This window comes from Triticum aestivum, chromosome 6B (assembly GCF_018294505.1).
Source record: "Triticum aestivum cultivar Chinese Spring chromosome 6B, IWGSC CS RefSeq v2.1, whole genome shotgun sequence".
Classification (NCBI taxonomy): Eukaryota; Viridiplantae; Streptophyta; class Magnoliopsida; order Poales; family Poaceae; genus Triticum; species Triticum aestivum.
In genome coordinates this window covers 211,397,715-211,541,893 of record NC_057810.1, presented here as the reverse complement: position 1 = coordinate 211,541,893, position 144,179 = coordinate 211,397,715, and the positions used below count along the sequence as shown (strand labels likewise).

At 45.2% G+C, this 144,179-nt stretch overlaps 1 protein-coding gene, 1 long non-coding RNA gene and 1 pseudogene across 2 annotated transcripts; all 3 read left to right on the top strand.

The window, feature by feature from the left end:
* Positions 1-31,831: 31,831 nt before the first annotated feature.
* On the top strand, positions 31,832-125,803 carry LOC123139105 (putative disease resistance RPP13-like protein 3; annotated as a pseudogene).
* LOC123133982 (uncharacterized) lies at positions 68,598-69,616 on the top strand. The gene is made up of 2 exons (XR_006465457.1): positions 68,598-68,995; positions 69,172-69,616. It is a non-coding gene; the product is annotated as an uncharacterized lncRNA (long non-coding RNA).
* A 491-nt stretch (positions 125,804-126,294) lies between the features above and the next one.
* Positions 126,295-135,579, top strand: LOC123136622 (succinate-semialdehyde dehydrogenase, mitochondrial). The gene is made up of 20 exons (XM_044556049.1): positions 126,295-126,570; positions 126,687-126,803; positions 127,210-127,309; positions 128,136-128,184; positions 128,275-128,362; positions 128,457-128,567; positions 128,955-129,017; positions 129,109-129,219; positions 129,748-129,813; positions 129,937-130,014; positions 130,794-130,871; positions 131,497-131,563; positions 131,641-131,726; positions 133,684-133,716; positions 133,802-133,834; positions 134,207-134,307; positions 134,468-134,553; positions 134,870-134,976; positions 135,055-135,132; positions 135,206-135,579. The coding sequence occupies exons 1-20, from the start codon at positions 126,475-126,477 to the stop codon at positions 135,236-135,238; spliced, it is 1,581 nt and encodes a 526-aa protein (XP_044411984.1). The 5' UTR covers positions 126,295-126,474; the 3' UTR covers positions 135,239-135,579.
* The last annotated feature ends 8,600 nt before the right edge of the window (positions 135,580-144,179 follow it).

Below are 144,179 nucleotides of genomic sequence, written 5' to 3'. Positions count from 1 at the left end.
TCAACTCAAGCTTTTCTTCATAAGATTGCATTAAGGCATCAACAATGTGTTTGGTAAAGGCCTTATTTTGACTATAAGCATGAGGAGAATTTAACACGGATTGCAACAAGGAAATACAATCAATTAAAGAGCAATTTTCATAGTTAAATTCCTTGAGATCCAAAATAGTGGGTTTAGCAATATCCAAATTTTTATTTCTTTCAATCCCACTTTTGTCAATTTCATCATCAAGATCTAAAAACTCAGAATTCTTAGAACGCCTTCTAGGTAAAGGAAGATCATAATCAGATTCATCAAGATTCACATTGCAAAACAAATATTTAATAGAGTACACATCAATAACTTTTAGATCTTCATATTGATTTTCATAAGAATTAGAAGAACACGCTTTAATAAAGGCATCTTTGTAAGCACGCATCCTAGCGGTTCTTTCTTTGCACTCATCAATGGAAATTCTCATAGCTTTGAGAGACTCATTGATATCATGCTTAGGAGGAGTAGATCTAAGCTTTAAAGAATCAACCTCAAGAGAAATTCTATCAACGTTCCTAGCCAAATCCTCAACTTTAAGTAATCTCTCTTCAAGCAAAGCATTAAAATTCTTTTGTGAATTCATAAACTCCTTAACACTATTCTCAAATTCAGAGGGCATCTTATTAAAATTTCCATAAGAGTTGTTGTAGGAATTTCCATAATTATTAGAAGGATTACTAGGATAAGGCCTAGAATTAAAATTCCCTCTATATGCGTTGTTACCAAAACTATTCCTACCAACAAAATTCACATCCATAGATTCATTATTATTCTCAAGCAAAGTAGATAAAGGCGTATTATTGGGATCAGAAGAAACACTCTTAACAAATAAATTCCTAAGTTCATCCATCTTTTCACTCAAAACATTGATTTCTTCTATAGCATGCACTTTTTTATTAGTAGATCTTTCAGTATGCCATTGAGAATAATTGATCATAATATTATCTAGGAGTTTAGTAGCATATCCTAAAGTGATTTCCATAAAAGTGCCTCCTGCGGCCGAATCTAAAAGATTTCTAGAAGCAAAATTCAATCCAGCATAAAAATTTTGTATAATCATCCATAAGTTCAAACCATGAGTAGGACAATTACGTGGCATTAATTTCATTCTCTCCCAAGCTTGTGCAACATGTTCATGATCAAGTTGCTTAAAATTCATAATATCGTTCCTAAGAGAGATAATTTTAGCTGGAGGAAAATACTTAGAGATAAAAGCATCTTTGCACTTGTTCCACGAATCAATACTATTTTTAGGCAAAGACGAAAACCACGCTTTAGCACGATCTCTAAGCGAAAAAGGAAATAGCTTCAATTTAACGACATCATTATCGACATCTTTTTTCTTTTGCATATCACATAAATCAACGAAGCTATTCAGATGAGTAGCAGCATCTTCACTAGGAAGGCCGGCGAATTGATCCTTCATAACAAGATTCAACAAAGTAGTATTGATTTCACAAGATTCAGTATTAGCAAGAGGAGCAATCGGAGTGCTAAGGAAATCATTATTATTAGTATTGGTGAAGTCACACAATTTGGTAGCATCTTGAGCCATCACGACAAGCAAGCAAACTAACATACGAGCAAACAAAAGGCAAAGGAAAAGGCAACGGAAAGAGAGGAGATTGAGAAAGAGAGGTCAAGTAAAACGGCAAGGGTGAAGTGGGGGAGAGGAAAACGAGAGGCAAATGGCAAATAATGTAATGCGAGAGATAGAGATTGCGATGGGTACTTGATATGTTGACTTTTGCGTAAGCCTCCCCAGCAACGGCGCCAGAAATCCTTCTTGCTACGTCTCGAGCTAGCGTTGGTTTTCCCCGAAGAGGAGGGGGTGATGCAGCACAGTAGTGTAAGTATTTCCCTCAGTTTTTGAGAACCAAGGTATCAATCCAGTAGGAGGTCACGCGCAAGTCCCTTGTACCTGCACAACACGGTAGCAACTCGCAACCAACGCTTAGGGGTTGTCAATCCCTTCACGGTCACTTACGAGAGTGAGATCTGATAGAGATAATATTTTTGGTATTTTTGGTATAAAGATGCAAAGTAAAAAGGTAAAGGAAAAACAAGTAAATAAAGTGATGGAGATTGATATGATGAGAATAGACCCGGGGGCCATAGGTTTCACTAGTGGCTTCTCTCAAGAGCATAAGTATTCTACGGTGGGTGAACAAATTACTGTTGAGCAATTGATAGAATTGAGCATAGTTATGAGTATATGTAGGCAATGATCATGTATATAGGCATCACGTCCGTGACAAGTAGATCGAAACGATTCTGCATCTACTACTATTACTCCACTCATCGACCGCTATCCAGCATGCATCTAGAGTATTAAGTTAAAAACAGAGTAACGCCTTAAGCAAGATGACATGATGTAGAGGAATAAATTCATGCAATATGATAAATACCCCATCTTGTTATCCTCGATGGCAACAATACAATACGTGCCTTGCAACTCTTTCTATCACTGAGTAAGGACACCGCAAGATTGAACCCAAAGCCATGCACTTCTTCCATTGCAAGAACTACCAATCTAGTTGGCCAAACCAAACGGATAATTCGAAGAGACTTGCAAAGATAACTCAATAATACATAAAAGAATTCAGAGAAGAATCAAATATTTTCCATAGATAAGTTGGATCATAAACCCACAATTCATCGGTCTCAACGAACACACCGCAAAAAGAAGATTACATCGAATATGTCTCCACAAGAGAGGGGGAGAACATTGTATTGAGATCCAAAAAGAGAGAAGAAGCCATCTAGCTACTATATAGGAGGAAGGAGTACGTCTTTGGAGCTCTGAGGGGCCCACGAGGCAGGGGGCGCGCCCTCCACCCTCGTGACCGCCTCGTGGCTTTCTTGACGGAGGGTCCAAGTCTCCTGGATCTTATATGATGAGAAAATCACGTTCCCAAAGGTTTCATTCCGTTTGGACTCCGTTTGATATTATGTTTCCTCGAAATACTGAAATAGGCAAAAAACAGCAATTCTGGGCTGGGACTCCGGTTAATAGGTTAGTCCCAAAAATAATATAAAAGTGGAAAATAAAGTCCAATATAGTCCAAAACAGTAGATAAAGTAGCATGGAGCAATCAAAAATTATAGATACGTTGGAGACGTATCAGGGTCTTCCTAAATGCGTCACGGGCCGACCAATGTGGTGCAGGACAGGACCGAACGAAGGGACTCACCTCGACCCACCGGACCTCATGCGGTGACACACCCTCTGCCCCCACGTCTCATTATCTCCTCACACCCACACATACCAACACAAACACCACACACACAGAAAATTTCTCCTGGTGCCTCTATTCCCTCCCCCCTTGCATATACACACTCAAGGGAATGGAATCTCTTGTCGTGACGTCATATTCGTCTCTCTTGCTCTAGACCACTCTCATTTCTCGTGCTATCTCTCCCATGCCCCCCCCCCCCGTCGTCCCCTCTATCCATGCCTCTCTCGAATACGTAATACACACATGTACCTCTCTAGGCCCCGCCAAATGCATCAACTACACATTCACACATGTTACATCATGTACCCCATTGATCTAAAAAGCCCTCTCTTCACGTTTATTTCGCATACAACATTCCTTTTGAATAAAGTGTGGCCAAAAATTTTTTTTAGAGTTTCTACATATACAACATTACAAAGTTATATGGAGGAGTATGAACGCTAATTTGCATTGCATGGTGCCCACAATGATATTTATTCCGCACTGTGAATTTGCATATTTTTATACCATATACAAAGTTAGTCATAATAAAGAGAAACGAAGAGCATCTCTCTCTCCATCACATACCCCCCCTGTTCGCCCCTTTCATGTATGCACACAAAACTATCTCCAGGTCCTCTAAAAGTAAGCCCCTAGAAAATTCATGCATGTTTCATCTTTCTCTCGCGATATATGCAATGACGATCATTGTATTTGAAGCGAAAGCATGATACGTACATTGGACTTCAGAATCCACTCATTACAGTCACCATTTACGTTTAGTGGTTATTATACAGTCACGGGCTCACCGTACAACTCTGTATTTGCTCATGACATGACTAGTTGACCAGTTAAACGCTCCACATGGCACCTCTAGTGTTGCATCACATTATCTCACTACCATCGTGCCCACCTGTCAACTTGTATCTACTCTACATCTACACTCTTATAAAATACATAAAATACACTCTTATAAAAAAATAGAGTTGGTGATGATGGTGTGCCCGCCATCCTGCAATATAGGTCATCTGATTTATATCTGACGGATAGGAAAGAAACTATGGCAATTTTGCAAAAAGGTACCCACACACCTCTCCACATTTGCAAATAAGGCCTTCCCTCGTTCATCCTTTTCTCTCACAAGATAAACTAGTCATACAAATGCATCTTCATGTTACGTGCAACGCACGGGCATCTTGCTAGTAAGAATGAAAACAAACAACAACAAAATATTTGGACGGTGGTTTGAAGTCATGACCGCGGGCACAGCGGATAAGGTGGCCTTGTATTGGTATGCTGAGCCGTCTGTTTTAACACACAGGAGCTGGTGTGGTGATTATACACACACACGCACGCATGCACACGAACTGCATCCACGCAACACTCACACAAACACATGCACCCACGCACGCACGCAGCCATGCACGCACGCAACACTCACACGCACACACGCACGCATGCATGCACACACCAGTACACCACACGACCAACACACACTCTCACGCTCAAGTGCTCAACCTACACATGCATGCGCACACATCAGGCCCTGACAGACACATACACAACTAGGTGATTCCCGCGCACGGGTTGGAGTCTTGTCGCGCCTGCGTAAATTTGTGTTTATCTAATATTTTCCCTATGCGAACTGACAGGTGGGACCCACAAGGAACATGGCCAATTTAACTAGTCAACATGGCACCACGCAGACTATTTGACCGGTCAAGAGAGTGCAATCCGATGCTAAACCGTGAGCAAGTGATCGTATAATCACCGCAAAACATATATAGTGACCGTAATCAGCTTATTCTAAAGTTCGGTGACCGTATTACGCTTTTCTCTCTGTAGGCCCTCCAAAACTACATCTCTACACGTTCTCGCATGTTACATCTAACAACTATGCAATACAGCACTACTACTACACTCTAACACAATAATCATATGTGTTTTTAGTTTTACTAGATATCATATTGTTACTTATAATTATCCAGTTTGCATACATTAAAATTGCCTTTGAAATGTATGCCCAGTATCATCTACCGCGAGGGAAAAATCCCACCCTTTCCTGTTTAATCGGGTTTGTATCGATGGATCATGCAAAACGGCAAAACTATAGTACTATACAGTACAAGTGATAGTTCACTGGGCCATCATGTCATCTACTCCTCCGTCGTAAGAGTGGAGCGCTCGCTTTCATAAATCTTCTAGTCCCTTTCACCGACATGTGGGACAACAAGCTACCGGGTCCATGTGCCATACCGGAATACAGTGCAGAGCAGCCGGGGTGAAGCACCCCAGTCATGGGGCCGGCATAGTAATGAGCAATGAGGCGTCAAATCACAAAGCTGCACCTTTCCCGCAGTTTAGTTGGAGGGACGAAGTAATAATGCTAAGAAAAGAAGTTGGAGGGACGAAGCAACCATCATTCCACTCGTTGATGAATCCGCTTCTCCCGCATCTTCTTCAACTTAACCACGCGTTGCTTCTACCGTTGTTCTGCCTCATGTGGGACGCGGATCGGCTTGGTAAAGCACTGACACGTGGGACCGCATGTTAGCAAACCGCCAGGACAACGTCCTCCGAAAATAAGAAACCTCCCCCGCCATCCGCGCGGCAAAATCACCTCCTTTTACTAATCTTGATTCTATAATTTTTTAGATCAATATAATTGAGATTTGTATAGATAGCACACAGGAGCAAAACCAAGTGGTACGATTAAGGGCATCCACAATGTGTAACCAAATGTGAAAATAGCTTTTGGCATCATGGGAACCATTGTGGACGGTGTTGCCAAAGCCAAAAAGATGGAACCGAAGCTCCCTGATTGATTGATTGAAGGAATAGAAAAATGTAACGTCTCTCCTTTTTCTCCCATGCTTGGACGCATGTAGTACAGTATAGAGCACAGAGTCTACTCCCCTGTCCCTTCTATCACAAATCACAAAGCAGTGAGGCGTCAAATCACAAAAGCACGGACGAAGCAACCATCATTTCACTCTTCGCTGACTCCACTTCTCCATCGTCTTCTTCGAGAAATCAACTCACCGCACTAGTACTCCTAGTAGTACTAGTCCTTTGGTTCAACGGACTTCCTGGATGCAAATAAGGCGGTTGTCTCGGCTTGCAGGCGGCACTTGCAAACGACTTACCGTGGTCTCCCACAATGGTGTTCTCCGTCGAACGCACTTCGCCAAACCACACAAAAAAAATATCATCGACGTCACCGCAATGGGGAAGGAAGTCAAATATAGTTACTACCTCCATTTTTTGTACACAAGGCCAGTATATCAAAATTACAATTTGCAAAGGGCCACTAACACTAATCGAGGCAAAATTGATGGGGTTAGCAACCAAGGACATTAATATCCCCTGCATGCATGCGGAAGTGAGAAGGTTGGTTTGCATGGTGCTGCATTAATCAAGCGATGAGGAGTGAGATGGTTAGCTCTTTGGTCTTTGGAGAAAAAAAATACGCATTAATTGACACGTGAAACAAGGATTTGTATCGATTAAATCCCGCGAAGGAAAACCCCGCCTTTCTTTTTTAACACTAGTACTCCTAGTACGTACGTACTTATCCTGTTTGGGTCTACGCCTTGCATTGCCAAACTTCGCCACACATTTTTGCCAAGCTTGCCTAAAGTTTTCAAAATGAGAAGGAGGTACACTTGTGAACGGCTGTCGCGGTCGCACCGCACCCTCACACGGTCTCTTCTGCACGCCGCGGTCGCACCGCACCCTCACATAGTCGCTCCTGCACGCCGCAAACCCAACCAAGGGAACGCACCCTCACTGACACATGATGTCGCATGTGAAAAAACCAAACTCAGCCATCCTATCGCTGACACATAATTTTCATTCATCGAGTATGTTTATCCAATCGCATGTTGGGGAGTATCCTTACGAAGCCCATGCGGTGGTCTTTTGGGGAAGAAGAAGAGGTGATGAAGAAGGAAAGAAGGGTTAGGAGACGTAGGATATTCATCCAACCGCCTGAAATGGTAGACTGGCCCAAGTTAGGCGACTTGCATAACAAATATATGTTTTTACATAGCAAAAGATCCATAAAAACAACAACATGAAGAAAAAATATCACTGCTTGCTGAAAGAGACGGCCTCGTCGTCTTTGGCTGCCGGCGCGAACCAGCCGTAGCTGCCGACGCGTGTCTCTGCACCGTGGTTGTCCTCGGCCTCCAGCTACTCGTTCAAGCGGACCGTGCGGGCGCTCTGCACGGACGAGAGCACAGCCCGGTTCAAGTCGAGGATGTTCGGTTCCGCCTGTAGGAGGGCCTCGATGGCAGCGGCATCCGCGCGCTCCGCGTCGAGTCGAGCCTCCGCCGCCCGGTTCAAGTCCAGGATGTCCGGTTCCGCCTGCAGGAGGGTGTCGATGAGAGTGGCATCCGCGCGCTCTGCGTCGAGTCGAGCCTTTGACGCCCGATTCAAGTCCAGGTCGTCCGGTTCTGCCTGCAGGAGGGCCTCGATGGTAGCGGCATCCGCGCGCTCTGCCTCAAGTTGAGCCTCCGTCGCCCGGTTCACATCCACGACATCCGGTTCCGCCTGCAGGAGAGCCTCGATGGCAGCGGCATGCGCGCGCTCCGCGTCGAGTTGAGCCTCTGCCTCCCGGTCCTCCTTTAGTATCGCCATGTTAAACTGCTGGTCCGCCTGCACCATGGGGGACTCGAACGCCGGCACGAAGTCGACGTCCATCGTCTCATACCCATCGAGGGCCTTCTGCGCCATGACCTCCGCCATGAACATTGGATCGGCTTCCTCCTCCTCGTAGCTTGGCTCCAGAGAACTCGGGGATTGGCCCGCCGCAAAGCGAGCTTGGGAACGGAGGTCTGTGGCGCCGACCGCCGCCGCGATTTCTGCGCGGTGCTCCGGCATCAACATCTTGTAGTAAGTGATCTTGCGGCGCACCATGGCTTTCCGGCGAACTAGGGGACGCTTGATGCGGGTTAGGGGATCGAAAGGTGGGGGAATGGGCTGGAGATTTTGTGTGGTTTTAGGGCAGTGGCTGGCGTAGGCCGAGTAGCTCGGGTTCTGGTGTGAATAGTGGTTCCGATGACGACCGGTCAATCGGTTTTGACTGTACATCGCTCTTGTCGTGTTCACGTTGCAGCATGGCACGCTGGACCCTCCACATCGCTCACCGAATGGAATGCACTTCGTCTTGCGTTATTTATTATACTACCACTCCCTCCTTTTTATGTGGAGTAAATAAAAACAGAGGGAGTATACTACGGATGCGGATCCCCTGACGTGACCGAACCCATTGAGTAACTGACATGCGGGGCCTAGCAAGCATGGGGTCCGCCAGTAAGTGACCGAAAGGGAGGGTAAGGCAGGGATACCTACGTCAGAGGATCCACTTCCACTACTACTCCCCCTTCCATTTACTATACAGGGCCTAATGCGTTTTTTGAGGCTAACTTTGACCAAATAATAATATATGACATGCAACTTACACAAAGCATACGGTCAAATTCGTATGTGAAAGGAGTTTCCAATGATATAATTTTCACATTATACATCTCATGTACTATTAATCTTGACAATAGTCAAATTGGAAACCATCTCGAGTACAAATCTAGGAGTACGTACGAATCTAACAATATTGATTGGGCGTTGTTGAATGTTGATACCTTTTTGCTCAAAGTAGAGTTACTTTGACTACACATAAAACTTATATGTAAACTAGAAAGGATAGGAGGGAGTATATTGTATGTTCAAAAACGAAACGAACATTGAATACCCTTTATATATGATTTGCGGATGCTATGATCACCGGTTCAAAATTTTGAATCCGCCTTAGGTATCACGTGCCCCCACTCGTTCCTTCTCGATTTCATCTCGGGGTCCGGAGATCTATTGAAAGAGGACTAGGGTGGGTACATGCGAATGATACTCGGCGGAATGTTCAAATGAGGCATGCGGGAGGATGGACTCGACTGGAGGGCGACATGATCGATGGAGAAGAGGGTTGGAGAGGAATGAGAAATAAGAAAATGCCACATGATTATACTTGAACGGCTCAAATAAACAATAAGTTGTCTCGCTTGGCCTACATAGTGAAAGGCCTAATGCGCAACACGGAGCACTGACGCTCGAATATGTCCGGGAAAACAGGGAAACCGACATGTGGGGCACACCCCTCGGTACGACATAGTGCAGACTAGTCCAATGGAGGAGCTGGCCCACGACCTGCTCGCCACCGACAACCGTTCATGTGGGTCGTTGGGGCCAACAACGGGGCGCATCTCCAGCACCGCCTCGGGACACGGCGACCGCGGTGAGCGACACGCTCATATCGTTGCTAGACACGGTCGGTTTCAGTGTGCTGAGGGTGGCGTTAGTGCTGTGGCACGACCAATAGTATGTTTGGTTTGTGCCCAAGGTTTCCCCATCAAAGCATTGGATAGCCAAAATTTTGGTTGAGGTATTGGTTGCCCATGATTTGGCCGACATTGCCAAGAAAAATGAACTAGAGTTGGCTAGAGTTCATTGGCATGCCAAAAAAATGGCAACCATCCAAACAAAGACCAATCTTTGGGTCATGACCAAAATTTTGGTTGAGGTATTGGATGACCATGATTTGGCCGACATTGGCAAGAAAAATGAACTAGAGTTGGCTAGAGTTCATTGGCATGCCAAAAAATGGCAACCATCCAAACAAAGACCAATCTTTGGGTCATGACCAAAAAATTTGTAAGGTGCACTTTGGCCACAATCCAAACACACCCCAACACCCGGCTCGTCGAGGATGCACGGGGCGTCGTGACGCGTCCGCGGAGTGGTGTAGCACGGCCAACTGCATCCTCTGGACCTAAGACCATGCCGGGTCGTCTTGCTTTTTCAATGACATGCGGGGATCGCATGTGAGCAAAGGGCATCTCCAACGTTGCCACGACCGCAGCTGAGTACCCTGGCACACCAAAACCCTCGTCCCTCGCGCCGTCGCGCGGTGCACTCCGGTGCCAGCTGCCCGCATTCATGTCATCCGTTCGTATGTCATCGTTAAGAGGCTCGGTGCTCGAGGAACCAAATTCGGCGACTTAATGACGCACCCGGACGCTTGGCCTCACCGGAATGCGCTACTTAAAGCGGCAACGCCCAGCTAACCTCCACACCATAGCGCTGTTGGGATCTACGGTAGGGTGCGTCAACTGCAAATTAAAATTTCCTACGCGCAGAACAACCAAGAACATGCTACGAGAGATGGATCACAGTTTGTTACCACTAGACGTGCAGTTCCGTGCAGCGGAAGGAGAGTTGGGGCAGCGCGTCCGCGTGGATTGTCTCCTCCTTGTCCGATCTCCCTCGAACAGTCGGTCGTCCGATCCCACGTACAAGTTCGCCGGAGCGGCGCAAGTGCACCGCCTCTAACGGTATCCGTGCGTGCAGGAGGAACACCATGCGACAGACTGCTAGGTCCGATCACACAGTCGGCGGCGAGTGGAGGTGGCTATTCGCAACACATGCAAACCCTAGTCGCAGCGCCGAAGCGATCAACCGCATGAGTGTGCCGCACCTCCACTTTATATAGGCGTCCGTCACAGGCTCAACACTTGGGCCTCTCATGGACCCTAAAGCCCAAAGTCTACTCGGTCACGTTCCTAGTCCAGTTCGGGTCACATCCGACCAGTGTCCTACGAACCGAGCTCGTAGGTTCCTTCCCTTAAGTGCGCGACCCCTTAGGTTCAAGTCGGCTTGGTCACAGTTCGGATCACCTCCGACCTGCATGGTTGGTAGCGGCCTCTAGCAAGGCGTGCCAACCACCAAGCAGACTATGAAGCTGGTTAGGCGAACCTGTACAACGTGTCACACTTCTGTTCCCTTTGTCGCACGATATATGTTGTCGGGCTCAAGGCGAGACTGTCATCCTTGTGCCAGCCCAACCTCTTTCTCGTTCCAGTGATACCGACCACAATCCGAATTATCTCATAATCCTTGTCGCATGGCCATGCTTATCCTGGTGGGATCACACGAGGGGCCCAGAGTATATCTCTCCTGATCAGAGGGGCAATTCCCATCTTGCTCGACCATGTCTCGCGGCATGGGACTGGACAAACCCGAAACCTACCTTTGTAACTACCCAGTCACGGAGTAGCGTTTGGTCGGCTCAAAGCAAGTCTGTCGCCATCCGGAGTACATGCGTCAGCTCAGGTCTTAGGACATAGAACGTATGTTGTACTAGAGACTCATAGATGACATATCACTGCGTCTCATAGTTGGGTCTGTCTGACTCGGACCTTATCCCGACTCGGATACGACTACGTCGAATCCGACCAGACCTTTCCAAGTCCATATTATCCAATTAGCATCCAATGCTCCATGGCTAGTGAGACCAAGCCATCGACCGTGGCATATGCTAGTCTAGTCGGTTGCGCACCCACATAGCCCTTTCGACTAGGGACCTTTTAGGACAGGCATCATATAATGCATAGTACCACAAACAAGTCACATACTTGCTGATACACATCATTGATAATGTCCAAGGACTATCATTATTCGTAAACACATAGGAAATATCATCATACATGATTGCCTCTAGGGCATATCTCCAACAAGCGCATCGTCCTCCTACTTGGCACCACATCCGCCATGACCGCAAGTGCGAACGCTCTGTGGGAGAGCTTGTCTTCGGGGATGAAGCTCGAGGTCACCGCCCTTGCTCAAGTCGCCTCTTGCAACGCAATAGCGGTGTAGCCGGACGCGGACGCGACCGCACAAGCGGTGGCCACGCTAGCGGCCGACGACGGGAGCACCGTCAGCCACGCGTCCTACTTGCCCCCATCCAATGTCCGGCACCGCCGAGGTCGGGGACTCCTCCGAGGATGAGTAGGGCATGGGAGGCGGCAGGACATGGTGTGCCAACTGGCCGGTCCATATCCCGTGTTTTACTCTTCCTCGCCGGAGACTGCACCTTCACTTCACGGGTCTTGAACCCCGCCCCCGTACATAAAGATCACAGATGGAGGACGTCAGTCGCTGCCGTAGAATAGGTTTAGGGTCGGGTTTCTTTTATTTTTCTGTCCTGTAAAAGTTTGAAATGTAATGAAAATCTTCCGTGTTCGCATTAATCTCGGCCGGCGTATATGAACTTTCACAATAATATACATATTGTAGGAGTACTAGCAAGATGCCTGTGCATTGCACGGAAGATCAAGATCTTGTGGGAGAAAAGGATGAACAAGGGAAAGCCTTATCTGCAAATGTGGAGAGGAGTGCGGGTAAATTGTCATAGTTTCCTTCCTATCCGTTAGATATAGATCGGACGGCCTATATTGCAGGATGACAGGCACACCATCATCACCAACTCTGCTTTTTATTGAACCGAGACAAATCTATCATGCGAAGTAAAATAAACACATAGGGTCTATATATACACAATTTATCTTAGGCACTCCAATAGTACGTCCACTACACATTCACGCATTTCACATCTTTCTACATCTACGGGAACCTACAAAAGGGTTAACGTAAATTGCCTCTCTCTCTCCTCCCCCGATTTTCATGGTGGCGGGCCCCTCCCTCCCCCAATCTACAATCAACAGCTCACACGTTTCACATTACGTTAATTACGTAACTGGGATTACATAGGTGTAGCATTACTCGTCCTAAAAAAACCAACTAAGCCAACCTCCCAGCATATTGCGCGGGAAAAGACCCGGCCGCGCCGTTTTAGTTGGGATTACCGGATTACTAGTAGTAGTATTGATGGATCACGTGAAGCAACAAATTTTTTTTTTGAGGGGGCGAAGCACCTAGTTTAAAAGGAAAAAAGGTGGTACACTCACAGCACTCCTATTGCGGTCGCATTGCACGCCACACACGTTCGGTCCTGCAGACGGCTCACGCAAACAGAATGCGCTTCGGCTTGCCTCTTCACTGACACGTGGGACTGCACTTGGAGAAACCGACCATGCGCCAAACTCCCCCCGCTCACCGAGCGAAAATCCTCCCCCCCCCCCTCACATATTCCCCCCAAATCCAATTCAACCGCCCTTCGGCCAACTAGCCAATAATATTCCCCAAACCCCCCTCCCCCTGTCCCACTCCACTCCATTCGCTCCGCCAAAGCCGCCCTCCCCACCACGCCTATACATCGGTGCCGCGGTTCGTCGAGGGGACGCACGGCGATTCTCTCGCTCCCACAGTACGCTCTCGTAGACTGCCGTCCTCTAGCCGCGCCGCCACCTCTGACTACGTTCTTGTGGAGGCGCACGATGGTCAGTGCCGCCACCGCTGGTGACGTTTGTGTGGATATGCACGGCGGTTAGCTTCTCCCACAGTACGCACATTCTAGACTGAGGCCCCGTTCATATCGGTGTAGCGTTGAATGTTAGCTGATAGACGTTGTTAATCTCACTGTTCGCCAAAGTAGTTTACTGTCAATATGCTCTGCTTAATAAGCTTCCTTGCCCTATTCTGCACTCAATCCGCTTAGCTGAGATGGCATGCCAAGGCCGATTAGTTGCTAAAATATCCTGCCATATATTTATTATGACGTAGATTGCCATGGTCTAGTAGCCAATCTGTTAGGTGAAATAGCTCTACAACGTCTTATACTCGATCTTTGTTGCTGCAATGGCCTTCGATAGTTTGATGGCTGTGTGCTCGGCCTCATTGACTGCTGAAAAAGCCTGCCATAATTTAGCACTCAAATATGTTTGCTGAATTAGCTTTACATATATTTCGCTACTTAGATCTGCTTGTCCAAATATCTTGCCATAGCTTTAGACATCTACCTAGATTTTTTTTTCTGGACTTCATAAAAAAGCATATATGTTTTTCCTGTAATATCTAGTAGAAGAACTAATTTGTATGTCTAACAGACGGACAGGACTTGGATAACTTCTGCTCGAAGATTCTCCGCTGCATATGTCAAGGGGGTTGAAAACTTCATGAACTTTATCAGAGCTGAGTATGGTGGTCCGAAATCAGATGTGCTCTGCCCGTGTAGCAGTTGTATGAATTCAGTTACAAGACCCCAGTCAACTGTGCAAAATCATCTACACTTGTATGGGATGTCGGTCACATATACTAGGTGGGTTCATCATGGTGAAGCTGTGAACGTCAATGTTATTGACTACGTGGAAGCAGAAGATCACCATCTTGATCTGCCTGATGCTCAGGTGGAAGAGGAGGAGGTGGAGGTGGCGGAGCCAGCGAGTTTGACCAACGTTGAAACAATGCTACGAAATGCTCGTGCATTCCGTGAACTTTCACCTACAGAAAAAAACGGTGGGCCCGCATGTTGGAACAATGCAACGTGGCTGTCACCCCAGGAAATAAGCTGTCAGTATTCTCAGCTATGGTCACCTTTCTTCAGGTGAAGACATCTGAGCGGATGACCAACAAATCATTCGATGCGATGTTGGCTGGTTTCCACAAATCTTTCCCAAATGCGTCTGAGCTGCCACACACCTGCATTAAAATGAAGAATTTCATTCGTGCAGTTGGAATTGGATATGATATGATCCATGTTTGTAAGAATAATTGTGTTCTGTTCCGGAAGGATTATGCCAACTTAAGTGAATGCCCGAAATGCAAATCATCAAGATGGAAAGATGGCGATGCTGTGAAGAGGATTCCTCATAATGTTTTGAGACATTTTCCAATTACACCAAGATTGCAAAGGTTGTTTCATGATGCTGAAACAAGAGAGGAGGTACTGTGGCATTCTAGGAACCAGGAGTACAGAGATCAGAATGTAATGAGCCATCCATCTCATGGTAGTGAGTGGAAAAGCTTCAATGATAAACACAAAAATTTTGCTGCTGACCCGAGAAACATTAGACTTGGCTTAGCTTTAGATGGATTTAACCCATTTAGCCACCAGAGCGCCACATATAGCATGTGGCCAGTGCTTGTTATCCCTTACAACATGCCTCCAAATGTTTGCACAAAAGAATCAAACTACATGATGGCCTTGCCCATCCTAGGTCCAAAAAGTCCTGGAAAGGATTTTGATTTGTTCATGGAGCCTCTTGTGGAGGAACTTCAACAACTATGGAAGGGTGTTCTCACTCGAGACCTATATAGCAGCCCACAGCTGATTTCTTTCTGCATGCTGTTATAATTTGGTGCATCCATGATTATCCGGCTTTGGCCACTACGTCAGGGCGAACAACACATGGTTACAATGCATGTATTCGCTGTGACAGGAATCCGTTGTCATACGCAATACTTAGCAAGATCTGTTACATTGGACACCACCGTTTCCTTGCCAAGGACAAGCCGCATCCTAGAAAATACCTAAGACATGTGTTCAATGCAAAGCATGAAAACCGTGATGCGCCAAAGAGGCTCACCGCCGATGAGTTGCAACTGGAATTAGAGAAGGTCAGGCATATTACACCAGGAAACCATCCTGGTAATGGTAGCGGGAAAAGGAAGCATGGCAGGGTAAAAGAGAGATTATTGTTTACCCGCAGGTCCACTTTGTGGGACTTGGAGTATTGGAAAGATTTGGATCTGCGGCATAATCTTGATGTGATGCACATCGAGAAAAATATATGTGACAGCATTATCAGCACACTTCTTAATATTGAAGGCAAGACGAAAAATACCTTAAAATCTAGGATCGATTTGACACACCTGGGTATCAGAAAGGATTTGTAGGTGCAAGATGAAGGTAAACCACGGGATATGGCACCAGGTGTGTACATCTTGGACAAGGTAAAAGGAAAAGAATTCTGCGAGGTCCTGTCACGTGTGAGATTCCCACATGGATTTGCTTCCAACCCTAAAAGGAGAGTCAGTGCAGATGGAAACAAGGTACAAGGGTTGTAAACTCATGAATGCCACGTCCTACTTCAAAGGGTTTTACCTGTTATCCTTAGAGGATTGGGCCGCCCTGACTTATACAGAGCAGTTGCAGAGTTGGGAAAATTCTTCAGGGAACTCTGTAGTAGAAATATCAGGATAGATGCTTTGGAGTGTCTTAGAGACAAGATACCAACTATCCTAGGCGACCTTGAGAAGATATATCCTCCAGCCTTCTTTGATGTGATGGTGCATTTGGCTGTTCATCTACCTGATGAGGCACTACTTAGAGGTCCAGTACAGTATGGCCGGTTGTACCCTATTGAAAGGCGGCTAGGCACTTTCAAGGGCTATGTTAGGAACAGAGCTAGACCTGAGGGTTCCATTGCAGAGGCCTACATTGCTACAGAAGCGTTGACATTCTGCTCAAAATACATTGAAACAGCTGATCAGGTTAGCAAAGAGGTGGGTGAAGACAATCCCGGGCTCAATGTTTTCGATTATTCTGTTCCAGTTACAGGGAAGAGTCGACAAGAGGACAAACCTAAAGATTTGGACAAAATGGTTTGGTATGTGTTGAATAACTGTCCTGAGATACTACCTTATATCAAGTAAGTGCAGTACTGCAGCTTATACATCGTAATCTACTAAATTTGCAGCACATTCTTATATATTTAGATGTTTGACACGATCACTATGTTATGCGGCATCTACAAAGAGGAGTTACTGCCGCAAAATCCAAGAAACATTGACAAACTGGTTATGGCAGGATTTGCGAAATAGTTCAAGAACCATGTAAGCTTTTGAATTGCACTATCATTTTTTTAATATATTGAGTACATAAGATAATCAGCTTGTCTATTTTCTAACCATAGGTTAAGAAGATGCGGGAGGATGGGCAGGCAGTTGATGATGCCCTTTACTCACTAGCAATAGGTCCTGATACTCGGTTAAGAAATTATGAATCTTGCGTTGTTGGAGATGTGCGCTACAACACCCTTGCACGAGACGAAGGCAGGAAGACACAAAACAGTGCCATCATGAGCACGGATACGTATGAAAAAGAGACAACTGAAATGTATGCTAACATAACAGACATTGTTCAGTGGCAGTATATCTCCAGTTTCAAGGATCATTGGTGTGTGGTTCTGTTGTGATGTAGTTGGTATAACCTGTTTTCCAGGATCGCAAAACCCAGAGCTGATGATTATTTCAAATCCATCAATGTCAAGGCGTCGTACCAGACCAACGAGCCTTTTATTTTGGCAAATCAAGCAACACAGATAATTTTCTTCGAAGACACATTTGCACGTAGCGATGACTGGAGAGTATTGCAAAGGTTTGAGCAGAGGAATTCGTTTAATGAAGTTGCACAACAAGATGATGCTTACACTGCTCCTGATGTTCAAGATAACACAGATGTTCCTAATATCTTTGAGAACCATCACGTCAATGACGCCGGTGAAAAGATTGCCTGTCGTGCTGTGGACATACAAGAGTTGATCAAGAAGAAGCCAACGTTCTAGGACGTTGAGGACGAAGAAGAAGATGACACCATGGGGAATTATGATTCAGACTGATACACATGGCGAAGATGTTGACGCTGCTGCTGCGGATGATAATTACATTGCTTTTGTCGTATTTGCCTGTCAGAAGACGTTTTTTTATCTACTATGTGAAATTGTGTTTGCTATGACAACTGAAACCTGATGAACATGTTGTTTAGTATTTTATTGTGAGAACATCACTTGTTATGTATGCTGATTTGTTTGGTGATTGTATGACAACTAAAACATGATGACATTGTTGTTTAGTTGTACTCATATTTGGCTGCGAAACTTGAATTTGATGACATAGTTTGTTGTTGGACTACAATTTGCTCGACGTCTTCGAATGAGAACAAAGCTGACCCGATAGGGCCTCTGCTATTTATTTATTCATGAGCAAAAGGGGATACCCCCTGATTTCCGTCAATAGAAATCATTAGATGTTCACAACACTATGCCCAGCCTGCTACACAGGTTTCATTCATTACTAGTTTCAGCAAAGTGCTCATGCCATAGCCACTGAATACATCACGAGTGCTACATACACTGCAAATAAAGAGACAATCATCCTACAGAGCACATCAATTTTGCCCATTATCTTCACAAGCTCTTTCATCTCATCATTGTTGTCAAGGTCGTTCAGCAGCTGTTGCTTGGCCATGATTAGAGGAACTACATCTTTAACCTTCTGCTCTGCATCTTCCTCTTCTGTCGTTCCTTCAGTTACTTGTCCAACACCACAACCTGTTGGTATTGGGATTCCTCGGCTAACCAAATAATCAGCGTAGTTGCATTCCCCCACATCAGCAACTTCCCAGAAATATAAATCACACGAATCTTCCCTTTTCTGCATGAATCAAATTGGAAGATCATCAACCAAACTATTAAAAAAATCAGCAACTGAAAGCAGCAGAACAACACTTAAACATATTATTACCCCATGATTCGGGCATTTGTAGAAGACTTGGCCAGGGTTGCCGATTGTGCTTGAGACAAAACGGATGACTCAGCATGATTTGTAGCAGTGGCACCACACCAACGGCAGTGGGTTGCGATGAGCAATCGGCTGCGGTGCGCGTGCCGGTGGGGGTGTGATGAGACCCACAGGCGATGGTACGGGTGGCGACTTGGCGCATATCTGGTTGTTTCCTGCTGAAGAGCAGGTGGACGAGCAGCCAGCGGACATGGTTGCAGCGGCTAGAGCTTCTGATGCTAGGCAGAGTAAGTAGAGAAGAGGAGAAGCGAACGTTGGATATGTTAGTTTCATTACTTGCAGAGTAGCATAGCACCATATATAGTCATAGTCTAGGTTTGGATCCGAACCAGGTACAGGAGCACGTCTTTCTTTTTTCTAAAACTCGGCAATGTCTCTTTACTGGTACACTAGCTTGTTATGTACGCCTTCCCAAGTCTTTGATTTTCTTTCCCTTTTTTGCGAGGAAGGAAGGAGGACAAAATTAGAGTTCCTCAGACTCGAACCCAAGACCTCTCAGTTGAAAACCAAGGGTGCTAGTCACTTATGTGGTGAACATTCCCTGTGAGGAGGATGGCAGACGAATGCATTTTCCTCGCAGTTTTCTTCCTATATATAAAAAAGTATGCTACTTGGTGTCCGCTTAGTCAAATAACGATTGTGCCAACCTTGACCGTTTGATTGACATTCAACATCTGTCGCGTTTCTTCAGTCTATTCTTCCTCGAGCCGCCAAAGCCAAACCTGCGCCGGCGGGACCGCCTGCTCCCGCCTCCCATGGCTGGTTGTGATCTTCCCCGGCTCCTGTTCGTTCCCGTCCGAGGCCTCACCATCGTCCTCCGCCTTGGTTCGCTTGCTGCGGCGCCGCCCTCTGGTGTTGTCAACATGGTCAAGAGCTGAGAGGAATAAGGAGATGACTGTACATGGTGAGGATGACAGTAGGGACCCAGCAACGCGCGCAGTTATTTTGTTTTTCGGGACGGAGAAGGGTATCAACTGGGTTGTGCAGGACCCGTGGCCCGTCTAGCCCAGGCTTTTATTTCATATGTTTAGCACATGACCAGCCCAGTTTGTTTTTTTTTCTTTCTAAAAATGGCTAGCCAGCTATTTTGTTTTTTGCAGAATAACCAACATAGGCCTACTTGCTTTTCTATGCCCTGCTGGGCCGGAAATCTTTCAAGACGAGGAGGGATGCATTTTGCCCATAAAATGGGCTATAAGTAATAAGAAATGGGCTATAAGTAATAAGAAATGGGCTATAAGTAATAATAAATGGGCTGTAAAATGAAAAAATACAACAAACACGCAATTAGTTCCAAAATATTGTTTTCTTTCGGATTTTGATATTTTAAATTTTATTGTTTTTGTGTGGGTAAAATTTCATTGAATTTAAATTAAGGTATATTTAGATTTAAAATTAATTTGAATCTGGCTAGAAATTTCGAGTTGTATGCTTTTTGGGACAGATTTGGAGGTTGACTTGTGGGTCTACTAGGTTGACGTGTACTTTGGCTTTGTCAACTTAGTCCACAAACGATTCAAGCAGCAGTGACCGTTGGATGTTAATCCAACGGCCATGCTGCTTCTTCAATATCTGGTCTTCTTGCTCCAGCCGCCTAAACCAGCTCCGGTGGGACTGCCTGCTCCCGCCTCCCGTGGCCGGTTGTGCTGCCGCACAGGCCGCACCGCCCCACCCTACTTCATTGCTGGCCAGGCCATTCCTCTACTCACACACACCTCCTGTTATTTTTCGGCGACGGCAGCCGGACCAGTAAACCCTCGTACTCCCACCGCGTGGGCAACCATTGCCGAGTCTTCCCCGGCTCCGTGTCGTTCCCTTCCTAGGCCTTGCCGTCATCCACCGCCATGGTGCTCTCGGCACGGCCTGGTGAACGTGGTCAACGAACGACATCCATCGGCCGTGGACTGTACGTGGAGAGGCTGACAGCTGGGTCCACGGCCGCACACAAGGAAATGCCTCCTTATTACGCGCAAAAATAATGATTCCTCCACCTGACAGCTGGGACCCACCAGAAGGGCCTCTGTATTTCGCGAAAAAAACGTTCCCCCCGCTGACATGTCGGACCCACCAGCTATATCTTCGCACGCAAGAAAGTGCCTCCTTATTACGCACAAAAAAAATGAATACCCCCCTGCTAGCTGGGACTCACCACAGTGGGAGGATGACTTGTGGGCCAACTAAGTTGACGGGGACGGAGGGCTTTGTCAACTTAGTCAATATGAATGATTCTAGCTCCAGTGACCGTATGATGTCCATCCAACGGCCGTAGTGCTTCTTCAACCTCTGGTCTTCTTGCTCCAGCCGCCCAAAGCAGCGCCGGTCGTGCCGCATGCTCCTGCCTCCCGTGGTCGGTTGTGCTACCGCAAAGGCCTCACCGCCCCCTACTATTCACACCGCTGGCCAGGCCCTGCGGTGACGGCAGCCTCACACTGCAGCCAAACCAGTGAACCCTCGTACTCCTCTTCGCGCGGACTTCCACTACCGCGTCTTCCCCGGCTCCGTGTCGTCCCCTTCCTAGGCCTCGCCGTCGTCCACCGCCATGGTGCTCTCGACGTGGCGTGGTCAATGTGGTCAAGGAACGACTTCCATCGGACGTGGACTGTACGTGGAGAGGCTGATAGCTGGGTCCACGGCCGCAGCAAGGAAGTGCCTCCTTTTTATGCGGAAAATAATGATTCCTCCACCTGACAGCTGGGACCCACCGGACGGGCCACTGTATTTCGCGAAAAAAATGTTTCCCCCTGACTGCTGGGACCCACCAGCTACATCTTCGCACGCAAGGAAGTGCGTCCGGGCAAAAAATGATTCGCCCCCCTGACTGTAGGGACCCACCAGCTACATCTTCGCACACAAGGAAGTGCGCCCGGGCAAAAAAACGATTCGCCCCCTGACTGCTGGGACCCACCAGCTACATCTTCGCACGCAAGGAAGTGCATCCGGGCAAAAAAAATGATTCGCCCCCCTGACTGCTGGGACCCACCAGCTACATCTTCGCATGCAAGGAAGTGCCTGGCAGTCAGGACCCACCTGGTCGAAGCGTACGTAGCGTTGTCATTCTGGTCGCGAACGTGTACGTACATACTGGTGGATGTAGAGGCACGCACGTGTTGTAGTAGAGGCGCGCATGTGGCATGTACACGTACGTACAACGACTAGGGTGCAAGAAATAAAATATGGCCACGTACATACATACGGGCGGGGTCTCGAACGCCTACTCGCGCATACGTATGGCCAGGGCTCGTGTACATGGCTGGGTCAGAACGGAGAAACAGCATCATCGTCGTGTTCATGGGGAGGCAATGGAATGCGTCGTGTTCATGGGGAGGCAACGGAATGCGTCGTGTTCATCGGGAGGCAACGGAACGCGTGGGAGCCAACCGGCTGGGTCAGAACGGAATGCATCGTCGTGTTCATCGGGAGGGCTTGGACGGAACAGGCAATGGAAACGAGGCCCGGCGTACCGCCGAACGGAGGAAACGGCCTTGTGTTCGACCAGCCACGTTCGAAACGGGGGTCCTGTTCATCGGGAGGGGTGTGGCGTACCGCAAAACGAAGGAAATGGACCTCCTACGGTCGAAACGGGGGTCCTATTGATCGGGAGGGGTGTGGCGTACCACAAAATGGACGAAGCAGACCTCCTACGGTCGAAACGGGGGTCCTGTTGATCGGGAGGGGTGTGGCGTACCGCAAAACGAACGAAACGGACTTGTGTTGGAGCGCTACGGTCGAAACGGGGGTCCTATTCATCGGGAGGGGTGTGGCATACTGCAAAACGGGACTCCACAGGATACTGTTCATCTCCACCGTCGACTTCCTCCAGCCTCCACGGGCTACCGTCGACCTCCTCCAGCCTCCACGGGCTCCTGTTCATCCAGCCTCCACTACGCGCTACTCCACCGGCTACTGTTCAACCACCCCTCCACTGGCACCCCTCCACCGTCTACTGTTCATCCAGCCCTCCACGAGGTCGTCCTGTTCATCCAGAGGCAACGCCACAGGGTCCTGCATCCACCCCCAACGCTCACTGTTAATCCAACCCCCCCCCCCCCCCCCGCAATGCTCATCGTTCATCCAATCGATCGGCTTCAGTTAGCAGCAGTAGCGAAGGAATCGCTCGATCGGGTTCAGTTAGCAGCCATCGATCGATCGCTCGGGTTCAGTAACGCGTAGCCTGCAGTACAATCGCTCGGGTTCAGTTAGAGCCCAACGCCTCTCTCGGGTTCAGTTAGAGCCAACGCCCCGCACACACGCGCGTACGTGTACGAGAGAAACGCGCATCGCTCGACCCCCGACCTCCCACCATACCCGGGAGCTCCCCGAAATTTTCCTCGCCCTCGCTTCTACCATGGTTTTTTCCGTCATGGACGGCCCAAAGAAAGTCATGCAGCTGCGTCTCTGGCCCGCCCAGGACGAAAAGCCCATTTTCTATCATGATTTTTTGTCATAGAAGTAGGATCCCACCACATCTATGATGATACCGGGTTTTGTCACAATTATCGTCATAGAAGTGTCATATGTATGACAGAAAAAAAATTCGTTCGGCCCAAAATGTCACAGATGTGTCTTTTTTTTTGTAGCGTTAGTGTCTTACTTACATGCTTGATTGAGTTGCCTGTACAATAAAGAAAAGGGCTAAGCTGAACGATGCTAAGTCTGAAAACCTCTCACTTCTAAGAAAGAAAGAGATGTCATTTCATTCATAGGATAGGAATTTTTCCATTGGGTCTAGGCTAATATTTTTCCTATAAAATGTGAAGGATTGATTCCTGTCATACACATAAATAGGATTCCATTCCTGCTACAAACCAAAGGGCTCCAAAATTCCTGTAAATCAAAGGAGACCTCAAGCTATTATTTAGGTTTCATTTGTTCTTATTCCTATTTCCATTGAGGGTGAAAATGATGGGAACCGTTTGGACACATGTACCTTTTAAGTGTTCTCCCTTCCTGCCCAAAACAATGTTAGTTGATCAATGACAATACTTTTAGGCATTTAGAAAGAGTCACATCTAGCTTTCAGCTCACTATATCTAGTGTGACCTACTAGAAACATCTGTACATCTACTGAAAAGTCACAGTTATATACATTTAGCTTTCAGCTTCTTCTATCTACATTCTATAAAGTTGTATATTTTTTGGAAATAAGTGTTGGAATATTGGCTGCTGATACATATGTACAGTAACTTAAGTATATCCCCAGGACACTATATGGTCAACAATAATACAAAGTAAATGATGCATTTCCTTTCAAATGGATAGACAAAAAGTGGACGTAGGGCTTCTATGCCACAGCCATGGCTACTGTTGGAAGTTGATTAGCAGTTTTCACGTCCAGAAATGCTAGTTTTGTAGATTAGGTAGTTGTATTCTTCATTTTCTATTGTTGTGTGTGCACAATGCACATGTGAATTCTGCCTGCATTCAATTTCATTAATTAATTGAGCATTCTAATAATTTAGGCTTGTTTAACTTTTGTAGGAAGCAAACATAAGGACTGGACTCAGAATGAGCCATGAAGCCACTAATCCGTGTCAACTGGTTGTTTCAGTTTTCATTTTGTACAACTGATGTCTCATACTTGCAGTCTTTTAGTTGTCCTTTGTTGAACCTGATGTATGGTGTCTTGGTGGTTATGTTTAGAATAGACTAAAGTTTATGTAGGTGACAATTAGTTAATGGAATAAAAAATGTTAGGTGCACCTGATGTATGATGTCTTAGTGATTACGTTTAGAACACATGAACTATATGTATGTGAAAATCAGTACTATATATTAATTAAAGATTTGGTTGGATAAACAAAATGTTAATGAATCATTGGCAAAAGAAAACATTGTCGGATTGTTGGTCGGCAAAACAAACCCTGCCTGACAGTTGGTTGAGACAGGCTAAAACCAAGCCCAATAGAATTTTGGCCGGGAAAGAATTCCCATCCGATAGTTGGTTGGGAAAGGCCCATGGATACCTCAACAAACTGTTGGTCGGGAAAGGCCCATGGCAGGCCCAACAGATTGTTGGTCGGCAAAGATATACCATAGTTGTCAAACAGTCAGTCAGGAAAGATATGTCAGTCGGGAAAGGGTTTTCCTGTCTGGACTTTCCCCAACAGACATGATTGGTCGGCAATAGTCTTTCCCGACCGAGTATCTATTAACGAAAGCTGTTTTCCCGACCAACTTGGCCATTGGCAATGTAGTGTTGTGGTGTAGTGGATGTTGATGATGTCTCCCCGGCAACAGCGCCAGAAATTCCTCCTGCTACTTGTGAGCTGCGTTCAAAGAGGAGAGGTAAGTATTACCCTCAGTTATGAAACCAAGGTTATCAATCCAATAGGAGAACCAAGCAGCACTATGTAAACAACACCTACACACAAACAACAAATACTTGCAACCCAATGCGTAGAGGGGTTGTCAATCCCTCAACGGTTACGAGCAAGATTAAATTGTATAGGTTTTGATTGATAGATCTGACAAAATTACAAAATAAAATAAATGAACAAAAATTGCGGCAAGGTATTTTTAGTTTTAGTATATGATAAAAGATAGACTCGAGGGCCATAATTTTCACTAGAGGCTTCTCTCGAGAAAATAACATACGATGGGTAAACAAATTGTTGTTGGGCAATGGATAGAAAAGCAAATAATTATGACGACATTCAAGGTAATGATCATACATAGGCATCACGTCCAAGATTAGTAGACCAAAACGATTCTACATCTACTACTATTACTCCACACATCGACCGCTATCCAACATGCATCTGGTGTATTAAGTTCATGGAAAAATGGAGTAATGCTTTAAGCAAGATGACATGATGTAGACACGATTAACTCACTATGAATGAACCCCATCTTTTTACCTTTAATAGCAACGATACATACGTGCCATGTCCCTTTCGGTCACTGGGATTGAGCACCGCAAGATCGAACCCATTACAGAGCACCTCTTCCCATGGCAAGATAAATCAATCTAGTTGGCAAACCAAACCAATAAATTGGAGAGCAAATACAGAGCTATATTAATCATGCATAAAAGAGTTCAGAGAAAACCCAAATAATATTCATGGATAGATCTGATCATAAACTCACAATTGATCGGATCCCAACAAACACATTCAAAAAAGAATTATGTCGGATAGAACTCCAAGAACATCAAGGAAAACATTGTATTGAAGAACATCAAGAGAGAAGAAGCCATCTAGCTACTATGGACCCGTAGGCCTATGGTAAACTACTCACGCATCATCAGAGGGGCAGTAAGGATGATGAAGAACCCCTCTGTGATCGTTTCCCCCTCCGGCAGAGTGCCGGAAAGGGTCCCCCGATGGGATCTCTCGAGAACAAAGGCTTGTGGTGGCGGAAAAAGTATTTCATGGACTCCCTAGTAGGTTTTTTGATTTTTGGGGATTTATAGAGGTGGAGTTAGGTCAAATGGAGGCTTGTGGACCCCACTAGGTACCAGGGCACTAGAGGCCCCTGGCACGCCCTGGTGCCTAGTGGGCCACTCATTCATCTTCTCGTGGCCTCCCAAAGCTTCCAGGTCTCTTATCGCCATAAAAAAATCTCCAAAAAGTTTCGTGGCATTTGGATTTTGTTTCGTATTGATATTTTGCAAAATAAAAAACAAGCGAAAAGCAACAACTAACACTGGGCACTAAGTTAGTAGGTTAGTCCCAAAAATGATTTAAAGTAGCTTGTAAATGTATATAAAACATCCAAGATTGATAAAATAATAACATGAAACACTCAAAATTTATACATACGTTGGACACGTATCAGTCTCTGGTTGCCAACGATCAAGCAGAGCGGTGAGAGCTGAATGGCACATCAATGGCGACACGCACTTGAAATGGAGAACAAACGGTAGGAGTCTGGCATGCTCAAAGAACCGCTCGTAGCGCACGTCTTGCAACTGGTGAGCCTTCGTGTGACCTCTCATTTGCACTACTGTGAGTGTGTGTCAAAATTGAACAAATTTGTCAGAAGCTTCCTTTATAAGAAAACAATAACACTAAAATGATTATGGCTTTTCTCGTTACCTCTCCATGCTTGATAGCACGGGCACGATGGTCCTTGTCGAAAGCAAGGCCATGCCCCGTATACGCATGCCCATTGTCCTCATCATCGGCCATCCTAACATAATTTATATAGTTTTTAAATTGTTAGACAACATCATCTATACATATGAATAGAAAGGAACTATAGGGAAAGAAATTATATCCATACACCATCAATTACATAGTGCAAACATAGGGGAAATAAAAATCAAGTAATATGCATTCACCATCACACTTGCAACTATAGGAAATACATAAATTTACATCATATGCATTCACCATCTTGCAATTTTGCAATGCATTCATCCTCGTAATCTTGCAATGCATTCATCATCATCAATACAATTTTGCATTAACAATAGGGAAAAATTCTTATAGAATTGATATATACATAACATTAAAAAAACCAGACCACATATACTTACATAACCTCTACTACTAAATAATATTATGCAATGCACTCATCCTTACATAACCTCTACTACTAAACCATATGATACTAAACAACTAAATCCTCACCAATTTTTTTACTTGAAAACCTAGGTTGCACCTAGTGCCAAAAATAGCTTCAAAACTACAAAGTTATTGCGAAAATTGATTTGAGGGAATGGAGGAGCTTACCGGCCTCTTTGATTTGTCCCAAAGTTCCGCAAAATGGTCAAGGGAAGAGGAAGATCGAAGGGGGGAGGGGTCAGGAGGAGGAGAGAGGCGTGTCTTGTCTCTGTTCGCAAGGATGAGAGCAGGAAGAACAAGCTGATGGGTGGGTGGGGCCTGCCTGCAGCCCAAGCGGGTCGAAATGCCTGGCCGACACCCTACCGCCATGGGGTGCGGCGGTAGCCACTCGTCCACGTCAGCAGGGCATATAGCACCTTCACTACCGGACAAACCCTCTATGCCGATGGTCGGCATAGATCTATGTCGTCGGCGTAGATATCGTCAGCATAGTCATGTCAGACCATCGGCATAGGCATCTATGCCGACGGCGTCCATACGGTCGTCGGCACAGAAAATCAGCAGACGACAACAGACGAAGCTATCACCCCTACAGCACAACCAGTGACGACCACGTGGCAGAATTAAGACGACGGCCGGGCCGTCGACATAGATGGAAATATGTGCTGACGGTTTATCCTGCCACGTGGGCGTCAGCATACCTCTGCCACGTGGTGCCCCCTGGTTTCTCCTGGACATTGCTATGCCGACGGCCTGGCCGTCGGCATATATCTGTTTTGTTTTTTATATATATGCTCTGTTTTCCCATTTCCTATTCAATTTGACAGCATTCAAAGACACAAAATATGACAGAGACCATATATTGACAGAAATATGATAGATCATCATCTAAAGATACTCAAGATCACCATCTAAAGATCATCAACATCATCATCATCATCGTCGAAACTTCATGAACATAAGTATGAGGCATGGACATCACCATCGTCATCTAAAGAACTCTAAGATGTATGGAATGTGGAAAGTATTGCAAGACATGGAACACATCATCAGCCAAGACTAGGACCATCGCCATGAGCACCACCAAGACGAGGACCACTTTGCCAGATCAGAGTGACTGGGCTCTCTGAAGCAGGAGCCGAACCACCGGTCCCCTACATGTTTGAAAAGAGATTGTAAGGGTAAATATGATATGATAGTGTTGAATGAACGAGAACTAGTTTGTCAATAGTTAGGCAAATGTACTAACCGGAGTGTGACTGCCTAGTGCCACCCATTCATCGAATGTGGGCACGTGTGGGGGTTCTCCAGCAGGTGGTGGTGCGGGTCCCATTGATGGTGGATCCGTGCGATTAGTCCAAGACGACAACATAGCCTGGATGTTAGTTAACCAAGCAAAGATGAAGGTCGGAAGAAATGAAAGTGCAAATTTTAGCTTGGTTCTGATTGGGCAAAACTAACCGCCATCATCTGACGGTTGTAATCCTCGTTTGCCTTTACTCATTGCAAGTACTCCCCCATCTCGAAATTCCGGTGCTCGACAAAGGCCTTATATGCCTACAAAATTTAGGTTGTTTCTAAGTGGGCAATGTTGAAAATAAAGTGAGAAAGTGAGAAGAAAGAAGATAAGGGAGAAGTACTTATAGCATGCTGGCGGGCTAAGCTAGGCTGCGAACGCCCCGTACCCTCTAACGGGCTCGGGTTGGTAGCTCGAAGCCGTGTGTATGAGACAGAAGGAATGATCAAGCCATCAAAACACGGCTAGCGGCCATGGGACTTCGGCTGGATGGCCACCACCGTCGTGTCATAGATCTGAGACTGGACGACATCGGGAGCATCCGGACCAGGCGGATGCAACCTCTCAAACGGCTCCTTGTAAGACTCTAGGTGCTCCTCGGTTTTGCTGTAGTACTCGCTCTTGCCTTCCTTGCGATCACTCCGCGCAGGAGCCAGCTTCCATGACTCCATGTCTGAGAGCGGCCTCTTCAACTTGTCCTCTTGCAACGTCAAATAGAAGTTAGCCATACATAAGAACATGACGGTAAAAAGAAGAAGAAAATGCATCATGTATATAGATATAACTTCATAGCCTTGAAGCCCCAGTGGTTCATGTTCCCTTGGTCGTGTATTCCATCTTTTCCATGGTTAGCCCGGTTCTTGCTGCTCTTGGCAGCAAACTCTACATCGTCGCCGAGCCACCTGTCCACCAAACTCGCCCATCCCTCATCCTTTCCAAAGCACTAAGGAGGAATAACCTAAATAATGGTAGCATGACATGTCAGCACGAAACAATGAAATTCACTGCTTACACATTGTAATGCCGCCTATTCAGACATGCCACCACACCTTAAGGCATGTATGAGGGCTCGGTGTGACGCTCCGGTGGCATTGCTACCCCCAGGGGCCCCGTCCCGCCAAACCCTAGAGCAGTTGACCACAAGATCTAACCCTTTGACTTTCCTCGGGCGGGCTTTGACCAGTGGACCTCTCCACCCGATTGTGGTAGGTCGGCCCATAGGAACACTTGGGAGCAATGTTCGGGCCAAATCCAAAGCAAGATCCCCTCTGTGTATACCCAATGAGGCCATTTACCCCCACTAGGTGACAGCGGCGGCGCCGTCCATGATGGGTACGCTCCGGTGGCATTGCTACCCCTCAAGACCCCGTCCCGCCTAATCCTGGAGCGGTTGACCACGAGATCTAACCCTTTGACGTTCCCCGGACGGGCTTTGACCAGTGAACCTCTCCACCCGGTTGTGGTAGGTCAGCCCATAGGAACACTTAGGAGCAACGCCCGGACCAAACACAGAGCAAGAACCCCTCCGTGTAGACCCGACAAGGCTGTTTACCCCTGCCAGGTGCCGCCGGCGGCGCCGTCCGTGAGGGAGGCCACACCCCGGAGACACGTGCCCCCTCTTTAGACATGCCACCACACCTTAAGGCATGTATGAGGGCCCGGTGCGACACTCCGGTGGCATTGCTACCCCCAAGGCTCCCGTCCCGCCTAACCCTGGAGCGGTTGACCACGAGATCTAACCCTTTGACTTTCCCCGGACGGGCTTTGACCGTGTGGACCTCTCCACCCGGTTGTGGTAGGTCAGCCCATAGGAACACTTGGGAGCAACGTCCGGGCCAAACCCACAGCAAGATCCTCTCTGTGTAGACCCTACGAGGCCATTTATCCCCGCCAGGTGCCGGCGGCGGCGCCATCCGTGAAGGGGGTCACACTCCGGAGACGCGTGCCGCCTCTTCAGACATGTCACCACACCTTAAGGCATGTATGAGGGCCTGGTGCGATGCTCCGGTGGCATTGCTACCCCCCAAGGCTCCCATCCCGCCTAACCCTGGAGCGGTTGACCACGAGATCTAACCCTTTGACTTTCCCAGGACGGGCTTTGACCAGTGGACCTCTCCACCCGGTTGTCGTAGATCAGCCCATAGGAACACTTGGGAGCAATGTCCGGACCAAACCCATAGCAAGATCCCCACTGCGTAGACTCGACGAGGTCGTTTATCCCCTCCAGGTGCCGGCGGCGGCGCCGTTCGTGAAGGGGGTCACACTCCGGAGACACGTGTCGGGCATTTGCAACCGCCACGACACTTCCGTCGGCATAGCTGTTTTTTATTTTAATAAAGTATGAGGACCTATATTCAAAAGAACATGAGGTCACATTATTAACATACTCAAAAAAATACAAACTACATATTCATAATCTATGGAAAATTCTTCACCAAATCGATAAATAATTTATGTATGTTTATATTTACATATGCTACATTTAAGTTAATCAAGTAATAATACATAAAAATTAAAATATATATACAAAAACTAAAAAATATATATACATATGTATGCCTACGGCAAAGCCATCGGCATACCTGCGCCCTGGATAGCTGAGATCCGTGCCTCGGATCGATGACATGGCAGGTGCGGCGGATCGATGACGTGGATGCAAGATATGCCGACGGCTGCCATCCCTGTCGTTGGTATAGAACTGGTGCCGTGAACCGTCCGTTGCACGCCGGATTGCCGGGCCCACATCTATGCCAATGGCCCAGGTATGCTGACGGCTGTTGTAGGCGTACACTAAGCTATGCCGACCACGCCCGTCGGCATACCTGGATATACGCCGACGGCCTAGCCTTGGCTGTCGGCATAGCTCAGACTAGGTCGACGAGGGCCGTCGGCATTGTTTAGGCCGTCGGGGTAGAGCCCTGTTCCGGTAGTGCGTTTACGTTGACCCGGATTCTACCGTCATGATCTGTAGTGGTAGTCTGTTAAATCCTACCGCCAGATCGGGTGGCGGTAGGAAAAGGGTCAAATCCAAATTTTTTCTTACTTAGGATCAGATCGTACTAAACTATGTCAAAAGGGTCAAAACAGTGCATTTTGCCTGTACAAGCCGATCTATGAGCCGACCAACAAAGCCTACTGCTACCAATACTTTGTTAGAAAATAATTGCGCGGCAAAGCGCGTGAATGCCTCTAGTAAAGCATCATGTTCTGTGGGAAGAAATGCATATATACGTATAAGGCAGCAAGCAACACATATATAGCTGATCGATGTCCTTTCCCTTTCGTCTTCGCAGAATGATTCTATGCCTCCCTCTATTGCTACTCAAAGTGGCTTAGGCAGCGAGCTAGCACTCGCATGGACGGCAGCTACGCGAGCATAGCTATAAATACGACTCTGTCGGCCTGCCGCGTGCATTTGCATCGCACGATCAAGCTGTTACCTAGGGAGAGACAGGAAATTAGTCAACATGGCAGAGGCCGTGTTGGGGCCGCTTGTAGGGAGGCTGCAGGAGCTGGCGATCAGCGAGGCGCGGGCGATGGTGGCGGTGAACGACGACGTCCGGAGCCTCCGCGACAAGCTCATGTGGATGCAAGCATTCATCCGCGACGCTGAGCCGAGGCGGCGCACCAAGAACGACGAACTCATCAGGGTCTGCCTGCAGCAGACCCGCGACGCCGTCTTCGACGCCGAGGACGCCGTCGACCAGTATTTCTTTCGGGTCGACCTCTCCAGGTATATGTCAGCCACTACTTTGTACTTTCCCTTATTCTACCTCTTGTCTCCTTAGTCTCAACCGGGACATAATCTATATCTATATCTATACCTTATACTCCCTCCGTCTAGAAATACTTGTCACTGAAATAGATGCATCTAGATGTATTCTAGTTCTAGATACATCCGTTTTCATCCATTTTGATGACAAGTATTTTCGGACGGAGGGAGTATATACTAATAAAAAAATAGGTATTCTTAGTCCATCATGCTATTTTATAGAAGACCCCCCTGATATTTCTGACATTAAACCCGCAGTACATATCAAATGTTTTTTAAAATACGCATATCTTCTAAACTTTAACTTCAAATTAAACATATTATATATGGAATTTGATTAGAAAAATATATAAAATCTAAATATGATGTTATTTTACATGTTAACATTTAAAAAGAACTATCAAAGGTGCAATCTTAATAAACAATGCATTATGTGTCTTTTCTTTCATATGGTACTGATTCGGATTGTGGATGAACATCTCAGCAAAATCAGAATTGGAGACGAAATTGAAGATAACTTACTTGTTTCTTCGTACGTATTAAATCTACATGCAAGCCGTGTTTAAATAGAAGACGTGTGGAATCTTGAACCTGCGCTTTTGTAGGTAAAGATCATCTTTGTTTGGGCCGTAGCTACATATACTCTGATTATAGACCTTTTTTGTAAATGAAGAGCGTGTGATATTCTTTTCTTCCGTTGCAACGCACGGACCCTTTTGTGGAATTTGATTAGAAAAATATATAGAATCTAAATATGATGTTATTTTACATGTTAACCATTTAAAAAGAACTATCAAAGATGCAATCTTAATAAACAATGCATTATGCGTCTTTTCGTTCATATGGTACTGATCTGGATTGTGGATGAACATCTCAGCAAAATCGGAATTGGAGACGAAATTGAAGATAACTTACCTGTTTCTTCGTACGTATTAAATCTACATGCAAGCCATGTTTAAATAGAAGACGTGTGGAATCTTGAACCTGCGCTTTTGTAGGTAAAGACCATCTTTGTTTGGGCTGTAGCTACAAATACTCTGATTATAGACCATTTTTTGTAAATTAAGAGCGTGTGATATTCTTTTCTTCCGTTGCAACGCACGGGCCCTTTTGCTAGTCTTATATACAATTAAACTAGCAGAATGGCGCGCGAATGCCCGGGCATCCTTCTTTTTATTGTGTTTACTCAAAATACTATATATAATTATGCATATCAATTATCATCCTTGATGAATCTGTTTTTCTAACTTCTTTCCCCCATAATGCGCAAACAGAATAATACACCCTCGGCCTATGATGTATAGGTCATGCTTCGGAAGCCATCCGAAATTTGGCCAGTAACGAATCATACTTAAATTATAATTTTAAACTTATGAACAACAATTAATCTTGTAATATATGGGTTAATGTAACATAAAATTGATATCATTGGCTTGGTATCAAAATTTACTCTTTGAAGATTTGTGACCTCTAATTTTTTTGAAACCTTGTGACTTCTAGTTATTGACAAACTAAAATATATAGAAGAAATTTACATTCAAAGCTTAAACTTGAATAATCAAAATGCACTATCCATTAACTTTGTAGCGTCATATATATGTTTCATATCAACACAATTTTTTTTCTTGCGAATTGGAAATGAAATACATATATATCATATTGTGAATTCAAGTCAACACTAAATACAAACTGTAATGAGTTCGGTAATTTTACCAGAATTGCACAGTTAATTGAACTGTTAGCACAACTCATGTAAATCACCATGTAATATATATATATATATATATATATATATATATATATATATATATATATATATATATATATATATATATATATATATATATATATATATATGTAAGTTCTAGGTATTTCCAACATTCCAGTAAAGAGCAAGGAATCAAACTCCAAAACGCAATATGTCAGAGAAGCATAAAGGACTCATCAATGGTACATTTTTTCAGGAATATAGCTTCATAGTAGTTCTTCATGATATACACCTGAAAGTGTAATTAATTTCAGTAGCAAAAATATACTGTATTTTAGCAAGAAAAATAAAACTTTCTGCCAGACCATATTGGCATGCGAAAATTGTTTTATGGAACTTTGGGTTTTTCTCTAGCAGCACTACTTTAGGTATCCCCCCCCCCCTCTTGATTGTATTGGTCTTTTCTATTTTCCAAGCTTCCACCATGTAGTCTAATTAAGTTAATTTCTAGAAGTGCTTGAGATAAAGCTTTCACTATAAATACAGTCCAATGCATGGCTAATAAATATTGAGCGAAAACAAACAGGAAACATCAAAATGAAACTTTGGAAGAAGTACTAAAGAGCAAATATAAGAAAGTTATAAAGTATTACATTCCAATATGTTGTTCATGTCTTGTAGACTCCGGATTATCGAAATGAAACTCCACAAGTGTTATAATAACTAGAAAAAATGTATTTATTATTCACTAACGTAGCCTGAACTGCACAAAAAAATATTGACTATGCCTTTGTAAGTTACTAAATATATGGACAATGTCTTCAGTCTGAACATATACCAAAATCCAGATATTATCACCCTCTTCTCTTGCGATGCCCTTCATCTTTGGAATTGCACATCTTTTGTTCTAAAATGTTCTCTCTTCACGAGATTATTAGCGAACCATTCATTCTTTGGGGTTTCCCTTTTATGCCTTTGAATTACTTTAATCTTTGTACATGTAAGTTTCAAGCATTTCATTCAGTAAATTACCTCTTAGTGAAATGGATTGTTAAAATGGACATTCAGATCCACTGAGGATTTTACATCCTAATCAAATTCAAGTGATATATCCAAACCGATTGGATTAGCTTGGTCAAGATAGTAGTACCAATATAAAGAGCATCGGAGAAAAGATTATACTAATATGAGGATCTGACTGGTCAAGTAAATTTAGAGCCATGAATATGTATCATTAAATATTTACATATCAATGTGTGCCCCAAATTTTCATTCTTATCTAGGATGGTTTAGGCATCGACGCCTTGGGCAGTCACTGAAAGAAATAATTTTCAGTGCACTTCTTGTTATGCAAATGCCAAGAGGATGAACAGTGTAGCGGCTAAATAAATAAGATGTAAAGTGAGAAGACTTGCACATTATGCTTTATAAAGAATTGGCATGTCTTAGTATTTTTATGCGAAAAAGACAACATGATTTATGCGTGTCCCTATATGTTATACTGTGATTTTTGTTCAGATGCTACAACTTTGGGGATCTACATATCTTTCCTTTCCAAATGTGGTATACTTAACTACGCTTCATCATTTTTTATAAAAAAACTCTGATTAATACTAAAATTACTTGAATTATAAATAATGGCAAAATTTACAGATATGGTACTCCAAAACCATGGTTTAAAATGTGTAATATATTTTATTACCCGCTGAAACGTATTAATATTTTATTCATAAAAATAAGGTAGTCACGAGAGGCTTCAACAAATATATTTTCTGGCCACAAATAGTGTCTCCACTTCAGATGGTAGACAAATGCATGAATAATAACACATGTGCAAAATTTATTCTCATTACAATTAATCAACTTGGCAAGATCATAGTTGATGATTAAAATATTGCTCCTATTCTTTTTCTAGTTGATGCATCTCACATGAATGAATTTGTGGCCATCGATGGGAAACAAAATTCACGGCCATCCTGAACTATTATGTGTTTGTTTCTAACAATCAAAATAGACTACCCCATCCATTTTTCATTTTTCATCTGAGACTAAATAAAAAATGTATGCCCGTAAGTTCCCTCTTACACTCTCCTATCCATTTCCCAATTATCATGTGAGACTGAATGAAAAATGTATGCACCTATGTTCGCACCTACTCTGTTAATAATTTATAATTTCATGATAATCAAATCTGGAAATTTTAGATTTATATTATGATTCTTCCATACAAAATCGACTCAAGGCAACATGTAACGCCATCTAGAATAGAGAAAGTGAATATATAAGGAATATATAAAGTAGCCCATTATCTGATGAAAGAAACTGAAATGGGTTTGCTAGTTACTATAGCAATACAAATTTTAATAAAACTATTAGTATGGAGTGAGTACTAACTAAATGTTTTGAGGTGACAAACTAATATTGTACACATAAGGCTTTATCACATAAGGACATGAAAAATACTTCTAGGGTCTTATGTTTGTGTAATTTAAACAATACTAAATTGACTTCTAGCACATCAGAAGAAACTTAAAAATAAGTTACTTAGATAAGAACGAGTTAACCAACAAAGATACGTACCATAACAAGCTGCAATTTACATCAACTCTAGCTGGACCAATTTTTTTTCATAAATACATGTTGTGGAAGTATGGCCAACAATTTTGTTATCAATATAATTTTAAAGTTGAATAAAAAGGAGAAATCACATAGTGCACTTCGGTGGAAGATAAAAAAACACTTGCATTGATTAATCTAATTGGAGGAGCATACATGTCATCCCTTTTTGCAGCTATCCTACCAACATCCTCGGGTTTGGTCGTATTGGATAATTAAGTCGCATGAAAGGATTCAAACCCCACGTTCTCTAAAACAAAAGCAGTACAACAACATGTAATGACCATTCAATAACCATTTGTTGACATGGCATGGACTAACAAACTGTGTCATATAGTTAAGAATTTACAGCTGAACCACCTCCTTTCATAATGTAATCTCTACTCATAAATGGGAAGTTGGTAGCTTCGCCTCCATGATTTATTTTCGTTGGTTTTTTTCGTCTCACCTCCCACCACCCCTTCCACCGGTTTATTTTTCTCCCTCCCATTGAAAACCAAATCCAATTAAAGAGGGAGATCTTCTTTCGTGCTTGCTTTGGTAGGTGCTGATTCAACTCTATCACGTAAATAATATGTAATTGAGAATTCAGAAATTGCACCATATATGTGAGATCGCCTTCCTAAATGACAAACATAAGATTTTCTCGATATATTCAAAACAAAATAAGATATTCCTCAATGTGCTGCCATTTATTGGTATCATTATCTCTACCATTAAATGACAATCACAACTTTACTAATACAACAAAAATAACATTTTTTTCTTATCTTACCAAATCAGATATATTTCCTTATCTTACCAAAACACATATATCTCTACTATTAAAGGGAGTTGGTAGTCCGGTACGCATGGTTTATTTATGCCTCCACGGTTTATTTTCGCCTTCACCTCCCACCACCATCCCTTCATGCTGGTTTTTCTTTCTTGCACACTCCCACCTCCGTGGTGGCAGGCGGGTCATCGGACTGCCTCGTATAGACATTCATGCACGCCATCATATTATATTTCTTGTCAGCCATACAGAGAGCCAGGCAGGCTACATTCTCAAATCAAGTGTGCCCATTCAAACGTAAAAAAATGTTAAGGAAATGTGCCCTACAATACTCGATAGGCCTTGCAGTAATGAATTCACTGCAAGAGGCGCGTCAAATGTGTAATATATCTATTATCAAAGGGACATGAATTTTTGGGACATGGTGACACGCGATGCCGAAATCCTGAGCGTCCGCATGCGAATTGTGATCAGTAATTAATATAGGGCTTTTTGCAGTACGATGGCAGTCACTCAATGATACATAGGAATATACAACTGGGGGTGGACAATGACGCTTTAAATTTGTATGATACAACATTGCATGGCGAAGAGGTTAGGGGTAGAAGATGTGTTGGGGGGAGACGAGGAAGAGAAGAACAACAAGTATCTCTTCTAGCAATGAATGGTGGGTGGGCTAGAGGTGGAGCTTAATGGTTACTAGGAATATGTTCAGGTTGCCACTCGCCTCACACGTTGATATGCACGTGCATTTTTTTGTTTCATCAGAGTTGCAGAATTCAAGGGACATATGATGTTGTTTCATCATGATATTGACATGTTGAACTGAAGGTGTTGCAAACTCTAAATAGATGCAAGATCTGATAAATGGGAGAAAAATATTGGCACCTGTTGCAACACAATTAGGAACCCTACAAAAGATGACATTTTACTACATGCATTGATTTGCAAAGTTGAATGGACCTTTGAGAATGATCTCTATAGTTATTTGTTGTTTTGTGGTGATAGTATATTTGTTAGTTTAACCAACACTTTTTATATTGTAAATATGAAAATTTTCATCCTTGTTGCAACGCATGACGAACGTGAGTTGGGAATCATCCGTTTTTAAAGGAGAGAGCTCCCGCGAGAAATGTCCCGCTACGACGGGAAACCGAGATGGAAGGGGAGCGTCTGACAGGAAAAGAGAAGGGTGTGTCGTGGGGTGGAGTTTTTATGTTGGGCCCGCATGTTGGAGGTAACTTGGCGGATAGTCCGGACAATGAAATTTCTCCTCCATATATCGTCTGGATTTGAGGGAGACCGGACTAACCAGACAGTTGAATTTTGTGGTGCCTACTAGGCGATTGTTTGATGTCTGGACACCCACGAACGTATGAGGGAGAAATGAGCTTCAATCATGGAAACGACCTTAATCTTTTGTGTGATTCATTTATATATGTGTTATAGCCCGTAGCAATGCACGGGCGTTCTATTAGTCATACATAGTATATCACGGTTACCATCGGTTGCATATATTTCTCTCATCAACTCATGAAACGATGGTTATCGCCACTGCCTTTTTCTCTAGTTCTGGCTCTGTAATTGGTCGAAGCATATTCTTTCAAGGACCAATGAGCAATTCTAAAAGAATGCATCAGGCAAAAAAATTAATCTGTTGTCTAATATGAAGAGTCATCTCTATAGATTTCTTACATTTTGGCATACCAACTAGAAAACTTATCATAGAAAATAGAAGGAATCAGAAGGCTTCTCTACAAAAATGAATTAATTGGAGTAAAACACAGAGGGAATCATTGAACTGTTCAATCATGGTTCATACATAATATCATTACCACATTTAGGGGCATAGTTAGCATCAGGTTATGCCTAGGGCTAATCTAGCTTGAGTGATGCACTCTAGTTATTTTGTATACTTCGTCAAAATAAATTGCAAGAGACTAGTGTTACTAGGCCTAGCAAACCTCTCACGTCCTACTGGAACAAAACTGTGGATGGGAGAGCTGGCAGTAAAAGATTAATAAAAACTAATAGTCGAGATATAATAACAGTGATTGTTTACAAAATTTAACGGATGGATGTTTATGATTTTTGTGGGATTTTGTAGCTATTTTCTACTTTTGATCCATATTTTGCTTTTACTATATAATATATAGATAGATAAGTGATTCTCAAAAACTTATTTGTCTCAACATGCAAATATGTCACCTCGACGCATAATCATGCATAAAAAGGCACCTAGCATGCAACCGTGAATAGAAAACTTTCTTTCCCCGCAAAAATAGAACAAGAAAATTTCTTTCCATGCTATTATCTTACTTATATTAAATAGATATCTAGAATTATAGAATAAATCATATGTATTTCAGTTTCAGTTCTTATCTTATTAGTTCAATTATTCATGTTTCATGTAACCAAATCTCATCGAAATATATTGTTACCAATTCCCACAGCAATGAGCTTGGTATCATCTATTGGAATGTCTTTTACCCCTCGCTATCACGCTAATCAACAAAAAAAACATACAAATATGATGTTTCCATATTGGGTACTACCCAGGTCTAATGTTTCACAAAGTTATGGAAGCCTACATAATCCCGTTTCTATAGTGTAGATAAGATTCTAGGCATTTCAATTTTTGTCTAAGTTGATTATTTACACAAATCAATCTACTACGATGAGTAACTCGATGAGCTCTTTTAAGATGCTCCAGCTTACCTCCCAAGAGGTAAGAGGAGTGTTTGGTCTTAACAGGCCAGTAATCGAGGATATATTTGATCATGTAAATATTGAAGTGTGGAAATACTAAAATAAAGGAACTTTAAATGTATCTATTTATTCTCTTGCATATGAAAGATCCACTTAATACAACTACTTATGTATATATGACATTAATGCCTTATACATGGAAAGATTTTTGTCTTTTATTATTTTACCATGTTTTCCAAGGTATTTGTACTTTTGCAGTATTGTCGTCTCACCATTATAAAATATATCTTTTCTCATAGCCATATGATTGAGGGTAATATTGCTAATACTCGCTCCGTCCCAAAATAAGTGTCTTCAGCTTAGTACAAATTTGTACTAGAGCTAGTACAAAGTTGAGACACTTATTTTGAGACGGAGGGAGTACATATATATTTGCTAACTCGTTAGAGCAGACAACATATGGAACCTCTTAGACCCATGTGGCCATAGCATGCCACGATTTCACTGTTATAGTGCTCCCAACATACAAACAATCTTATGAAACAATGGGTGAACACAAGAACATAAGGCAATATGAGTCGTCATTGCATCATTACTACATCACCTTCTTCTTTCTAAAAGCACAATGCAAACAAACATAGAGATATATGCCATAAATTCTAAAAAATCAAAACATCAGGTTGTTGACTTAGTTGACCATCTGTTAACTACAAATATCACAACCATTATATCTATATGAACGCACAAAAGTAGATTGCATCGGTTGCATCTACTTACATAGATCACATCCATTAGATCTTCATAATTATAACTGAGGCAACTCACATTTGTTAGATCTTTGTAATCATAAATAAATATGACATAAGGTATTAGGTCTACCTAATCGTACCTAAGCAAATCACACCCAACTGTTAGATTGTCATGGTTGCACTTCGACCGATCTCATATGTCAAATACTTGTAAGTGTATATGTTAATTACATATAAGTTAGATTTTAAAAATGAGACATTAATACAAGATGAGCATGATTTAGCCTGGTAAATGGTCCTCACCACACATACCGATGCCCATGTAATGCAATCAATTGATACAAAATAGACCCATATAAAAAATCATAGCCAATAGAAAGTTTCCTCTTACCATCTTAGACTTCGTAGACAATTAATACCATCGGCAATCTACAAAATTCAGAGGCACCAACATGAGCATCGCAAAGGTGTATATAGATGAGTGTTGATTGCTTGAATGGAAGGCTTGAAGGAGTGTTGGTCATTAATTTGTCAAAAAAAATGTTCTATATACAAAGTGGATATAAATATATATATGCAAGCAAGAACCTCAGTACATGCCAATCTTTATCCTATGAGGAGGATATGAATGGTAGATGTGTTGCTCCCATAACCATGCATAAAATGATAGATGTGTCAAGCTATAGAGATACAGTAGCAAGCACATGGACAATTGATCTAGTGGTCATGTGTATTTCAAGTTTTTCTGGTTTGTGTCCTCGCCGAAAGGATCAAGTTGAACTTAGAGGGGGTGAATAGGGGCAACTAAAAACTTTACTTCAATTATTGGCAAGTTTAGACTTTTTAAAATATGAAGTGTGCCCCTAAACAATACTATAGTGAGATATACAACCTATATAATGCTTGCAAGGTCAAGTGACTAAAGTAAACCTCAAGTAAAGAGCTAGGGTTATGAATAACCGAAGACCAAGGACATGAAGATGTAGCCTGATGTTTACTCAGTTAGAGGTGAGTTTAGAGGGGAGCTACTCACCGTTGGAGAGGTGGGAGAACCACAATTAAAGGTTCAATCAACTCCACAAAGGCTCACCTTCTTATCCTTGAGGTATCACCACAAGGTGATTCCTAACCACTAGGGTAGACCTTGTGGCGGCATCCAAAACTTCACACATAGGGGACAAGTCAAAAGTTGATTCCTTATCGGGGGCTCCTATTGCCTAGAAGTATCCAACCTCCAAGAGTAAAAAAGACATATGATGAAGTTAAAGGGAACACGATTTCGTTTGGTGAGAATGTAGATCAAGCACTCATGTCTTTTCCTCAAAGGATGGAATTGATTCGATGGAGGGATTGCGAGATCGTCAAGGTTTAGCGCTTGAGAAAATGAAGTAAGAAAGAGAAGTGACTCAACTCAATGAGTGGGGGAGAAGATAACCCTTGGGTAATAAATGGTGAGCCTTTTATAGCCCACTCAGATTTCTGTCTGTTACAGGCTAAGTTTTATAGCCCGGAACCCTGTTTGGAAGTTCTAGAACAAGTTTCGACCTACCCAGATTCAAGACCAGGTTCCAAAATTCTGGAATAGGTAGGCACTACTGGAATGCACTGACCTACTCTAGAAGCTAGGCCGGATTCCGAACTGGCCCGGAAGTTTCGAGTGAGGTTCCAAAAAAGTCTGTAGCTTCTGTGATGCCTCTGACCTTCGCCAGAACACAACCGGAAAGGTCATCTAGATTCTAGAGGCCCTGAAACATCACCCGGAAGTTTTGGATGACATTGAGTGGCCCACAAACTACCTTAGATATTGCGTATGGAAATAGCGGTTTCATGAGGACTTTTGATGGCACACGACTATAACTTGGTATGTGTATTCAGCTATATGTAGGCTATCGGGTTCCACTCCAAATTCAACACCGCGACCCCCTTTCACAGTGCGGCCATCCTATGACTCAAAATCAAATGAAAAGATGCATAATTCAAATATGTTGCCTTCATTCTCTCTTTAGCAATGGGGGGGTCACCGATCACCTTTGCTTGCAACATTTAGGGCATGTTTAGTTGGTGACTAACTTTGGCATAGTTTGCCACAATTTCCTTAGCTTAGGTGCTCAAAATATTAACCACATGTTGGCTTTCCTAAAGAAAATCTTGGCACACTTCTTTTGTGCATGATATGTGGGGATTATTTCTCATAAAAATAATCTTTCCTAAAACTTGGTTAAACTTGCCTAACCGGGGCATGAAAAGTGTGGTTGGGAACCAAACAGCCTCCCTCTATATCTCTCACACATTTTTCTCAAAACCTCTCTCTCTCTCTCTCTCACACACACACACATGCGCGTGACCCAACACACCTCCCACTAGCACACCATGACAACTGATGGACGTGGACCCTACCCTCCATAGCATCCAAGAGATCCCTCTTGACCCCTATCCCCAACCTCTCTCCCCATCAAATCTCGCTCTCCCCAGAGTCAATCACTCTCCCTCCCTCTCCCTCTCCCTTCCTCTCTCTCTCTCTCTCTCTCTCTCTCTCTCTCTCTCTCTGCCCCTCTCTCTCCATCCCTCCTCTCTCTCCCCCTAGATACACTAACCCCATTGTCCATATTTTCCATCGAAGGAAGCTTGCACCACGAAGCCCATGTCAAGTGCGCCGCCTTTCCATTCATCCACTACTAGATCCCATGCACCATGATTTGCCCTTCTCTTACAACAGTAGCTCCGAGCCTATGGTGCGACTGCTCGACCGCTACATGTATGGCAGTGATATAATCCATTAGCATGTGTGCATCATCATCATCTTTGACGTCAGCATTGACTCCACACACGGTGGATGTCGTCATCATTGGCATCGTGCTTGGCATCGATTACATGAACAATGGCGGATTCCTCGACCCCACATGCGGCGAGGTGGTTAGATCTTAGGTAAACGCCAACGCGGATCACCAAATGGACGACACCAAATGTTCACGAGCACGTAAGGGTGTGACCACAGACAGCAGGCAGGGAGCCGACCATCCAACCAGGAGTCACCAAATGTTTGCCCGTTCAGTTTTCTTTCCTATGGTTGGAGTACTGAAAATAATCAAAGATAAAATAGCACAATTCATTGATGATGGAAAGATAAATATTCTATTACAAAAATAATTCAAATATAACAATCCAAATGTAAAGCTTTGAAATAAAATAGTTCAGATTTGTATTCAATTTATTTGTACACATGTTCTAATTGTCCATATGAAACACCCATAGATACTCGATCAGATCATTCTAAAGTTGATCATGAGTTCCTCGATGGTGAACTTGCTGATGCATTTGGAGAAAATTCTCAAATGTCACCGGATTCTACTATGGAAGATGGATCAGAGAACCCATCTCTTGAAAATTCTAAACCTTGGCAAACTCCTTTACCCTCATCCTTCACAATCATGTCGTGCATGATCACACAATCTGTCATCAACTCGAAGAACGTCTTTGTATCCCATAGTTTAGCAGGTCCACAAAATGAGTGCAAACTGGTCTTGGAGCACTCCAAATGCCCTCTACACATCCTTTCTAGCTACTTCCTCTCTTTTTCGTGAAGTAACATTTTTTGTTACCCATGGCTCAGACATGGTCTTGTCAAAGGTCGCCGATGGAGGATTCATATCATCTCAATGATAGTGCCATGAGCCTTGTTGTCTCTGCGACATTTGGTTCTCTCAAGTACTCTAGTCGAGACACATTGACCATTGCATTAGCAAGTCTGGCCATGGCTTCGAGGCATGTGATTTTAGACATTTGGCAGTACTCGTCTCATGAATATGTGATCGTGCCATAAGCAAGCATCCCGTAGCAGTTGTGTGCTTCTGGCAACCAGATAACTCAATGTTTCCAACGGCATCATGTTTCAGCTTGAAGTAATATCATAGACCCTGACACCTTGGTAAATGTGTTTGAAAACATGTCGCTACATCCCAAAACGATGGCGGGAATATGGTTCGATAGTGCACTGGGGTGAAGTAGTCGGCGTACAACATAATATGCTCCCATGCCCTCTTCCAGTTCAGCACTCAATGTTCCCATGTTGAACCCTTAAGTTGAGAGCATGCCCCGTCGCACGCTCTGTGTCTTCAGGAATCACTCTCATCATCGTTGTTTCATCATCATCCTCATCCTCATCCGATCAAGACGAATCCATGAGCTCTACATAGAAGTAGTCCTCATATGAATCCATCGCGTTTATTACTTCAAAGTAAACAACGAGAACGTCAAAAAAATTGGCTATGGCATTTGGCCTAACACTTGTCGGACATGGTGTCCACTGTGGACAATGTCAGAAAGGGTGGCGGGTACCTTGGCAGGGTATGCAAAGCCCAACGGGTGCTTGGGTGGAGTCGCGGAAGTTTGACAAGGTGTGGGCGACGTCTGTGGTAGTACAACAACGCCTTCGAGTCCGGAGCATGGACACAAGGGTGAGTCCGGTGTGCAGAAGTCCGGCATGGCGGACATCCGTACTCCTACAAACACCCCTAGTTTGATGCTGGTTTGCGGGATTTCGAACGTCCGGACTATTCCGAACAATTTTGATGATTGTCGTTGGAATGGCTAAAAGTGTCTAGATGGTTCATTCTGAACATTTGCGAGAGGTTTAGTGATCCATTTTGGGGTTGCCCTCATAGTGCCAACAATGGTGGGCGATGTTGCTGACGTCATCCATAGGTTGAGTGAGCTGGTCGTACAGACCTCACCCGCTTCTTCCAGGGTTCTTGAATTGTTCGACCCGCAGATGCACTAGAACCATCATTGGCATAAAAGGGTTCCACTATATAGATGTTGTGATAGGCCATAAATCCCATCATTGTTGGGGTTTTTGGGTCCATCTCTAGAGGGGTTACTGCATAGTATGAAGTTCATGCATACATGACAGTCATCCGTTGTCGTTTTATTAGGCGAAAACCATGTTGTGTTATGAGGCTAATAGTAGTTTAGGCCTAAGTTAATTTTATTCAGAAAAGGGGGAAGACAAAAGTGTAGGAAAATCCTATCCGGGATGTTTTATTACTAATAATGTCTTCTAGGTACCACTGTGGTAGTCCATATGATACATGTCATACTAGCGACACTCACAAATATAGTTTCATATTTTTACATGTGTTCTTTGCAGTTGAGTTACAACACAAGTATACAACTTGTAATCATGCATGCTTTTTAAAATAAAATTTACATATATTAAACCAAAATATTACAAGGATAATAAATCTATAATCATTGAATTCATCAAAAAGAATAAAAAAAGAATGGAAAATTTGGACAATATGCACAACTCGAAATAAAGAAAATAAAAATCTACACTTTTAATAAACAATTGTGATATAAAAATGAATTGTTTAAGTATGAAACAGTTTTAACTCAGAAGTAGACGTTAGTCATTATTAGAACTCAAAAGTGTGGAAGTGATTATGGGACATTTAATATTTGTTGACAACTACTGGATGCAGATTCATGAAACTGAATTCAATATCTTAACGACTCACATGAAAAGTATCCCTTACTAACTTTTGCTTTCACATTAGTACAGGTTTCTCGTTACATTGACACAAGTTTCTACATTAACCATATTTGTTACATTCCACTCAGGGACGATTCTAAGGGGGGACGAGGGGGGGCGAGACCCCCCCTAACGATCTCGTTACCCCTAATAGCGATAGGTACCACGTATAATTTTTCTTCCTACGCACAGAATTCTGGCTTGTCTCGCCCCCCCTGTGAAATCCCATAGCCATAGGCCAAGCCCATATACGTACACATTTTGTTTTTTTGAGGGAACCATGTACGTGCAGCAGGCCAACGGCCCTAATATGAGGAAAAAGAAAAAGAAAAACAGCCCACCTAGAAGATAAAGAGTCTGGAACTGGAAGCAATACGCACGACAACAAGCGAGCCCACGACGTACGCACGGTAGTTTCGTTTCCAATATGCTCGTTCGTCGTTCCTTAGTTCCTGCGATTGGAAAAATCCGCTGCGTCTAATCTCTCCACCCGCCTAGTAGATCCTCCATCCTCTCCACCAAATCTCTCCGTCCGCCGAGGAGGGAAGGCCTCCATCCGATTGTCCCTGACGGCCTGATTCCCTGCCGTGCCGATCAGAAGACCGCAGACACATTCCGGCCGACCGCACACACACACACGGATGAGCGACCAGACGATCAAGAAAGGTCAGTTTATTTTCAGCATTAGATTAGTCTGTGTTTTAGAATGTAATTGTATAAATATAGACATTTAAAACTGTAATTAGAAATTCTTGTACTGTCCAATTATGTGTGTGTAGACACGAAGAGGAAGAGAGCTCAGTCAATTGATGCCAATTGGTTCAAGCTCTCAGTCATGTGAACATGATGCTAAGTTAAATGACGTGAACATGATTTCTAACCCTCTTTCTGTCTACACTTTATTTTGACGTGTGCCTTAGAAACCATAGAACTAGAAACCTAGAACAATAAAAAAAAAGTTCAGAAAAAATTGTCTGTCAAATTATGGGTTTGCAGGCATGAAGAGAAAGAGTTTCGTGAGAACATTTTCTACCAATTGATACTAGTAACCAATTCTGAAGAAATTATACCGTCAGATAAATAAATATGCAAATTTTATTCATATTGCAGAGCCACGGACCTCACGATATTTGCTATACTATATGCCTATATGATTGTCTCTTCTATGATTGTGATCGACTCTTCTAGTTCAAGCCCCTGCCCGGCTGCCCCCCCCTATCTCCATTTTCTGGCTCCGTCCCTGATTCCACTCATATTTGTTACATTCCAGTAAACATTATGAATGAATAAAGCACATGGTTAATGTAGAAACTTGTGTTAATTTAACGAGAAACCTATATCTAGGGATAATCGGGACCCACTCTTCACTCTGTATGGATTCTTGGAGCGGTTTATTGATTTTCCATACAACTTGCAAGTGTATATAAATTGATGAGATTTAGTGTAAAAAATGAGAAGGCAATTATTTAATTTGATAAGTAAACAAACCCTCCCGTCGGGATTTAAAGTGCTTGGCGGCCAAAACTCTACGACCAAGTGACAACCTCGCATGAAGATAAAATGCATCTAATTGTAGCTGGTGACCGCATGAAGCAGCAGCTTCCAATTGGAGGAAAGAAAACCCATCGCATACATTGACTGGTGCTCTGTAACGATCTGCTGGAGAGATTAAATCAGGCATTTTTCATGAACAATCCAAAAACAACGAACCTACTCATTGCACCTGGCTTAATAATAATGGATGGAGGTAATAGACACAAGTACGAGCTAGCTCAATTTACTCACTCAAGGTATATTTTTCTTTTTTCAACAAATGTTTAGAAATTTTAAAATGTTTGCGCAAACTCCAAAAAGTTTGAAATTTCTGAAATTATTCGTGTATTTATATATTTTCATAGATTTTTAAAATGTTCGTGATTTCAGAAAATGTTTATGTTTCAAAAAAATCAATCATTAAAAAAATGTCCATGTTTTCCAAATTTGTTCGCATATTCGAAAAATGTTCAGGGGATTTCATAAAAAAATTGGATTTTGAAAAATTGTTCATAATTTCAAAATATGTTCACTTATTTAGAAAACAAAATTCTGTTTCCAAATTTTGTTAAATTCAAAAAAAATCGTGTTTTCATAACTTTTTCGTAAATTCTTAGGGGAATTGCACAAAATGTTTACATTTTGAAAAAATGTTCACAATTTCAGAAAATGTTCCCATTTTTCAATTATGTCACTGTTTTTCAATAAATGTTTGCATTTTCAAATAGTTGTTCGTAGTTTTGAGAAATGTTCAAGTCTCTAACAATTTGTTAACATATTTGGAAAATGTTTGTTTTTTCAGAACTATTTACTCTTTTTGAAATAAAATCACATTTGAAATTCAGAAAAGTTTACATCTTTCGCTGCATATAGTTGATATAAGCGGAGCTGCAATTTTTAGACAACAAATTGAAGAACTACACTGCCTAGGGGCGTGGTTAACACGCGCGAGGTGTTGTGTTTGATTCCACTTAGGCATAGACTTTTGCTAGTTGTTTTTATATTTTGCCACTGCCAGTTGTTTCTTTTAATTAAAAGTCGCGCTCCTATTTTAACACTAAAGATAGATGGCCGCATTGGTTAGCAGCGCAGGTGTGCATGCTGCTGATTGCAGGTTTGATTCCCACCTGGGCTGGCTTTTTTTGATGATTTTTTAAGGACGAAAAACTCAGCGCGAGAGCCAGATGATTTGGGACGAACGAAAATCGTTGGCTCCATGACAGACGAAAATATATCTGATCCCACCACAAACAAAAAGAAGTGAAGAAACAATCCTTCCTTTGATATTAGATAGAGATAACGAATAGATCGAGCACAAGTATTGTGTGGGTAGCAGTTAACTGTTAAGAAATAGCCACACCGAGATACAAGTACACACGCTCTTCTATTGTCTAGTAATTACCCGGGCGAAGTGGAGTAGTCATGATTCTTAGTTTTCATAATTAAACTTTTGTTTGAAAACCCTATTTTCCAAATGATTCTTTGTCAACAGTCAAATCCAACTGATTAACTATCAAAGTTGCTTGCCGCAAATTCAAATTTCTTTTTTCTAATGTTCTATGGTACATTGTTTCGTAATGTAGGTATCCAAGTTGGAGTCATACCATCGTCAAGATCTCGCGTGACTTGTTCACTCAAGTGCGCGTGCGGAGCGACCTTTCAAAGAGGATCAAAGTGATCAACAGAAGGCTTGAGAGCATCGTTGAGAACAAGGGAAAGTATAAAGTCGACGATGGAAGTGAAACCACACCAGTCACCACTTGGAGACCATATACTGCCATCTCAGTTACTAGTGAAAAGTTGTGAGTAGTTTGCTCTATTATTATTATTATTATTATTAACTCCCCATCATCCCATCATTGCACGCACACACAAATACATATACATATACATGCATACATATTTTTTTGAAAAGGAGGTCAACCCGGGCCTCTGCATCGGATAGATGCATGCGGCCACTTTATTAGATCAAGTTTAACAAAACAAAGAGTCTGGTCTGCAAAGTACAGCTCGCAAAAGGAGCAAAGTAAAAAATAAGCAACTCAAAGCCACAACCAGCTAGACGAAAGGACATTAAGGACCTATCCTATTATGCAACCGCCATACAAACCGGTTGAATATAGTCCGTGCTAACATCTCCTACCGGTTGCACCCAGTAGCCAGCTGCTCCCTAGAGCCCGTAGGAGTGAGTAACGACCACGTACGGATCCATGTCGTAGCCCTAAAGATAACTTGCAAGAAGTTAATCATAGAAAGTCTGTTAAAGATCATATCATTCCTGTAGTTCCATATAGTCCAAAGAAGTGCACACATTCCAATCCGAATACTTGACGCAATATGAGCAGTCACTCCATTTAGCCACGTCCCAAACAACGCGTCAATGCTAACTGGAGGGGTTATATTAAAGGCTATATGAACAGACCGCCAAAGTAACTTCACGAGAGGGCAATCAAAAAATAAGTGTTGGATTGTTTCATCATGAACACGAAAGCAACATCGTGAACTGCCTACCCATCGCCGCTTTAATAAGTTGTCTTTGGTAAGGATCACTTGCTTGTGTACAAACCACATAAAAAAATTATTTTGCAAGGGAACCTTAACTTTCCAAATGTGTATCGATCTTGGGATTGGGCCAGAATTAATGAGGTCTAAGTACATCGATTTGACTATAAACACTCCATTATCCGTCAGCTTCCAGTTCAAAGTATCTCCTTGGTCCGAGAGTTGAACATGCATCAACCTCCTTACTAAGTGTAACTAGGAGTCCCATCGTTCCCCTACTAGAGACCTCTTGAACTGGATATACTGGATATTCAAAGGTACCGTCTGCAAAACCGTTGCTACGTAATCTTTCTTACGTTGAGCAATGTGATACAGGGAAGGATATTGGAGAGCTAGTGGTGTGTCGCCTAACCATGTATCCTCCCAAAACCTTGTTGTTGTTCCGTCCCCAACAATAAATTTCACCCTATGGAAGAAGGTTTCTTTCAGTCTCATGAGTCCCTTCCAAAAGGGTGAATCATTAGGTCTTACGTAGCCTGAGCGAGAGTGTAAGTATTTATTTCTTAGGATTTGTGCCCACATACCCTTAGGTTCCTGTGATAACCTATATAACCATTTGCTCAATGGGCATTTATTTTTAATCTCGAGGTTCTCGATCCCAAGACCCCCCCTAGTCTTTTGGTCGACAAATAATATCCCATCTTGCCAAATGATACTTTGTCTTAACCTTATCTGTCTGTCAGAAAAAAGGGGATCAATAGAAGTCTAGTCTCTTGCGTACCCCTTTAGGCACCTCAAAGAAAGAAAGAAGGAACATTGGCATACTCGTGAGTACCAAATTTATCAATACTAGTCGTCCTTCATATGAAATAAGCTTACCCTTCCAGCAGCTTAGTTTCTTCTCGAATTGATCCTCGATACATTTCCATTCCTTATTGGTTAATTTCCTATGATATATTGGAATGCTTAGATAACTGAATGGTAATGACCCCAGTTCACAACTGAACAGTTGCTTGTAGCTATCTTGGTCATCTTTGGCTCCACCAAAGCAGAATAATTCACTCTTGTGAAAGTTGATCTTTAAACCAGACAGTTGTTCAAATAGGCATAACATTAGTTTCATATTCCTCGCTTTTGCGAGGTCATTCTCCATGAAGATAATGGTGTCAACCGCATATTGTAGGATAGAGACGCCCCCATCCACCAAATGGGGAACAAGACCACCTACCAAGCCACTCTCCTTGGCCCGACCTATGAGAACTGTCAACATGTCTGCCACAATGTTGAACAGAATCGGAGACATCAGGTCTCCTTGTCTCAGGCCTTTATGCATTTGAAAATAATGACCAATGTCATCATTCACCTTTATCCCAACACTACCTTTCTGGACAAAAGAATCCACCTGATTTCTCCATGCCCCATTAAAGCCCTTCATGCACATGGCTTGCTGTAAAAAAAAGGCCATTTCACCTTGTCATGTGCCTTCTCAAAGTCTACTTTGAAAATTACCCCATCGAGTTTCTTCGAATGGATTTCATGTAGAGTTTCGTGCAAGACAACTACCCATTCTAGGATGTGTCTTTCAGGCATAAAGGCAGTCTGACTTGGTTGCACTACCGAATGAGCAATCTGTGTCAATCTATTGGTGGCCACTTTTGTAAAAATCTTGAAACTCACATTCAAGAGACAAATGGGTCTGAATTGCTCAATACGAATTGCTTCATCTTTCTTTGGCAGAAGAGTTATCGTACCAAAGTTTAGATGGAACAGTTGCATATGACCATTAAAGAAGTCCTGAAACATAGGCATAAGATCATCTTTCACGATATGCCAACATTTCTTATAGAATTCAGCCGGAAACCCATCTGGTCCCGGTGCTTTATTCGGTTTCATTTGAGTGGTCGCCTCAAAAACCTCCTTCTTAGTAAAAGGTGCGGTTAGAATCTCATTCTCCTCTGACCTCAACTGAGGTATATCGTCTACCTCATGCTCATCTAGGGCCACCGCATTATCCACTGGTGGCCCAAAAAGTTGCTTATAATAGTTGGATATATATAACTTAAGATTCTCATGACCCACAATTGTTCCCTCATCTTGCTCAAGGTGGATAATCTTCTTTCTCCTATGTTTGTCATTAGCAATCATATGGAAAAATTGGGTATTGTCATCCCCTTGGACGACACTAAGAACCTTAGCGCTTAAAGCCCACTTCATTTCCTCTTCTCTAAGCAAAGCACACAATTTCAACTCGGCCTTAGACTTAACGGCTTGGTCTGACTCGTCCAGCAGATTCGTTTCTGCTGTCACATCTAGCGTCTGAATCAACTGGATAAGCCGTTCTTTCTCTTGTTTATAAATCCCACTCATTTCTGGCCCAACCCCTCAAGAATTGTCTCAGGTGTCTAATCTTATTTTGCCAGCGCTCCATGCTGGATCTACCGGCAACAGTTCTAGCCCATTCTCTTGCCACCATCTCTATAAAAATTTCTTTTTCGAACCAACTTAGTTCGAAAGAGAAAATGTTTTTATTGCCCATATGTGTTGCTTCACCCGAGTCAACTAACAAGGGCATGTGGTCGGAAACCGCCCTCTACATCGTGTGTACCGATACCAGTGGGTATTTCTGTTCCCATTCCACACTCGCAAGCACCTTGTCAAGCTTCTTGTAAGTAGGAGTAGGAAGAGTGTTTGCCTAGGTAAACTGTCTACATGTGAGTTCAATCTCCATGAGATTAAGACTCTCAATGATCATGTTGAACATAAAGGACCATCGTCCGTCAAAATGATCACTATTCTTTTCTTCTTTCCTCGTAATGATGTTAAAATCTCCCCCACTAAGATGGGCAATCTCTCATCCCCGCAAATCCTAACCAGATCTGCCAAGAAATCCGGTTTAAATTTGGGTTGGGCTGTGCCATATACCACCGCTAAGGCCCATCGGAAACCATCCAATTTAGACCAAAACCGGAACTTAACAGCATAATCTCCTCTACCACATTCAGTACCTCGAGAGTTTTGCACTTCACCCCCAAGAGAATCCCATCGGATCGTCCTCTAGGCGGTAGGCAGTGCCAATCGAAATCAATTCCACTAGTAAGGGAACCGAGGGATTGTGTAGTACAGTTATCTCTACCAGTTTCAAGAAGTGCGATGAAATCTAGTTTATCTTCTATGGTTGTTTCAACCAGGAACCTTATCTTAGCCAAGTCTGCTAGACCTCTGATATTCCAAAAGATCCCTTTCATATTTCATCGTGGAATTTTTTCTTAAGTTTCACTCTCGCACTTCTACAGACCGCCGATGTTGGATAAATCTTCCTCTTCCAGGATCGTTTAGGTTTATCCAGGGTCGACTCCTCATCTACACGGTTTATAGTCTGTTGTACCTCTGCCGCCAGAGATGGGGGGCCAAAAGGTCGCTCAAACTCCACATCTCATGCCTCTCCTTCGACATCCGAAGAAGGCATCATTTCATCACAGAAGTTCTCTAGCGTAGAGATGCCCAAGTTATTAATATCAGCATCTAACATAGGTTTAACCGCCGCTAAAGCACGGATCAACTCGGAAGCTCTCTCAGCCTCTAAGTGTAAAATATCATTAACTGATTTAGCAATTTCTTTCCCATTATACCCCAGTGAAACTCCTATGTCATGTGCCTTACTAATAATCTCATGCTTAGAGAAGTGCATAATAGAACATTGCTTATTAACTGACATACATGTTTGTGCCTTGACGTCCCTAAGCTTGGCGGCCCTCATAGCACGCCCAAGCTGAAAGTCGTTGGCATCTGGCTGGTCCTGAACCTGGCTGCTGACACATCTGCCAGACATCACCGGGTCCTAATGTCCACCAAATGCGATCAATTCCTCCATCGTCCAGACCCGCAGAGACTGGACCGTCTCCCCGGGGCCGTCCGGCCTCGCAAGTACAGGTAGTGGAGAAGAGGAGAGTCTGGTGCTTCCAGAGCCTCCTCCCAGATCCCCCCCCCACCAACAGACTCGCTCCTGCGAACGTCGGTCGGTGCAGAGGGTGTGGGTGAAGAACGTGCAAGTGAATCAGGGGCCTCCTGCCCATAACTCACCCTCGCCAGGGAACCCTCCAGACGTCTCGCTGGGATCTGAAGTGGTGCGGGACTCACCTGGGCCTCCTGCCCAGCCATGTCCGCCCGCCCCTCCTCCTCCATCCTCGGCCTCGGGCAGCATGCCGAACCCCTCTGTCCAGAGCCACCTCAACGGTAAGGGAGGCCATCAGGATAGGCAGCAACACCTGCTCATTTGCATCATCACTCTCCGCCCGATCACCCCAGAGGCGAGGAGGCGCAGATGATGACAGCCTGGAAGACCCAAATCTCAAAGAATGCACGGGTGTAGAGGATGGTGGCGCCGCACCCTTCTCCGGCGCTTGCGGGGTGGACTTTCCACCCGTCGAACGAGAACCACCCCGTGTACCACTATCATCTCTCTTATCCTGATTCCCCATACCATCATCCTTGTCAGACATGTCCAAATCACCACCTCCCTAGAGAACCTCCTGAAACATCTCAGCATCCTCTAACTCAACGTCCAATTTATACACCGTACTAGCATGTGTCCATCTGATCACATCTGATATATACTCAATATCCACAACACTCACAAGCAGCCTGGCCACGGCATGAGCATGGGTGAAAGGCATATCGACACGCTCAGTCTTGCCTATTAAAGTCCCAAGACTACAGACCACCCTAGCATCATTGAGAGGCTTGGAAGGTGCCCCTGAAAAGTGAACCCAGACCTGAGATAAAGGCGTGCCCTTTGGTTCTGTCTGCTTCCCAACATCAAACTCTAGGATACACTTTGTACCAGGCACACGCGCAATGGCAAACTTAAGGAGTTTCTTCAGCTCTTCCGCCGAAGGAAAATCAACCTTATACACATTATCCTCAAGCCTGATAAGCTCCCAATGAGAATTCCCCGGAGCAAGCTCATTCAGCCTCTGCATGATTTGTGCCTCGGACAAGTACCCCTTGTAACTTTGACCACGCATGTAGCCAAATTATGCGGTGCATCCGGGCTAACCGAAGAAGCGGGTGACTCAAAAAACATTAGCTCGGTGCAACATACCCCATATATGGTGACCGTCGGCATCGGGTGCAGTAACAAAGGACACTCACCTTAGTTGTGCACAGGTTTGAGGCAAGTATCACATAGCTCCGTGGTGCATTCAGCAATGAAATGCCCCTGTTCACCGCATCGATAGCACAACATTTTCTCTTTCTTGTGAGCCCACTTTGAGGCTCTTTCATCATCAGACTTGTCAGTAGCTTTATCAGTAGCCTGCTCACGACCTTTTGCCCCAGCTGGCACGGTCGCCGGCATCTTTGTAGCAGCAAGAGCGGTCACCACCTCCATGGCCTCGCCCGACGGATCCGTAGGCTGAGCCACCTCTGCAGCCTCCGATGACTGCCCCATGCCCGTGGGGACCTCAGTCCCAGCCATGACCTGCGGCGGCGGTGGAGGGCGATGACGATATTGGGAAGGCCGCCTGGCACCTCCCCTGCCTCCACGGAAGCCGCGATAACCTCCACGATTCCTGTAATCTAGGCCAGATGCCCCTCCACGAAATTACCCGAAGGCGCATGGAACGGACGTTCAGCCGAACCGTCACTTTGCTAGGCATATCCGCGGCCGCCGCCAGTTGATGACGAGCCCTGATGTTGTCCATCTCCGTAAGCATTGACCCCATCATCTCCCCAACTACCTGGGGGGGGGGGGACCTCAGCCCGCATACACATCCGCGGCAAACTCCCTGCCCTGGGCGGCCCCTTGACCTGCAACCAGATGAGCGCCCTCCGAAGAACGGCCATCTCGGGCCGACTGCCCACCCGGTGCGCGACAGAGGCACCGCCTGATGCGGAGGCGGCACAGGCCTGTGCTGTCGCGTCCCAGACTGCTTCGGCCCGCCTCTGCTTTGCGGCGGCGCTGGCTTGGGCGGAGGCGGCGCGACCTTGGTTGGCGGAGGCGCCGCTTTTGGAGGCGGTGGAGCGGACTTATGCGGCGGCGGAAGACCTCTCCCGCGGCCGGCCATGATCTCCAACACCGACGGAAAGAAGGGCAAAACCCTCGCAGTGCGGCCTCGAGGTAGAGTAGGAAACCCCGGCCTAGCGATCTATCGCTGCGAAATTTCCGGTCGTGCATGCGCTGGCACACAATCCAACGCGTTCTCATGCAAAGAGCCCAGTGCAACAACGCTCACGTCCACACTCTGGGCCACGCCCTAGGCCTCATACTCAGTGCGCCTCTGGCCCCGGTCGGAATGGTCTGACTCCGGCCCACTAAGGCCGAGCAGTATGTTCAAACGAGCACGAGAGCGGGAGCTCCTCCTATGCGCCGCTCGTTGCGGCGAAATTTCCGGTCGTGCATGCGCTGGCACACAATCCAACGCGTTCTCATGCAAAGAGCCCAGTGCAACAACGCTCACGTCCACACTCTGGGCCACGCCCTAGGCCTCATACTCAGTGCGCCTCTGGCCCCGGTCGGAATGGTCTGACTCCGGCCCACTAAGGCCGAGCAGTATGTTCAAACGAGCACGAGAGCGGGAGCTCCTCCTATGCGCCGCTCGTTGCGGCGAAATTTCCGGTCGTGCATGCGCTGGCACACAATCCAACGCGTTCTCATGCAAAGAGCCCAGTGCAACAACGCTCACGTCCACACTCTGGGCCACGCCCTAGGCCTCATACTCAGTGCGCCTCTGGCCCCGGTCGGAATGGTCTGACTCCGGCCCACTAAGGCCGAGCAGTATGTTCAAACGAGCACGAGAGCGGGAGCTCCTCCTATGCGCCGCTCGTTGCGGCGAATTACCGAGCAAACGCACAGGGGCGACTCCATCTGGGCCGGCCCATTAGCGAAACACAGTAAAAAATACAAAAAAGACTAAAACTGCTGGAGGAGATAGGAATCGAACCTGGCACCTCCTGTGACTTACGCACGACCCTAGCCAATGGGCTACATCAGCTTTTATTGTTTTCCTATGGCGCGCGCAGCTAAAGGTAATGCAGATGCGAACATTATTTTGAGAAAAGTATTTTTTTAATGCGAACACTTTTCAAATTTGAGAAGAAAAACTAAAAAAAATATAATCAGAATTTACTAAACCAACACAAGTTTTAAAAAAAATCGATAAACACAAAAAAGTTTTTCGAAAATCTGAACAAGTATTTAATATTGATTTTTGCAAAAACATGAATATTTTTGAAAGCAGAACAAATTTTGAATTGTTAACAAAACAAATTTGTAAAAATGATTTTTTTTGTAAACATGAACATTTTTAAAATTTTCGAACAAAATTTTGAAATGGCAACAATTTTTAAAATAACAAACAAATTTTCAATTTTTACAACAAATTGTAAAATGGAGAACAATTTTGAAAATCCCAAACAAATTTGAAATATGAACAATTTTTTAATAAGTGAACAAAAATTTGAAAAATAATAACATTTTTTTGAAATTTGTGAACAATTTTAGAATACAGACATTTTTTGAATTCCATGTCAAAAAATTTATTTGAACAATTTTTGAAAAAACAGGAACATTTTCTGAAAATTCGGAACAAAAAATTTGAAACAAGAAACATTTTTTGAATTTATGAACAAATTTTGTAAAATGGGAACATTTTTTGAATTTGTGAACAAAATCTGAAAAACAGGAACATTTTTTGGAATTCGGCTTTTTTTGAAAATAAACTTGAAAAGGAAAAACAAGAAAAAAGAAAAAAAAGAAAAGAAAAAAGAAAAGAAAAAAGAAAAAGAAGATAAATAGAAAAAATAAAAAATAAAAAGAAACTGAAAAAGAAAAAGTCGGTTCAGGAACCTTCTAGAAGGTTCCCAAAACCGGAAAAAACCGGCTGGAAACATCATAGAAGGTTCCCAAAACCGAGTCTGCTGTAACGCTAAAACGGGCCGGCCCACTCGTTCGCTCGCTCGCACCTCCCTGTGCGAAGCTTCGACAGCTTGCCGCAACGAGCGGCAAGTAGGATTTTCCCACGAGAGCTGCTCGGATCTCGCCTGGACCGATGGCCGACGACGGTAGATGAAGCACTGCCAGAGACACCTTCTTCTTCTTTCTAGTAATCTTCGTCCAACCATCCGATGGAAAAAACTCCGATAACGTAACTTGTGGCCGGTTTACCTTGGGAAGGGGTCCCTTCCAGGGCTTGATCTTCATCGCCGCAGGCTTACAGAGATCCACCGGTCGAGGATCCGTGATCCTCCTGTCTTTGCGACCCTCGCTAGGCGCGATCCGTGTGAAGGAGTCGGGGACCAGTGCCGTAAACTTTGACAGCTTCACGGGCAACGTCGGCTCCGTGGCTCCAGGTGATCCTCGATCTTCAGCGTCATCGTCTTCATCTTCATCGTTGGCCAGGACCCAAAACCTTCCTCCGATCTTCGGCTTTGGTATTGGGCTGCTCAGCTCCGATGATAGATCAACGACCTCTATCTGAGCTGGCTCGTCTAATGAAACCTGCATGCACTCCAAAACAAGAATCTCTAAATCTCAATATTCAAATGTGTACCTGCGTGAATCCACTCGTCTTCATCCAAGTACCGTCCGACCAGGATATCATGATCCTGATCTCGCACCGTCGTCCATCTCGACGGCGAGTGCTCGTACAGAAATCCATCCCTCCATTTCCCGGCCATCAGGCTGTCCTCGAAGCAAATTTGCCATCTCACCGGATCCAGATGCCCCATGGTCCAATCATGATCTGTCTCGGAATCGGATCCGCAGGAGTCGAGCGGTGGCGGCGCCTGATCTACCGTTGGCGCCGTCTGATGAAGTCATGTACCTAGGGTAGGGTCATGTACTTGTCTAAAGTACCCTACCCAAGGACATCTTTAGAAGAAGCTGTCTTCCAGTCGACCAAGAGGGATTCCATTCGACGAACTCGAGGACACTCGACCATGAAGATTCACTCAACCACTAGGAGATCAAGAGCCACTCTGTATCCAAACGGTCTGTGATTAAGTAGTCTTTATAGCCATAATGACACTTTATGTAAGGCGTTACAGGTAACGCCTGGCCTTAATGTACTTTAAACCCTCCGCTGCGTGGGCTGGCTGGGGTCCTGGCAGACACTATATAAGCCACCCATCTCCACTGGTAGAAGGGTTCGCACCCCTGTAACTCATACACTTATAATTCAGTCGACCGCCTCCGGGCTCCGAGACGTAGGGTTGTTACTTCCTCCGAGAAGGGCCTGAACTCGTAAATCTCTTGTGTATACAACTCCTCCATAGCTAGGATCTTGCCTCTCCATACCTACCCCCCCCCCATTCTACTGTCAGTCTTAGTACCACGACAGTTGGTGCCCACCTTGGGGCAGGTGTCTTAGCGGCTTATTGGAGAAGTTGCAATTGTTCCGATCGCCTTCATCATGGTTTCTGACAGAGTTCTGGTCGAGGTCCGCGAGATCCGTCTCGGCGCGCTCACGTTCATCGCCGATGACTCCGCTTGGCTCCAAGAGGCTCCACTCGACATTGACGCGCTTCCTGTCCGCGGAGCAACACACTTTCGCGCATGTGTCCGCGGCGTCCTGCTGCGGCAACCGTCGGCCCCATGTCGGTCGACTCCTGCATCGTCCTCACTCCCTGTCTCCCGCCAGCGCAAGCGTTCTGGTCGTTCGAGGCTTCAGCGGTGGCTGAGACACGTAGTGGCTCGCCAATCGGCCACCACCCAAGTCGCGGCGATCGAGCCCGACGAATCTCTCTACGGCATGTTCGATCTGTCGACTGGCTCCGTAGAGACCGCATCCGAATGCGACAGTAGTGATCCAGCGGCGGAGGTCCTGATGGTCAATGGGACTCGTAGTCCTCCCGGCTTCCCCCGCACTGATGGAGCGGACGGTGGAGGCGACCCCGCACAAGTCCACGAGGAATATCAACCCGAGCCACTCACTTCTCTACAAAGAGAAGAGCTTCGCCACCGGAATATGGATGCTCTGCATACTCCCATCATAGGAGAAACCCCCGAGGCTCGTGCCTTGGAGGATGTGCGTTTAGCCAACTTGGCTGAGCGCACTCGATTGGAGAACCTCCAGCGAGCACTCGACGAGCGCGCACGGCAACGAGTTCCAGACTCTAGCCGACGTCAACTCTTTCCGCCGACGACTCAGGTATACCGAACCCCAATTCAGAATCTAGCAGCTGCGGCCCGGATAGCGAAGTCGATTCAGCCCTCTCAATCAGAGGCTGGCAGAGGCTTGATGCAAATTAGGAATTTGCTCAGGGAAGCAGGAGATCAGAATTCAGCCGTATCACAGTCGCGCAATAGGATTCACAATCGATCCGTCGCTGTGAATACTATTCAGTCGGCTCACAGCCCCAGATCGCCTCCGTGGCGTGAGGGACGTGGGGGTCGACGTGATCCATATGATGACCGATTCAATCGCGATGATCGGTGTCGAGTGCCCACCCCTCCCCCAAGAGGTGGGTCTTACGCCCCTCGACAACAAGATGACAGACGCTAGCACAGTGTTGGTCGAAGAGCTCCGGTCGACCCCAGGGAACCAGGCTTTGATGCGAGATCCATTATCGTGCAAGGTCTGGTCGACCGGAACAGAGCTCACCGTGAAGGCCATGACAGAGACGCGCCCACCAGCGGCAGGGTTCATGTTTCAGGACCAGAGTGTTTTAGCAGAGCCATCAGGGCCGCAGTGATCCCTCTCAACTTCAGGTTGGTGACTGGGGTGAGTAAGTTCACCGGTGAGTCCAAGCCTGATACTTGGCTTGAGGACTACCGAGTGGCTGTTCAGATTGGCGGTGGCAATGATGAGGTGGCCATGAAACACCTACCGCTCATGCTGGAGGGCTCGGCCAGAGCCTGGCTGAATCAATTGGCGCCTAGCAGCATTTACACTTGGGAAGATCTTGCCCGAGTGTTTGTCAGGACATTCGAAGGAACTTGCAAGCGACCAGCAGGTTTGACTGAGCTACAAGTTTGCGTGCAAAAGTCGAATGAGACCTTGAGAGATTACATCCAGAGGTGGATCGAGTTGCATCATACAGTGGAAAATGTATCTGATCACCAAGCAGTATGTGCCTTCAAGGAAGGCGTTAAGAATAGAGAGTTGAGTTTGAAGTTTGGTCGGACCGGAGACATGACCCTGAGTCGAATGATGGAGATCGCCACCAAATATGCCAATGGTGAAGAAGAGTATCGACTCCGGAGTGGTAAATACAAGCCAAGCCAGTCGGAAAAAGGAAATTCCAGTCGGAAGCAGAAGCGGAAAGCCGAACCCGCTGCTCCTGGAGAAGCCTTGCCGTGACTCAGGGCAAGTTTAAAGGGAAACCCAAAGGATCCTAGAACCCCAAGAAGGTGAAAGACAAGGAAGGAAACGACGTGATGGATTTGCCATGCCATATCCACACGAAAAAAGATGAAGAGGGTAACTTCATCTACCCAAAACATGTTGGGGAACGTAGCAGAAATTCAAAATTTTCCTACGTGTCACCAAGATCTATCTATGGAGAAACCAGCAACGAGGGGAAGGAGAGTGCATCTACATACCCTTGTAGATCGCTAAGCGGAAGCGTTCAAGAGAACGGGGATGATGGAGTCGTACTCGCCGTGATTCAGATCACCGATGACCTAGTGCTGAACGGACAGCACCTCCGCGTTCAACACACGTACGGAGCGGATGACGTCTCCTCCTTCTTGATCCAGCAAGGGGGAAGGAGAGGTTGATGATGATCCAGCAGCACGACGGCGTGGTGGTGGATGCAGCAGAACTCCGGCAGGGCTTCGCTAAGCAACTACGGGAGGAGGAGGAGGTGTAGCAGAGAGGGGAGGCGCCAGGGCTTCAGGTGTGGCTGCCCCTCCCTCCCCTCCCTTTATATAGGGGCAAGGGAGAGGGAGGAGGTGCAGCCTTGCCCCTTCCTCCAAGGAAGGGGTGCGGCCAAGGGGGGGAGGAGTCCATCCTCCCCAAGGCACCTCGGAGGTGCCTTCCCCTTTTAGGACTCTCCCCTCCCCAAGTCTCCTTGGCGCATGGGCCTCTTGGGGCTGGTGCCCTTGGCCCATATAGGCCAAGGCGCACCCCCTACAGCCCATGTGGCCCCCTCGGGGCAGGTGGACCCCCCCCCCCCAGTGGACCCCCGGACCCCTTTCGGCACTCCCGGTACAATACCGATAAAGTGCGAAACTTTTCCGGCGACCAAAATAAGACTTCCCATATATAAATCTTTACCTCCGGACCATTCCGGAACTCCTCGTGACGTCCGGGATCTCATCCGGGACTCCGAACAACATTCGGTAACCACATACAAACTTCCTTTATAACCCTAGCGTCATCGAACCTTAAGTGTGTAGACCCTACGGGTTCGGGAACCATGCAGACATGACCGAGACAACTCGCCGGCCAATAACCAACAGCGGGATCTGGATACCCATGTTGGCTCCCACATGTTCCACGATGATCTCATCGGATGAACCACGATGTCAAGGACTCAATCAATCCCGTATACAATTCCCTTTGTCTAGCGGTATTGTACTTGCCCGAGATTCGATCGTCGGTATACCGATACCTTGTTCAATCTCGTTACCGGCAAGTCTCTTTACTCGTTCCGTAACACATCATCCCGTGATCAACCCCTTGGTCACATTGTGCACATTATGATGATGTCCTACCGAGTGGGCCCAGAGATACCTCCACGTTTACACGGAGTGACAAATCCCAGTCTCGATTCGTGCCAACCCAACAGACACTTTCGGAGATACCTGTAGTGCACCTTTATAGCCACCCAGTTACGTTGTGACGTTTGGTACACCCAAAGCATTCCTACGGTATCCGGGAGTTGCACAATCTCATGGTCTAAGGAAAAGATACTTGACATTAGAAAAGCTTTAGCATACGAACTACACGATCTCTGTGCTAGGCTTAGGATTGGGTCTTATCCATCACATCATTCTCCTAATGATGTGATCCCATTATCAACGACATCCAATGTCCATGGTCAGGAAACCGTAACCATCTATTGATCAACGAGCTAGTCAACTAGAGGCTTACTAGGGACATGGTGTTGTCTATATATCCACAGATGTATCTGAGTTTCCTATCAATACAATTTAGCATGGATAAGAAACGATTATCATGAACAAGGAAATATAATAATAACCAATTTATTATTGCCTCTAGGGCATATTTCCAACAGTCTCCCACTTGCACTAGAGTCAATAATCTAGTTCACATTGCCATGTGATTAACAGGTCATATCGCCATGTGACCAACATTCAAAGAGTTTACTAGTTCACATCATCATGTGATTAAGGCTCAATGAATTCTGGGGTTTGATCATGTTTTTCTTGAGAGAGGTTTTAGTCAACGGGTCTGCAACATTCAGATCCGTATGTACTTCGCAAATCTCTAGGTCATATTGTAAATGCTGCTACCACTCTCCAGTTGGAGCTATTCCAAATGGTTGCTCCATTATACGTACCCGGTTTGCTACTCAGAGTCATTCAGATAGGTGTTAAAGCTTGCATTGACGTAACCCTTTACGCCGAACTCTTTATCACCTCCATAATCGAGAAACATGTCCTTATTACTCCAAGGACAATTTTGACCGCTATCTGGTGATCCACTCCTTGATCACCTTTGTACCCTCTTGCCAGACATGTGGCAAGGCACACATCAGGTGCGGTACTTAGCATAGCATACTGTAGAGCCTACGCCTAAAGCATAGGGGACGACCTTCGTCCTTTCTCTCTTTTCTGCCGTGGTCGAGCTTTAAGTCTTATCTTCATACCTTACATCTCAGGCAAGAACTCCTTCTTTGACTGATCCATCTTGAACACCTTCAAGATCATGTCAAGGTATATGCTCATTTGAAAGTACCATTAAGCGGCTTTTGATCTATCCTCATAGATCTTGATGCTCAATGTTCAAGTAGCTTAATCTAGGTTTTCACTTGAAAAACACCTTTCAAATAACCCTATATGCATTCTAGAAATTCTACATCATTTCTGATCATCAATATGTCAACAACATATACTCATCAGAAATTCTATAGAGCTCCCACTCACTTCTTTGGAAATACAAGTTTCTCATAAACTTTGTATAAACCTAAAATCTTTGATCATCTCATCAAAGCGTACATTCCAACTCCGAGATGCTTACTCTAGCCCTTAGAACGATCGCTGGAGCCAGCATACCTTTTAGCATCCTTAGAATCGAAAAAACCTTTCTGATTGTATCACATACAACCTTTCCTTACGAAAACTGGTAAGGAAACTCGTTTTGACATCCACCTGCTAGATTTCATAAATGCACCTAATGCTAACATGATTCCGACGGACTTTAAGCATCGCTACGGATGAGAAAATCTCATCGTAGTCAACTCCTTGAACTTGTGAAAAACTCTTCGCCACAAGTCGAGCTTCATAGATGGTGACATTACCATCCACGTCCGTCTTCTTCTTAAAGATCCATTTATCTTAATGGCTTGCCGATCATTGGGCAAGTCCACCAAAGTCCATGCTTTGTTCTGATACATGGATCCTTTCTCGGATTTCATGGCTTTTAACCATTTGTCGGAATTTGGGCCCACCATCGCTTCTCCATAGCTCGTAGGTTCATTGTTGTCTAGCAACATGACCTTCAAGACAGGATCACCGCACTACTCCGAAGCAGTACGCGTCCTTGTCGTCCTACGAGGTACGGTAGTGACTTGATCCGAAACTTCATGATCACTATCATAAGCTTCTACTTCAATTGGTGTAGGTGCCACATGAACAACTTCCTGTGCCCTGATACACACTGGTTGAAGTGATGGTTCAATAACCATATCAAGTCTCCACCATCCTCCCACTCAACTCTTTCGAGAGAAACCTTTCCTCGAGAAAGGACCCGATTCAAGAAACAATCCATATTGCTTTCGGATCTGAATTAGGAGGTATACCCAACTGTTTTGGGTGTCCTATGAAGATGCATTTTATCCGCTTTGGGTTCGAGCTTATCAACCTGAAACTTTTCACATAAGCGTCGCAGCCCCAAACCTTTAAGAAACGACAACTTAGGTTTCTCTAAACCATAATTCATACGGTGTCGTCTCAACGGAGTAATGTGATGCCCTATTAAAGTGAGTGCGGTTGTCTCTAATGCCTAACCCATGAACGATAGTGGTAATTCAATGAGAGACATCAAGGTATGCACCATATCCAATAGGGTGCAACTATGATGTTCGGACACACCATCACACTATGGTGTTCCAGGCGGTATTAATTGTGAAACAATTTCCACAATGTCTTAATTGCGTGCCAAAGCTCGTAACTCAGATACTCATCTCTATGATCATATCATTGACATTTTATCCTCTTGTCACATTGATCTTCAACTTCACTCTGAAATTACTTGAACCATTCAATAATTCAGACTTGTGTTTCATCAAGTAAATATACTCAACATCTACTCGAATCGTCTGTGAAGTAAGAACATAATGATGTTCACTGCATGCCTCAGCACTCATTGGACTGCACACATCAAAATGTGTTACTTCCAACAAGTTACTATCTTGTTCCATTTTACTGAAAACGAGGCTTTCAGTCATCTTGCCCATGTGGTATAATTTGCATATCTCAAGTGATCCAAAATCAAGTGAGTCCAAACGATCCATCTGCATGGAGTTTCTTCATGCGTATACACCAATAGACATGGTTCGCATGTCTCAAACTTTTCAAAAACGAGTGAGTCCAAAGATCCATCAACATGGAGCTTCTTCATGCGTCTTATACCAATATGACTTACATGGCAGTGCCACAAGTAGGTGGTACTATCATTACTATTTTATATCTTTTGGCATGAAAATGTGTATCACTACGATCGAGATTCAATAAACCATTCCTTTAGGTGCAAGACCATTGAAGGTGTTATTCAAATAAATAGAGTAACCATTATTCTCCTTAAATGAATAACCGTATTGCGATAGACATAATCCAATCATGTATATGCTCAATGCAAACACCAAATGACAATTAATCAGGTTTAATACTAATCTTGATGGTAGAGGGAGCGTGCGATGTTTGATCACATCAAACTTGGAAACACTTCCAACACATGTCGTCAGCTCACCTTTAGCTAGTCTCCGTTTATTCCGTAGCTCTTTTATTTCGAGTTACTAACACTTAGCAACCGAACCGGTATCTTAATACCCTGGTGCTACTAGGAGTACTAGTAAAGTACACATTAACTTAATGTATATCCAATATACTTCTATTGACCTTGCCAGCCTTCTCATCTACCAAGTATCTAGGGTAATTCTGCTCCAGTGGCTGTTCCCCTTATTACAGAAGCACTTAGTCTCGGGTTTGGGTTCAACCTTGGGTTTCTTCACTAGAGCAGCAGCTGATTTGCCGTTTCATGAAGTATCCCTTCTTGCCCTTGCCCTTCTTGAAACTAGTGGTTTCACCAACCATCAACAATTGATGCTTCTTCTTGATTTCTACTTTCGCGGTGTCAAACATCGCGAATACCTCAAGGATCATCATCTTTATCCTTGATATGTTATAGTTCATCATGAAGCTCTAGCAGCTTGGTGGCAATGACTTTGGAGAAACATCACTATCTCATCTGGAAGATCAACTCCCACTCGATTCAAGTGATTGTTGTACTCAGACAATCTGAGCACAAGCTCAACGATTGAGCTTTTCTCCCTTAGTTTGTCGGCTAAGAAAATCGTCGGAGGTCTTATACCTCTTGACATGGGCACGAGCCTAAAATCCCAATTTCAGCCCTCGAAACATCTCATATGTTCCGCGACATTTCGTAAAATGTCTTTGGTGCCTCAATTCTAAACCGTTTAACTGAACTATCACGTAGTTATCAAAATGTGTATGTCCGATGTTTGCAACATCCACAGACGACGTTTGGGGTTCAGCACACTGAGCGGTGCATTAAGGACATAAGCTTTCTACTGATCGCATAATCGCTACTATCAACTTTCAACTATATTTTCTCTAGGAACATATCTAAACAGTGAACTAAAGCGCGAGCCTACGACATAATTTGCAAAGATCTTTTGACTATGTTCAGGATAATTAAGTTCATCTTATGAACTCCCACTCAGATAGACATCCCTCTAGTCATCTAAGTGATTACATGATCCGAGTCAACTAGGCCGTGTCCGATCATCACGTGAGACGGACTAGTCATCATCGGTGAACATCTTCATGTTGGTCGTATCTACTATACGACTCATGCTCGACCTTTCGGTCTCTGTGTTCCGAGGCCATGTCTGTACATGCTAGGCTCGTCAAGTTAACCCTGTTAAGATAAACGTATAGGCTGTACAGATAAGATTCTAGTAGTTAGCTATACGTGTAAAACAAGTTGTAGTATGTTGATATTCTGTAAGTTGTTAGCCCCAGATTGTGGACGCAACAACCATTCCCCTGATGGCTATATAAGCACCACGGCCGGCACCCTTGGGTTACATCGAGCCAAACCCCAAACCTCTCACACTTTTCACATGGTATAAGAGCCTAGTCGATCTCAGCCATGACTTCCGCTTCAACCGCCTCCATGATGTCGCCTTCCCTTTCATCCACCACCCTCGCCCTCGGGCAGCATCACTCCGGCACATCCGGCACCGCCGTCTCCATGTTCGCTGGCTCCACCTCGTCGGGACTCTTCGCTGTCCCGCCGATGGCTCAGTTGGTCACCGTCAAGCTCGGCCGTGACAACTATCTCCTCTGGAAGGCCCAAGTTATACCCATCCTTCGCGGCCAGCAAATCCTTGGCTATGTCGATGGATCGCACCCTGCACCGGCGATGCTCTTCCCGGAAACGGAGGCGACCAACGCGCGGCTGGTGGCCAACCCTGCGTACCTCCCATGGTACACCCAGGATCAGCTGATCCTCTCTGCGCTCCTCTCCACGTTGTCGCCTGAGGTACTGTCACGCACCCTTGGGCTGACCTCCTCCACCGCTGTCTGGACTGCGGTCGAGAGGATGTTTGCGTCCCGCTCACGTACCCATGTGACGCACATCAGGAGGCAACTTGCACTCATCCATAAGAAGGACATGAGCATGGCTGATTACTACGGCCGTGTGAAGTCTCTCGGCGACCAGCTGGCGGCCGCCGGAAAGCCACTTGCCGATGACGAACTGATGACTTATCTCCTGACTGGCCTCGATCAGTCGTATGAAGCCTTCACCACCTCCATCAATCTGAGCGGAGAGATGCCACTTGACGAGCTCTACTCCCACATGCTCGATTATGAAGCAATCCGAGAGGCATCCAGCACAAGCTATCACATCACTACAAACGCCGCTGCACGCGGCAACGGTGGATCAAACCATGGCAGAGGCCGCAATAGCGGTGGCCGCGGTGGCTATCCAAACCAGGGGGGCGAGGCGGTGCCCCCCAGTTCGGCGCTCAGGGAGGCAACCCAGGAGGAAACGGCGGAGGCAGCGGCCACAGGATCGGACAACCCAACGCTGGTGGCTCCAAGCCGGTGTGTCAGATCTGTGGTAAGATTGGACATGTAGCATACAAGTGTTACAATAGGTACAATGCAGAGTACCAAGGGGCAGATCCTCGCCAAGAACACCCGCGCTTCGCCAACCATGCCAACACCGGCCATCAAGCCTTCGATCTTGCGTGGTACCTGGACTCAGGGGCTACCGATCACATCACTGATGATTTAGAAAAGCTTAACATCCGGGATGCCTACAACGGCAAGGATCAGGTTCACGGGCCTAATGGATCTGGTATGGAAATCTCTCATATTGGTGATTCTCGCATTATTATGTCGCATAATCAATCCTTAATCCTAAAAGATGTTCTTCTTGTACCACAAGCACAAACTAACCTCCTATCTGCCCATCGTCTTACTAATGACAACAACGTATCCATTGAACTTTTTCCTGATTGTTTTGTTGTCAAGGACCTGGCCACGAGGAGGGTGCTAGCCTACGGGGCGGCCAGTGAAGACGGTCTCTACCCAGTTTATGGCAGGCGTTCGAGTCAACATAGAGCAGCCCTGTCCATCTCCAACAAGCCAAGTCACTCCCGATGGCACCGACGATTGGGTCACCCGTCGTCTGTCATAGTCGATCATGTTCTTAGTCGTTTCAGTCTTCCTTATGGAAATAATCCTAATAAAGCATCGGTGTGCGATGCGTGTCAACAAGGGAAAAGCCATCAGCTACCCTTTCCTCGTTCGAATAGAGCGTCCACTGTTCCTTTAGAACTTGTTTTTTCCGATGTTTGGGGACATGCTTGTCTCTCATCAGGAGGTTTTAAGTATTACGTGAGTTTTGTTGATGATTTTAGCAAATTCACTTGGTTGTTTTGTCTTCGTAATAAAAAGGATGTTGAACAAGTTTTTCTTCAGTGGCAAGCTCATGTTGAATGATTACTGAATCGCAAAGTATTGCAACTTCAGTCAGACTGGGGTGGCGAGTACCAAAAGATTCATCCCTTCTTCCAAAAAATTGGCATTGCACACCACGTTTCCTGCCCACACACTCACCAGCAAAACGGATCCGCCGAGAGGAAACATCGTCACATAGTCGAAACAGGCCTCACGCTATTAGCTCAAGCCTCCATGCCAATCAGATTTTGGGACGAGGCATTCAAAACTGCTTGCTTCCTCATCAATCGTATGCCCAGTAAAACTATTCATATGGAAACACCTCTTGAACGCCTCTTTCACGAAAAACCTGATTATTCTTTCCTGAAAGTGTTCGGTAGTGCATGTTGGCCCTGCCTTAGGCCATATAATAACCGAAAACTTCAGTTTCGATCAAAACGGTGTGTATTCTTGGGCTATAGTTCTTTACACAAAGGCTACAAGTGTCTTCATATTTCTTCTGGTAGAGTATATATCTCGCGTGATGTGGTATTTGATGAAGAAGTGTTCCCTTATTCTGATATTCTACCACCATCAACACCTGCCTCACTTTACAATCAGCTTTTGTTGTCTCCGACATCTTTTCCATATTCATCATATTCCACTGATAGTGCGACTAATAATCAGACTTACCAAGAAAGAGATGATTTTCCATCCAATCCTGTTGTGTGTGATCCGTTTGTTCCTTCGGTGCAGGTTTCTTCCAGCAGTAGCTCAACTTCTGGGCATGTTGATCGCAACCCCGACATGAGCCATGCTGATGCTGACGCAGAGCCGGCCGAGCCCGAGCCCGAGCCGGCCTTCCCGCCTGGGCCACCATCACCTGCCGCGTCTCATGGGTCGCCTTCACCAGGTGTGACTCATGATGCCTACGATCAGGTTCACGGGCCTCCTTCACCCGACGCTGCCTCGCCTGGGTCATCGGCTCCACCGGCGCAGCACCGCTACAGCACTCGTCTACGCGACAACACATGGCGGGCCAAGGTCGTCACCGACGGCACCATTCCCTATGGTCCTACCCGTCGACGACGTCAGGCCTCGCTGGCAACTATCGAGCCTCACTCGCACGTTGACGCTGCCACTGATGTGAATTGGCGTAGTGCTATGGATGCAGAATACCAGGCTCTCATGGCGGACAGAACCTGGCACCTCGTTCCGCCTCCGCCGCGCTGCAACCTGATCGATTGCAAGTGGGTATTCAAGCTCAAACATCGGGCTGATGGTACAATTGATCGATACAAAGCACGCTTGGTCGCCAAAGGTTTTAAACAACAGTTTGGTATTGATTATGCTGAAACTTTCAGTCCGGTTATCAAGCATGCCACTATCCGTCTGGTGCTTTCTCTTGCCCTCTCCCGTGGTTGGTGCCTTCGCCAGCTCGATGTTCAGAACGCTTTCTTGCACGGTGTTCTTGAGGAGGATGTCTACATGCGCCAACCTCCTGGATATGTCAACTCCACTTTCCCTCGCCATGTCTACAAACTGGATAAATCCATCTACGGCCTCAAGCAGTCACCTCGAGCCTGGTTTTCTCGTCTCAGCAATAAGCTTTTGTCCCTTGGATTCCGTCCCTCACGGGCTGACAGTTCACTCTTCGTCTATGAGCAAGGGGGAGTCACCATCTATATGCTCATTTACGTGGATGATATCATACTAGCAAGTTCCTCAACCCGTACTGCCCAAGAACTAATTGCTGCACTTCGTGATGCGTTTGCAGTAAAAGATCTTGGTGATTTGCATTACTTTCTGGGGATAGAAGTGACACGCTCGAGGGACTCAATTACACTCAAGCAAGCAAAGTATGCTACTGATCTGCTAAACAAAGAGGCCATGATGAACTGCAAACCAGCGCCGACACCGATGTGTACTTCAGAGAAGTTAAGCCAAGGCGAAGGAAAGATACTTTCTGAAAAAGAAACGACGAGGTTCAGAAGTGTTGTCGGGGCATTGCAGTATCTGACCCTGTCCAGACCAGACATTGCTTTTGTGGTGAATAAGGTATGCCAGTATATGCATTCGCCCACAGAACTTCACTGGGGCGCTGCAAAACGGATTCTTCGGTATATTAGGGGAACCATAAACCTTGGACTGAAGATCAACAAATCCTCCTCGTCTCTGTTGAGCGCCTTCTCCGACGCGGATTGGGCAGGATCGGTGGATGATCGGCGCAACACAAGTGGGTTTGTGGTATTCTATGGAGGCAACCTGGTGTCTTGGAGTGCAAGGAAGCAGGCGACAGTGTCCCGGTCTTCAACTGAAGCTGAGTACAAGTCGCTGGCAAACGCGACTGCAGAACTCATTTGGTTTCAGTCATTGCTCCAGGAACTGGGCGTTAGGCAAGGACAAACGCCGGTATTGTGGTGCGATAACCTGGGGGGCACATACTTATCAGCTAACCCGGTGTTCCATGCTCGAACGAAGCACATTGAAGTCGACTTCCATTTTGTTCGAGAAAGGGTGGCTGAAAAGGCCTTACAGATTCGGTTCGTCTCCACTAAAGACCAGTTGGCTGATGACTGACGAAACCCATCAATGCGCAACAGCTTCGCAGACTATGTAACGATCTCAATCTTGGAGGATGAGATCGAGGGGGAGTGTTAAGATAAACGTATAGGCTGTACAGATAAGATTCTGGTAGTTAGCTATACGTGTAAAACAAGTTGTAGTATGTTGAGATTCTGTAAGTTGTTAGCCCCAGATTGTGGACGCAACAACCATTTCCCTGATGGCTATATAAGCACCATGGCTGGCACCCTTGGATTGCATCGAGCCAAACCCCAAACCTCTCACACTTTTCACAAACCCTAAGTGTTTTGCATGTGTAAAACTGTCTTACACCCGTTGTATGTGAACGTAAGGATCTATCACACCCGATCATCACGTGGTGCTTTGAAACGACGAACTTTAGCAACGGTGCACAGTTAGGGGAGAACACTTCTTGAAATTGTTGTAAGGGATAATCTTATTTACTACCGTCGTTCTAAGCAAATAAGATGCATAAACATGATAAACATCACATGCAATCAAATAGTGACATGATATGGCCAATATCATTTTGCTCCTTTTGATCTCCATCTTCGGGGCTCCATGATCATCATCGTCACTGGCATGACACCATGATCTCCATCATCATGATCTCCATCATCGTGTCTTCATGAAGTTGTCTCACCAACTATTACTTCTACTACTATGGCTACCGGTTAGCAATAAAGTAAAGTAATTACATGGCGTTGTTCAATGATACGCAGGTCATACAATAAATAAAGACAACTCCTATGGCTCCTGCCAGTTGTCATACTCATCGACATGCAAGTCGTGATTCCTATTACAAGAACATGATCAATCTCATACATCACATTCTTCTTGGCCATATCACATCACAAAGCATACCCTGCAAAAACAAGTTAGACGTCCTCTAATTGTTGTTTGCATGTTTTACGTGGCTGCTATGGGTTTCTAGCAAGAACGTTTCTTACCTACGCAAAACCACAACATGATATGCCAACTGCTATTTACCCTTCATAAGGTCCCTTTTCATCGAATCCATTCCGACTAAAGTGGGAGAGACTGGCACCCGCTAGCCACCTTATGCACCAAGTGCATGTCAGTCGGTGGAACCTGTCTCACGTAAGAGTACGTGTAAGGTCGGTCCGGGCCGTTTCATCCCACAATACCGTCGAAACAAGATTGGACTAGTAACGGTAAGCATATTGAACAAAATCAACGCCCACAACTACTTTGTGTTCTACTCGTGCAAAGAATCTACGCAATAGACCTAGCTCATGATGCCACTGTTGGGGAACGTAGCAGAAATTCAAAATTTTCCTACGTGTCACCAAGCTATGGAGAAACCAGCAACGAGGGGAAGGAGAGTGCATCTACATACCCTTGTAGATCGCTAAGCGGAAGCGTTCAAGAGAACGGGGATGATGGAGTCGTACTCGCCGTGATTCAGATCACCGATGACCTAGTGCTGAACGGACAGCACCTCCGCGTTCAACACACGTATGGAGCGGATGACGTCTCCTCCTTCTTGATCCAGCAAGGGGGAAGGAGAGGTTGATGATGATCCAGCAGCACGACGGCGTGGTGGTGGATGCAACAGAACTCCGGCAGGGCTTCGCTAAGCAACTAAGGGAGGAGGAGGAGGTGTAGCAGAGAGGGGAGGCGCCAGGGCTTCAGGTGCGGCTGCCCCTCCCTGCCCTCCCTTTATATAGGGGAAAGGGAGAGGGGGCAGGCGCAGCCTTGCCCCTTCCTCCAAGGAAGGGGTGCGGCCAAGGGGGGAGGAGTCCATCCTCCCCAAGGCACCTCGGAGGTGCCTTCCCCTTTTAGGACTCTCCCCTCCCCAAGTCTCCTTGGCGCATGGGCCTCTTGGGGCTGGTGCCCTTGGCCCATATAGGCCAAGGCGCAACCCCTACAGCCCATGTGCCCCCCCCGGGGGCAGGTGGACCCCCCCGGTGGACCCCCGGACCCCTTTCGGCACTCCCGGTACAATACCGATAAAGTGCGAAACTTTTCCGGCGACCAAAATAAGACTTCCCATATATAAATCTTTACCTCCGGACCATTCCGGAACTCCTCGTGACGTCCGGGATCTCATCCGGGACTCCGAACAACATTCGTTAACCACATACGAACTTCCTTTATAACCCTAGCGTCATCGAACCTTAAGTGTGTAGACCCTACGGGTTCGGGAACCATGCAGACATGACCGAGACAACTCTCCGGCCAATAACCAACAGAGGGATCTGGATACCCATGTTGGCTCCCACATGTTCCACGATGATCTCATCGAATGAACCACGATGTCAAGGACTCAATCAATCCCGTATACAATTCCCTTTGTCTAGCGGTATTGTACTTGCCCGAGATTCGATCGTCGGTATACCGATACCTTGTTCAATCTCGTTACCGGCAAGTCTCTTTACTCGTTCCGTAACACATCATCCCGTGATCAACCCCTTGGTCACATTGTGCACATTATGATGATGTCCTACCGAGTGGGCCCAGAGATACCTCTCCGTTTACACGGAGTGACAAATCCCAGTCTCGATTCGTGCCAACCCAACAGACACTTTCGGAGATACCTGTAGTGCACCTTTATAGCCACCCAGTTACATTGTGACGTTTGGTACACCCAAAGCATTCCTACGGTATCCGGGAGTTGCACAATCTCATGGTCTAAGGAAAAGATACTTGACATTAGAAAAGCTTTAGCATACGAACTACACGATCTCTGTGCTAGGCTTAGGATTGGGTCTTGTCCATCACATCATTCTCCTAATGATGTGATCCCATTATCAATGACTTCCAATGTCCATGGTTAGGAAACCGTAACCATCTATTGATCAACGAGCTAGTCAACTAGAGGCTTACTAGGGACACGGTGTTGTCTATATATCCACACATGTATCTGAGTTTCCTATCAATACAATTATAGCATGGATAATAAGCGATTATCATGAACAAGGAAATATAATAATAACCAATTTATTATTGCCTCTAGGGCATATTTCCAACAAAACATACCACTCGTCAGTGTCGGCTCTTAATCCAGCAGTTTCAAGGAAAACAGTCCAACGATAAGGAGGAGTCGGACAAGGCTGAGGACAAAGAGGGCAGTGATGAAGAATATCCCCATGTCAATTCCACTCTGATGATTTTTGCTGATGTTGAGAGCAAAAGTCGACTGAAAGTTATCAACCGTGAGGTGAATATGGTTGCTCCGGCAACGCCCAGTTATCTGAAATGGTCTCAGACTGCCATCACATTCGACCAGTCCGATCATCCGACGCACATAGCCACCCCTGGGAGGCAAGCCTTGGTGGTTGACCCTGTCGTCGAAGGCACTCGACTGACTAAGGTACTGATGGATGGCGGCAGTGGATTGAATATACTGTATGCGGAGACGCTAAAGGGAATGGGCATTCCGATGTCCAGACTCAGTTCTAGCAACATGAGTTTCCATGGAGTCATACCTGGGAAGAAGGTTGAGTCACTCGGCCAAATAGCTCTCGGTGTGGTCTTCGGCGATTCGAAGCATTACCGCAAAGAAAAGTTAACATTTGAAGTTGTGGATTTCCAGAGTGCTTATCACGCCATTTTAGGCAGGCCAGCCTACACACAATTCATGGCTCGACCATGTTACGTGTACCTCAAATTGAAGATGTCTGGTCCCAAAGGGGTGATCACCATCACTAGCAATCGGAAAAAGGCAGAAGAGTGCTTTCAGAAAGGCTCAAAGATCGCTAATGCTCAGATGGCGGTAGTAGAACTACAGGAATATCAGAAAACCGCAGATCCGAGTGATTTGTTGCGAGCCAAGAAGCCTGCTACCGAATCAGCGTTCCAGTCGTCTGGTGAGACCAAGCCGGTTCACATCCACCCGACCGACCCCAATGCTGCTCCGACTCATATCACCACAACACTCGACTCCAAATAGGAAGAAGCGCTCATCCAGTTTCTCTGTGAGAACTGGGACATCTTCGCATGGAAGCCTACTGACATGCCGGGTGTTCCCAGGGGGCTGGCTGAGCACCGCCTACGAGTCGACCCAAAGATAAAACCTGTGAAGGAACATCTTCGATGGTCCGCCATCCAGAAGAGAAAGGCCATTGGCGAAGAGGTAGCTCGGCTCCTGGCAGCAGAGTTTATCCGAGAGATTTACCACTCCGAGTGGCTCGCCAATGTTGTCATGGTCCCCAAGAAGGACAAGTCACTTTGCATGTGCATTGATTTAAAACATATCAATCGGGCCTGCCCGAAAGATCATTTTCCTCTCCCTCGCATCGACCAAATTGTCGACTCGACTGCGGGATGTGAGAGATTGTCTTTTTCAGACGCCTATTCCGGGTACCATCAGATCCGTCTGTATGGACCCGATGAGATCAAAACAGCTTTCATCACTCCATTCAGGTGCTTCTGCTATGTCACCATGCCATTCAGCCTCAAAAATGCCGGAGCCACGTTCATGAGGATGATTCAAAAGTGTTTACTCACTCACATCAGTCGGAATGTGGAAGCGTACATGGATGATATTGTGGTCAAGTCACGAAAGGGTTCCGACCTGTTGACTGACCTTGCTGAAACATTTGCCAATCTCAGGAGGTATGATATCAAGCTTAATCCATCAAAATGCACATTCGGAGTTCCTGGTGGAAAATTACTCGGTTTTCTCGTTTCAGAACGAGGAATCGACGCTAACCCAGAAAAAGTTGGCACCACACTCCGAATGAAATGCCCTGTGCGTGTGCACGATGTCCAGAAGCTTACTGGATGCTTGGCCGCGTTAAGTCGATTCATCTCTCGCCTCGGTGAAAAGGCATTGCCTCTTTACCGACTGATGAAGAAGTCAGACAAGTTCGAGTGGACTCCAGAAGCTGATGCAGCGTTTGCCGAGCTAAAAGCTCTGCTCTCCACCCAGCCGGTGCCTGCTGCTCCAATCAGCAAAGATCCTATGTTGCTTTACATTGCAGCCACAGGACAAGTCGTCAGTACAGTACTTACGGTCGAGCGGGAAGAAGAAGGGAAAGCCTTCAAAGTTTAGCACCCAGTGTATTATCTTTCCGAAGTTTTGGCCCCATCGAAGCAAAGATACCCTCATTATCAGAAACTTGTGTATGGGATCTACATGACCACGAAGAAGGTTGCTCATTATTTCTCTGATCATTCCATTACAGTCGTCAGTGACGCCCCACTGTCAGAGATTCTGCACAACAGAGATGCAACTGGTCGAGTGGCGAAATGGGCGATTGAACTCCTTCCCCTTGATATCAAGTTTGAGGCAAAGAAAGCCATTAAGTCCCAAGCAATAGCAGATTTCCTTGCCAAGTGGATTGAACAACAACAGCCGACTCAAGTTCACTCGGAGCATTGGACCATGTTCTTTGATGGCTCTAAAATGTTAAATGGTTCCGGTGCTGGGGTAGTATTGGTTTCCCCTCGAGGAGATAAGCTCAGATATGTGCTCTAGATCCACTTTGATTCCTCCAATAATGAAGCAGAATATGAGGCACTTTTATATGGGTTGTGCATGGCCATTTCACTCGGCGTCCGTCGCCTTATGGTTTATGGCGACTCAGATTTGGTGGTCAATCAGGTGATGAAGGAGTGGGACGTTAGAAGCCCAGCCATGATTGGATACTGCAATGCGGTGAGAAAGCTTGAGAAGAAATTTGAAGGGTTAGAGCTCCATCATATACCCCGACTGAAGAATCAAGCGGCTGATGATTTGGCGAAGATAGGTTCCAAGAGAGAAGCTATTCCCAGTGACGTGTTCTTGGAGCATATCCACACTCCATCAGTTAAAGAAGATCCTTTTACCGAAGAAGCTCTGTAGCCTAAGAGTGTCACAGATCCGACTGTAGTTGAAGTCCCAGCAGTGGTCGACCTGATCATGGAAGTGTTGGTGATCACTCCCGATTGGACAGTGCCGTATATCGCGTATATCTTAAGGAAAGAGCTCCCAGAGGATGAAGAAGAGGCTCGACAGATCGTCCGCCGATCTAAAACCTTTACAGTGATAAGGGGACAGTTGTATAGAGAAAGCGTGACTGGAGTTGGTCAGAAATGCATAACGCCAGAAGAAGGTCGAATAATCCTTGACGACATCCACTCGGGGACCTATGGCCATCATGCGTCCTCTCGGACCATTGTAGCCAAAGCATACCGAGCCGGATTTTACTAGCCAAGAGCGGATGAAATGGCAAAGGAGATAGTCGACAAGTGTGAGGGATGTCAATTTTACTCCAATATGTCGCACAAGCCCGCCTCAGCTTTAAAGACCATACCACTCGTCTGGCCCTTCGCTGTATGGGGATTGGATATGGTTGGACCCTTGAGAACAGGCAGAAGCAGTTTCACCCATGTGCTGGTAGCAGTCGACAAGTTCACCAAGTGAATTGAGGCTAAACCCATCAAGAACCTTGATGGCGGCACTGCTGTCAGCTTCATCAGAGAGTTGATATTCAGATATGGAGTCCCACATAGCATCATCATTGACAATGGGTCAAACTTCGATTCCGAGGAATTCAGAGCGTTTTGCACATCTCAGGGCACATGAGTCGACTATGCTTCAGTCGCTCATCCTCAGTCGAATGGACAGGTAGAACGAGCAAATGGCTTTATTCTCAAAGGGTTGAAACCCCGATTGATGCGTGATCTCAAGCACGCAGCTGGTGCATGGGTCGACGAGCTTCCGTCAGTGCTTTAGGGGTTAAGGACCATGCCTAACCAATCGACTGGGAGAACTCCGTTCTTCTTGGTCTACGGAGCTGAAGCGGTCTTGCCAAGTAACCTGCTTCACAACGCCCCCCCCCCCCGAGTCGAGCTCTACACTGAGTCTGAAGCAGAACAAGCCCGGCAGGACGCGGTCGACCTTCTAGAGGAAGAAAGGGAGATGGCTTTGATCCGATCGACCATTTACCAACAGGACTTGCGTCGCTTCCACTCCAAAAACATGAGGAGTCGATCCTTCCAGGAAGGAGATTTGGTTCTCCGAGTGGATCAGCAGAAACCACACAAGCTCGCTCCTTCTTGGGAAGGCCCCTTCATCGTCACCAAGGTTCTCCACAATGGAGCATACCGTCTTTACAATGTCGAGCACCAGATCGACGAGCCCCGAGCTTGGAACGTGGAGCTTCTCCGCCCCTTTTATACTTAAGTATTCACTTGAATGAGTTGTAATAAAAGTACTTCTGTAGTTTATTTATCAAAGACAAGAGCTTTATAATTTTCCCAGTGATTGTCGTTACTTTTGTCCGCATAAAGCAGTCCCCCAGTGGGTGGCTTAGCTGCGAATCCGTTTCGCCTAAGTCTGTAAAAAAAACCTTACCTAGTGGTGAGCCAGCCTCCCACTCGGGGGCTTAGCTACGAATCCGTTTTGCCTAAGTTAAACAAAATCCTACCGAGTTGTAAGCCAGCCTTCCACTCGGAGGCTTAGCTACAGTCCAAGTACTCGCCTAAGTTAAAAAAAAATCCTACCGAGTGGTAAGCCAGCCTTCCACTCGGAGGCTTAGCTGCAGTCCAAGTACTCGCCTAAGTTTAAACAAAATCCTGTCGAGTGGTGAGCCAGCCTCCCACTCGGGGGCTTAGCTGCAGCATAGCGCTCTCCTAAGTTCAAACACAACATGCGCTCCGCAAGGAGGACGAGGTGCAGGTCGACTGCTACCCTCTCCTTCCGAGCTACGCCACAAATACAACATGCGTTCCGCAAGGAGGACGAGGCGCAGGTCGACTGCTACCCTCTCCTTCCGAGCTTCGCCACAAATACAACGTGCGTTCCGCAAGGAGGACGAGGTGCAGGTCGACTGCTACCCTCTCCTTCCGAGCTACGCCACAAATACAACTTGCGTTCCGCAAGGAGGACGAGGAGCAGGTCGACTGCTACCCTCTCCTTCCGAGCTACGCCACAAAGACAACGTGCGTTCCGCAAGGAGGACGAGGCGCAGGTCGACTGCTACCCTCTCCTTCTGAGCTACGCCACAAACACAACGTGCGACCCGCAAGGAGGACGAGGTGCAGGTCGACTGTTACCTTCTTCTTCAGAGGTACGCCACGGAAATCCTACCGAGTGGAGAGCAGACCTCCCACTCGGGGGCTTAGCTGCAGCCCAGTGCTCGCCTAAGTTTTTGAAAATCCTACCGAGTGGAGAGCAGACCTCCCACTCGGGGCCTTAGCTGCAGCCCAGTGCTCGCCTAAGTTTTTGAAAATCCTACCGAGTGGAGAGCAGACCTCCCACTCGGAGGCTTAGATGCAGCCCAGTGCTCGCCTAAGTTTTTGAAAATCCTACCGAGTGGAGAGCAGACCTCCCACTCGGGGGCTTAGCTGCAGCCCAGTGCTCGCCTAAGTTTTTGAAAATCCTACCGAGTGGAGAGTAGACCTCCCACTTGGAGGCTTAGCTGCAGCCCAGTGCTCGCCTAAGTTTTTGAAAATCCTACCGAGTGGAGAGCAGACCTCCCACTCAGAGGCTTAGCTGCAGCCCAGTGCTCGCCTAAGTTTTTGAAAATCCTACCGAATGGAGAGCAGACCTCCCACTCGGGGGCTTAGCTGCAGCCCAGTGCTCGCCTAAGAGTGTTGAGGAACAAGTCGATTGCAATAAGTGCTTCATCCTAGCCTGCAAAAGACACCTCAAACCAGATGCTAGCATATTCAACGTAGAATTCGAGTTCAGATAACGTCTTACGGAACCACAAGTGCTCAGGCGCTAAGCCCGTTAAGGTTTATCGGTTACAAAAATCACTCGGCATACCAAGGCAAATTTAAAGTATCAAGCACGGAAGTTTTTTACCCCTCCTGCGGAGGGCTGTAAGGTGCAACGAATTCGTCCAGGTCGATTCCTTCTGCGATCCGAGTGGCAGCAGCGATGAAGGTCTCCATGAAAGATCGGAAATCATGCTTCTTGGTATTGGCCACCTTGAGGGCTGCCAGCTTGTTCTCTCGCACTTCCTTGCAGTGAACACGGGCCAGAGACAGAGCAACATCCGCACCGCACCTGGCAGAAGACTTCTTCCATTCTTGCACTCAACTTGGAACATCGTTTAGTCGAGTCATCAGAGACTCGAGGTCGTTCTGAAGCGTCTCTCTTGGCCAGAGTGTTGTGTCGATGTGGGAAGTTGCGACCTTCAGCCTTGCAAGATAGTCGACAACAGCAGCAACACGAGACTCAAGTCGGAGCACATTCATGGCGACTTCGTCCTTCACACGAGAGTTGATGGGATCTAGGATCGTCTCCAGTCGACCAGTCTCCTCTTCAAAGTTCTGGCAGAACTCTGCAAGCACAACCCCAAAGTCAAGACAGCAGTATGATGGCGAGTCATAGTTAAAATGTCTGTTTGATACAAAAGATTACCTTCAAGCATGAGGAATAGCTTCTTGGCGAGTCCTCCCAGATAAGCCTCCAGATCATTCTTCTTTCCCACCAACTCGCTGGCCTTGTCACTCAAAGCAATCTTGTCATTCTTCAGTCGACTAACCTCCTTGTTGGCCGCATCAAGAGCAGCTTTCAGATTGGTATTTTCCTCTTCAAGCTTGGTGATTGAAGCCAGCTTCTCATCTGCGAGCTTGGTCTTCTCTAAAGCCGCTTTCTGTGCCTCAGCCAACTCAAGGTCTTTCTTCTTCAGAGCATCCCTCAGTTTGTCTGCAAAGTCACAGTGAGATCAGACTCAGAAATAGACAAGAGGCAAAAGCAGTCGTCGAGGTTCTCACCAAACATACCTTTTGCCTCCTCCTTTGCCTTCGTGAAGTTCTCCTGGACAAGTTTCAGATCAAGTTCGAGCTGGGTATGCTTGTTCTCCAACTCAGTATAATGAGCTGAAAGCTCGCAAGATTTCTACAAAGAATCAATCAACAGATGTCAAAGACAGGTCACTTCCGAGTAACTAAGGAAAAATCGTAACATTTCTAAGACTACAGCCGAATATAAACATTCGACCGTAGTCTCGAGGACTACACCCAGTGGGTGCACTCAGCGTGCCCCCACTAGTTCTATCAGTTAGAGTCGATCAGTCGACCAACACAGACAGAAAGGCTAACCGCCAGCAGATAGTCACAAAAAAGGAGAGAAGTGTTCTTCAGACTGTAATCGACTGCCAGCAGTTGACCACAGTCTCGGGGACTACACCCAGTGGGTGCACTCAGCGTGCCCCCACCGGTCTATGATTCCATTCGACCTGATCGAATAAAGAAAAAGCTTAAGACATAAAGACTATGGTCGACTGCCAGCAGTCCACCATAGCCTTGGGGACTACACCCAGTGGGTGCACTCAGCGTGCCCCCACTAATCCAGAATTTCAATTGACGCACCCAGTGGGTGTACGACAGATACTAAGATTTTCAGAAAGAAGGATTTTCTGATATCATATCCTAACAGAACAAGCGGTGACCGACTAACCTGAACATTGCTCTGAAGAGCTGAACTGGCATCATAAGTAGCCTGACTGGCGTCTCGGATCGCCTTCACTTCCTCCATCATGACCCCCGCCTAGCGTATTGCTTCTTTAGCAGCGCTTACTTGGTCTTCTGGGATGTCTGTTGGAAATATGCCCTAGAGGCAATAATAAAAGTATTATTATTATATTTCCTTGTTCATGATAATTGTCTTTTATTCATGCTATAACTGTATTATCCGGAAATCGTAATACACGTGTGAATACATAGACCACAATACGTCCCTAGTGAGCCTCTAGTTGACTAGCTCGTTGTGATCAACAGATAGTCATGGTTTCCTGGCTATGGACATTGGATGTCATTGATAACGGGATCACATCATTAGGAGAATGATGTGATGGACAAGACCCAATCCTAAGACTAGCACAAAAGATCGTGTAGTTCATTTGCTAGAGCTTTGCCAATGTCAAGTATCTCTTCCTTCGACCATGAGAGCGTGTAACTCCTGGATACCGTAGGAGTGCTTTGGGTGTATCAAACGTCACAACGTAACTGGGTGACTATAAAGGTGCACTACAGGTATCTCCGAAAGTATCTATTGTTTTATGCGGATCGAGACTGGGATTTGTCACTCCGTGTAAACGGAGAGGTATCTCTGGGCCCACTCGGTAGGACATCATCATATGCGCAATGTGACCAAGGAGTTGATCACGGGATGATGTGTTACGGAACGAGTAAAGTGACTTGCCGGTAACGAGATTGAACAAGGTATTGGATACCGACGATCGAATCTCGGGCAAGTAACATACCGATAGACAAAGGGAATTGAATACGGGATTGATTAAGTCCTTGACATCGTGGTTCATCCGATGAGATCATCGTGGAACATGTGGGAGCCATCATGGGTATCCAGATCCCGCTGTTGGTTATTGACCGGAGAACGTCTCGGTCATGTCTACATGTCTCCCGAACCCGTAGGGTCTACACACTTAAGGTTCGATGACGCTAGGGTTATAAAGGAAGTTTGTATGTGGTTACCGAATGTTGTTCGGAGTCCCGGATGAGATCCCGGACGTCACGAGGAGTTCCGGAATGGTCCGGAGGTAAAGATTTATATATGGGAAGTCCTATTTTGGCCACCGGAAAATGTTCGGGATTTTTCGGTATTGTACCGGGAAGGTTCTAGAAGGTTCCGGAGTGGGGCCCACCTGCATGGGGGGACCCACATGGACGTGGGTAGTGGGGGCAAGGCCCCACACCCCTGGTCAAGGCGCACCAAGATCCCCCCTTAGAAGGAATAAGATCATATCCCGAAGGGATAAGATCAAGATCCCTAAAAAGGGGGGATAACAATCGGTGGGGAAGGAAATAATGAGATTTCTTTCCTCCCACCTTGGCCAACGCCCCAATGGACTTGGAGGGCAAGAAACCAGCCCCTCCACCCCTATATATAGTGGGGAGGCGCATGGGAGCTATACACGAAGTTCTGGCACAGCCCTACCTCTCTTCCTACTCCTCCTCTCCCATGGTGCTTGGCGAAGCCCTGCTGGATTGCCACGCTCCTCCACCACCACCACGCCGTTGTGCTGCTGTTGGATGGAGTCTTCCTCAACCTCTCCCTCTCTCCTTGCTGGATCAAGGCGTGGGAGACGTCACCGGGCTGTACGTGTGTTGAACGCGGAGGTGCCGTCCGTTCGGCACTAGGATCATCGGTGATTTGAATCACGACGAGTACGACTCCATCAACCCCGTTCACTTGAACGCTTCCGCTTAGCGATCTACAAGGGTATGTAGATGCACTCTCTTTCTACTCGTTGCTGGTCTCTCCATAGATAGATCTTGGTGACACGTAGGAAAATTTTGAATTTCTGCTACGTTCCCCAACAGTGGCATCATGAGCTAGGTCTATTGCGTAGATTCTTTGCACGAGTAGAACACAAAGTAGTTGTGGGCGTTGATGTTGTTCAATATGCTTACCGTTACTAGTCCAATCTTGTTTCGACGGTATTGTGGGATGAAGCGGCCCGGACCGACCTTACACGTACTCTTACGTGAGACAGGTTCCACCGATTGACATGCACTTGGTGCATAAGGTGGCTAGCGGGTGCCAGTCTCTCCCACTTTAGTCGGAACGGATTCGATGAAAAGGGTCCTTATGAAGGGTAAATAGCAATTGGCATATCACGTTGTGGTCTTGCGTAGGTAAGAAACGTTCTTGCTAGAAACCCATAGCAGCCACGTAAAACATGCAACAACAATTAGAGGACGTCTAACTTGTTTTTGCAGGGTATGCTATGTGATGTGATATGGCCAAGAAGAATGTGATGAATGATATGTGATGTATGAGATTGATCATGTTCTTGTAATAGGATTCACGACTTGCATGTCGATGAGTATGACAACCGGCAGGAGCCATAGGAGTTGTCTTTATTTATTGTATGACCTGCGTGTCATTGAAGAACGCCATGTAAACTACTTTACTTTATTGCTAAACGCGTTAGTCATAGAAGTAGAAGTAGTCGTTGGCGTGACAACTTCATGAAGACACGATGATGGAGATCATGATGATGGAGATCATGGTGTCGTGCCGGTGACGATGATGATCATGGAGCCCCGAAGATGAAGATCAAAAGGAGCAAAATGATATTGGCCATATCATGTCACTATTTGATTGCATGTGATGTTTATCATGTTTATGCATCTTGTTTGCTTAGGACGACGGTAGTAAATAAGATGATCCCTTACAAAATTTCAAGAAGTGTTCTCCCCTAACTGTGCACCGTTGCTACAGTTCGTCGCTTCTAAGCACCACGTGATGATCGGGTGTGATGGATTCTTACGTTCACATACAACGGGTGTAAGACAGTTTTACACAGCGAAAACACTTAGGGTTAACTTGACGAGCCTAGCATGTGCAGACATGGCCTCGGAACACGGAGACCGAAAGGTCGAGCATGAGTCGTATGGTAGATACGATCAACATGAAGATGTTCACCGATGATGACTAGTCCGTCTCACGTGATGATCGGACACGGCCTAGTTGACTCGGATCATGTGATCACTTAGATGACCAGAGGGATGTCTATCTAAGTGGGAGTTCATAAGATGAACTTAATTATCCTGAACATAGTCAAAAGACCTTTTGCAAATTATGTCGTAAGCTCGCGCTTTAGTTCCACTGTTTAGATATGTTCCTAGAGAAAATATAGTTGAAAGTTGATAGTAGCGATTATGCGATCAGTAGAAAGCTTATGTCCTTAATGCACCGCTCAGTGTGCTGAACCCCAAACGTCGTTTGTGGATGTTGCGAACATCGGACATACACATTTTGATAACTACATGATAGTTCAGTTAAACGGTTTAGAGTTGAGGCACCAAAGACGTTTTTCGAAACGTCGCGGAACATATGAGATGTTTCGAGGGATGAAATTGGGATTTCAGGCTCGTGCCCACGTCAAGAGGTATGAGACCTCCGACGATTTTCTTAGCCTGCAAACTAAGGGAGAAAAGCTCAATCGTTGAGCTTGTGCTCAGATTGTCTGAGTGCAACAATCACTTGATAGTGATGTTTCTCCAAAGTCATTGCCACCAAGCTGCTATAGCCTCGTGATGAACTATAACATATCAGGGATAGATATGATGATCCTTGAGGTATTCGCGATGTTTGACACCGCGAAAGTAGAAATCAAGAAGGAGCATCAATTGTTGATGGTTGGTGAAACCACTAGTTTCAAGAAGGGCAAGGGCAAGAAGGGATACTTCATGAAACGGCAAATCAGCTGCTGCTCTAGTGAAGAAACCCAAGGTTGAACCCAAACCCGAGACTAAGTGCTTCTGTAATAAGGGGAACAACCACTGGAGCAGCATTACCCTAGATACTTGGTAGATGAGAAGGCTGGCAAGGTCGATAGAAGTATATTGGATATGCATTATGTTAATGTGTACTTTACTAGTACTCCTAGTAGCACCAGGGTATTGGATACCGGTTCGGTTGCTAAGTGTTAGTAACTCGAAATAAAAGCTACGGAATAAACGGAGACTAGCTAAAGGTGAGCTGACGATATATGTTGGAAGTGTTTCCAAGGTTGATATGATCAAGCATCGCACGCTCCCTCTACCACCGAGATTGGTGTTTGCGTTGAGCATAGACATGATTGGATTATGTCTATCGCAATACGGTTATTCATTTAAGGAGAATAATGGTTACTCTATTTTTGAATAATACCTTCAATGGTCTTGCACCTAAAGGAATGGTTTATTGAATCTCGGTCGTAGTGATACACATTTTCATGCCAAAAGATATAAGATAGTAATGATAGTACCACTTACTTGTGGCACTGCCATGTAAGTCATAATGGTATAAAACGCATGAAGAAGCTCCATGTTGATGGATCTTTGGACTCACTCGTTTTTGAAAAGTTTGAGACATGCGAACCATGTCTATTGGTGTATATGCATGAAGAAACTCCATGCAAATGGATCGTTCGGACTCACTTGATTTTGAATCACTTGAGATATGCAAATCATACCACATGGGCAAGATGACTGAAAAGCCTCATTTTCAGTAAGATGGAACAAGATAGCAACTTGTTGGAAGTAACACATTTTGATGTGTGCAGTCGAATGAGTGCTGAGGCATGCAGTGAATATCATTATGTTCTTACTTCACAGATGATTCGAGTAAATGTTGAGTATATTTACTTGATGAAACACAAGTCTGAATTATTGAATGGTTCAAGTAATTTCAGAGTGAAGTAGCAGATCATTGTGACAAGAGGATAAAATGTCTATGATATGATCATAGAGATGAATATCTGAGTTACGAGTTTTGGCACACAATTAAGACATTGTGGAAATTGTTTCGCAATTAATACCGCCTGGAACACCATAATGTGATGGTGTGTCCGAACATCATAGTTGCACCCTATTGGATATGGTGCGTACCATGATGTCTCTTATCGAATTACCACTATCGTTCATGGGTTAGGCATTAGAGACAACCACATTCACTTTAAATAGGGCACCACGTAATTCCGATGAGATGACACCGTATGAATTATGGTTTAGAGAAACCTAAGTTGTCGTTTCTTAAAAGTTTGGGGCTGCGACGCTTATATGAAAAAGTTTCAGGTTGATAAGCTCGAACCCAAAGCGGATAAAATGCATCTTCATAGGAAACCCAAAACAGTTGGGTATACCTCCTAATTCAGATCCGAAAGCAATATGGATTGTTTCTAGAATCGGGTCCTTTCTCGAGGAAAAGTTTCTCTCGAAAGAATTGAGTGGGAGGATGGTGGAGACTTGATGAGGTTATTGAACCGTCTCTTCAACTAGTGTGTGACAGGGCACAGGGAGTTGTTCCTGTGGCACCTACACCAATTGAAGTGGAAGCTTATGATATTGATCATGAAACTTCGGATCAAGTCACTCCCAAACCTCGTAGGATGACAAGGATGCGTACTACTTCAGAGTGGTACGTAATCCTGTCTTGAAGGTCATGTTGCTAGACAACAATGAACCTACGAGCTATGGAGAAGCGATGGTGGGCCCGGATTCCGATAAATGGCTTGAGGCCATAAAATCCGAGAGAGGATCCATGTATGAAAACAAAGTGTAGACTTTGGCAGAACGGCTCGATGGTCGTAAGGCTAATGAGTACAGATGGATTTCAAAAGGAAGACGGACAATGATGGTAAATGTCACCATTAAGAAAGCTCGACTTGTCGTTAAGATGTTTTCCGACAAGTTCAAGGAGTTGACTACGATGAGATTTTCTCACTCGTAGCGATGCTAAGAGTCTGTTGGAATTATATTAGCGATTACTGCATTATTTATGAAATCTTGCAGATAGGATGTCAAAACATTGTTTCCTCGACGATTTTAATGAGGAAAGGTTGTATGTGATACAACCGGAAGGTTTTGTCAATCCCGAAAGATGCTAATAAGTATGCAAAGCTCCAGCAATCCTTCTAAGGACTGGAGTGAGCATCTCGGAGTTGGAATGTATGCTTTGATGATGATCAAAAATTTTGGGTTTGTACAAAGTTTATGAGAAACTTGTATTTCCAAAGAAGTGAGTGGGAGCACTATAGAATTTCTGATGAGTATATGTTGTTGACATATTGTTGATCAGAAATGACGTAGAATTTCTGGAAAGCATATAGGGTTATTTTGAAAGTGTTTTTCAATGGAAAGCCTGGATTAAGCTACTTGAACATTGAGCATCAAGATCTATAAGGATAGATCAAAATGCTTAATAATACTTTCAAATGAGCACATACCTTGACATGATCTTGAAGGTGTTCAAGATGGACCAGTCAAAGAAGGAGTTCTTGCCTGAGTTGTAAGGTACGAAGTTAAGACTTAAAGCTCGACCACGGCAGAATAGAGAGAAAGGACGAAGGTCGTCCCCTATGCTTAAGACGTAGGCTCTTCAGTATGCTATGCTGTGTACCGCACCTGAAGTGTGCCTTGCCATGAGTCAGTCAAGGGGTACAAGAGTGATCCAAGAATGGCTCACAGGACAGCGGTCAAAGTTATCCTTAGTAACTAGTGGACTAAGGAATTTTCTCGATTATGGAGGTGGTAAAAGAGTTCGTCGTAAAGGTTACGACGATGCAAGCTTGACACCTATCCGGATAGCTCTGAGTAGAGAGACCGGATACATATAATGGAGCAATAATTTAGAATAGCTCCAAGTAGAACAGTTGTTTGGAATAGCTCCAAATAGAGCGTGGTAGCTGCATCTAGGAGATGACATAGAGATTTGTAAAGCACACACGGATCTGAAAGGTTCAGACCCGTTGACTAAAACCTCTCTCACAAGCAACATGATCAAACATAAAACTCATTGAGTGTTAATCACATAGTGATGTGAACTAGACTACTGACTCTAGTAAACTCTTGGGTATTAGTCACATGGCGATGTGACCTGTGAGTGTTAATCACATGGCGATGTGAACTAGATTATTGACTCTAGTGCAAGTGGGAGACTGTTGGAAATATGCCCTAGAGGCAATAATAAAAGTATTATTATTATATTTCCTTGTTCATGATAATTGTCTTTTATTCATGCTATAACTGTATTATCCGGAAATCGTAATACACGTGTGAATACATAGACCACAATATGTCCCTAGTGAGCCTCTAGTTGACTAGCTCGTTGTGATCAACAGATAGTCATGGTTTCCTGGCTATGGACATTGGATGTCGTTGATAACGGGATCACATCATTAGGAGAATGATGTGATGGACAAGACCCAATCCTAAGACTAGCACAAAAGATCGTGTAGTTCATTTGCTAGAGCTTTGCCAATGTCAAGTATCTCTTCCTTCGACCATGAGAGCGTGTAACTCCTGGATACCGTAGGAGTGCTTTGGGTGTATCAAACGTCACAACGTAACTGGGTGACTATAAAGGTGCACTACAGGTATCTCCGAAAGTATCTATTGTTTTATGCGGATCGAGACTGGGATTTGTCACTCCGTGTAAACGGAGAGGTATCTCTGGGCCCACTCGGTAGGACATCATCATATGCGCAATGTGACCAAGGAGTTGATCACGGGATGATGTGTTACGGAACGAGTAAAGTGACTTGCCGGTAACGAGATTGAACAAGGTATTGGATACCGACGATCGAATCTCGGGCAAGTAACATACCGATAGACAAAGGGAATTGAATACGGGATTGATTAAGTCCTTGACATCGTGGTTCATCCGATGAGATCATCGTGGAACATGTGGGAGCCATCATGGGTATCCAGATCCCGCTGTTGGTTATTGACCGGAGAACGTCTCGGTCATGTCTACATGTCTCCCGAACCCGTAGGGTCTACACACTTAAGGTTCGATGACGCTAGGGTTATAAAGGAAGTTTGTATGTGGTTACCGAATGTTGTTCGGAGTCCCGGATGAGATCCCGGACGTCACGAGGAGTTCCGGAATGGTCCGGAGGTAAAGATTTATATATGGGAAGTCCTATTTTGGCCACCGGAAAATGTTCGGGATTTTTCGGTATTGTACCGGGAAGGTTCTAGAAGGTTCCGGAGTGGGGCCCACCTGCATGGGGGGACCCACATGGACGTGGGTAGTGGGGGCAAGGCCCCACACCCCTGGTCAAGGCGCACCAAGATCCCCCCTTAGAAGGAATAAGATCATATCCCGAAGGGATAAGATCAAGATCCCTAAAAAGGGGGGATAACAATCGGTGGGGAAGGAAATAATGAGATTTCTTTCCTCCCACCTTGGCCAACGCCCCAATGGACTTGGAGGGCAAGAAACCAGCCCCTCCACCCCTATATATAGTGGGGAGGCGCATGGGAGCTATACACGAAGTTCTGGCACAGCCCTACCTCTCTTCCTACTCCTCCTCTCCCATGGTGCTTGGCGAAGCCCTGCTGGATTGCCACGCTCCTCCACCACCACCACGCCGTTGTGCTGCTGTTGGATGGAGTCTTCCTCAACCTCTCCCTCTCTCCTTGCTGGATCAAGGCGTGGGAGACGTCACCGGGCTGTACGTGTGTTGAACGCGGAGGTGCCGTCCGTTCGGCACTAGGATCATCGGTGATTTGAATCACGACGAGTACGACTCCATCAACCCCGTTCACTTGAACGCTTCCGCTTAGCGATCTACAAGGGTATGTAGATGCACTCTCTTTCTACTCGTTGCTGGTCTCTCCATAGATAGATCTTGGTGACACGTAGGAAAATTTTGAATTTCTGCTACGTTCCCCAACAGTGGCATCATGAGCTAGGTCTATTGCGTAGATTCTTTGCACGAGTAGAACACAAAGTAGTTGTGGGCGTTGATGTTGTTCAATATGCTTACCGTTACTAGTCCAATCTTGTTTCGACGGTATTGTGGGATGAAGCGGCCCGGACCGACCTTACACGTACTCTTACGTGAGACAGGTTCCACCGATTGACATGCACTTGGTGCATAAGGTGGCTAGCGGGTGCCAGTCTCTCCCACTTTAGTCGGAACGGATTCGATGAAAAGGGTCCTTATGAAGGGTAAATAGCAATTGGCATATCACGTTGTGGTCTTGCGTAGGTAAGAAACGTTCTTGCTAGAAACCCATAGCAGCCACGTAAAACATGCAACAACAATTAGAGGACGTCTAACTTGTTTTTGCAGGGTATGCTATGTGATGTGATATGGCCAAGAAGAATGTGATGAATGATATGTGATGTATGAGATTGATCATGTTCTTGTAATAGGATTCACGACTTGCATGTCGATGAGTATGACAACCGGCAGGAGCCATAGGAGTTGTCTTTATTTATTGTATGACCTGCGTGTCATTGAAGAACGCCATGTAAACTACTTTACTTTATTGCTAAACGCGTTAGTCATAGAAGTAGAAGTAGTCGTTGGCGTGACAACTTCATGAAGACACGATGATGGAGATCATGATGATGGAGATCATGGTGTCGTGCCGGTGACGATGATGATCATGGAGCCCCGAAGATGAAGATCAAAAGGAGCAAAATGATATTGGCCATATCATGTCACTATTTGATTGCATGTGATGTTTATCATGTTTATGCATCTTGTTTGCTTAGGACGACGGTAGTAAATAAGATGATCCCTTACAAAATTTCAAGAAGTGTTCTCCCCTAACTGTGCACCGTTGCTACAGTTCGTCGCTTCTAAGCACCACGTGATGATCGGGTGTGATGGATTCTTACGTTCACATACAACGGGTGTAAGACAGTTTTACACAGCGAAAACACTTAGGGTTAACTTGACGAGCCTAGCATGTGCAGACATGGCCTCGGAACACGGAGACCGAAAGGTCGAGCATGAGTCGTATGGTAGATACGATCAACATGAAGATGTTCACCGATGATGACTAGTCCGTCTCACGTGATGATCGGACACGGCCTAGTTGACTCGGATCATGTGATCACTTAGATGACCAGAGGGATGTCTATCTAAGTGGGAGTTCATAAGATGAACTTAATTATCCTGAACATAGTCAAAAGACCTTTTGCAAATTATGTCGTAAGCTCGCGCTTTAGTTCCACTGTTTAGATATGTTCCTAGAGAAAATATAGTTGAAAGTTGATAGTAGCGATTATGCGATCAGTAGAAAGCTTATGTCCTTAATGCACCGCTCAGTGTGCTGAACCCCAACGTCGTTTGTCGATGTTGCGAACATCGGACATACACGTTTTGATAACTACGTGATAGTTCAATTAAATGGTTTAAGTAGAGGCACCAAAGACGTTTTCGAAACGTCGCGGAACATATGAGATGTTTCGAGGGCTGAAATTGGGATTTCAGGCTCGTGCCCACGTCAAGAGGTATAAGACCTCCGACGATTTTCTTAGCCTGCAAACTAAGGGAGAAAAGCTCAATCGTTGAGCTTGTGCTCAGATTGTCTGAGCACAACAATCACTTGAATCGAGTGGGAGTTGATCCTCCAGATGAGATAGTGATGTTTCCCAAAGTCATTGCCACCAAGCTGCTAGAGCTTCGTGATGAACTATAACATATCAGGGATAGATATGATGATCCTTGAAGTATTCATGATGTTTGACACCGCGAAAGTAGAAATCAAGAAGGAGCATCAATTGTTGATGGTTGGTGAAACCACTAGTTTCAAGAAGGGCAAGGGCAAGAAGGGATACTTCATGAAACGGCAATTCAGCTGCTGCTCTAGTGAAGAAACCCAAGGTTGAACCCAAACCCGAGACTAAGTGCTTCTGTAATAAGGGGAACAACCACTGGAGCAGCATTACCCTAGATACTTGGTAGATGAGAAGGCTGGCAAGGTCGATAGAAGTATATTGGATATACATTATGTTAATGTGTACTTTACTAGTACTCCTAGTAGCACCAGGGTATTGGATACCGGTTCGGTTGCTAAGTGTTAGTAACTCGAAATAAAAGCTACGGAATAAACGGAGACTAGCTAAAGGTGAGCTGACGATATATGTTGGAAGTGTTTCCAAGGTTGATATGATCAAGCATCGCACGCTCCCTCTACCACCGAGATTGGTGTTTGCGTTGAGCATAGACATGATTGGATTATGTCTATCGCAATACGGTTATTCATTTAAGGAGAATAATGGTTACTCTATTTTTGAATAATACCTTCAATGGTCTTGCACCTAAAGGAATGGTTTATTGAATCTCGGTCGTAGTGATACACATTTTCATGCCAAAAGATATAAGATAGTAATGATAGTACCACTTACTTGTGGCACTGCCATGTAAGTCATAATGGTATAAAACGCATGAAGAAGCTCCATGTTGATGGATCTTTGGACTCACTCGTTTTTGAAAAGTTTGAGACATGCGAACCATGTCTATTGGTGTATATGCATGAAGAAACTCCATGCAAATGGATCGTTCGGACTCACTTGATTTTGAATCACTTGAGATATGCAAATCATACCACATGGGCAAGATGACTGAAAAGCCTCATTTTCAGTAAGATGGAACAAGATAGCAACTTGTTGGAAGTAACACATTTTGATGTGTGCAGTCGAATGAGTGCTGAGGCATGCAGTGAATATCATTATGTTCTTACTTCACAGATGATTCGAGTAAATGTTGAGTATATTTACTTGATGAAACACAAGTCTGAATTATTGAATGGTTCAAGTAATTTCAGAGTGAAGTAGCAGATCATTGTGACAAGAGGATAAAATGTCTATGATATGATCATAGAGATGAATATCTGAGTTACGAGTTTTGGCACACAATTAAGACATTGTGGAAATTGTTTCGCAATTAATACCGCCTGGAACACCATAATGTGATGGTGTGTCCGAACATCATAGTTGCACCCTATTGGATATGGTGCGTACCATGATGTCTCTTATCGAATTACCACTATCGTTCATGGGTTAGGCATTAGAGACAACCACATTCACTTTAAATAGGGCACCACGTAATTCCGATGAGATGACACCGTATGAATTATGGTTTAGAGAAACCTAAGTTGTCGTTTCTTAAAAGTTTGGGGCTGCGACGCTTATATGAAAAAGTTTCAGGTTGATAAGCTCGAACCCAAAGCGGATAAAATGCATCTTCATAGGAAACCCAAAACAGTTGGGTATACCTCCTAATTCAGATCCGAAAGCAATATGGATTGTTTCTAGAATCGGGTCCTTTCTCGAGGAAAAGTTTCTCTCGAAAGAATTGAGTGGGAGGATGGTGGAGACTTGATGAGGTTATTGAACCGTCTCTTCAACTAGTGTGTGACAGGGCACAGGGAGTTGTTCCTGTGGCACCTACACCAATTGAAGTGGAAGCTTATGATATTGATCATGAAACTTCGGATCAAGTCACTCCCAAACCTCGTAGGATGACAAGGATGCGTACTACTTCAGAGTGGTACGTAATCCTGTCTTGAAGGTCATGTTGCTAGACAACAATGAACCTACGAGCTATGGAGAAGCGATGGTGGGCCCGGATTCCGATAAATGGCTTGAGGCCATAAAATCCGAGAGAGGATCCATGTATGAAAACAAAGTGTAGACTTTGGCAGAACGGCTCGATGGTCGTAAGGCTAATGAGTACAGATGGATTTCAAAAGGAAGACGGACAATGATGGTAAATGTCACCATTAAGAAAGCTCGACTTGTCGTTAAGATGTTTTCCGACAAGTTCAAGGAGTTGACTACGATGAGATTTTCTCACTCGTAGCGATGCTAAGAGTCTGTTGGAATTATATTAGCGATTACTGCATTATTTATGAAATCTTGCAGATAGGATGTCAAAACATTGTTTCCTCGACGATTTTAATGAGGAAAGGTTGTATGTGATACAACCGGAAGGTTTTGTCAATCCCGAAAGATGCTAATAAGTATGCAAAGCTCCAGCAATCCTTCTAAGGACTGGAGTGAGCATCTCGGAGTTGGAATGTATGCTTTGATGATGATCAAAAATTTTGGGTTTGTACAAAGTTTATGAGAAACTTGTATTTCCAAAGAAGTGAGTGGGAGCACTATAGAATTTCTGATGAGTATATGTTGTTGACATATTGTTGATCAGAAATGACGTAGAATTTCTGGAAAGCATATAGGGTTATTTTGAAAGTGTTTTTCAATGGAAAGCCTGGATTAAGCTACTTGAACATTGAGCATCAAGATCTATAAGGATAGATCAAAATGCTTAATAATACTTTCAAATGAGCACATACCTTGACATGATCTTGAAGGTGTTCAAGATGGACCAGTCAAAGAAGGAGTTCTTGCCTGAGTTGTAAGGTACGAAGTTAAGACTTAAAGCTCGACCACGGCAGAATAGAGAGAAAGGACGAAGGTCGTCCCCTATGCTTAAGACGTAGGCTCTTCAGTATGCTATGCTGTGTACCGCACCTGAAGTGTGCCTTGCCATGAGTCAGTCAAGGGGTACAAGAGTGATCCAAGAATGGCTCACAGGACAGCGGTCAAAGTTATCCTTAGTAACTAGTGGACTAAGGAATTTTCTCGATTATGGAGGTGGTAAAAGAGTTCGTCGTAAAGGTTACGACGATGCAAGCTTGACACCTATCCGGATAGCTCTGAGTAGAGAGACCGGATACATATAATGGAGCAATAATTTAGAATAGCTCCAAGTAGAACAGTTGTTTGGAATAGCTCCAAATAGAGCGTGGTAGCTGCATCTAGGAGATGACATAGAGATTTGTAAAGCACACACGGATCTGAAAGGTTCAGACCCGTTGACTAAAACCTCTCTCACAAGCAACATGATCAAACATAAAACTCATTGAGTGTTAATCACATAGTGATGTGAACTAGACTACTGACTCTAGTAAACTCTTGGGTATTAGTCACATGGCGATGTGACCTGTGAGTGTTAATCACATGGCGATGTGAACTAGATTATTGACTCTAGTGCAAGTGGGAGACTGTTGGAAATATGCCCTAGAGGCAATAATAAAAGTATTATTATTATATTTCCTTGTTCATGATAATTGTCTTTTATTCATGCTATAACTGTATTATCCGGAAATCGTAATACACGTGTGAATACATAGACCACAATATGTCCCTAGTGAGCCTCTAGTTGACTAGCTCGTTGTGATCAACAGATAGTCATGGTTTCCTGGCTATGGACATTGGATGTCGTTGATAACGGGATCACATCATTAGGAGAATGATGTGATGGACAAGACCCAATCCTAAGACTAGCACAAAAGATCGTGTAGTTCATTTGCTAGAGCTTTGCCAATGTCAAGTATCTCTTCCTTCGACCATGAGAGCGTGTAACTCCTGGATACCGTAGGAGTGCTTTGGGTGTATCAAACGTCACAACGTAACTGGGTGACTATAAAGGTGCACTACAGGTATCTCCGAAAGTATCTATTGTTTTATGCGGATCGAGACTGGGATTTGTCACTCCGTGTAAACGGAGAGGTATCTCTGGGCCCACTCGGTAGGACATCATCATATGCGCAATGTGACCAAGGAGTTGATCACGGGATGATGTGTTACGGAACGAGTAAAGTGACTTGCCGGTAACGAGATTGAACAAGGTATTGGATACCGACGATCGAATCTCGGGCAAGTAACATACCGATAGACAAAGGGAATTGAATACGGGATTGATTAAGTCCTTGACATCGTGGTTCATCCGATGAGATCATCGTGGAACATGTGGGAGCCATCATGGGTATCCAGATCCCGCTGTTGGTTATTGACCGGAGAACGTCTCGGTCATGTCTACATGTCTCCCGAACCCGTAGGGTCTACACACTTAAGGTTCGATGACGCTAGGGTTATAAAGGAAGTTTGTATGTGGTTACCGAATGTTGTTCGGAGTCCCGGATGAGATCCCGGACGTCACGAGGAGTTCCGGAATGGTCCGGAGGTAAAGATTTATATATGGGAAGTCCTATTTTGGCCACCGGAAAATGTTCGGGATTTTTCGGTATTGTACCGGGAAGGTTCTAGAAGGTTCCGGAGTGGGGCCCACCTGCATGGGGGGACCCACATGGACGTGGGTAGTGGGGGCAAGGCCCCACACCCCTGGTCAAGGCGCACCAAGATCCCCCCTTAGAAGGAATAAGATCATATCCCGAAGGGATAAGATCAAGATCCCTAAAAAGGGGGGATAACAATCGGTGGGGAAGGAAATAATGAGATTTCTTTCCTCCCACCTTGGCCAACGCCCCAATGGACTTGGAGGGCAAGAAACCAGCCCCTCCACCCCTATATATAGTGGGGAGGCGCATGGGAGCTATACACGAAGTTCTGGCATAGCCCTACCTCTCTTCCTACTCCTCCTCTCCCATGGTGCTTGGCGAAGCCCTGCTGGATTGCCACGCTCCTCCACCACCACCACGCCGTTGGCTTCTGTTGGATGGAGTCTTCCTCAACCTCTCCCTCTCTCCTTGCTGGATCAAGGCGTGGGAGACGTCACCGGGCTGTACGTGTGTTGAACGCGGAGGTGCCTTCCATTCGGCACTAGGATCATCGGTGATTTGAATCACGACGAGTACGACTCCATCAACCCCGTTCACTTGAACGCTTCCGCTTAGCGATCTACAAGGGTATGTAGATGCACTCTCTTTCTACTCGTTGCTGGTCTCTCCATAGATAGATCTTGGTGACACATAGGAAAATTTTGAATTTCTGCTACGTTCCCCAACAATGTCGTGGGTCGAGAAAAGTGAAGGCTGAGCAGCGCTCGACGACGAAGGGCGAGCACTCATCAGCGGCACCGCAAAGGATACAGTAGGCCGAGTGACACTGTCCCCCTCCACAACCAACGTCTCGGGTGCTGACACGTCCTGAGTCACCTTGCCAGCAGATGCTTTCCTATTTCTCCTCTGCATCAGTGGTTCCTCGTCATCGTCGTCAGGAAGGTCAATAACAACGTTAGGTGGAGCTGCAGAAAAGAGTCAAAGTTAAAGACAAAGGTCCAACCGACTGAAGACGGAACTACAAAAGTCGTACCAGGTTTTGAAGTGATAGCATCTTCCATTTCGTGATCTTCAGGTCTGGTCGAGGTATCAGAAGTAGCAGCACTGCAATTCCAGAAGTCAGTCGGTCAGCCTACAAATCGACCAAGAATAAATCCAGGTGAAACAAAAAAACTCAAGTTACACCATTACCCTGAGATAGTGGGGATCACCATCTTCATCTTCGGCAAGACCTTCGTCGGTTTCGACGGCGCCACTCGAGATTGCTTCGAAGCTTTCTCAGTCGGCACCAGAGAAGTCGTCCGAGGACGCCTGGTCGACTGCGCGACAGGCACAACCCCCTTACCACGCTCAGCTGCAGGGTCATGGACAAGCTTCTAGCGTCTTTCGGAACAGGGAGGTGCAGCTTCCTCCTCCTCCTCCTCTTCCTCCTCATTAGAGTCGTCATCTTCATCGTCGTCATCCCCATCCGAATCCCACTCCTCCGGGCTTTCACCCCCACTTCCTTCCTCCTCCTCAGTCGGTGCCTGCGCCCCATTGGGCATCGAGTACAATTCAGTGGTGGCCTGACAAACAACGAAACAAGACAAAGGTTAATCGACCGATTGGCAGTGAAACAAAGTGAATGAAACAGGATCACCACCGGGAGTAAGTGGTCATACCGTGTCTGGTTGATAAGATTGGTCGAGTGGTGGGATCCTCCTAGCCCCACGAGGGTTATCTTTGTTCCCCGTGATGGCAGACATCCACCTCTCCAGTGTGGCGTTGTCGACCTCCTCTGGGTGGACCCGAGTGGTGTCCTCGGTACCAGAGTACAACCACATCGGGTGACCTCGATACTGGAGCGGTTGAATGCGCCGTCGAAGAAAAACCTCCAAAAGATCCATGCCAGTGACACCGTCGCGAATGAGTTGAACTGCATGCTCCACCAACATTTTAACCTGAGCCTTTTCTTCCGGAAGTACCTTCAGGGAAGATGGCTTGTTCACTCGGTCCATGGAGAACGGAGGGAGACTAGTCGACTGCCCCGGCGTCGACTCGTCTTGGCAGTAGAACCATGTCGACTGCCACCCTCTAACCGACTCGGGAAGGGTCATGGCTGGAAAAGCACTCTTACTCCTCATTTGGATCCCAAGCCCCCCACACATCTGGATAACCTTGGTCCTCTCATCATTCGGGCTCGCCTTTTTCACTGTTTGAGAGCGACAAGTGAATATGTGCTTAAAGAGACTCTAGTGCGGCCGACAACCCAGGAAGTTTTCGCACAGAGACACGAAAGCGGCGAGGTAGGCAATGGAATTGGGAGTGAAATGGTGGAGTTGTGCCCCAAAGAAGTTCTGAAACCCTCGGAAGAAAAGATTCGGTGGCAGAGAGAATCCGCGATCTACATGAGTGGCTAAGAGAACACACTCACCCTCCAACGGCTGCGGTTGCCACTCGGTCCACGGAAGTCTTGCTGACCCATGGGAGATCAGTCCCTCATTGGCCAGATCATCGAGATCCTTCTGGGTGATGGTCGAGCGGATCCAATCTCCTTGGACCCAACCTTGCGGCAGGCGGGACCGCGATGAAGATCCACCCCGACTGGTCGCTCTCCCCTTTGCTTTCGCTGTCGCCGTAGCCTTCTTCGCTCACTCCAAGGCCACCGTCTTCTCCTTCACCATCGTCGCAGGCGAGGCGTGCGAGGAGTGGATGGGCGGAGGAAAAAGCGGGCGCAGTGGGCGAGGTTGAGGAAAGTGGAGAGGGGAATGGAGACGCACTGTTCAAAAAAAAACCGCCCGGCACCTTATATAAGGACACTTCTGAGTGGCTGACAGGTAGGCCCGGGCGATCCTGTCAAATCCCGAAACAGTCGCACGCGCGATACGTGGCAAAAAAGGCGGCGCGGAAATCGAGGTGTCTTCGCCTAATCCCATCCGAGTACCGCGGTCCTCTCCGCTTCGCGCGCTTCCCAAAATTCAGATCCCATTAAATCCGCTAACAGCAGAGCAATCTGTCAGACGGTAGATTCCCTACGATCCATCGCTCGGAAGTCCACCAAGTTCAAAAGTTCACTCGACAGAGGAAAAGAATGGATCAAGGCGACTGAAAGAAAAGTTGATGCCATCGCTAAAAAAGGTCATTGATCCATAATGTGACATACTCAGGACACGGAAAACAGGTCGGAAAAATTATCAACTCCTTCCTCACTCAAACCTCGATCCATTCGGGGACTAATGATGAAGTCATGTACCTAGGGTAGGGTCATGTACTTGTCTAAAGTACCCTACCCAAGGACATCTTTAGAAGAAGCTGTCTTCCAGTCGACCAAGAGGGATTCCATTCGAAGAACTCGAAGACACTCGACCATGAAGATTCACTCGACCACTAGGAGATCAAGAGCCACTCTGTATCCAAACGGTCTGTGATTAAGTAGTCTTTATAGCCATAATGACACTTTATGTAAGGCGTTACAGGTAACGCCTGGCCTTAATGTACTTTAAACCCTCCGCTGCGTGGGCTGGCTGGGGTCCTGGCAGACACTATATAAGCCACCCCCTCCACTGGTAGAAGGGTTCGCACCCCTGTAACTCATACACTTATAATCCAGTCGACCGCCTCCGGGCTCAGAGACATAGGGCTGTTACTTCCTCCGAGAAGGGCCTGAACTCGTAAATCTCTTGTGTATACAACTCCTCCATAGCTAGGATCTTGCCTCTCCATACCTACCCCCCATTATACTGTCAGTCTTAGTACCACGACACCGGCGACAGTGGTGGTTCTGGTGGAGGCGGCAAGGACGCCCCCCTCTCCCTCTTCTCACCTATCCCCATACTATCTGCCAAGTGTGACAATGGTAAACTAATAATACTAACGCTAATTCATAGTCCAACAGTATATCACATGCATATGTATATATATAGCCCGTCTATTCTACTAACATTAGCCGAATAATATTCTGCTAACGCTTCTGAACCTCCTGCGGAAACTAAGCGAACTGCACTGCTAGCAAAATAAACTGTAGTACGAGTAGAAAAAGTTGCACGTGATTTTCGGTACTATTTTCGATCCAATTTTTTAACTGTTTGTCAGAATGAGGTATGTGATATACCCTTGGATTATGAATTATGTGCAACTTTGCCATGTTGAACAATTTTTTAGATTCCTCACGGATTAAGAGCAGTTTCGGAAATGGTGCAGCACCCAATGAGTGGCAGCGAGCGTTTTTTTCATGATTTTTTAAACCACTCATTGTAATGATGCAAATGATACGTCGTTGGAAAGATATCGATTGATGAGGCGCAACTTTTTGATGTAGAACACACTCTCTAATTCCTTATAGTTTAAGAGCAGTTTTAAATTTACTAAAATGCGGACACTTAGTTTTTCACGGATCCAAAATAGATGGAGTGAACTTCACCAGACGAGAAAACACACTGCAATGTCGATAGAGGGAACTGCATGCAGTTTTTTCCGTACTGTTTTTGCTATAATTTTTGAATCGTTTGTCGAAACGAGGTGTGTGATACGCCACAGTTGGAGTAACTACACCGGATCATAGGAAACATCTATAGGTTACCATTGTTAAGGCTCGCTAAGCTTTTAACGGTTTAAAAGTTATTAAAAATATTATATAAATAGTGCATCATGACTCCAGTGTAATAAGTTGATCCAAGAAAGGGATTGTGAAAATATGCATTCATGTGTCATCGGCAAAAAAACAATCATTTCAGCTCATTGCGACATAAATAGATACTGAAGTATGTGTTTCTTTTTATCGAGGACACATACAGTCATATTTTTTCAATCCCTTCTGAACTGCATACTCAATGCAAGTGCGCGACATTTTCGAAGCAAAAGTAGTGCAATGTTGGAATGGGAGAAATGCTCGTCGCAAAAGAAAAACTACATGCAATTTTTGGTGCTGTTTTCGATCCAATTTTTTAAATGTTTATCGCAACGAGGCAATGGGTATACCGTCAGAAAGCTCTGTATTAGGCGCAACTTCATCATGTTGAACACTTCGAGATTCCCCATGGTTTAATAGCAGTTTTAAAAATTGTCCAACGCCCAACGAGTGGCAGCAAGCGTATTTTCGTGATTTTTTTCAAATCGCTCGCTAAAATGATGCAAACAGTACGCCATTGGAAATATATTAACGAGGTGCAACTTTTTAATGTAGAATACCCTCCATAATTCCTTACGGTTTAAGAGCAGTCTCAAATTTACGGAAACGTGGACACTATGTTTTCTAGCAGACCCAAAATTGACAAAGTGAACTGCATCAGACAAGATACTGCACGGCAATGTCGACGAAGGGGACTGCAAGCATTTTTTGGTACTATTTTTGCTGTAATTTTTTAACCGTTTGTCAGAACGAGATGTGTGATACCACTAGTAGAAAAACACCTAATAGTCCCAGTTCGTAAGGGCCTTTAGTCCCGGTTCATGAACCGGGCCTAATGGGTCGTTACTAATACCTCCACCCATTAGTCCCGTTTCAAACACGAACCGGGACAAATGTGCCTCCACGTGGCCGGTCCGCCGAGCCCAGTCAGGGGGCCTTTGGTCCCGGTTGGTGGCACCAACCGGGACCAAAAGTCCATGTTTTTTTGAAAAGTGGCTGCTTTAGGGGTTTTGGAGGTTATTTTTAGGTTGTTATTATAGCTAGCTAATAGAGAGAAGTGTCCTCTCTTATATCTTCGTCCTTGGTTTACCCGCTGATATAATAACTCATGCATGCTCGCATCATACATCATCATATATAATAACAAGTTCTACTAATCATGCATCATCATACAACTTCTACTCGTTATTAATAATAAGTCATACGATCATCATCCTCATAGTCATCGAACCCAACCCTACATAATTGTTCTTAGCACATGATCATCAGTATCAGGTAGGACCTAAACACCCTTAAGGTAAAATAGCATAAAACAATATATATCCTGACTCTCCATTATGAAGAATGGCGATCATCCTGTCTCCAATTCTTGCCCTTCGCTGCTTTTTGCTTCCAAGAAGCTCCTTACGACTGTCCATACATTTTTTCCATTCTTTGATTGTCATGTCTCCACTTCTTTTAGAAACCCGGTATGGACAGGTGAGATTCGTAGGAAGACTTGGTTGTATGTTCAAAACATGAAGGGTACTGTGCGTATACATCAGATGAGGCACACAATCATTCGGGATTATCTGTTGAAAACATAGTAATAACTTCATAGTTAGAAATGATGTACTAGTTTTAGAAGTGTGCAAAAAAATACACGGATGTCGTAATAGTAAAAAATCTTACCAGGGTATCTCCATGGTAGTTACCGTAGTTCAACACGTGCACTAGTGGCATGTATTGACCATAATGTTGAGGAGTTTGATTGTAGATATTGTAATTCTCAAGATCAGTACAAAATGCAACCAGATGATTTTTCTCCTGATAAGTTAATTCGGAGCCTTCGGTGTAGTAGGTTCTGTCTACCATCTTCCGCACATTCTTTAAAGACTGAAAATAAGCTGTCAATGGAAATAAGTTGTCAACTATTTTGAAATAAACAATATAAATTACTTAATAACTATGTTAAGCTCACATGGGGGAAGAATTGGAGGTGTATCCACAAGGACCCAAATCGAAGGTCTCTCTTGCTCGATTGTAGGATCACCAAGATCCATGGTGACAAGCATACCCTTATCAAGACCATACATCTTGCAAAGTGCTTCCCAATTTTTGCAACCAAAATGGGTTACACTCTGAGCATTGTACAACTTTACTTGAAAATCCACACCATGATGGGTACTTAGGATAAATTTTTTGGTTTCGAAACTTTCATGGTCTTCAAAACCCATCCTCTCCAAGACATAGCGTCTTGCAAAGCATGGGATAAGCTAGTCGAATTGGAAAAGATGAAAAATACACGTTAAAATAGTTGAAGTCGTGCTTAATTATGAAAAAACTATTGTCGTCGTTGCGTACCGTATGAACATCGCAGGTCTCCTCGAGCTTAATGCTGAAGCGCTGATCTTCGTCCAGCTCAATGAACCTGTCGCAGATACCTCGGTCATTGTGGCACCAGTCGCACTCCCCTGGGCGGTTTTCATCGTCCGATGAGTACGACATTTCCGGCCTATGTTCATAATTCAAATATTAAACTAGATCATTATTATTAATCACGGGTTGACTATCGGTGATGTACGTAGCTCCTCCTTTCATTCCCGGGTGCATTATTATACCAAATTGTCTAGCACACGGGAATGAAGGAGAACTTATCCAATATGAGCATTCAATAAGCAAAACCAAATCATAAAATAAGCAAAACCAAATCATAAAATAAAGTAGTATTCAAATTAGCATGCATTCAATAATTGTAAGCAAAAGTACATCATCTCTTGGTGTCCGTACATCGTTGAATATTATCACTAATACAACTAGAACCGTAGCGCCCGACGGGTATCGACGCGGGCGGTGGACACTCAAAGATAAGGAACCATCACAGGATCATAGCTCCAGTGAGATCCCTGAAGAACCTGTCAGGTATTGTCGAACCTGCCCTCCAATGCAACCATGTAGCGACGGACGTGCTCGTCCTCCTCGCTGACACGGTGACGTACCACCTCCGCGGTGTCCGGAAGCCTCAGCACCATCACTGGCCCACGCGACCGCCACCAAACAAGGATCGGGTCAACAACGGGCTGCCTCCTCACCAACCTACGTCCCCCGGAAGATAGCACCTCCCAATACCAGCCCGGCGGAGCCCGGTTCCAAACATGGCCCTAATCAAGCAGGCCTCCACCACCGAGTCGACGATGACGAGGATGCGGGATAGGCATCGCCGACGTCGATGCGGGAACTACTTCTATATATAGTTAAATAAAGTAGTTTTATTAATTAAATCAACTATCTAGTTCAACTACTACTAAGCACTTACTATAAATAAATAAAGTAGCACTTACTATAAATAAATAAAGTAGCAATTACTACAAACTACTTCTATATATAGTTAAATAAAGTAGTTTTATTAATTAAATCAACTATCTAGTTCAACTATACTAAGCACTTACTATAAATAAATAAAGTAGTACTTACTATAAATAAATAAAGTAGCACTTACTATAAATAAATAAAGTAGCACTTACTACAAACTACTTCTATATATAGTTAAATAAAGTAGTTTTATTAATTAAATCAACTATCTAGTTCAACTATACTAAACACTTACTATAAATAAATAAAGTAGTACTTACTAAAAACAAAGTAGCACTTACTATATAGTACTTACTAAAAATAAACTAGTATTTTTCTAACGAACTCATATTTTTCTAACAATCTAAATATCACCAAAAAAATCTATTAACAATAATATCACCAAACATACTATGAACAAATTAATAGAAAAAAAATCTATTAACAAAAAAAATCTAACACAATATGAACAAATTAATTACACCAAAAAAATCTATTAACAGAAAAAAAAATCTAACACAATATGAACAAATTAATTACATAATCTAAATTAACATACTATGAACTACATATCTAAATTACTACACATCTAAGTTGCTCACGACGAGGTCGACGGCGACGGCGATGGCGAGGTGCGGCGCGGGGCGGCGACGGTGTCGGGGCGGGGCGGGGCGGGGCGGGGCGGCGACATCGGGGCGGCAGGGCGTGGCGGCGACGGCGTCGGGGCGGGGCGGCGACGGCGTCGGGGCGGGTCGGCGATGGCGAGGTGGCGGCAGGCGACGGCGCGCAGCGTCGGGAGATCGAGGGGGAGGAGAGATCGAAGTGGGGATGCGGTTCTGAAATTTTCCTTATATAGCAAAGTCTTTGGTCCCGGTTCGTGGCTCCAACCGGGACCAATGAACCCTTTAGTCCCGGTTGGTAGCACCAACTGGGACCAAAGGCCTCTTTTCAGCAGCCCAAAGGGCGGGAAGCAAAGGGCTTTGGTCCCAGTTGGTGCCACCAACCGGGACTAAAGGGTGGGCATTGGTCCCGGTTGGAGCCACAAACCGGGACCAATGACCGTGTGCTGGCACGGTGCGACACGAAAGTTTAGTCCCACCTCGCTAGCTGAGAGGGGCGCGAAGTGCTTTATAAGCCCCACTGCCGCTCCCCTCTCGAGCTCCTCTCCACTGCAGGCTTACGGGCCTACTTACTACTGCTTTGTCTGCTAGTCCTACTGGGCCACCTACGGGCCTGAATCCTGGCCCATGGTGGGTTTCTAGTCGTATCCAGGCCGTGGGGGCCCAGTAGGAGGCACTTTTTTTCTTTACTTATTTATTTTATGCAGTTGTTTTTTTAGTCCCACCTCGCCAAGCGAGAGGCACTCGCGGCTGTTTATAAGTCCTGAGTGAAGAGACGATGAAGAAGAGGCTCAATGCTCACCTGCACGTTGGTTCGCTTCAAGCCTTGAGGAATAGGGTAGACTGCACGGAGCTATATGCAGTGCAGTTTACACTATTCCGAAAGGCTTGGAGCGAATTAACTAGCATTGCGCCTCTTTTTTATTTTTAATGACTTATTACAACTCAGAAATAAATAGAAAAGAATAAATATAGCAGAAAAGAAAAAAAACAATATAAAAAACTACTCAGAAATAAATAGAAGAAAAAATAGTTGTGATTAACTTTACTAAAATCTTTTTTATTTTTAATGACTTATTACAACTCAGAAATAAATAGAAAAAATAAATATAGCAAAAAAGAAAAAAAACTATATAAAAAACTACTCAGAAATAAATAGAAGAAAAAATAGTTGTGATTAACTTTACTAAAATCGTTTTTATTTTTAATGACTTATTACAACTCAGAAATAAATAGAAAAAAATAAATATAGCAGAAAAGAAAAAAAACTATATAAAAAACTACTCAGAAATAAATAGAAGAAAAAATAGTTGTGATTAACTTTACTAAAATCTTTTTTATTTTTAATGACTTATTACAACTCAGAAATAAATAGAAAAAATATAGCAGAAAAGAAAAAAAATTATATAAAAAACTACTCAGAAATAAATAGAAGAAAAAATAGTTGTGATTAACTTTACTAAAATCTTTTTTATTTTTAATGACTTATTACAACTCAGAAGTAAATAAAAAATAAATATAGCAGAAAAGAAAAAAAACTATATAAAAAACTACTCAGAAATGAGCATAGATGCGCTTATAGAGAAAATTCAACCTAAATTCATAATAAATTTCTACTAACTTTAGAGAAATTCAGTATGAATTTAGGTCAAATTTCCTGTATAAGGGCATCTATTTTCATTTCAAGTGGAGCTCAATAAGGCAGAGAGGGAGGGGCTTATAAACCGGTGTGAGCCCCCTTCGGTTGGCGAGGTGGGACTAAACTCTGGCCGCAACGAGGACCAACACTTTAGTCCCGGTTGGTGGTATGAACTGGGACCAATGGTGGTGGGCCAGGACCAAGGCACATTAGTCCCGGTTCGTCCCACCAACCGGGACCAAAAGGTCCAGACGAACCGGGACCAATGACCCACATGGCCCGGCCGGCCCCCGGGGCTCACGAACCGGGTCCAGTGCCCCCATTGGTCCCGATTCTGGATTGAATCGGGACTAATGGGCTGACCCGGCCTAGACCAATGCCCCCTTTTCTACTAGTGTACGTCGTTGGAAAGCTATGGACTAGACACAACTTATCCATGTACAATACATTTTGAGATTCCTCACGATTTTAAATTAATTTTAAAAATGGTGCGGCACCCAACGAGTGGCAGCGAGCGTTTTTTCGTGATTTTTCCAAACCCCTCATCGGAATGATGCACATGATACGTTGTTGGAAAGATATCGATGAGACACAACCTTTTCATGTAGAACACCTTTCTAATTTCTTACGGTCTAAGAGCAGTTTTGATCTTACTGAAATGCGGGCACTTTGTTTTTTCGTGGATCCAAAATGCATCATCAGATGGACGACCGCACTACTTCAGACGGAAAACCGCACTACATCCGATTGGCAAGAGAATTGCATTCCTTTTTTCTAACCTTTTGATGAACGATAAAGACCATAGAGACGAGAACAAGTGAACCACAACATTATTGAAAAGTGAACCATGTTACTCTTTTTGTTATTTCCCTAACATTTCCACACTTCACGTTGGGCCCAAGTGAACATCATCATTCTAGAAAATGAACCATGGTACCTCTCTTTTTTTACATTTTTTCTCATGCATTCTGCACTACAGGGGTCAAGAGTAGTAAACTGCAAAAACTGCATGTTTTTTTACATCATCTCCACTACAAGAGGTTTTACATCATCTCTAGTGCCTTCTTGTTCTCTTAAACAAATTTCCAAAGTGAACTACATAGATCGCAATGAGTTACCATTTTTCGTCCCTGGAAATTTGGAACAGAAAAAAACTCTTTTTTGGAACTACAATAAAACAAAAGTGAACTACGATGCAGCCGCAGCAGGGGCATCCTGGTGGTTGTTCACACACCGCAACTACACATTAGCTTTTTAAGTAAACTTACATCTGCGCCCCTGAAAAGCAACACAAAACATCCTAAAAACTTTTTTCTATCTTTGTGTAAGTGAAGGTCCATTCCCAATTATGCGAGTGTGCCCCCGAGACATTTTGAGTGAACTGTGAATAGTAGGTAGCTATTTCAATGTTAAATTCATAACAAAATTTTATCTAGGTCCCTAGAAAGAGCAAAATCAACCTCCAAAGAAATAAGAACTACAATATGGTCCTGGGCGCACTGCACTGTGTAGTGGGCGACATCGATGACGACCAAAACAGACTACAGCATGGAGGGACCATCGACAACGAACTGCATTGGGGTAGTGGGCATTGGCGGTGATTTGCAGATTGCGGAGGAGAGAGCTGCATGCGGGGGTTGCCCTGATGAACTGCTTCAGTTGTAGGGGAGCGGGGGCGGCCAGAGCAGGCGCTGGATCCTAGCGAGAAGGAGGAGTAGCCTGTCGGCACGCATGTCGCTATTGAGAATACCACGACGATGACTTGTGGTGTGGCTGCCACGGTCATTGCAGTCAAGCACTGGCACGCGCACCCGTAGAGGAGGGGTGGGGAGAAGGTCGGGTAGATTCTGACGTCAAGCACGACGCAGGGTGTGGCCAAATCCATGGTCAGCGACCTCACTTTCTGTGGTCTCTGATGCCCACCAATGTGACGGGGACTAGATTCGGCAAGGGCACATGGCAGCCGAGATTCGGTGGCACAGGTTGGCGGTGCCGGCTCTCATGAGGTGGCCGCGCAGGCCCTGGGGGTGAAGACGGCAGGTAGGCCCTGAGGCAAGATTTGTCACTGCCTGGGGTGCGGGTTGTTGATGGTGTCGGGTCTATCACCGATTGTGCACAGGGTGGCATGGGAGGTTGGATCCTTTGTCGGCCAGGCGCGGCGGTGGCTCGCCGGGGCAGAGGGGTAGGTGAAGGTATCGACGAGGCAGGGGTAGGGGGTGCCACGGGTTTGGGTAGGGGGGGACCCGACGGCGAGGCGCGGTGGTGTGCATGGGTCAAGGTGTCGAGCGGCAGGCCATAGTGGTGAGTGCAACGGAGAAGGAAGCCGGCGGTGGCACAACCGTAGGAGGAAGAAGGCTGGCCGGGAGTGGGGTGGGTGCTCGGGGAGAGAGAGACTGTGAGAGAGGACTGAGATGGAGGGATGGGATGGGTTTTTCTTTTCTTTTACGGGGTGGTTCGATTGGGTTGTTTTCCGATGTGCTAAACTGTTAGTAGAATAAGGTTAGTGTTAGTAGAGTATATATATGTATGTATGTATGTATACACACACACACACCATATTCTTACGTCCTGTAAATTTTGTCCTACGTTGGAAGTGAAAAGCAAAGGCAAGAAAATGTAAATCGATCAAAAAAAATCACATGAAGTAAAATTATAAATGTAAAAATATAGTATAAAATATACATATAAATGTAATTTATGGTTTTATGACTCATATCTCATTTTTCTTATACCGACTTTTGTGTAGCGAGTCAATATGAACGTAATTGTACGTATACCAAACTTAAATTCTAAAAGTAACAACGTACAAAAAACTTTGGGTGTAGAAAACCTTTTTCTGGACCCTAGATGATGAATAGTATCTAATGTAGTTGTAGTTATTTAGTGGACATAAGTGATATTCAAACTACATGTATATTAAAGGATGCTAAGCACTGGCGAAAAAAACCCATTAATGTTCTTGAGTATGTATTTGTTGGGGAACGTAGCAGAAATTCAAAATTTTCCTACGTGTCACCAAGATCTATCTATGGAGAAACTAGCAACGAGGGGAAGGAGAGTGCATCTACATACCCTTGTAGATCGCTAAGCGGAAGCGTTCAAGAGAACGGGGTTGATGGAGTCGTACTCGTCGTGATTCAAATCACCGATGACCAAGTGCCGAACGCACGGCACCTCCGCGTTCAACACACGTACAACCCGGTGACGTCTCCCATGCCTTGATCCAGCAAGGAGAGAGGGAGAGGTTGAGGAAGACTCCGTCCAACAGCAGCACAACGGCATGGTGATGATGGAGGAGCGTGGCAATCCTGCAGGGCTTCGCCAAGCACCACAGAAGAGGAGGGAGAGAGAGATGCAGGGCTGCACCAACGAGAGATCGAATCACGTGTGTTATGGGCAGCCCTAGGCCTCATATATATAGGGAAGGGGAGGGGCTGCGCCCCCTCTAGGGTTCCCACCCCCTAAGGGGGCGGCAGCCCTAGATGGGGATCAAGGATGGCGGCCAAGAGGGGGAGAGGAGAGGGAGGCGCACCAATATGGGCCTTAAGGCCCATATCCCTTAGGGTTTGCCCCCTTTCCACCTCTTAGGCGCCATGGGCCCTTGTGGGAGGCGCACCAGCCCACTAAGGGGCTGGTCCCTCACCACTCTTAGCCCACGCAAGCCTCCGGGGTTGGTGGCCCCACTTGGTGGACCCCCGGGACCCTCCCGGTGGTCCCGGTACATTACCGATAAACCCCGAAACTCTTCCGGTGACCAAAACAGGACTTCCCATATATAAATCTTTACCTCCGGACCATTCCGGAACTCCTCGTGACGTTCGGGATCTCATCCGGGACTCCGAACAACATTCGGTAACCACATACAAACTTCCTTTATAACCCTAGCGTCATCGAACCTTAAGTGTGTAGACCCTACGGGTTCGGGAACCATGCAGACATGACCGAGATGACTCTCCGGCCAATAACCAACAGCGGTATCTGGATACCCATGTTGGCTCCCACATGTTCCACGATGATCTCATCGGATGAACCATGATGTCAAGGACTTAATCAATCCCGTATACAATTCCCTTTGTCTATCGGTACGATACTTGCCCGAGATTCAATCGTCGGTATCCCGATACCTTGTTCAATCTCGTTACCGGCAAGTCTCTTTACTCGTTCCGTAACACATCATCCCGTGATCAACCCCTTGGTCACATTGTGCACATTATGATGATGTCCTACCGAGTGGGCCCAGAGATACCTCTCCGATTACACGGAGTGACAAATCCCAGTCTCGATTCGTGCCAACCCAATAGACACTTTCGGAGATACCTGTAATGCACCTTTATAGCCACCCAGTTACGTTGTGACGTTTGGTACACCCAAAGCATTCCTACGGTATCCGGGAGTTGCACAATCTCATGGTCTAAGGAAAAGATACTTGACATTAGAAAAGCTTTAGCATACGAACTACATGATCTTGTGCTAGGCTTAGGATTGGGTCTTGTCCATCACATCATTCTCCTAATGATGTGATCCCGTTATCAACAACATCCAATGTCCATGGTCAGGAAACCGTAACCATCTATTGATCAACGAGCTAGTCAACTAGAGGCTTACTAGGGACATGGTGTTGTCTATGTATCCACACATGTATCTGAGTTTCCTATCAATACAATTCTAGCATGGATAATAAACGATTATCATGAACAAGGAAATATAATAATAATCAATTTATTATTGCCTCTAGGGCATATTTCCAACAGTCTCCCACTTGCACTAGAGTCAATAATCCAGTTCACATCGATATGTGATTAACACTCAAGGTCACATCCCCATGTGACTAACACCCAAAGAGTTTACTAGAGTCAATAATCTAGTTCACATTACCATGTGATTAACACTCGATGAGTTCTGGGTTTGATCATGTTATGCTTGTGAGAGATGTTATAGTCAACGGGTCTGAACCTTTCAGATCCGTGTGTGCTTTACAAATCTCTATGTCATCTCCTAGATGTAGCTACCACATTCTATTTGGAGCTATTCCAAATAACTATTCTACTTGGAGCTATTCTAAATTGTTCCTCCATTATACGTATCCGGTATCTCTACTCAGAGCTATCCGAATAGGTGTTAAGCTTGCATCGACGCAACCCTTTACGACGGACTCTTTTACCACCTCCATAATCGAGAAAATTCCTTAGTCCACTAGTTACTAAGGATAACTTTGACCGCTGTCCTGTGATCCATTCTTGGATCACTCTTGTACCCCTTGACTGACTCATGGCAAGGCACACTTTAGGTGCGGTACACAGCATAGCATACTGTAGAGCCTATGTCTTAAGCATAGGGGACGACCTTCATCCTTTCTCTCTATTCTGCCGTGGTCGAGCTTTTAAGTCTTAACTTCATACCTTACAACTCAGGCAAGAACTCCTTCTTTGACTGATCCATCTTGAACACCTTCAAGATGATGTCAAGGTATGTGCTCATTTGAAAGTACCATTAAGCGTTTTGATCTATCCTTATAGATCTTGATGCTCAATGTTCAAGTAGCTTAATCCAGGCTTTCCATTGAAAAATATTTTCCAAATAACCCTATATGCTTTCCAGAAATTCTACATCATTTCTGATCAACAATATGTCAACATATACTTATTAGAAATTCTATAGTGCTCCCACTCACTTCTTTGGAAATACAAGTTTCTCATAAACTTTGTATAAACCCAAAATTTTTGATCATCTCATCAAAGCGTACATTCCAACTCCAAGATGCTTACTCCAGTCCTTAGAAGGATTGCTGGAGCTTTGCATACTTATTAGCATCTTTCAGGATTGACAAAACCTTCCGGTTTGTATCACATACAACCTTTCCTCAAAACAACGTCAAGGAAACAATGTTTTGACATCCTATCTGCAAGATTTCATAAATAATGCAGTAATCGCTAATATAATTCCAACAGACTCTTAGCATCGCTACGAGTGAGAAAGTCTCATCGTAGTCAACTCCTTGAACTTGTCGAGAAACATCTTAACGACAAGTCGAGCTTTCTTAATGGTGACATTTACCATCATTGTCCGTCTTCCTTTTTAAAATCCATCTGTACTCAACAGCCTTACGACCATCAAGTAGTTCTTCCAAAGTCTACACTCTGTTTTCATACATAGATCCTCTCTCTCGGATTTTATGGCCTCGAGCCATTTATCGGAATCTGGGCCCACCATCGCTTCTCCATAGCTTGTAGGTTCATTGTTGTCTAGCAACATGACTTCAAGACAGGATTACTGTACCACTCTGAAGTAGTACGTATCCTTGTCACCCTACGAGGTTCGGTAGTGACTTGATCCGAAGTTTCATGATCACTATCATAAGCTTCCACTTCAATTGGTGTAGGTGCCACATGAACAACTTCCTGTGCCCTGCCACACACTTGTTGAAGTGACGGTTCAATAACCTCATCAAGTCTCCACCATTCTCCCACTCAATTCTTTCGAGAGAAACTTTTCCTCGAGAAAGGACCCGATTCTAGAAATAATCACTTTTGCTTCCGGATCTGAATTAGGAGGTATACCCAACTGTTTTGGGTGTCCTATGAAGATGCATTTATCCGCTTTGGGTTCGAGCTTATCAGTCTGAAACTTTTTCACATAAGCGTCGCAGCCCCAAACCTTTAAGAAACGACAACTTAGGTTTCTCTAAACCATAATCCATACGGTGTCATCTCAACGAAATTACGTGGTGCCCTATTTAAAGTGAATGTGGTTGTCTCTAATGCCTAACCCATAAACTATTGTGGTAATTCGATAAGAGACATCATGGTATGCATCATATCCAATAGGGTGCAACTATGATGTTCGGACACACCATCACTCTATGGTGTTCCAGGCGGTATTAATTGTGAAACAATTTCCACAATGTCTTAATTGTGTGCCAAACTCGTAACTCAGATACTCATCTCTATGATCATATCATAGACATTTTATCCTCTTGTCACAATGATCTTCAACTTCACTCTGAAATTACTTGAACCATTCAATAATTCAGACTTGTGTTTCATCAAGTAAATATACTCAACATTTACTCGAATTATCTGTGAAGTAAGAACATAACGATATTCACTGCATGCCTCAGCACTCATTGGACTGCACATATCAAAATGTGTTGCTTCCAACAAGTTGCTATCTTGTTCCATCTTACTGAAAACGAGGCTTTTCAGTCATCTTGCCCATGTGGTATGATTTGCATATCTCAAGTGATTCAGAATCAAGTGAGTCCAAACGATCCATCTGCATGGAGTTTCTTCATGCGTATACACCAATAGACATGATTCGCATGTCTCAAACTTTTCAAAAACGAGTGAGTCCAAAGATCCATCAACATGGAGCTTCTTCATGCGTTTTACACCAATATGACTTACATGGCAGTGCCACAAGTAAGTGGTACTATCATTACTATCTTATATCTTTTGGCATGAAAATGTGTATCACTATGATCGAGATTCAATAAACCATTCATTTAGGTGCAAGACCATTGAAGGTATTATTCAAATAAACAGAGTAACCATTATTCTCCTTAAATGAATAACCGTATTGCGATAGACATAATCCAATCATGTCTATGCTCAACGCAAACACCAAATAACAATTATTTAGGTTTAACACCAATCTCGTTGGTAGAGGGAGCATGTGATGCTTGATCACATCAAGCTTGGAAAAACTTCCAACACATATCGTCAGCTCACCTTTAGCTAGTCTCCGTTTATTCCGTAGCTTTTATTTCGAGTTACTAACACTTAGCAACCGAACCGGTATCTAATACCCTGGTGCTACTAGGAGTACTAGTAAAGTACACATCAACACAATGTATATCCAATATACTTCTATCGACCTTACAAGCCTTCTCATCTACCAAGTATCTAGGGTAATTCTGCTCCAGTGGTTGTTCCCCTTATTACAGAAGCACTCAGTCTCGGGTTTTAGGTTCAACCTTGGGTTTCTTCACTAGAGCAGCATCTGAATTGCCGTTTCATGAAGTATACCTTCTTGCCCTTGCCCTTCTTGAAACTAGTGGTTTCACCAACCATCAACAATTGATGCTCCTTCTTGATTTCTACTTTTGTGGTGTCATACATCGCGAATATCTCAAGGATCATCATATCTATCCCTGATATGTTATAGTTCATTACAAAGCTCTAGCAGCTTGGTGGCAATGACTTTGGAGAAATATCACTGTCTCATCTGGAAGATCAACTCCCACTCGATTCAAGTGATTGTTGCACTCAGGCAATCTGAGCACAAGCTCAACGATTGAGCTTTTCTCCCTAGTTTGTAGGCTAAGAAAATCGTCGGAGGTCTTATACCTCTTGACGTGGGCACGAGCCTGAAATCCCAATTTCAGCCCTCGAAACATCTCATATGTTTCGCGACGTTTCAAAATCGTCTTCGGTGCCTCAACTCTAAACCGTTTAACTGAACTATCACGTAGTTATCAAAATTTGTATGTCAGATGTTCGCAACATCTACAGACGACGTTCTAGGTTCAGCACACTGAGCGGTGCATTAAGGACATAAGCCTTCTATGAAGCAATGAGGACAATCCTCAGTTTACGGACCTAGTCCGCATAATTACTACTATCAACTTTCAACTAATTTTTCTCTAGGAACATATCTAAACAGTAGAACTATAGCGTGAGCTACGACATAATTTGCAAAATCCTTTTGACTATGTTCAGGATAATTAAGTTCATCTTATGAACTCCCACTCAGATAGACATCCCTCTAGTCATCTAAGTGATTACATGATCCGAGTCAACTAGGCCGTGTCCGATCATCACGTGAGACGGACTAGCCAACGTCGGTGAACATCTTCATGTTGATCGTATCTTCTATACGACTCATGCTCGACCTTTCGGTCTTCTGTGTTCCGAGGCCATGTCTATGCACATGCTAGGCTCGTCAAGTTAACCCTAAGTATTTTGCATGTGTAAAACTGTCTTACACCCGTTGTATGTGAACGTAAGAATCCATCACACCCGATCATCACGTGGTGCTTAGAAGCAACGAACTTTAGCAACGGTGCACAGTTAGGGGTGAACACTTCTTGAAATTGTTTGTAAGGGATCATCTTATTTACTACCGTCGTTCTAAGTAAACAAGATGCATAAACATGATAAACATCACATGCAATCAAATAGTGACATGATATGGCCAATATCATTTTGCTCCTTTTGATCTCCATCTTCGGGGCTCCATGATCATCATCGTCACCGGCATGACACCATGATCTCCATCATCATGATCTCCATCATCGTGTCTTCATGAAGTTGTCTCGCCAACTATTACTTCTACTTCTATGGCTACCGTTAGCAATAAAGTAAAGTGATTACATGACGTTTAAGTTGACACGCAGGTCATAAATAAATAAAGACAACTCCTATGGCTCCTGCCGGTTGTCATACTCATCGACATGCAAGTCGTGATTCCTATTACAAGAACATGATCAATCTCATACATCACATATCATTTATCACATTCCTTTTTGGCCATATCACATCACAAAGCATACCCTGCAAAAACAAGTTAGACGTCCTCTAATTGTTGTTTGCATGTTTTACGTGGCTGCTATGGGTTACTAGCAAGAACGTTTCTTACCTACGCAAAGACCACAACGTGATATGCCAATTGCTATTTACCCTTCATAAGGACCCTTTTCATCGAATCCGATCCGACTAAAGTAGGAGAGACAGACACCCGCTAGCCACCTTATGCATCTAGTGCATGTCAGTCGGTGGAACCAGTCTCACGTAAGAGTACGTGTAAGGTCGGCCCGGGCCGCTTCATCCCACGATGCCGCCGAATCAAGATAAGACTAGTAACGGCAAGCATATTGAACAAAATCAACGCCCACAACTACTTTGTGTTCTACTCGTGCATAGAAACTACGCATAGACCTAGCTCATGATGCCACTGTTGGGGAACGTAGCAGAAATTCAAAATTTTCCTACGTGTCACCAAGATCTATCTATGGAGAAACTAGCAACGAGGGGAAGGAGAGTGCATCTACATACCCTTGTAGATCGCTAAGCGGAAGCGTTCAAGAGAACGGGGTTGATGGAGTCGTACTCGTCGTGATTCAAATCACCGATGACCAAGTGCCGAACGCACGGCACCTCCGCGTTCAACACACGTACAGCCCGGTGACGTCTCCCATGCCTTGATCCAGCAAGGAGAGAGGGAGAGGTTGAGGAAGACTCCGTCCAACAGCAGCACAACGGCATGGTGATGATGGAGGAGCGTGGCAATCCTGCAGGGCTTCGCCAAGCACCACAGAAGAGGAGGGAGAGAGAGATGCAGGGCTGCACCAACGAGAGATCGAATCACGTGTGTTATGGGCAGCCCTAGGCCTCATATATATAGGGAAGGGGAGGGGCTGCGCCCCCTCTAGGGTTCCCACTCCCTAAGGGGGCGGCAGCCCTAGATGGGGATCAAGGATGGCGGCCAAGAGGGGGAGAGGAGAGGGAGGCGCACCAATATGGGCCTTAAGGCCCATATCCCTTAGGGTTTGCCCCCTTTCCACCTCTTAGGCGCCATGGGCCCTTGTGGGAGGCGCACCAGCCCACTAAGGGGCTGGTCCCTCACCACTCTTAGCCCACGCAAGCCTCCGGGGTTGGTGGCCCCACTTGGTGGACCCCCGGGACCCTCCCGGTGGTCTCGGTACATTACCGATAAACCCCGAAACTCTTCCGGTGACCAAAACAGGACTTCCCATATATAAATCTTTACCTCCAGACCATTCCGGAACTCCTCGTGACGTCCGGGATCTCATCCGGGACTCCGAACAACATTCAGTAACCATATACAAACTTCCTTTATAACCCTAGCATCATCGAACCTTAAGTGTGTAGACCCTACGGGTTCGGGAACCATGCAGACATGACCGAGATGACTCTCCAGCCAATAACCAACAGCGGGATCTGGATACCCATGTTGGCTCCCACATGTTCCACGATGATCTCATCGGATGAACCACGATGTCAAGGACTTAATCAATCCCGTATACAATTCCCTTTGTCTATCGGTACGATACTTGCCCGAGATTCGATCGTCGGTATCCCGATACCTTGTTCAATCTCGTTACCGGCAAGTCTCTTTACTCGTTCCGTAACACATCATCCCGTGATCAACCCCTTGGTCACATTGTGCACATTATGATGATGTCCTACCGAGTGGGCCCAGAGATACCTCTCCGTTTACACAGAGTGACAAATCCCAGTCTCGATTCGTGCCAACCCAACAGACACTTTCGGAGATACCTGTAATGCACCTTTATAGCCACCCAGTTACGTTGTGACGTTTGGTACACCCAAAGCATTCCTACGGTATCCGGGAGTTGCACAATCTCATGGTCTAAGGAAAAGATACTTGACATTAGAAAAGCTTTAGCATACGAACTACATGATCTTGTGCTAGGCTTAGGATTGGGTCTTGTCCATCACATCATTCTCCTAATGATGTGATCCCGTTATCAACGACATCCAATGTCCATGGTCAGGAAACCGTAACCATCTATTGATCAACGAGCTAGTCAACTAGAGGCTTACTAGGGACATGGTGTTGTCTATGTATCCACACATGTGTCTGAGTTTCCTATCAATACAATTCTAGCATGGATAATAAACGATTATCACGAACAAGGAAATATAATAATAATCAATTTATTATTGCCTCTAGGGCATATTTCCAACAGTATTTAGTCATATATGCAAGAAACCACTGCACGGTCATTAATTTGACTAGTAGAACACTCATGCATTGCTACGGGCTATAATGCATATATAAATTCATCAAACAAATGATTAAGGTTGTCTTCAAGGTCGAAGGTCATTTCTTACTCATACGTCCAGGCATGTTCGGACATCAAAAGACGCCGGGTAGGCTTCCCAAAATTCAATTTAGACCATATGTGGGGGAGAAATGTCGTTGTCTGGACTATCCACCATGTTACTTCAACATGTGGGCCCAACACAAAAACCCCACCCCACTACTCACCCTTCTCTTTTCATGTCAGACTATCCCCTTTCCAGTCGTTGTTCCGCTGTAGCCGGACATTTCTCGCTGGAGCCCTCTCCTTTAAAATCGAACGAGCCCACCTCACCTTTGCAGTGCGTTGCAACAAGGTCATTTTTTTCATATTTACAGCATAATAGAGTGGGTTAAACTAACACATACTATTGCCACAAAACAAGAAATAACATACAAAATATTCTCAAAGGTCCATTCAACTTTGCAAATCACGAAGAAAAAATGTCATCTTTTCTAGGGCTTCTAATTGTGTCGCAACATGTGCCAATATTTTTCTCACATTTCTCATATATTGCATCAATTTAGAGTTTGCAATGCCTTCAGTTCAACATGTCAATGGCCCTGTTTGGATCATGGGGTTAGAGCTAGTTTGGGTTAGTTGGGGGCTCAAATAACCCAAAAGTATCCAAACAGGAAGGGTTAGAGTGGGTTAGTTTCATCTAACCCAACTATCCCGGTGGAGAGGTGCTTATTTGGGTTAGAGTGGGTTAGAAAATAACTCTAACTCTAACTGTGTTAGAGTATCCAAACAGGGCCAATGTCATGATGAAATGACATCATATGTCCCTTGAATTATGCAACTGATGAAACAAAAAAATGCACATACACACTGATGTGGGAGGCGAGCGATAACCTGAACATATTCCTAGTCACTAATAAGCTCCACCTCCAACCCACACACCATTCATTGCTAGAATGGATACTTGTCATTCTTCTCTTGCTAGTCCTCCCCTACATCTTCTACTCCTAGCCTCTTCGCTAACCCGTTTCGGTGGCGCCAACCAGCAGTCCAGCACCACGTCAACATCAGTACGTTCATCAGCGATGCCCCATCTTCTTCTTCCTCCTTCCTCGCCAGCTTTAGTTCTCGTTCCTACTTATTTCCTAGAATAACCTTTCTTTCTTTTTTACTTTATTTTTTGAAACACTCTTTCCTTTTCCAACACCATGGACCACTTGGCTGCTTTAGGTCTTTTTCCTTGTTATATTCTTGAAACTCTCTTCCATTCTACTATAGCATGAACCATCTGACCAATGTAGTGTCGTGTTGTCCTCGCCCATGAACGTTTCGGCAACCGTCAGCGTATGGACATCTTGCAGAACATGATCGTCATCATCTTCATGAACTCTTGGTCACCAATGTTGCGAGTGCACGGTGGCCGTTGTTCATGTTGACGAGCGGTGCTCGACCATGTCCCTGAGAGCCAACTTCTGCCAATTCGAAAAATCAACGTGTGCAACTTCTGTCAATCCGAAAAATCTGGATGTGGCAGTTTCTTTCGTGCGGCCATATTCATCAGGGAGACAATCTTACATGCATCTCTACTATCTCTACTATTAAATGCGGATGTGTATGTGGTCATTCGCATGTGGCCATTAATGAAAAAGTATTTTGAAAACCCAGCACCAAATCAGTTTGAAAATTAAACCATTAATGCAATTAATTAACCAAACAGTTAGTATGTATGCAATTCATTAGATCCATTTAAATAATATTTTTTGGCTCTGAATCAATTTGAAAATCAAGTCATTCATGCAATTAATTAATTAGTCACACAGTTAGTTAGACCTTAGATAATTAGAAGTAATGATTTTCTCAATTAGGCAATCAATTAATTAATTAGGCAGATAGTAGTCACACTAAATCAATCACGCAGTCCTAATGCGAAAACAATTTGAAAACCGAACGCCGAATTAAAATTAAGCCATTAGTGCAATTAATTAGCCAGACAATTCATTATGTGTACAATTAAGTAGGTCCACTTAAATATGGATTTTTTTCGCGTTGAATCAATTTGAAAATTGAGTTATTTATGTAATTAATTAAATAAGCAGACAATTAGTTATGCCCGCAGATAATTAGAAGTAGGTTTAATCCCAACTAGAGAGACAATTAATTAAATACGTAGGCAGTTATTCGCATCGAATCAATCACGTAACCACTAATTGAAAAATAATTTGAAACTCGAGTGCCGAATCTATTTGGAAATCATGTCATTAATGTGATTAATGATTCAAATAGTTAATTACTTCTGCCATTAATTATGTCCATCTAAATAAGGATTTTTCTAGTATGTTGAATCAATTTGAAAGGCGAGTAATTAATGCAATTAATTAATTAGACAGGAAGTTAATTAGACATGTAGATAATTAGAAAATGAGATTTTTTAATTAGGTAGGCAATTAATCACGTCGAATCAATTTGAAAGCATTCACGAGCGAGGACGGCCAACAGGTTCTTGCTGGCTTTGGCAACTGTCAGCAGGATCTTAGCGATATGGCCTACCAACGTTGGCCAACATGGACAATGCCACCATGCGCTCAGGACATGGGCTACCAAACGTTCACCAAGATGGATGGTGACCATGCCCTATAGGATGCCCACAACTGACGGTTGCCAAAACATTCACGAGTGAGTGAGGTCGATGGCCGCACGCTCAAGGATGACCAAGTGTTGACTGTCAAGGGCTTCGGCCGCACCTTCTAGGACGAAGGTGGCGACCAAGGAAAACCGGTGACACGCCTCCACTTCAAATATTATCTTATCCCGTAGCAACACAAGGGTATTAGCTAGTAGTGTAAATTGCCAAAATGTTTTTAGCTTTTAAGTTGACCGCAAAATTACGCTGACTATTAATAGGCTACCATAATTTGCATCCTTTATATTAACTAGCAAACATGCCCCTGCATTGCAACGTGAAAAAAATCACCTCTCATACACACACTCGACGACATCAGCAAATCCCTTGAAATCTTTCATGATGTCATACGAGAAACAACAAGATATGTGGTGTTGCGCAAAAATATAAATGTGGGACGATTTTGGAAATGTACCGAAGGTGTGTGTGGTTTACATACAACTCGTATCAGCAGTTTAGTGTACATCATCATATATGGGTTGGTTATTGTTCGTTGGACGAAATGAAGAGGATGGTTATGTGCCTGTTATAATCTTTAGCATATGTTAGCTGGTAGGAAAGAACATACCCTATGATGCCAATAATAGCTTTTGTGAGAGCATCAGACTATGCTATCTAGTAAATTTAAATGGGTAGGAAACCTATACAATAGCCATTTTCAAAATACCCATATAAAGAAAAGTATCAATTAAGGATGCATCCTAAACATAATTTTATGAATGATTAACATGCAAGATAATAACATATTTGAAATATATGCATTTTGTAAGCGATTTTCACATGTAACATGTTACATTTAGAGTTAGATTTGGAAGATATGAATATTTTAAAAAGTAGTTGGATCTGTCAAAAACGGAGAATGTTAAACAGAGAGTAGCTGGGCTTGAGTAGCTGGGCCGAAATTACAACAGTATGCAGCCTATCTGCTAAGCCATGCTTGGGCGAGGTGGCTCTATCCTACGCCAACCAAAATTCAGAGGGAAAAGTGACAAAAAATGGCGGAGAAGTTGGGATCAAACTCAGGTCTTCGTGGTGGAAGCCTGGCGCTCTAGCCACTGGCATAGCAGTGCGCTTGTGAATTTTGAGGAGATAGATTTATATGAACCATCGTGACGACCGGTGACTTAAGAAAAAAATCAAAATGTTTTTTCACTTAGCGGTGACATTGGGTGTAATTTATGTCAACTATAATAGTAATTCTACCATGGACAGGAAGAAGCAATAACCCTTTTATTATTAGGTATAGATTAATAATAGAGGCTCCAAATGTTTGGCAGTTCCCTCCCGCCGATGAACAATAAAATCTACAGCTAGAGAAAATAGATAACGTCTCATGCTTAGTTTTCTCATTATTGTGAGTATGGAAAATGGAATCCTGACACATGCTTAAATTGATTGTAGAGATGATTTTGAGCTACCTTTGGTGGGACGAAATGACCAACTACATAATATGGGGTGTATGCTTATTTTGGAAGAAACTGAGCTCCCGTTGGTGAACTCTGGAACAAGAAAGACTGAGAACCCAATGGTGATCTCTGTGATAGGAAAGAGTGGTGTTGGCAAGAAAAAGCTGGTGAAGGAGATCTACGAGAAGCACTCAACCAAGCGTTATTTTGACGTGAAAGCATGGGTGACCTGTGCACCCAATCTTAGTGCCTTCAACATCATGAAGTTGATCCTTCTGCGTTTGACAGAGGGCCCTGTTACATGCTCTAAAGAAGAGGAACTCCAAGGAAAACTGGAGGCTATGTTGAAAGGTCTTAAGTACTTGTTGGTTATAGATGGGGAAGTTAGCAGTACAGAATGGAACTACCTGTTATCTATCCTCGCAAAGGACAAGGACAATGTCAAGAGCAGAGTAGTGAGAATCACACAGGCAACCGATCTAGAATCACCACCAGACCCCTTTGTAGAAAAAAATATTATGCTTCAGCACTTTAATGAACAAGTCAAAACTCTTGAGTTGTTCCTGGCAACACTGTTCATGGATGAGAAAGAGAAACACATTGGCAATCTGGAGAAGAAGGAAGAGAAGCATCTCGACGGTCTTGAGAAGAAGAAAGAGAAGCACATCTATGATATTGGGAAGAAGAAAGAGAAAAACGACATCGATCTGAAGAAGGAGGAATTCATAAGACGTCGTGCCAAGTTCATCTTTGATGTTACTGGTGGTTTACCATTGGCGATTGTGCTTTTATCTGGCCTTTTGCGGACCAAGGAGTACCCTGGAGAATGGAAGAAGGTGTTCAAGCACCTCAAGAGCAACTTAACTGAACGGAAGCGGTTGGACATCATACTATCCATGTGCTTTGATGACCTTCCACATGACCTCAAGTCTTGCTTCCTCTACTTTTCCGGCTTCCCGGCAAACACGCTCGTCAAGGCACGCTCCTTGGTGTGCATGTGGATGGCGGAAGGGTTCCTGATACCAAAAGAGGGCAAGACAATGGAGAAGGTGGGTGAGCGCTACTTGCATGAGCTGATCCATAGGCGCCTCATGAACCTTCCACCACTGGAGAATGCCGCTCGTGGAGATGAGCGTGTCACCGTCCAAACCAGAGTCCATGACTTCTTGGTGGTCGAGGCGCAAGAGGCGAACTTCATGGAGATCCATAGTGGTGATGATGTACCCACACTGTCCACTGCTCGTCGCCTTTCCCTGCAGAATCATATGGACAAGTATGCTGCTCTAGCTGACCCTTTGCCCAAGTTGCGATCCATCTTGTCCAACTTTGAGAAAGAAGAGCACCAGACCCAGACCAAGGAAGCCATCAAGACCAGTGATGACATACAGAAGCTCTTGAAAAGATCTCGGTTCCTCCGTGGCATCTACCTGGACGGCCTCGAGATAGGCAACAAGTTGCCCTCAGAAATAGGAAAGGTGATGCACCTGCATTACCTTGGCATCACCTCATGCTCCCTCTAGGAGATACCATCTTCGGCTGGGAAGCTCAAGCGTCTACAAACGCTAGATGTTCGAGGCACCAACGTCACCAGACTTCCCCGAGGGTTCTGGAGGATTCCAACACTACGACATGTGTTTGGATCCATCATCTTGCCTAGGCGAGTTGGCAACTTGGAGCATTTGCAAACACTACAGGGTGTAAACCCTGATGATGGTGGTGGTATCTGGGATACAACAACCTTTGCCGGCATGAAGCGCCTTCAGACCTTGTACATTTGGGAACTCCCCGATGAAAATCCCGAGGATGCCTTGAAGGCTATCTACGCAGTCAAGTCCCTCGTGCTCCTAAGTGTCCGAGGCAAGGTAATTTCCTTCGAGTTGTTCACTCGCTCCACATTTACACGCCTTGAGGTAATGATTTTGAATGGGAAGATCCCACCATCGGAGGAGAGTGCCCGGTTAAACTTCCCAAGCCTGACAAGGTTGTCCCTGAAGAATACCATGGTGTCGCAAAACTTCATCAACAAACTTAGTGAGGAGCTGCCTCTTCTTGCCTCTCTAGCTCTACTCCCCGAGTCATATGAGGAGGAACGTCTTGCCTTCATTTCTGGGTTTCATAGTCTCAAGGAACTGAATCTAGACGTGGGCGTGAAGAAATTTGTGATAGCAGATGAATCATGTCATTGCCTACTGAAATTGGATATTTCCATGTGCTGCGATTTTCATCTCATCGCCCGACGCGAGATTGAGGAAATAATCAGCGTTCAAGATAAATATCTCTATACTAGAATGAAAGAAACCAAGTAACGTGTCGTTTTCTGAAGATCATCCAAGCTCCTACCGAGGATCAACCATGTGAAGTTCATACCATGTGCGGTATCCACATAACACAATACATATAGTTTTTATTCATGTGTGATGCATATAAGCTTTCAGAGTATTACTTTGCGTCTATTCGATTTGTTAAGAACACTTGTCTCTATAAATATGCGTGTGTGCACCCGAGAGGCCGAGAGAGAGATGATTGTTGTTTGGCCCATATCTCAGGCCACCATTTCAAACATGTATTGACTATGTAAAATAAAGTGGCAGAAACTGCTTGCTAATGCCCAAGTTATTAATAAATTGATTGGGCATGTTCAGTCGAAATGGATTTCCTTGCTTGTCTACATGGCGCTGCATAGAATGTTTTTTTGTTGTTGTTGAGAAAAGCATAGAACGTTTTCTATACGAGGGCAAAAAGGGGAAGTGCATTCTTTGTGCCATGATCTGGGGCGACCTGGCCGTCCGTGCGGCCCGCGAATATTTGCCGACGTCGGGGAGGGAGGTTGCGAGGTCGCCATCGCACAACGTTCAAAATTTCCCACATCCGCACCAGCTCAGCACTCAGCAGGCCACGTGTAAAGCGCTCCTGTGAATAAGACACAGAGACCCGGCCACACCAGGTGCAGGTGTTGGTCACTCGTCGCTTCCTTCAGATGGCGATGGCGATGCGACGCGCGGCGGCGCTCGGCGCCCGCCACATCCTGGCCGCCTCCGCCTCCGCCTCCTCCCGCGTCGCCAGCCGCCGCCACGTACGCCCTCTTTGCCCCCACCCCACTCGCCTGCGCTCCTTCATACCCCTCGCGCCCCCCCGGCGGCGGTGCTCGGTGGGTCGTGTTCTTCTGTTAATTGCTGGGTGGGTGCGCAGATGGGCAGCGTGGACGCGGGCGCGGCGGTGGATAAGATCCGGGCGGCGGGGCTGCTCAGGACGCGCGGCCTTATCGGCGGCCAGTGGGTGGACGCCTACGACGGGAAGACCACCGAGGTACTGTCCCTCCCTCCATCCGTCTCACCGTAGCGGTGCCTTCGCGATGCCTGTGGATCGGCGCGGTTCGGATAGCGTTCGATTTCGAGGGGAAATCAGGGATTATTGCGGTGTTGCAGTTGCTACTTAATGGAACGCGTGGGAGTTGAAAGTTTTGTGCCGAATTTGGGACCAACTACCGTACGCCTTGATAACCATGAAAATAGAGGCGGAACTTAGCTGGCATTGAGCCTTTTGAGTTTGCTGTTTAGGTTGTTTCTGTAAATTGTGCTGGACAGTATGAGAATCAATGAAATGTTGCTACTGCAACTCTACTCACTTTTTATATCTCAATTCTCTAATATATGCTAGGTTGCTAATGTTGATTGTCAATCTTTATCACTGGAAGAACTTCTTTTTCTTGTAGGTGCAAAATCCAGCAACTGGCGAGGTCCTAGCAAATGTGGCCTGCATGGGCAACAGAGAAACAGCTGATGCAATAACTTCTGCTAACACTACATTTTATAGTATGTCAAACACATTATTGTATTCGCTTTTAATGCTTGAACACTGACCAATTAATGTTTTGTAAGTGCCATAGTTAAACTGTTTTGACATGCTTATAATATTGATAATATATGCAAATTAAATTGCTTCTGTGTCTGCGGAAGATCAGCATTGGAACACCATGAATCAAGTGAACCCTTGCTCAGATGTCACTTACGTCTCCACAATCAACTAATATCTTCTGTGTATCAGGAAATGCTTTCATTCTGGCCTAGTTGTTTATTGCCATATATAATAATTTAATAAATAAAAATCAGAACTACTATACTGTCTCCATATTAGGTGAATGTGTGATGGTTGTTTTGTTTCTGGTAGAACAGAGGAGTTGTACTTCGTAGTAGACAGAGTACATCTTGTAGACTCCCAAAATCCTCTAGTTTTTTAGTACAAGCTCTGAAAGGCAGAAAGAGAATACATGATCAGCACTTAGGCAAAGAAAATTAGGGGAGACAGATTGGTCTCTAAAAGCTTATTTGGCTAAAGCATTGGCAACTTTGTTGTCTCGGAAATGCTTGTTTAAAAAATATCTAATGCATGCCCTCTTTTGATGCAAACCTTATCTAAATCAAGTTTAATTATGATTTTCAATACCTAGTAGGATACTCATCTTCACCTCATAACAAAAATAAGAGTCCTGCATGGAATTGTGCGTTTGCTGTTGTTGTTTCCCTTTGCTAAATATTTGTATGCCTAAGAATGTTTTTCTTTGCATATTTCATTATAGTTGCTTTTCCATTTACCACTTGTAATTTTCTTTGTTTGTTTATTACCCTTTCGTTTTTGTAGCTTGGAGCAAACTCACTGCAAGTGAAAGGAGCAAGGCACTAAGAAAATGGTAGTTTGTATGGATTGAAGTGTTAATAATAGCATGAATTTCTTGTAGTATTACCTGGATATTTCTTCTCACTGTGTATATTCCACAAAGGCATGACCTACTTATGTCACACAAGGAAGAACTTGCACTTCTTATGACACTGGAACAGGGGAAGCCTATGAAAGAAGCCCTTGGGGAGGTACTTGCTGAAATCATGCACTGACAATAGTTTGTTGGAGCTTGTCATTATCTATGGTTATGGTAGGCTAATTTGTTGCTAATCATATATTCAGGTGAACTATGGTGCAAGTTTCATAGAATTTTTTGCTGAGGAAGCAAAGCGTGTGTATGGTGATATTATTCCCCCTACTCTAGCTGACCGCAGACTATTGGTTCTGAAGCAGGTAATATGCTAATACCCTCTAAACATTTATTATGCCTGTTCCTTCTGGTAGTCACTTCTCCTTTCATTACCACATTACGTTTATACTCCCTCCGCCCCGAATTACTTGTCACAGAAATGGATGTATCTAGACGTATTTTTAGTTTTAGATACATTCATTTCTATCAATTTCTGCGACAAGTAATTCGGGACGGAGGGAGTATTACATTATTTCATCATCACACTGTACACTTCTCACCTTTCATTTCATCAAGCAAAATGTCATGTTAGGTACTGACATCCTCTTGGAATGCTACTCTAGTTTCTCAGTTCATTTTCTTGTACTAGTACAGTAAACCTGTGCTTTTATTTTTCTAATATTAGTTTTTTACTATGGATATTTTTGCAGCCTATTGGGGTAGTTGGAGCTATTACACCATGGAATTTTCCTTTAGCAATGATAACCAGAAAGGTCTCAAGCAAAACACACTTCTCCATTGGTTAAAATGTCCAAAAGAAAATCAGCTATGTTCGTGCATTTTCTTATATATGCCTCCCCGCAGGTTGGACCAGCATTGGCTTGTGGATGCACTGTTGTTGTCAAGCCATCAGAGTTCACACCTCTGACAGCATTAGCTGCAGCAGACCTTGCTCTTCAAGCTGGAATACCAGCTGTAATTCTCTCAAGTTCTCTATTATTCCAGTATTATTTGTGCACAAGTGTATTTATTCTGTTTCCATCTGTACTTGTCGAAGATCATGTTTCAAAATGGACTACTAAATTTCTGTAACGAAATTTTCATATTCATGGTATGGGTACAGTTACCGAGAAAATTCTGTTACTCCCTCCGATCCATATTACTTGTCACTCAAATGGATGTATCTAGCACTGAAATACGACTAGATACATCCGTTTCAGCGAATATGGATTGGAGGGAGTACTAGATTTCTGGTATGCCTTACTCGTTTTGAGAAGTAAACGATTTAAACTAGTCATAACTGCAATCCTGCAAAAGTCACTAGGGGAAAGACCAGGTTTTGGGTATTATTGGAACAAATCATAGTATTTTCCCATCTTTTACTTGCACCTGCCAAGTTGTTTCATTGTTAACAGAAGGTTTTATTCATCACAGTTATTCTTTCATCATCTATTTCTGTGAGTCTATTCATGACATCTGTTTCAATCATATTTCTTCATCTAGGGTGCACTAAATGTTGTGATGGGTAATGCTCCTGAGATAGGTGGTGAACTAATGCAGAGCACACAGGTTTTATTTCCTTCCCTTTCTTTCAGTATTAATTATCTAGTATGTTTTCTTGCAAGTATTTTTTTAGATATGCTAAATCATATAAATTGTGGTGTACATGATCACATGTTTTCCTCTCTATAGGTCAGAAAGATTACGTTCACGGGTTCAACAGCTGTTGGCAAAAAACTGATGGCTGGATCAGCAAACACTGTGAAAAAGGTATGTACTGAGAAACTACTTCAGGAGAAATTACTGTACCTCTGAAGTTTAAAGTTCTTGTGCATCTTTAGAGCTTTCTCCTCCCAAGAACACATCCAATAGCTGCAACTTGCTGTGTTGATTTCGTTTGGTGACTTATTGCAATAACTAACCTTGTTTCAGATGAACATGTAAGATATCTGTGCAGAAGGGCTCAGCAAACCAGGAGTAGCTCGCTGCTTCTTGTCACACTAGCCCTTGTCTAATTTTCATAAAAATGTGTCTGTCTGGTTTAGGCCCTAGATACCATACTGCATGCACTTCAGCCCACAATGTCTATATATCCCAGTATTAGATATGCCCCAAACATCAATCTAGAAAGTCTCAGACCTTACCAATAAATGATCCAAAAACCACCCGATCTCTGGAACCACCCTGGTTGTGGTTTTCTGGCCCTGTGCCACTTTCAAAACTTGCTATTCGGTCAGTTCAGACTTCAGCGTTGATAGCATTTTTTTCTTTAGGGTGTCGGATATAGATTTGTCACCTTTTTATTTAAGCACCGTAACTACTTGCTGGCTAGTAATACCATTATATGTTAATAATTGCTTTGCCATTTTGACTTAATTTTCCAGTGGAATTTTGGTCGGGATATATGCAGTATTGTTAGTTAGCAAGATCTTTTCACTGTGCGGTTAACTTCCTTTATTTTAGTTGGAATGTTTCTGCAAAAGCTTTTATTGTTTCATTTCAGTGTGATATCATCAATGTTGATATTTGCAAGAATAATTCTCATGTAGGTTTCTTTGGAGCTCGGTGGGAATGCGCCTTGCATTGTTTTCGATGATGCAGATATTGATGTTGCCGTTAAAGGCAGTGTAAGTAAAAAATTACTTTTCCTCACTTCCACAACTATTTTCTGGTCTTGTATTTCCACTAACATACATACCAAAAAGATCATGATTAGCTCTCTAGGCGGAGATGAACATCATAATAGATATGATGAATTTGTGCTTTATGTCTAAGACTTACATGAATTGGCTAATTGACTATTGGGGCCTGTTTCGTGGTTTTAAAGAACGATCTTGAAAATGCTCAGTTTTCTTAGGTCAATGCATGCATATGTATGTCCCTTGACTTCCTTTTTTTTCCCTGAGCTGCAACTGAGAAACATAACGTGGGCTAAACACATGTCGCTTTCCTCACTCTTTCCCAACATATATTATGCTAGAAATTCATTGTTGGGTTGGTATCCAGGTAATGCAGCTGCCTTCCAGGGAATGCGCATATCCCTGTTACTTCTCTAGAGGATAACATCACAATATGGCAAAAAAAACATGATAATGGCTGAATCAGCTAATGAAGTTCATTTCATATGTATCACTTTCTCTTACTAACATATTTTACACTTTCCCACTTCAGCTAACAGGCTATTAAAATGTGTAAATTCTATCATTTTGATCATAATATGATGCATATTTGACCTACTCCATTCTTATTTAGCTTGCTGCCAAGTTTCGGAACAGCGGACAGACGTGTGTATGTGCAAACAGGATATTGGTGCAAGAAGGTATACTGATCATTTATGTCATATATATGTTATTGGTGCCTCTTTTGTTCTGTTAAGAATGCAAGTTGCATCTGTAGGTATCTACGAAAAATTCGCAAGTGCATTTGTCAAGGCTGTTCAGAGTTTGCAAGTCGGTAATGGGCTAGAAGAGAGTACATCACAGGTATATAAAGTGTTTAATCCCCCTCTGTTATATATTGAGCTACAAAATTTGAACTATGTCTTTCTTGTGTTAGTTGCTTGGACAATGTTTTCTCACGCTGTATGAGTTATAAGAATACCTAATCTGGCAGTACTTGGGGTCTCTTTGGATTGAAGGATTTTCATAGGAATTCTGTAGGATGTCAGTCAATAGGATTTTTCTCATGAAGTCCCTCCGGATCAAATGAATGAGACCACCAAATTTGTAAGGCTTGTTTTTATACGCTCCAATTACATCTGATATCTAGCAAGAGGTTAGACCACACGGAAAATTACTTAGTGTCTTGCATCAACCTTCTCTCTCTCTCTCTCTCTCTCTCTCTCCAAATTCCTACAATTTTTTTGTGGAGCACCCCAAGAGCCACTTTTCCAGATTCATATGTTTTTGTTTCCTGAGCCGAAACCACCAACTATTGAGGTTAATTTTGCGCAGAACCCCTACTCTACAAGCTTATTGTACGAAACACCACCTATTAGTGTAATCTGTTGCAGGTAGCTAATCCATCGTTTGGCTCTGTTGACATGATCCTGTTGGTCCCGCTTATAAGTGCACACATGAAAAAAACCCGGGTAGGACGACAGGTTTTGGAGATATTTGCAGTTTTAGTTGGCTCATTCAAAAGTTTGGTTCAGACAACATTTCAAAAAAATGCTAAAAAATCAGTAAATTATAATTGTATTCACTACTTATGTGGGATATTTCAGCTCATTTGGACCACATGTTTGAATTCGATCAGCATCTGGACACTTGGGCCCCGTTCGGATCTCCTCCAAGATCCAGCTTCCTGAGAAGCGAGCGAGAAGCGACCCGAACGGTTCAGCTTCGAGAATCCAGCTCCTGGAGAACGAGCGGCCTGCAGTGCAATTTTGTGGAGCAGCTCTGGCCCAGCTTCGCAAAAATGAGAAGCAAGAGTTGCTGGAAATTACGTATGATTACCCTCGCGAAGTTCCACGTTCAGCTTCCTCGAACCGTTTTTCTCGCTAAAGCCTGACCTGACGAGAGCAAGCTCAGCAAGACAGACGCGAGCCTCTGCTCCCGCAACCCTAGCTGCGGCGTCGCCAGTCCGCCGCCGCGAGTCTTCCGCCACCGCCCCTCGCTTCTCGGCCTCGTCCTGCAGGTTGCTGCCCGCAGTCAAATTCCGCATCTGCAGCCACTCCCTCCATTGGTCGCCGCCGGCAGCCGGACGACCTGCTCCGTCCAGCCTGCAACAAGATCCACGGAGCACATACGTGCACCCATTTTCAGCCCTACTCTTCCAAGTGCATTGGCCCAACCCTTGGCTGAACAGGCTAAGCCCATTTCATGGGCTGTGCACGTGAGCAGCTGCTCACGTCAGCCAAACGCGAGGCTGCTCCAGCGAGAAGCTGGAAGCCAACTAATCGAGAAGCTAGAGAGATCCGAACGGGGCCTTAGTTAAGAGAGAAATCACTCCATAATTAAGTCTAGCTATGTCCAGTCTAACATTGTAAAAATCATGAAGCATGGAAAGCGAGTCCTCACTAATCGAATCCAAGAAATGCTGATAAAAATCGAACAAAGCCACTTCATCAACATGGGCCCGTGGCTGTCTTCCTGAAGGTTCTCTTGGGTTCCGTAAGTTGTGGGTACAACCCTCTTGAATCGGTCAACAAGGTCTGCCTGCCAGTCATCAGTTGCATCAGGCAGCATGACGGCTTACCCTGGGAGATATTTGCTGTTTTAGTTGACTCAATTCAAAACCTGACGGATGCCACAAGCCATGAGATCTCAATCCTACGTGTTTTTTATTCCTTAATTTATAGAATTCTGTCTTCCAAAGAGACCCTTATGAATTATGATTGGACTTCGTGCTGCATCATAATGGATAATGCTCGTGATCTGCTATGTTATTTTCTTTTTGGTACCTCATGTCAGGTTTTACAGTTTCTTTCACATGCAGGGTCCTCTAATCAATGAAGCTGCTGTTGAAAAGGTTCATATTTTGCACTTGGAGTAATTCTGAATTATTTTATGTAGCGATCCTTACATGTTTTATTTTCTTGTTTGTTCTCTTGTAGGTAGAGAAGTTTGTAGGTGATGCTACTTCAAAGGTAATCTCAAATGACAGTAACGGCGTACATTTTCTCTATTAGAATTAGATGTTAGGTTCCGAACTATGGCTAGACCATTTCCTGGCCCCAGCTGGATTGTTGGTAACATTTCCTAAAAGGTGAATCAGAAAGTTAAGTGGTTGAGGAACCACAGTTTTCCTGAATCTTGACTCTGGTTCATCCCACCTAACTGTAAATTAACTGGTTGAGGAACCACAGTTTTCCTGAATCTTGACTCTGGTTCATCACCCACACACTAAAAAGAGAATTCTATACCAAGATGCTTGTCTGATGATTCTATACCAAATCTCCGACATAACCTGCAACTGCATGTAAACTGTAAGTTATCTCCTTATCTCGGTCCTTTTGTAGGGAGCCAACATCATGCTTGGTGGTAAAAGGCACAGCCTTGGGATGAGCTTTTATGAGCCAACTGTGGTAGGGAATGTAAGCAATGATATGCTTCTTTTCAGGTAAAGTTTGAATTTCTACATCATTTCCATCTTGTTTCAGTTCATAGATCTTTTATGTGCAGAAACCATGAAATTGGTGGTCCAGTCCTTTGCAAATTTATAATTATCTTCAGATTTTGAATTCTTAATGATGTAACAAGGCCAATACATTTTGCTTCAGGGAAGAAGTTTTTGGTCCAGTTGCACCACTTATACCATTCAAAACCGAGGAGGAAGCAATCCATTTAGCAAACGACACCAATGCAGGTCCATTATCTGGCCCAAGTTTGCTTGTAACGTTTTAGGATTCCCTTTCTGTAGACTTCCATATATGTCAAGCCCTTAACAAGAAACCTGCAGTGAAACATAATGGATGGGGTATGTCGCAGTCAGAAAACGTTGGTAGAGAATGATACAACATTGACATATTCTAGATAGTGGTAACTATAATCTGCGATGTCTGAATTCTTTGTGTTAAGTATATACCCATCTTAAGTATATACCATTTCAGTGATTCCATAGTCTTGGCTTAAGGCTAATTTTGTGAAAACATGTTGTAAACTCATTATCCACGATGCTGCAGGCTTAGCCGCATACATGTTTACAAAGAGCATTGCGCGGTCATGGCGTGTTTCTGAAGCTCTTGAATACGGGCTTGTCGGTGTGAACGAGGGATTGATTTCAACAGAGGTAATAGAACGCCAAATCGAATTACTTATTCTCCTGCGTTGGGCCTACAATGTAAGATGTATTTCACATAATTTCCAGGTAGCGCCATTCGGTGGGGTTAAGCAGTCTGGGCTTGGGCGAGAAGGATCAAAATACGGCATGGACGACTACCTGGAGGTTGGTACATGCGACTCTCTTAACTGTTTCCCGACGTGTTACTCGTTTCTCATTTGCTTGACCGCGGTTGCAGATTAAGTATGTATGCATGGGCAACCTGGGTTGATGCTTGAGTTTGGCCTTCGCTTCCACCTGAATGGAGAAGAAGGATCGAGAACCTACTGGGGCCAGGTGCGCTGATAAGCGTGGATAGCTCAGCAGGCGTAAGGTGTAAGATGGAACGAAGAGGGAGGACAGTTTTAGAAGCTTGGAATAAAGAGAGTAAGCCGTGTCCCCGAATAAAAGCTGCAAGTCCGAGTGAAGAGTGAGGGCAGTTTAGAAGCTTGGAATAAAGAGAGTAGGCCGTGTCCGAATAAATGGGTTGTAATGAGTTGTAAATGAATGAAACGTGAAGCACGGCTTCGTCTCTGAACTTTGGTACAGTACTAATAATCACCACGTTGTTCACTTGGTGCAGAGAGCAGATCCTCTAAACCGGTATAGCGATGCTGCATTCTGTGTTTCAGGCGACTGTTGCTCCTGCATGTCAGTTGTACCTGCGTCACCAAAGCGTCACAGATCATGAGTAACCAATATCCTGCAAGCAGCAGTGGGTCTACATGACAGTTTAACCATCGATGCCTTCAATTGTGGTGTTTGAAATAAAAACTATTCTGTACCATGAATACGTAACTTGAAAGGCTGCGTAACAATTTGGCATTGTCAATGTTAAAACTGGTGGTCGAACCTGAAATGCTTGACCGGCGTAGGTTATTAAACAACACGTGTGTTAGTTGTATAAGACGGAGTGAGTAGTGACCATATTGTCAAGTTCGGACTTCGGAGTAGGAGTACTTGTAAACGCTTGTTGGCAAGCAGGAATTTCGCAGAAACCACTCCCACATGCCGCATGAGCCGACGAGATCTCTCACATTCTGAACAAACAAAAGGACACCTAATACGAAAAGCTGAGAAGATCTGGCTGGTATCTCCTCTTTCCCTCTTACCGAGGTAGCAGCAGCTAGATCGAGCGATGAGTGCAGACCCTGGGCAGGCGGTAAGAGTGAATGGGGCCAGCAGCAGCACGAGCCAACCAACCATACGTCCCCGTATGGTATACTAGTACGCTGCTACTCCTACCTACTACTTGCACAGTACAGTATACCTCGATCTGCTTCAGCAGCAACAGGTGGAGGTAGAGGGAATAAACATAAACGAAGCTTCCTCCCTCGTCAAACAATGGCCGGCTGGCTGGACACTGACATGCACCTTTACCTTTTTGTTCACCCCCTCTCCTCCAAAGGGCGGCAGCAAAGGACGCTTGTCTCTTGCACAAGGGACCCACCGACCGGGGGTGAACCCGAGGCGAGCCAGCCCGGGCCACCAGGGGCCGGCCTGGCCTGCGGGCTGCTTTGCTTTGGTGAAGCCCAAGATGATTTGCCTCGGGAGCTGCGCGCGCGTACTGTAGCAGTGGCATGAGCTTTTGGAACTTGCTCCTGCTTCAGTGTACTCCCGGTAAGGCTCAGGAAGAAGCTTCCTTCGAGATCTCTGGCGTCTCCTCGTTATTAGTCAAATAAAGGGCAAACCTAGGGTACCGGGCTTGAGCAGGCTGAGATGCACATACTGACAGGGGGCAGCAAGTAGGAGCCGATGCGGTGATGTGCGTGCTGGCTGACTGCGGTGCAGGCAGGGAGGATGCTTTGAACAAAATAGAAATTTATGCATATACTTATACCTGGGTTCCGGCATGCCGTTTTGGCTCCCAGCAACGAATGTCAAACAAATTCAAAATGTACGTTCTGATTTTCTCGTACATGTTCATGTCAGTGTCCAAGACATGCTTAAAATATTTCATGCGGAAAAGAACATATGCATTTCATAGAAAAAAACAAAGTCCAGTGGTCTATATATGCCAAACATGTGACACTCAAGACTCAACTCGTCTTTTCTTGCATAGGTCAAAATGATTGGCTTTGCCCTTGTAAGACAATAAGATTTGGGGGAACCAGCACAACCCTTTAGGGGTGGCTTATCTCATTATATATAATGGATGTGTTACAATACGTACATAAGTACAGAAGCTATACATAGTCTAACACCCTCCCTCAATCTTAGCCACTTTCTAAAGAACTGAGAAGGGTAAGATTGCGCCTACAAGCCTCAAACTGTGGCAGAGGTAAAGGCTTAGTGAAGATGTCTGCAAGTTGATCCTTAGATGAGATAAACTTGATCTGGAGTTGCTTCTGTGATACACGTTCCCGTACAAAGTGATAGTCAACTTCAATGTGTTTCGTTCGGGCATGAAATACTGGATTTGCAGAAAGGTATGTAGCACCGATGTTATCACACCAAAGAATAGGAGGCTGTGGTTGAGACAAACCCAACTCCTGAAGCAAAGACTGCACCCAAATAATCTCTGCAGTAGCATTAGCCACAGCCTTGTACTCAGCTTCAGTACTGCTACGTGACACAGTAGCCTGTTTCCGAGCACTCCAGGCGATCAAATTAGGGCCAAAGAATACTGCATAACCCCCCGTGGATCGCCTGTCATCTGGGCTACCAGCCCAATCTGCATCAGAGAAGGCCGAAAGGACCCGAGAGGAAGTCGGCCGAATATGCATACCAAATGTCAGGGTGAACTGAACATAACGAAGAATGCGTTTAACAGCAGCCCAATGAGTATCTCTGGGAGCCTGAAGATACTGACAAACCCTGTTAACAGCATAAGAGATATCTGGTCTCGTGATCGTCAAGTACTGAAGTCCACCAACAATGCTCCTGTACTCTGTGGCATCCGCAGGAGACAAAAGCTCACCATCAACAGTTGTTATCTTGTCGGTAGACGACATGGGTGTGGTGGTCGGTTTGCACTTCAGCATGCCCGCTCTTTGTAACAACTCCAAGGAGTACTTCTTCTGCGTAAGGACAAGACCAGTAGCACGAGAAGTGACCTCAACTCCAAGAAAGTAGTGAAGCTTCCCAAGATCTTTGACCGCAAAATCAGCACCAAGAGAGCAGACAAGAGCATCAGCAGCATACTGAGAAGAGCTGACAAGGATAATATCATCGACATATACCAAAAGATACATAGTGACTTCTGGCTTCTGTAGAAGAAATAATGAAGTGTCAGCAGTGGACGGCACAAACCCATGAGCACGAAGGGCAGAGGCAAGGCGGGCATGCCAGGCACGAGGAGCTTGCTTCAAACCATATAGTGCTTTGGAGAGACGACAGATATAGTCAGGACGATCAGGATCAGAGAAACCAGGCGGCTGTTTCATATAAACCTCTTCCTCCAAAAATCCATGTAGAAAAGCATTCTGCACATCAAGTTGACGAAGTGACCAACCACGAGAAACAGCAATGGAGAGAAGAAGCCGAATAGTGGTAGGCTTGACGACAGGACTGAAGGTGTCCTCATAGTCAAGACCATGGCGCTGCCGAAAACCGCGAGCAACAAGTCGCGCTTTGTAACGCTCAATAGATCCATCCGAATGCTTCTTCACTTTGAATACCCATTTTGAGTCAATAACATTTACCCGTGGTGGTGGAGGAACGAGAGTCCATGTCTTGTTACGAAGGAGAGCATGAAACTCCTGCTCCATAGCCTCTCGCCAATGTGGAATGCGCAGGGCAGCCTGATATGAGCGAGGCTCAGAAGATGGATCCGCAACAGCAGCAGCCAAACAAGCAGCCAACCAAGCAACCGTACCATCCTTACGTTCCTTAGGTTTGAAAATGCCACTGCGACTGCGTGTATGTGGTCGGGACACAGGAACCACCGAGGTCGACGGAGCAGCCTGCAACGGGCTGGAGGACGGCGACGTTGACGAGTCAGCCGGTGACGAGGAGCCAGACACAGTAGCCTCGGGGTCGGTCAGCGAAGAAGGCCGGCCCACCGGCGAAACCGGCAGAGCAGACGAAGCAGCTGGCGACGCCGGCGTCACAGACCGGGCCGATGGCGAGCCCGGCATAGTGGGCCGTGGCGCGGCCGGTGTCGCGGGCCGATCCGTGGATGAAGGCGACGTGAGGACGGCGTCGCGGACCCGAGCTGCAGGCGAAGACGGCGTGACGGGCCGAGCCGCGGGCGAAGACGGCGTGACAGGCCGAGCCGCTGAAGACTCGGCGGCCGCTGGCGAAGAGGGCCGAGCCGCTGGAGACTCGGCGGTCGCTGGCGTAGCGGACCGAGCAGTGGAGATGCTCGGCGCGACGGGCTCTTCGGGTGACCATGCATGGGCACGCGAATCGATGCCATGCAACATAGGGCGATCGACGTGCCCATCAGAAGGCGGCGATGATGATGGTGAATCCTCCAACAGCTCCAAACGAGCCCCACGTCCGGTTCCTGCACCATGGTTAGGTAACAGCAAAGGAGAGTATGCAACATCATCAAATTGGTCAGAAGCAACAGAGGATGAATGCAGAGATGGTGGTTCGACAGTGGACACAGGAAGTTTGGCAAAGGGAAAAACATGCTCATCAAACACGACGTCCCGAGATATATAGACACGATTAGTGGGAACATGAAGACATTTGTAACCTTTATGAAGAGAGCTATAGCCAAGAAAAACACACTTCTTAGAACGAAACTCAAGCTTGCGCTTATTATATGGACGAAGATGCGGCCAGCAAGCACACCCAAATACCTTGAAAAAGGTATAATCAGGTTGTTCATTAAGGAGAACCTCAATGGGAGTCTTCATGTTTAAAACACGAGTGGGAGTACGGTTGATGAGAAAGCATGCAGTGGTGAAAGCATCATTCCAAAACCGAAACGGAACAGATGCATGGGCCAAAAGAGTAAGACCAGCTTCAACAATATGACGATGCTTACGTTCGACTGAACCATTCTGCTGATGTGTATGTGGACATGCTAAACGATGAGCTATCCCAAGCGACTGAAAGAAGGAGTTGAGGTTGCGATACTCGCCCCCCCAGTCCGACTGGACATGAACAATTTTGTGCTTGAGAAGACGTTCAACATGTTTTTGAAACTGAACAAAAATATCAAACACATCAGATTTGCGTTTAATAAGGTAAAGCCAGGTAAAGCGACTATAAGCATCAACGAAACTGATATAGTAATTATGACCACTGACAGAAGTCTGAGCAGGACCCCATACATCTGAAAACACAAGTTCTAAAGGATGTTTCACCTCACGACTGGACTCCGAAAAAGGAAGTTGATGACTCTTCCCCTGCTGACAAGCATCACACACTGCTACATCTTTATTACTAGACAAACTAGGAAGCTCATGACGACGCAAAATATGACGGACAATAGGTGTGGCCGGGTGACCAAGACGAGCATGCCACTGTGACTGAGAGACCCGAACTCCACTGAAAACACGGGCGACGCCAGGATGCTCCAGACGGTAGAGGCCCTGGCACAACCGCCCACTAAGAAGAATGTCCCTCGTGCCCCGATCCTTAATAAAAAGATCAAAAGGGTGAAATTCACAAAGCACATTATTATCACGTGTGAGTTTAGGAACTGAAAGAAGATTACGGGTCACAGATGGAACTCGAAGAACATTGCGAAGCTGAAGACTCCTATTGGCATGTCTAGTGAGAAGAGATGCTTGACCAATATGAGAGATGTGCATACCTGCTCCATTGGCGGTGTGGATCTTGTCGGAGCCATGATAGGGTTCACGAGTGTGAAGCTTCCCCATCTCGCTGGTCAGATGCTCTGTCGCCCCAGAGTCCATGTACCAGTGTGGATCGATGGAGTAGGACTGAGTGTGTCCCTGTTGCTTCTGCGGCGCGGGACGATCAGCCATGGCGACCTGACGGGCATTGTTGCGTGTATCTTTGCCGTCATTGCCAAGACCAAGGAAGCTTCGCTGGAAGCGCTTATGACACTTGGAGGCCCAGTGCCCATCGCGGCCACAAAGCTGGCACACACGTGGACCGCCAGCCCCCGGTAAGGTCGCAGTAGGTGGGGGGGCCGAGGCGGGCGACGGTGGCAGCCCCAAGGGAGACCGGGGTGATGAAGAAGAGCGGCCACCCTTGGTGGCGGCGTTGGCCGAGAGGGAGCCAGTGCCCCTGGAGCGGCGTGTCTCGACCCGTTGCTCAGTGAGAAGGAGCCGAGAGAAAACCTCGTGTGCCAGCATGGGTGTCGAGTTGCCCCGCTCGTTGATGATCTCGACTAAGGCATCATACTCCTCATCAAGACCATTGACAATAAACGAGTTGAACTCGGAGTCGGTGAGGGGCTGTCCAATGGAGGCCAATGTGTCGGCGAGGCCCTTGACCTTGTTGTAGAACTCAGTGGCAGTGGAGTCAAGCTTCTGACACTCTCCAAGCTGACGACGGAGTGCAGAGACACGAGCCTGGGACTGCGCTGCAAAGGTTCGCTCAAGGATGGTCCAGGCCTCATGAGACGTCTTCGCGAAGACAACAAGTCCGGCAACTGCCGGCGAGAGCGACCCCTGGATGGAGGAGAGGTTCGCCTGGTCCTGCCCCGTCCAGACGCGATGGGCCGGATTGTAGACCGGACCGTGCACGCTGTCTACCAGTGCGGGTGGGCAGGGAAGCGATCCGTCGACGTAGCCTAGCAGGTAGTGACTCCCCAAGAGCGGGAGAACCTGCGCACGCCAGAAGATGTAGTTGTCGGCGGAGAGCTTGATGGTGATGAGATGACCGAAGTGAACCGGCGGCGGCGAAGACGATCCCATCGAGGGGGCTGCCTGGGGTGCAAACACCATGGAGGCAGCCGGAGGCACCGAAGCCGATGCGGGAGGAGGCGGGACCGCAGCCAGGGCGGACGCCGCAAAGCTCGCGGCCGGGTCGGACGCCGCAAGGCCCGCGGCCGGGTCGGACGCCGCAAGGCCCGCGGCCGGGGCGGACGCCGCCAACCCCGCCAGCGGGGCGGTGTGATCCGCTTGCGGCAGGAGCGGCAGGACGACGCCCGCGGAGTCCGCAGCGGACGGCGGCGCCGCGGTGTGGACCACGAGGTCGCGCCCAAGCGAGGGCGCCGGCGGCGTGGAATAGACGGAGCCGATGCTCCTGGTCCCGATCGGAGCCGGAACGGCGACGACATCGAGTGGGAGGTTGAGCAGAGCCACAAGAGAGGCTGGGAGGAACCCCGCAGCAGTGGAACCGGTGGTGGCGGCGCTCGACATGGCGGCGGTGAAGGCGGCGGCGGCTGCGGCGGCGGTGCGGGTATTAGGGTTTGGAAGCGGAAGCGATCGTAACCTAGCGTGATACCATGTAAGACAATAAGATTTGGGGGAACCAGCACAACCCTCTAGGGGTGGCTTATCTCATTATATATAATGGATGTGTTACAATACGTACATAAGTACAGAAGCTATACATAGTCTAACAGCCCTGGACATTTGCATACAGTACATAAAATTTGGACATGAACATGAACATGTTTTTTTTGGCATTTGCATTTGCACATGGACACAGATGACCCTGTGTGAATTATATCACTCCACTTAATTTAATAAAAAACACATTGCCGTATTTCATGAAAATTAATGAGGCTGTATTCTCTCTTGTTTTATTGCGGGGTGTGATGAAGTCATGTACCTAGGGTAGGGTCATAGACCTGATCTAAGTACCCTACCCAAGGACACCCTCAGAAGAAACTGCCTTCCAGTCTACCAAGAGGGACTTCACTCGACCAACTCGAATGACTCGATCATGAAGACTCACTCGACCACCAGGAGATCAAGAGCCACTCTGCATCCAAACGGTCTGTAATTAAGTAGTCTTTATGGCATTTAGAACACTTTATGTAAGACGTTACCAGTAATGCCTAGACTTAATGTACTTTAAACCCTGCATTACTGAGGGCCGGAGGGGTCTGGCGGACACTATATAAGCCACTCCCCTCCTTAGTGTAAGGGGTTCGCACTCTCGTAACCTATACACACATAATCCAGTCGACCGCCTCCGGGCTCCGAGACGTAGGGCTATTACTTCCTCCGAGAAGGGCCTGAACTCGTACATCCAGTGTCTTCACAACTGCTCCATAGCTAGGATCTTGCCTCTCCATACCTACCCCCACTCTACTGTCAGACTTAGAACCACGACAGTTGGCGCCCACCGTGGGGCAGGTGTCTTAGCGATTTTTGGAGAAGTTGCAATTCTTCCGATTACTTTCATCATGGTCGCTAGTGGAGTTTTGGTCGAGGGCCGCGAGATCCGTCTCGACGCTCTCACCTTCATCGCCGACGACTCCGCTTGGCTCCAGGAGGCTCCACTCGACATCGACGCGCTCCTCGTCCGCGGTGCGACGCATTTTCGCGCATGTGTCCGCGGCGTTCTGCTGCGGCAGCCGTGGACTCCGTACTGGTCGACTCCCCTGTCGTCATCCCTCCCTGTTTCCCGCCAACGCAAGCGATCTGGTCGGTCGAGACTCCAGCGGTGGGTGAGGCACGCGGTGGCTCGCCAGACGGCCACCACCCAAGTCGCGGCAATCGAGCCCGACGAATCCCTCTACGGCCTGTTCGATCTGTCGACTGGCTCCGTAGAGACTGCATCCGAGTGCGATAGCAGTGATCCAGCGACGGAGGTCTTGATGGTCGATGGACCTCGTAGCCCTCCAGGCTTCCCCCGTGGCGACGGGGCGGACGGTGGAGGTGACCCCGATCAAGTCCATGAGGAGTATCAACCCGAGCCACTTAACTCCCTGCAAAGGGAAGGACTTCGCCGCAGGAACATGGATGCCCTGCATACTCCTATCGCAGGAGAAACCCCCGAGGCTCGTGCCATGGAAGTGGCGCGTTTGGCCAACTTGGCTGAACGGGCTCGTCTGGAGAATCTCCAGCAAGCACTCGACGAGCGCGCGCGGCAATGAATACCCGACTCCAGTCGACGTCAACTCTTCCCGCCGACTCAGGTATATCGAACCCCGATTCAGAATTTAGCAGCTGCAACCCGTATAGCAGAGTCAATTCAGCCCTCTCAGTCGGAGGCTGGCAGAGGCTTGATGCAGATTAGAGATTTGCTCCGGGCAGCAGGAGATCAGAATTCGGCCGTGTCACAGTCACGCAACAGGATTCACAGTCGATCCGTCGCTGCGAATTTGGTTCAGTCGGCTCATAGCCCTA

What these genes read in the sequence shown, in the direction of transcription:
- LOC123136622 (XM_044556049.1), top strand. Translation starts at nt 126,475, where the DNA reads ATGGCGATGGCGATGCGACGCGCGGCGGCGCTCGGCGCCCGCCACATC. An exon ending in ACGACGGGAAGACCACCGAG is followed by an intron (nt 126,804 to 127,209) that starts GTACTGTCCCTC and finishes TTTTTCTTGTAG; the next exon opens with GTGCAAAATCCAGCAACTGG. An exon ending in GCATGGACGACTACCTGGAG is followed by an intron (nt 135,133 to 135,205) that starts GTTGGTACATGC and finishes CCGCGGTTGCAG; the next exon opens with ATTAAGTATGTATGCATGGG.